At 28.8% G+C, this 144179-nt stretch overlaps 6 protein-coding genes and 1 pseudogene across 21 annotated transcripts; 3 read left to right on the forward strand and 4 right to left on the reverse strand.

Annotated features, from left to right (window-relative positions):
* The first annotated feature begins 12359 nt into the window (after positions 1-12359).
* Positions 12360-23331, forward strand: ATSPS4F (Sucrose-phosphate synthase family protein). Its single transcript, XM_022862438.2, has 14 exons — positions 12360-12725; positions 14108-14197; positions 18416-18636; positions 18748-18811; positions 18972-19171; positions 19279-19759; positions 19972-20103; positions 20420-20551; positions 20644-20820; positions 20934-20987; positions 21083-21145; positions 21648-22490; positions 22598-22725; positions 22836-23331. The coding sequence occupies exons 1-14, from the start codon at positions 12504-12506 to the stop codon at positions 23107-23109; spliced, it is 3081 nt and encodes a 1026-aa protein (XP_022718173.2). The 5' UTR covers positions 12360-12503; the 3' UTR covers positions 23110-23331.
* A 630-nt stretch (positions 23332-23961) lies between these two features.
* On the reverse strand, positions 23962-30002 carry LOC111276697 (uncharacterized). 4 transcript variants are annotated; one of them, XR_016343449.1, is made up of 11 exons: positions 29849-30002; positions 29688-29774; positions 27783-27840; positions 27183-27240; positions 27042-27092; positions 26181-26220; positions 25458-25498; positions 25281-25385; positions 24685-24732; positions 24163-24278; positions 23962-24047 (listed from the first exon to the last, which is right to left on the reverse strand). XR_016343449.1 is itself a non-coding variant. In XM_089763469.1 (11 exons), the coding sequence occupies exons 1-10, from the start codon at positions 29937-29939 to the stop codon at positions 24199-24201; spliced, it is 663 nt and encodes a 220-aa protein (XP_089619595.1). In that variant the 5' UTR covers positions 29940-30002; the 3' UTR covers positions 23962-24047; positions 24163-24198. The 4 variants fall into 4 exon arrangements, 3 of the variants coding, with proteins under 3 accessions (XP_089619595.1, XP_089619594.1, XP_089619596.1); XM_089763469.1 differs by having other exon boundaries at positions 24163-24282; XM_089763468.1 differs by lacking the exons at positions 23962-24047; positions 24163-24278 and having other exon boundaries at positions 24291-24732.
* An 18605-nt stretch (positions 30003-48607) lies between these two features.
* Positions 48608-62970, forward strand: GDPD4 (PLC-like phosphodiesterases superfamily protein). 5 transcript variants are annotated; one of them, XM_022862441.2, is made up of 9 exons: positions 48608-48973; positions 51106-51192; positions 51613-51710; positions 52175-52235; positions 55810-55878; positions 55987-56079; positions 60638-60727; positions 62375-62502; positions 62568-62970. In XM_022862441.2, exons 1-9 carry the CDS (start codon positions 48797-48799, stop codon positions 62578-62580), a joined length of 816 nt encoding a protein of 271 aa, XP_022718176.2. In that variant the 5' UTR covers positions 48608-48796; the 3' UTR covers positions 62581-62970. The 5 variants fall into 5 exon arrangements, with proteins under 5 accessions (XP_022718176.2, XP_022718175.2, XP_089619597.1 ...); XM_022862440.2 differs by having other exon boundaries at positions 62617-62970; XM_089763471.1 differs by lacking the exon at positions 48608-48973 and adding an exon at positions 50044-50286 and having other exon boundaries at positions 62617-62970.
* A 21162-nt stretch (positions 62971-84132) lies between these two features.
* Positions 84133-92268, forward strand: LOC111281725 (uncharacterized). Of its 5 annotated transcripts, none has more exons than XM_089763474.1 (4): positions 84133-86463; positions 86534-86727; positions 91755-91819; positions 91975-92043. In XM_089763474.1, exon 1 carries the CDS (start codon positions 85140-85142, stop codon positions 85968-85970), a length of 831 nt encoding a protein of 276 aa, XP_089619600.1. In that variant the 5' UTR covers positions 84133-85139; the 3' UTR covers positions 85971-86463; positions 86534-86727; positions 91755-91819; positions 91975-92043. The 5 variants fall into 5 exon arrangements, 2 of the variants coding, with proteins under 2 accessions (XP_089619600.1, XP_089619601.1); XR_016343451.1 differs by lacking the exons at positions 84133-86463; positions 86534-86727 and adding exons at positions 90353-90919; positions 91016-91091 and having other exon boundaries at positions 91975-92046; XM_089763475.1 differs by lacking the exons at positions 84133-86463; positions 86534-86727 and adding an exon at positions 86734-87198 and having other exon boundaries at positions 91975-92268.
* Positions 91385-99670, reverse strand: LOC111276700 (uncharacterized). Of its 4 annotated transcripts, none has more exons than XM_022862444.2 (4): positions 98993-99670; positions 96689-97945; positions 93271-93769; positions 91385-91802 (listed from the first exon to the last, which is right to left on the reverse strand). In XM_022862444.2, exons 1-4 carry the CDS (start codon positions 99598-99600, stop codon positions 91716-91718), a joined length of 2451 nt encoding a protein of 816 aa, XP_022718179.2. In that variant the 5' UTR covers positions 99601-99670; the 3' UTR covers positions 91385-91715. The 4 variants fall into 4 exon arrangements, with proteins under 4 accessions (XP_022718179.2, XP_022718181.2, XP_022718178.2 ...); XM_022862446.2 differs by lacking the exon at positions 91385-91802 and having other exon boundaries at positions 93023-93769; positions 96689-96812; positions 97032-97945; positions 98993-99669; XM_022862443.2 differs by lacking the exon at positions 91385-91802 and having other exon boundaries at positions 93023-93769; positions 98993-99667.
* A 424-nt stretch (positions 99671-100094) lies between these two features.
* LOC111276703 (tRNA-specific adenosine deaminase TAD3-like) lies at positions 100095-107838 on the reverse strand (annotated as a pseudogene). The gene is made up of 10 exons (XR_016343453.1): positions 107486-107838; positions 106555-106739; positions 106429-106480; positions 106276-106349; positions 105977-106098; positions 105262-105344; positions 104251-104350; positions 102280-102735; positions 101208-101317; positions 100095-100505 (listed from the first exon to the last, which is right to left on the reverse strand). The product of XR_016343453.1 is annotated as a tRNA-specific adenosine deaminase TAD3-like (transcript).
* A 10302-nt stretch (positions 107839-118140) lies between these two features.
* LOC111277981 (protein NRT1/ PTR FAMILY 1.1-like) lies at positions 118141-120299 on the reverse strand. Its single transcript, XM_022864427.2, has 4 exons — positions 120194-120299; positions 119877-120094; positions 119213-119769; positions 118141-119068 (listed from the first exon to the last, which is right to left on the reverse strand). The coding sequence occupies exons 1-4, from the start codon at positions 120297-120299 to the stop codon at positions 118141-118143; spliced, it is 1809 nt and encodes a 602-aa protein (XP_022720162.2).
* Positions 120300-144179: the final 23880 nt, after the last annotated feature.

Raw genomic sequence — 144179 nt, forward strand, 5'->3', positions numbered from 1 at the left:
TAGATTTAATTATTTACTGATTAATTTTTATAATTATTAAAATAATAAATAACTAATAAAAGTTATTTATTACAATAAAATATATTAATAAGTAATAGTTATTAAATGTTATATTTTAAATTACAATTATAATGATTAATTATAATTACTAACAATCAATTATATTAATAATTGAAAAAATTAATTTAGTTAATTAATAAGTACTAATCGATAATAATTAGATATTAGTTTAATAAGTTAATTAATAATATAATTGTTATATAATAGTTTAATTCATAACTATTTGAATTATATCTATTTCATTATCATTATATTTTAATTATAATTAAATACTATATAATTAAATTATTAATTATTTTATTAATAATTAATAATAATTAATTATTTTAATTATTTTATTAATTTAAACTATTTTATTATTATTTTTATTAATAAGTTAACTTTAAATATTATAATATTATTGAATTTAAAGTATAATCTTATATATTATTAAGATTATTTAATAATTAAATATCATTTATAATTTAATTAATAATATTATTATTAATAAAGTGGTACTATTTTATTTTATTAATTAACTATAATTGTTCAAAAATTATAATATTTGGATTATTACGATTATAATTAATATATTTTTAAATATTAATCAATATTATATTATTAAATATTAATATAATAATTAATAATATTATTAATTAGTAGTTTAATAATAATATAATAATAACATTAATTATTTAAATGATAATAATTAAATATAGTTTATATAATTAATTATAATTAAATATAAAACTAATTTATCCTTAATATATGTATTAATATAAAAATTTAATGTTATAATAGCTTGTATTAATATTTATTAATATGATATATATTAATATTTAAACTAATATAAAAGCACGTTAAATTGATAATTAAAGGATAACATTAAATTTTTATGATAATTTGCAAAATATTAATATTGAATGAAAATTAATTAATAATTTTTTAAATAATTTAATAAATAGAAATAGCTATTTACTTTTAATAGCTATATATTTAATTTATGATATAATACTTAGTATTAAATTTATTTTTTAAATTTCTTACTTATTAATTTTTATTATTTAAAATTAATTATTAATAAAAAGAGGATAATTCAGTTAAATAAATAATAATTCTTATTATTTATACATAATTATAACTGCTATATATTATACATATAGTTAAACACCTATGATTAAGCAAAATAATAATTAATTATTAAAACTAATTAATATATGAATTTATTAATTATCAATTAATTCAAAATTAATAAGGAAAATTATAATAATTAATATAATTTACAATAATGATAATATTTAAAAATTAAATGTAGATAATAATTATGATCATTGATATTATTAGTATTCAAGTAATATCAATTTATTAATTATCTATTTAGATTTTATTAGTTCAAATAATATAATATATTATTTAATATTAAAAATTACAATTAATATTTTAATTAATAATCTATTTTATATTAAATTATATTAATTATTGATTTTTATTAATTAATTTAAATAAATTTATAAATACTAATTTAACATAAATATTTAAAATAGAATAATAATTATCGAAAATAATTATTTAAATTAGTATCGATAATTTAAATAATTATTAATTTAAAAGATAATTATATTCCTTATAGTCTTAACTATTTAAACTTAAATTAGAATAATATTCAAATAGTTGTTTGTTCAACTTATTTTATTTTAGTAAGTTTATTATTTTATCTAATTATAAGTTAAAATTGGTTTATGACCAAAAAAATGATCATAATAATTTGAAATAGATAATTGTTCAAATAGTCGCAACTATTTGGAATAAATTTAAACTTAAATTAGAATAATATTCAAATAGTTATATAATTATTAAACAATTAACAATTTCAAAAATTAATAAGTAAAAGTTTAAAAAATGAATCTGTTTACCGAACTAGTTTAAATAGTTATGACTATTTAAACAATTTTATACTTCATATCATTATAATCTTTTATTTTATCATAAAACAATTATTTCTATTCATACAAGCTTATTCAAAATAAAACAATACGAATCCAATAATATTCAAAAAATTAATAACTAAGGGATTTGAAAAACAAATTTGTTTCCAAACTAATTCAAATAGTTAAGACTACATGAACAATTATCTAATTCAAATCGTTATGACCTTTGTCTTGTTATAAAACAATTTTCTCAATTCATACTAGCTTATTCAAAATAAAATAAAACGAATTTGTTAATATTACTAAAATTAATAAATAAGAGATTTAAAATAATTTTGTTTACCTAACCAATTCAAAAAATTATACTATTTGAACAATTATATATTTCAAATCATTATTACTTTTTGTTTTGTCATACAACAAATGTTTTTGTTCATATAAGTTTATTCGGAATAAAGTAATACTAATCTATTAATGTTTCAAAAATTAATAAGTGATTTAAAAAATAAATCTATGTATCAAATTAGTTTAAAAAGTTATGACTATTTGAGTAATTATTTATTTCAAATCATTATGACTTTTTGTTCTGTTATAAAACAATTGTTCTATTTATACAAGCTTATTTGGATTAAAATAATACTAATTTGTTAATATTTTGACAATTAATTAGTAAAAAATTTTAAAAATAAATATGTTTACCACACTAGATCAAATAATCACGACAATTTGAATAATTATCTATTTCAATGACCTTTTGCTTTGTCATAAAAGAATTGTTTCAATTCATATAAACTTATTTAAAATAAAATAATACTAATCTATTAATAATCTAAAAATTTATAATAAAGAGATTTAAAAAATAACTTTGTTTTCGAAACAAATTTAAATAATTAGGACTGTTTAAATAATTATCTATTTGAAATAGCTATAACATTTTGTTTTGTCATAAAAAAAAATTTTTTTTGTTCATCTAAGCTTATTTCGAATAGAATAATATATATTTATATACCATCTGCTTCAAAGTATAGTAATAAATTATTATACTATTATGTTTATTTAAATAAACAAAGTAAATATTAAAATTATTTAAATAAATATATTTGTAACTAATTACAAAAGGTTATAATGACTTGAAATATTATAATTATAATTTATAATAAATTATTTACTTGTTGATAATAAATTATTAATTATTATTAGTTAATATTATTTGTAAAATAATATTAAATCAAGTTATAATATTTTTTTATTAAATAGTTATATAAAATATATTAATTATATTTAATAATTAATCAATTTGAGATTGATTCGAATTGTATAGTTAATATAAATTTAATCATACTAGATTATTTAATATAACTAACTAAATTATTATAAAAATATGTTTGTAACCACTATTATAATATTTATTTAAATAATTGTCATAATATAATTATATATTATATGTATAATCCCGTAATTACTAGCTTGTTATTTGAACTATTATATAATTACATATATAATTGTAAGTACAATAAATAAGATAATATTTAAATAATATAAATATAATTTGATATTAATTATTAAATAATTATTTTTAAAATAATTTAAATAAATTATTAATAAATATAATTTATTATTATTATATTTAGAATTTTCATGCATGATTATATCAAGGATGGAGCTGGAACCATTAGAAAGAGGACATTTTGAATAAACTAATGAACATTGGAGACCTTTTTACAAGCCCAAAAATCATTATAAGAAATCATATAAATAACTATTATATAAGTTATTATTTTAATAATAGTTATATTAGATAACTATTATTTTATAAATAGTAAATTTATATTAAGTTAATTTAATATATTAATTATCTATCAGACTAATTATAATCTAATATAATTAAATTAGTATCTATTTAATTATATAAATATAATTTATAAGAAATAAAACTAATTTATAATTATTATATTAAATAGATTAAATAATTATAGTTAAATACATAATATATATTAATTATATATATTTATTAGATATTAAATCTATTAATATTATATATTATTTAAATAACTATAAATTAATAATATATTTATTAAATAAAATTATAAAATAGTATATTAATTGATTAATTTAATATTAAATCTATTTTGATTATATTATCGATAATACTTTAATCAAAAGTAATAATGTTAATTAGATTAGTAAATTAATTAATTTACTATTATAAAATTATTTAATAATTAATAATATAATTACTAAGTTAGTTTATTTAATATATATATTGTTAATTAAATATTACTAAATCTTATAAAATTGTGAATAATAATTATCTGATAAGAATTATTAAGCAGATTAATATTAAATATAATATAAGATAATTATACTATCAATTCAATAGACTATTCACATATACATTTAATTATATTTCTATCCTTAACAATGTTCATAAAGTATGCAATCATAAAATAATTATAAGTAGTATAATTATTTAATATTAATAGAAAATAAATAATTAAATATAGTTTTAATACGATTAGTTGTCATAATCGTTATGACATACCTAGTCAAATTATATGCATAACAAGCTTATTCATCAATGTTATTATAATTATAATTAACTATTATAATTATGTTAATTGTTAAACAATAAAATATGATATAAATACTATATTAATAAATAAACAATTGTTTATTAAATGATGGTTATATTAACACATTTAGTTTAAATTTTAAACTATTAAAAAATTAATAATATCAACAATACTAATATGATTATAATATAAAATAATATTATATACTATAATATATAAATAATATTATTATTTATTAAAATAATTATAATTTTAATAAAATTAAATCAAATATACAATTGTTTAATTAAAATAATATTTTATATTACAAATATAATAATATAAAATTATTAATTATTAATTATAGTATTATGTATAGATACTACTATAATTATATGATACTGAAATATAAATTATTATAATAAGATTATTTAATTAAAAAATTGATATTTAATAATAAAAAATATTAAATTAGTATAATTAACCTGAAACTAATAATAAAATATAATTAAATTGTATAATAAATCTATATATAAAATAATTTATTATAATAAGCCTTTTGTTTTAATAATTAAATTTATTATTAATTAATTTAATAATAAATTATTAATAATTTATTATTCAGTTAGTTATATTATAAATATAATTATTTTATATTATTATATGCTTTTGATTAAATTAAATAATAATTTAGTAATATCTTAATAGTATGTGATTAACTTTATAATATTTTAATTTTATTTAAATATTAAATATTAAATTATTAATTTTTTGAAATTTTAATTGTAAATGTTATTAATTATTATTTTAATAATATTCAATATTAATTTAATATTATTAACTATTATTTAATAATATTAAATATGATTTAACAATATTTAATATTAATTTAATCATATTAAGTATTAAATTTAATATTAATTCAATATTTATTAAATAATATTCAATATTTTGTAATATTTGAGACTAAATATTAATTTAAAAATATTTTGATATTTAAAATTATTCTAATAATATTTTAATATTAAATATTAATTTAATAATATTATTTTTTAGTCTTATATTTAAATTTTAATATTTAATGTTTTTCTATTATTTATTTAATTTAATAATATTTTAATTTTATTTTAATATTAGATATTAATTAATTAATTTTTAAAATCTTAATATTATTTGAATAATATTTTAATATAAACATTATTTTAATAATATTTTCATATTATTTTATACTAAATATTAATTTAGTAATATTTTAATATTTTTATTTAATATTGTCTTAATATTTAATATATTTTAATAATTTTGAATATTTCATATTATTTTAATAGTATTTAAATTTATTTAATATGAATTTAATAATATTTTAATATTACTTCACCAATGTTATCATATTTTATTATTATTTTAATATTTTTGCAATATTCAATATTAATTTAATGATTTTTAAAAATTTTTATGTTAAGTTAATAATATTTTAATAGTAAATATTATTTTTATAATATTATAATATGATAATATTATATTATTGATTTGTATAATAAATATTAATTTAATAATATTTGAATATTAATTAATTATTATTTTATTTATTTAAATGAATATTAATTAATTATCTAATTAAATATTATAATTAAATATGTAAGGATAAAATTGAAATTAATTAAATATATAATATAAAAACCAAACAATGAAATAATGTAATGACTATGAAAAAAATGGGAGGAATGGAATTGCAATTCCCCCAACCAAACATGCTGTAACATAATTAGGAAAATAGAAGAAAATAAAATTAAATAAAATATCTATGACAAAAATATTTTATTTATATATTAAGTAATAAAGGTATATGATAGCCTAAAAAAAGTAATAAAAGGTATATTTAGAAAAGGTAAATATGATTTCTTTTTTTAAAAAAGGTAAAAATTTCGTGCAAAGCACGAACCCAGTATATCAATTATCTTCTTTTTTGAAAGGTAGTGTATATATTATCCTTTTTTTTTCTTAAGTTACAATTATAATTACATCTATAAAATAAATTAAATGATAAACTATCATACCATAATCAAATTAATAAATTAAAATATAATTAAACAACTGAACCCACTATAGTAGGACTATAATTAAACAATTGTTGAAAATAAAATCCTGATTAGTTAATTAAGAGGATGGAATTGAAAGTTTGGGAGTGGGGGAGGATAGAAGGAAGAAATTTGAATGGCCAGAAATGAAACAGTCCAAACCAAATGAATATTCCTTGAAATATCCAAAGAACATTTTTCTATCTCTTGTCAGCCTCATATACATTACATTACTTATGCAACAACAGCCAAACCCCATCTTTTTCTTTTGTTTTGATGTAACCTTCACAATTCCAATGTCCATACATTGATATCTCTTCTCTTTCTATGGCCTTTGATTTTCTTTTCTTTTTTTTTTTTAACTTTATATTTTACTTTCTCTTTTTCTCTCTCAACCTGCTTTTTACTCTTTGCATCTTTTTCACACATTTTCAGCACCTATCCTACTCATGGTATGCCAAGTTGGTTAATTCTTCTTCTGATGCTAATATGCTGTTGCCTTTAACTTTAAGGCATCTGATGCTTCCGAATTAATATTCAAAAAATCCTAATGCTAATATGATCAACGGTCCTATAGACAAGTAGTGCTAACAAGAAACAAACTATATAAGTATAATATATATATATATATATCTTTAAATAAAAAATTATTTAGGATTAATATGCAATTTAGCTCTTGAATTATAACACCTTTTGCGATTTGAACTTATAAAAAAATATTATTTGATATCTTAATTTTTATTTTGTCCTGTCATTTGCTTCAGACATTAATTCTGTTAATAATATGTAAACGTGACAAGAAATTAATAAATAAAATCATGATACATAACATAATTTTATTGACCAATATATACTACGACATCATTTACCTAACACCATAAGTTAATGGAGGAAAATATTTGAAAGAAACAAAGTTAAAGTACTAAATTATGAATTATTTTTTATAAATATCAAATCGTGAAAAATGATTATTAAACTATATAAAAATTCAAATAATTAAAATTTTTTTATTGATTTTAGAAAGTTTGAAATCCAAAAGTTGAATTAACAAAACATATATCATATCAAAATATATATAAACAAACTGCAAAACTTAATTATTTTTACGGTGGCGCAATTAAATGGATATATATATATATTCCTTTTTTTCCAAAAGCAAAATTATATATTTTTTATTTGCAAACGTAATCTTAAGTTACAAAAGAGGATGCAGTCTTTCTCATCTCATAAATCTCGTCATGTCAAGAAATCAAATATGTAGACTTTTTCTATCACATAAAGGTGTAAATAATACATTAGTACTCGTAAGTTACTCAGATTCGATTCGAATAAAATTCGAATTCGACTCGATTATTCTTAAGTCGAGCTCGAGCTCGAGTAACTCAACTCATCAATCAAGCCGAGTTCGAACATTCTTATACCCGACTCGAATAGCTCACGAGCCTAATCGAGTTTTTATATTTAAATATATTTTTATTATTTTAATAGTTTTTATATCTCAAAATTGAGCTCAAGCTCGAGCACAAATAATTGAGCTTTTGTCGAATATAAGAATCGAGCTTATTTTTACATGTTAATCGAGCCTAATCAAATAAGCTCAAGTAATTTTATTTTTATCTCGAGTTGAGCTCAAGCTAAAAAAATAAAACTCGATCGAATTCAAGTCGAGTTGCAAGTCTTGAATTTCGAATCTAGCTCGAGCTCGAGTTTAATATTATATTAACTCAAACTCGATCGATTACACCCTTACGGACCAAACCAATTATAGTATGCTATAAAAGAGAAATTAGGCTTACCATTAACTAAGGTATAGTCTTTTTAAGATCATCTCAAAACGTTTTTGTTAGAAATTCAAATTTCCTTTTTAAAAAATAAATATTTACAAAACTTTTTTTGTTTCATGTTTCGCCATTTGTGAGCTAATTACACATGGTTTTGTTAGCTTTTTAGATGAGGTGAATTGGATTTCTCTAAATTCTTCCCAAATAATGATTTCAATATAGTTGAATGGAAATTAAAACAATAAGCACTTTTGATGAAAATATAATGCAAACAATAACAACTAATGAACCTAAAATCAAATATAAACAATAATAAAATTATAAGGAGATAGGGACAGAGAAATCAAACATAATGATTTATAGAGGTTCGGTCCTTTTTCACAAGGCACTTACATCCTCTTTTCTTGGTTATCCACACCAAGGCTTCAATCCACTATTCTTGAATTAAAAACACAACCTATCTTTTTCTTTCTAAGGCTTAAAATAGAAACCTCTACCCTTTGTAGTATTTTACCCAATCTCACTACATAGCTCTCAAGAGGATACCTCACCTCTTGTTCTCTTCCACCCTAGTATATCAAAGGTAATTTTGCAAACAATAAAACAACATCTCTAAGGCTAAGTGTTTACTAAGTTTAAGTAAAAAAAAATGATGAATGAACAACAAATATAATTTGAATACAATAAACACAAAGATATAGACTTTGGAGCTCTAAAAACTCTTGATTATTTTAGAGAATAAAAATATGGCTTGTTGGCTCTTGCTCTCTTGATGCATCAACTTTCTTGGTGTGTTGGAGTGCTCAATTTATAGAGAAATTGAGGAAATGGCTCTTGGAAGTGTTTGAGAGAAGAAAATAACTGTTTGAAGCATGAAAAAGTAGCCATTGGAGTGATCTTGCCTAGACCCAATCCATCCCTTCCCTTAGGGGATCGATTGGTTCACTTTTGGAAGCCAATTTTGCCTTTGAAAATGCTTACTCGATCGATCCGTAGAGGATTGATTAGTTAAGGGGGTGATCGATCCCCTACATAGGGTGATTGATCCCTCTTGCCATTTTAACAAAAAATTTGTTTCTAGGTAAAAAAGCAATCGATCCCTTCCCTGAGGGGATCGATCCTGTCCAAGCTAGGTGATTGTTTTCCGTTTTATACTTTACTCAATAATTTGATCATAACTTGAGTTATACAAATCCAAATCACAAACTGTTTGAGGGTTTAGAAACTAGAGTTAAAGGGCTTTCTATCTATATAAAATTCATCAACTAATTCATTGTATACAAATTATAGTGAATTTTCAAAGTTATCCCTTATGTAGTTTTTAGACAATTGCAGAGTATCTAGTAAAAAATTCAAAATCTTTTCTTAGAAAATTTGATTTTGATTTTGTTTGATTTATTAGAAAGTAGACACAAAGAGCTTTCCAATCATATAAAATTTAAATATTAAAATTTTGTAAATTAATATAGAAAAATAAAATAATTTCAATGTTGGAAAACTTTGTTCTTGTAAAACAACTTTCTTAAGTTAATCTATTTCTCAAAACTAATATTCTTAAAATTGTATTAAGTCCAAAATGAATAAGTTCACTTTAAAAACAACAATTAGACTTTCATTTAAGCTCAAACAAATAATCTTTAAAGATATATTTGATTTAAGAAATATGAAACCAAGAAAAATTTGTTTAAACTTTAAAAATCATATTATTTATTTAGTATCAAAATATAAAACTTAAAAACATGTACTAAATAAATCTTTTTCAAAAGTTTGATCAAGCTTATTTAGCTTAATATTTTGTCATTTCAAAATAACGATTAATTTAAGGCAAACAAGTTTTAATGATTTCTCTTTCATGTTTGGATTAGTCGGATATGACTTGAAAAAGGGTTGATATGATATAATATAACCGGATTGGTCCGTAGCTAACGTCTTAAGAAGAGTGTACCTAATAATTTTTTCATCATGCCCATCTCACTATTCAAGCTTAAGATTTTTAAGATTAAGCCTCAAGTTCTAATGGTTAACAAGTTCCCGTAATGACAACAAATTATATGCATACATATGCATACATCTATGCCACTATATTAATTATAAGTATTCCTATATATAAATATAAATATAAATATAAATATATTTATATTTATATTTATATATAGGAATACTTATAATTTTATATATATATATATATATATATATATCAAGCATACTGAAAACTAGAAATCAAATGTACTATATAATATCAATGATTTTTCTCCCCCCCCCCCCCGACGATTATGCAAAACTTATTAACCAATATTTTATATATATATATACAATATTTCTTGTGTGTATATATATATATATATATATGAATAGGGAATTGAAAATTGTAAATGATAACACTAAAGTTAGACAATATTAAAATTGAGAAGAATGTATAAACCTATTTTAACAAAAAAAACAGTTTTCAAATTTCAAATATTGTAATTTATGTTGCATATATAAAAGATTTAGTCAGATTTAAAGTCGCAATGTAAAAATAAAGAAAAAAAAACTTATTTTATATTTATCATTGATAAAAAAGTGAAAAGAATATATTGTAGAAACTTTGAATGAAATAGTATGTAAAAAAATTCTGTTTTTTGATGGAACAAATCTTTTATTAAAAAAGTCAATTTATAATAATTTAATTATGACCGAGAATAACAATAATTACTATTAAACTTAAGTTAATTATTTTTTGGATCAGTTGATATATTATTGGAGTTGAGACTTAGAAGTTGCAGATTCAAAAGAACTTAAACACGTAATATCCTCACCAATTAGGTATGTAGCAAGGTAAGAGAGTTTAAAGATAAATTGAAAACTTAAAAAAAAAAAAAAAAAAAAACTCTTAAACTTATTAGTGCCAAAGTTGTTAATTTTTGCCACATCATCACTTTTCCTTCAATTAAGTGCCATTCGTTATTGTCTCAATGCCATTTTGTAAGAATTAAATGTGTTATTTTTTAACACTATAATCCACTTTCAAGTTTCAATGCCAAAAAATTTTTGGAGTTTTATTTGTTGTTTGAACGACACCGCAAACATTAAATTTGAGTTATTATATTATTTTTCAAGTGCGATCTCAATTGGTTGGCATTTGACAGCCAATCTAGCCCTCTTTGGAGTTTTTTTTTTTCCTTATGTTTTTTTAAAGAAATCACAAATCAAGCAAAAAAAATATCACAAATATTCAAGAAACCAGAAAAAAGACTATGCACTTAATCAAATATGCAAAGGATTGCATACAAACATGCACTTAATCAATACAATAAATATCAATCAACTATTACTAATTTTATGAAAATAAAAAATAAAAAAATAATTATATTACTACAAACGTTAAAATTGATTTTAATTTTAATGCTCTATGTTATTTCAAATATTATATACTTTACTAGAAATATTTTATTTCGTACTATTATTTATAATCTCAAAAAGAAATAAATGAAAGTATGAAAATAACTATTAAATTAAATTAAATGGGCTAATGAGTTTAAATTATTTACTTATTTTATGTGTAATATATTTGTTTTTATAAAAATGATATAATGTATGAAAATTATATTCATAATTAATTTTATTTTTCAAGTATAATTTTTAAAGGATGGAGATTCGGAACTCTTTGATATGGATATGTATACTTATTGAGTAAAATGTTTAAGTCTTTTTTTTTTTTTTGAGAAGTTTAATTAATTATATTAATTAAAGTAAATAAAAATAAATATTTTTTAAAAATTTAAAAGCATATAACTAAATAAAAACATTTTATCCAGAAGCGAAGCATATAACTAAATAAAAAGCTTATATTTTATGTGAGAGTCGTAAAAATAGTGATGGCTTGTTTGTTACCGGCTAAAGGATTGGGTCTTACAGTGAGAGACTATTGGAGTTTGAGAGAACCAAATGAGAGCATAAACAATATCTTATAAATTTAAGAGCTGCCTTTGCTTCCTCTTTACATCCCAATTGTTAGTCATCATTTAAAGCATGCAAACCCAGCTCCCCTCGTTTTTCTTCATACTTAATAAACTTGAGAGTCATATGTATAATTAAGGTCTTCTCTTATATATGGTTGATATATCAAAGCAGAAGTAGAAACTAATGGCAGGAAATGAGTGGATCAATGGCTACTTGGAAGCTATTCTGGATGCGGGAAGCAGCACAAGGAAGAGGGATGTTGGGAAGCTGCAGATCGCCAAATTCCAAGAGAATAATAAGCAGCAGCTCGTCAAAGAAGAGAAGCTGTTTAGTCCCACCAAGTATTTCGTGGAAGAAGTCACTAACAGCTTTGATGAATCAGACCTCCATAGGACATGGGTCAAGGTTCCTCTCTCTCTCTCTCTCTCTCTCTCTCTCTCTCTCTCTCTCTCGCTCTCAATATTCCCGTAAACCTCACCCTCTTCATCTCTGAATTCAAACTAGAGACCTCGTATTCTAATCTTAATTAATTCAGGGGTTAGGAAATAGTGCTTTTAATAAAGCAGGCTGTAAAAGTAGCTGGAAATTCTTAATTAAATTTCCTTATTAGAAATATGTTGTTATATGGAGACTAGGCATCCATTATGAATATTTTAGGTCCTACTTATACCATGCTGATATGATATTAATTAGAAAAGGAAGTCTCTTTGATAGGAAAAAATTGGAACTACTTCTTTCAAATTGAAAGAAACTTGACGCTGCTCTATAATAAAACTCATTTTTTTAATTTGTATATAATTATTAGATACATTGTCAGTAGAGTTTTTTAACTCTATAAATAGGATTAATATAGTGACATATTTCATTTCTTTTTTAATTAGTTTTTTAAATTTTAAAATGAATAAGTTTGTTGCAATTATATTTTCACAAAGATACATATATATATATATATATATATAAGTTTAACACACATATATATGAGTATTATAACAACTAAAATCAAATTAATAAATATTTAATTATATTTTTTTCAACCAAATATTTTTTTTATTATATCTAGCATACTTTTTTTTTATTAAAATTGTTACATGTTAAAATTATTTAGCATGATTTTATTTTTATAAAGAATATTGTTAGTGATTTATAAATAAAAATAGTAAGAACAATTATTTAATATATTCATTTTGTTATATATATTTACGTATTAATATACTTATAATTATAAATTTTATTGTTATATGTTGCATATAAAAATCTTTCTTTTTGTTATTAATAAATTTGAACTTTAAAAAAAAAAAATTATTATTATAAAATGTTAATTCAACTTCTTAAAGATCAAGATCCATAACAGATATGAATCTTGTCAAATATATCCTCTTTCCTTTACTACAGGGATTAGAGAGTAGCACTTTTTCTTCCATGAGAAAAATGCTTCTTGTCATTTTACACTTTTATCCTTTTATTAATTATCTTAACATGCTAAAATCTCATTAATTCAATTTTAAACATTGTATTTATGAATAAATTGACTTATTACAAATCAGTAAATCTCACCTTTACACTATATATCAATCATATATATTGTTAAAAATAAGAAAAAAAAAAACAATTTTTTTATGGGATAAGACAACATTATTTTTACCATGAAACTCACAATGATTTTACTATCATTTTATCAAAAAAGAACTTCTTAATTATTATTAATTCTAGGGAATAAAATTGAAGGTAGATGATTTTGTTGTGGAACTTATTGATTGAAAGCAAATAAGGGTGACTGTTGAGTGCAGGTAATAGCAACAAGGAATACTCGTGAACGCAGTAACAGGCTTGAGAATATGTGCTGGCGAATTTGGCATCTTGCCCGCAAGAAGAAACAGGTATCTCTCACTTTGCATCCTATTCCTTTTATCCTCATTAATAGCTTATTGCTTATACTCACAGCTTACAACTACTACTATTTCTCTATTTATTTATTTATTTTTTGCTCTTCTTCTCGTGATGAAATGCTTATGGAATAATACAAAACAGAAAAACATAGTCATGACATTTGTAATTCTGGTTTACATTCTTCATTCAAACATCTACACTAACATAATAATAATAATAATAATAATCATAATTACCAATTAAAAATTATGATTAATTTCAACATTTACATCATTAATTAAATAATATTATTACATTTTTATTATTTATCATCAAGAAATTTTTTAGTTGATTGTATATTTAGAGGTATTTATGGATTAAGTTATAGGTCTGGTTTGACTCCAAATTATTATATTAGAAAATAATATATTTTAATTAACTTTTTATTATAAAATATATTTAAAATAGTAAAAAAATAATATAAAAATATTTTTAATATTTTAATATTAAACCAAAATTAAATGACCGGGTCAAGCCATATAGCTTCAGTTTTAGAGGTGATTGAACTTAGTTTATCTCGGCCCATCGACGTCTCCAAGTATAGCAAGCACTCTTTGGTTAAGAATTCATGTACGATTTTAGCAATTATAAATAACAAAACATTTCAAATGTGTCGTTTAATGATATCGTTGTGCTACTTTATTTATTTGTTTGTTTATTTTGTTCTTCTTCTTTTTCTGCTCTTTTTGTTATTTCCTGTGCTCCTTCACCAACTAGCCAAGAGTCGAATTAATGACAATTGGCCCAGATCCGACCTTTACGAGGGTCAAGGATCGGAGCCTAGCTGGTCAAGCCAATGACATTTCTCTATCTTCACTGCTCCCTCCCTTTCTTCCTCCTCATCAAAAGCACTCTCAACCTTGTTTTTTATATTTATTCGGTTAAAATAATAAAAGAAATATTTAAACGTTATCACTTTATTTATATAAATTTTTATACTTTTATTGTTCTTGCAAAATCCTTAACTACAAAAGCAATCTTTCATTTGAAATAAGAACTATGTAGGTATAAATCTAAAGATAATATTTATTTAGACACAATAAAAATATAAAAATTTATCTTAAAGAAGTGAAATAATGGAGAGTCTTTTTTAGTATTTTAACCATATTTTCTCCTTCGCCCTCTTTACATTTATAACATCTACAAAAGCACAAATGTTGGAAAACATTTGAATTAACGATAATTATATTTTTGTTAATTGTTATTTTTAACATTTTATATAAAAATATTAATAAGATCTATCCAAATTATATATAAGAATTTTAATTCCATTAAAAGACTTTAATTAAATAAATTTATTTGATTAATAAAATTTATTCAATTTATAAGTAAAAATTTTAATTCAATTACATGCAAGTTTTTTTTAATATATAAGTATCTATTATTTGTATAGAACTATTGTTTAATATATATAATTATTATTTAAAAATAAATAAATAATAAATATTCATTGCAATAAATGTGACAAGAAAAAATAGTAAAAGAAAATTCAATATTCCCATTTTGCTAGAGATTTTTTTTTTAAATGAATCAAATGTCCTTTAAAATTTTTAACATCTCAATCATATCCCTTTAGCCAAGTGCTCCCACGTCCTTTTGTTTATAGCAATTGCTTTAAATTATAAATATATTTGCAAAGATAAATTTCCATTATTAATTCTTTGTTCTCCTTATCTTTATTTTTTAAGGGGTATAAACAAATCAAATATGAACAAATTTTTTTTTATATTTGTGATCTTTTTGTTTAATTAACAAAATATAAAATATTATTCATAATCGTTTATTAAACTTAATGAATAAACAGAAATTGAATCTATTCACGAATTATTCATATAATTCTCTATTAGTTTTCACAAAAGAACTAAATATGAAAGAATTTTGCTATATTCATGATTTATTCTTTTAATTAATAAACTTCGAAATGTTGTTCATAATCGTTTGTTAAGCTTTACAAACGAATAAAAACCGAATATATTCACAAACTGTTTGTCAAATGTTCTGTTCATTTGCACTTATCTTTTTCCTTATAATTTTTTTCCTTTCATAAAAAAATTCAAACTTTTTCACTCAATATAGTTTTAATAGTTTAAGATTTGTGATAAGAAGAAGAGAAATAAATAAACAAAAAAGAAGAATAAAATAGAAATGAGTGTGTGAAAAGGGGTAAAATGTAATTTCTCACAGGTTAATTAAGTAATTTCCTAAGGGGATTTGTAAAGAAAAATTTTTAGGGATTACTTATATTTCTAAATAATCATTTTGAATATTTTATTATAAATATTAATATGATTCATCTAATTTATTGTTAGAAAAATAATGAGTTGCAAGGCTATAAAAAAACTTGTGAATACTTGATTGTCTCGTGAACTTCTTGTAGCCTTTTTGTTGAAAAGTTGGTATTGAATAATAATAGACCTTCAAACATGAACAAAATAACTTCAAGTAGTGCTGCAAACACCATATTCCTTAAGACTTACTTCACCCCAACAAGTTTTAGTATGCAAAAAGGGTGAATTGAAACACCTCCAAAATACAATGAATTGTTTGTTTATACTTTATAATAGTATATAAACCACTAAACACACCTTAGTAGAAATAGAAATGCCTTGTCTTTGTAATGTTTTCTATTGCAAACAATGCTAAAGTAACTTACCTTTAAGTTAAAAAGGAATGAAAGAAAGAAAAAGGTAATTCATAATTGAATTGGATTATAAAATGAACTTATATCTATCTCTATAAATAGAGATTAAATCCTAAGGTTGTAACTATTTATTTGTGTTGTTTCAATCAAAGATCATCTCTTTTTTATTATAAATATATCTTTTTAAAAGATTATAGATATATTTGTTCATTTAAATAATCAAACTTTTCATACAAAAAAAAAAAAAATCACTTTTCATGTTTATGGCAATTATAACTTTTCATGCAGAAAAGTTAGTTGCCCCAAGAAAGCAATCGTTTGCCTCTATGGAATTCTAATTTCCATAATGCTTTCTATAGTAAGGTAGTCACTCCTCTATAAAGCAATCAACTCCTTTCTCCATACATAATGTATTCAACATGTGAGCAGTTGACTGTTTTATATAGCATTCGACTTATTTTAATTTTCAAAAAAGTTCCACATTCGACCTTTTATAAAACAATCGACTCTTCCTTAACAGCAGATTGGTTATAACATAGATTAATCCCAGAAAACTATCATCCATTGACAATTGATTTCATTAGGTTTTGAAATCAATTCTACTCACTTTCTAAATATAGCAATAGATTAGTCTAGGTTGACAATCAATTGCTATTTCTACAAAATCTAAATTTAGCTTCTGTTTGATAAAGCAGTCAACTTTTTGCCTTCTTCCTAGAAGTCTAAGGCGGTCGACTGCTCTCTTATATAGTTTTTTTATATGATTTTTTAAGTCTAGAATCATATCTTTGATCTTTAAGACTTTACCTTAAATTATTTATTAAGTTAACTTGATTTCTCTTTTAATGTAATTTTTCTTTGATTAAGTTTTTATTTAATCATATTTTCATTTTTGAAAATATTTTCTAACATTTATAAATAATAATTCTAATTCAATTTAAAAACTTTCATTAGTTGAATTTATTTGATAAATAAGAAAGATAACATTTACATTGAATTAATTTATCTTCATAGTTCTAATTTACATTGATCCAAGTTAGTTTCATATATTTGCATATAAGATAAACTTTACATGTTGGGCATCATACATATATTTCTATAAATGTGTATAAACATATTCCCTCTATTTAAAAAAAAAAAAAATTAGTCACTGTTTGACTTTTCATGGTCAAAATTTTTAATATGATCTCTTTTTATTTTAAATTTATTATTGATTAAAACCTGGGAAAGTAATTTTTATAAACTTTGAATAAAATAGTCTCTAGACATATGACTTTTAAAATTTAAATTCACTAAAATATTTAAAATAATTTAAATCAAAATTGATAATTTTCTTTTTTTTGGTTTGATAAAATTTGACCACTAAACATCAAACAGTAACAACTTTTTTAAACGGAAGGAGTATATAATCACATAGATGCACATCACACATTCTTGGATAATGAATAATGGTATTAAATAAGCAAGGAAATTTTTTTCTTTTTTGACTGTTAAACATAAAAGAAGGAAATTAACATTATATTTGCAGATAGCATGGGATGATGAACGAAAGCTAACAAAACGACGACTTGAACGTGAGCAAGGTCGTAACGATGCTGCAGATGACCTATCGGAGCTCTCCGAAGGTGAGAAGGAAAAAGGTGATTCCAATATTTTGGAATCAATCAAGGACATATCCAGGATCAACTCTGACACTCAAATCTGGTTTGATGATGATAAGTCTAAACATCTCTACATTGTCTTGATTAGGTATTGCAACACACCAAATGTGCTTTTTCAATGAACGCAAAAAAATATATATATTTTAAATAAAAAAAAAGAGATAAAAGTCATTAACTGTTTATTGTTCCTGGCATGCAGCATACATGGGCTAGTCCGCGGAGAAAACATGGAACTTGGGAGGGATTCTGATACGGGTGGGCAGGTACAAACTACAAAGTGCCTTAATATTTTCATTTATTTGGTTCTAAAAACTTGTCCGAAAATGGAAACATAGAGTCAAATCAATGACATAAAAGTAAATGATGTCAACCCGGTTACTAAACTAAGCTAAGGAACTGAGCACGCTTGTGGTTTATTTTCAGGTGAAATATGTTGTTGAACTTGCTCGGGCTTTAGCAAACACGAAAGGAGTTCATCGTGTGGATTTGCTAACCAGACAAATCACGTCACCCGAAGTAGATTCAAGCTATGGTGAGCCTATAGAGATGTTGTCCTGCCCATCCGATGATACTGGAAGTTGTGGAGCCTACATAATCCGCATCCCTTGCGGGCCTCGTGACAAGTAATTACATGTTCATTTTTATTTTTCTATATATTTCTAATTACGTTACTTGGCTAGTTCCAAGTTGGCTTACGCCTGAAATCTGAATACAAAGTTTCTCCCTCTAGGTACATAGCCAAAGAATCTCTCTGGCCTCACATTCCTGAATTTGTTGATGGGGCTCTAAACCACATTGTAAATATGGCGAGGGCTTTGGGTGACCAAGTCGACGGGGGGAAACCAACATGGCCTTACGTGATCCATGGCCATTATGCCGATGCTGGAGAGGTTGCAGCCCACTTGTCCGGGGCCTTAAATGTGCCCATGGTTCTAACAGGTCACTCACTTGGTCGGAACAAGTTTGAACAACTGCTCAAACAAGGAAGATTGTCTAGGGAAGATATAAATGCCACATACAAGATAATGAGGAGGATTGAGGGTGAAGAGTTGGGGTTGGATGCAGCTGAAATGGTGGTAACTAGCACAAGGCAAGAGATAGAAGAGCAATGGGGATTGTATGATGGCTTTGATCTTAAGTTAGAGAGGAAGCTTAGAGTTAGAAGACGACGTGGAGTAAGTTGCCTTGGAAGATACATGCCAAGGATGGTGGTACGTACAGACATGCTCTGCATTCTCTGCATTGTATTTCCACCCTTAGAAAGAACGATTTCAAATGCTTAGTCATATATAGTACAATTACTTCCAAGTTCTAGCTAACCTATAATCACATTCATGTGCAGAAAGGCGGACCAGAAGTTGTATTTTGATAAGGTCTAATAACAACAATAATCTTAAATGCTTAATTTCTTATATGGAATCAGGTCATACCACCGGGCATGGACTTCAGCTACGTTACAACACAAGATTCATTGGAAAATGATGGTGATCTCAAGTCATTGCTTGGATCCGACAGAGCTCAAAACAAAAGGCATCTACCTCAAATATGGTCTGAGGTCAAACATCATTCTCTTACTCAAAACTCAAATGAGAATCGATAATTTTATTCATTAAGAAAACTATTGTTATGTACTCAAGTGAATCTTATCTATTGCCCCAAACAGAGAAAAACTATTTGAACACTAAGCTTGATTGATGTTTTTTGGCTATTTGCTTTTGTTTTCTTTTTTTTTTTTTATTGTATACATTTTGCTTTCTATTCCTTTTTTTTTTCAGAAAGGAAAAAAAAAATCTCTTTGAGACATCCAGTATCTTGTCAGATGATATGGTCTGGTTTCCAGCAACATTGTCTAACTGTTTTTAACAACGCAGATAATGCGCTTTTTCACGAATCCTCACAAGCCCACAATACTTGCACTATCTCGTCCTGACCCCAAGAAAAATGTTACTACATTACTCAAGGCTTTTGGAGAGTGCCAGCCCCTCCGAGAATTGGCCAACCTGGTAAAACTATGTTTCACCTCAAACAGGATCCAAGTATGATAAGCATAACACCAACTTAATCTGTTTATTGAATTTGTATCCTATTGTTACAGACATTGATACTTGGTAACAGAGACAATATTGAAGAGATGTCCAACAGCAGCTCAGTTGTGCTTACAACTGTACTAAAGCTCATCGATAAGTATGACCTATATGGTCAAGTGGCCTATCCCAAGCATCACAAACAATCACAAGTTCCTGAGATTTATCGCTTAGCTGCCAAGACCAAGGTACATATATTCATTAGCTTTGCTAAGAATTTTGCCACACCGTAATCACTTTTTTTTTCTGCAACCCTAAAAACTGTTATCATTGACATTTTGTGGCAACTTTATTCTCAAAGGGAGTTTTCATCAATCCTGCTCTAGTGGAACCATTCGGTCTTACAATCATTGAGGTATGTATAAAGCGTTTGACTCGGAATGCATAGACTTGATCTTAGTAACATCCAGACTTCTAATTATTAATTTTCATTCTAATTTCATCTCCCAGGCAGCTGCTTATGGTCTACCTGTTGTTGCCACAAAAAATGGTGGACCAGTGGACATCTTGAAGGTAAGATACAGTAATATCATATTACCCACCAAAAAGTTTGGTTTCTATCTTCCATTCCAAGTCATATAGCTTATTGAAAAATATGCAGATTCAACGAAATCCCAAGACCAACATCTCCACTAGGCCACCTAAATGCAACATCAATAGCAACTTTGGCTTCCCCATGAAATTCAGAGTCCTAAGAAGGCATACCACTGCAGTGATAATGATTTTAATCCAACTTGCTTATGAATCCATCTATTACCTGTCCCAACTCGTCCTGTTACTTTCCCCAAAACTCATGATTCAATGATCTAATTCTTTACCATATTGGTTTGGCATGACACAGATCACTCAGAATCCGTCTATTTATGCCAAATTTGAAGTATCTAATATATAGAAGTTTGCTTAATCTTGGGAGAAACCTCTCTTCTATCCTTCCTCTTACCTTCAGTCTGCTAAGTTTTGGCTAGTTATATGTACTATATTTCCACCTTATTAACAAACAAGATTTTATTCCCAGGTACTTAACAATGGCCTCCTAGTTGACCCACATGATCAGAAAGCCATAGCAGATGCCCTCCTTAAGCTTGTTGCTGACAAGAATCTATGGGCTGAGTGCCGAAAAAATGGCCTCCGAAACATACACCGTTTTTCATGGCCAGAACACTGCCGTAACTACCTCTCACACGTTGAACATTGCAGGAACCGCCACCCCACTAGCCGTCTTAAGATAATGACAATTCCTGAAGAACCAATGAGTGACTCTTTGAGGGATGTGGAAGACATATCTCTTAGATTTTCCATCGAGGGAGATATAAAACTCAATGGAGAGATTGACGCAGCAGCCAGACAGAAGAAACTCATTGAAGCCATTACGCAAATGGCTTATTCAAATAGCAACACCAGCATTATTTACAGTCCTGGTAGAAGACAGATGCTATTTGTAATAGCAGCTGATTGCTATAATAACAACGGAGAAATTACAGAGACCTTTCAAGCAATAATCAAGAACGTGATGAAAGCTGCAGGCTTAAGTATTGGCCTAGGAAAGATAGGTTTTGTATTGCTAACTGGGTCAAGTTTAAGAGAGACTATGCAAGCATTGAGTTCTTGTCCAGTAAATATTGAAGATTTTGATGCATTGGTCTGTAATAGTGGAAGTGAAATGTATTATCCATGGAGGGATATGGTGGCAGATATGGACTACGAAGCTCACATTGAGTACAGATGGCCAGGTGAAAATGTGAGGTCAATGGCAATGAGGCTTGCTAGGACAGAAGATGGGGCAGAGAATGACATCATAGAGTATCTAGACGCATGTAGTTCCAGATGCTACTCTTATAGCATCAGACCTGGTGCAAAGGTGAGTATGTTTATGAATTATGATGATGTACAATAATAATCATAGTAAAGGACTACCAACTCAACAGGTGCATTTCAAATGTAATTGATGAATCTAAGTTATGGCAGACTCAAAGAATAGATGACCTTCGCCAAAGGCTTCGGATGAGAGGCTTCAGGTGCAATCTTGTCTACACTCGTGCAGCATCAAGGTTAAATATGGTGCCATTATTTGCATCAAGAATGCAAGCACTAAGGTCAGGCCCATTTTTTGTACCATTTATGCATAAAATATTTACACTAAATTTAGTGGTTCCTACAACATAAAGAGCAAAGTTACTGTTAAATGACTCCTTGTGCTACGCAGGTATCTTTCAATAAGGTGGGGAATTGATCTTTCCAAAGTGGTCTTATTTGTGGGGGAGCAAGGGGATACAGACTATGAAGACCTGCTAGGTGGCCTACACAAGACCTTAGTTTTGAAAGGTTCTGTGGCATATGGCAGTGAGAAGCTCCTTCGGATTGAAGACAACTTTAAAAGAGAAGATGCAATCCCCCAAGGCAACCCTAACATCATCTCTATAGAGACCAGTGAAGCCCAGAATATAGCAGGAGCTCTGGATGCTCTAGGGATCAAATGATACTCTATCTCTCTCTCTCATTTTTATGCATCTTAGAGCATATACTTCTATAGTTAATTCAGTAGCAAGAATATAGCCAATACATATGAAAGCATATACACATCAACCAGTAAGATACTTTCAAATTCTAAGAATAATATAAATCTGAATTTGTAAGAAATTGTTGCAACAGGAAATATTTTTTTTACTCTTGAATGTCATAGAAATGACATGAAGGATTGAGATGTTGTCCACAAGATATTTAAGAGAGATGTGATTCCTTGTGTGCATGTATGTGCTCAATTTTTAATGATTTGTTGAAGCAGCAACATGTTTCATTCTTTTTCACAAGGAATCTGAAAAAGCTAAAAATATAAGATGGCTGGGTAACTGGAAAAAGAGCACATCAAACAATATTGGCACAGTGAGAGATGACAAAATTTCACAGAATTATGAATCACAACTTCAGGAACTAATACATTTAACTTCTCAATAGGAATTGCAAATTATCTCATCATAATATGAAAGCGCTGGCATGTATTGATTTCTTTCTCCAGTAAAATAAACAGCATAGACTGTAGATGTTTCCTTTGTTGAAACCTATTCTCCAACATAATTCTCAAATTACTAAAAAGTTTACTCCATAACAACTATTAACATTTTACCAGAATTTCCTATCGGTGGTGAGTTATACATTACATGTAACAGAAAACTGATTCTTTGTCATTTTTGAGTTATCCAAGGTCACATGTTTTTTTAATTTGTCAAGCACAAACATTCAACCTGTATTCTTCTCCACATGCACATTTAATCACATTAGGAATTCCCCGTGGGACATGGAGGCACCTATTAATGATCTTGCAAGGAAAACACTGGTCTAAGAGACTTTTAAGATGGATATATTTAAACGTTAAAGTCAGTGTCAAACTGTCAGAATCATCAATTTTCCTCGCAAGAACCTGGATAATGAAAATGTTCAACCATCTAAATTAAGACCTTGCTTAAATCTAGCTGTGCACCACATCAGAAGGCCATTTCATGAAATAGAAAACATAATCTAAAAAATGTATCTACCTTTATTTGTTCAAACTGGTCCTGCAATGAGCAAAGTTAGTCACTTTCCCCATCTTTATCTAATAGAAGCGCTTTGTATTCATCTTCCAGGGTCATCATACTTGTTTCCAATAGCTCTGGCTATGGTTACAAACAAAATTGATGAGGAAACAAAGAAAACCATAAACAATTTTCTAAGAGAATATCTCAGTGAAATGGATTATGATTTTTTTCAGAGACTGTCAATCACCCTCTAAAATGTTTACAAGCACAAAAGTATCAACTAAATAAGATAAATACCATACATACAAGCAGCAAGTAATGCAACCATTTCATATCATATTATTGTGGCATTATATAGGTAATTCTGAAAATGGTTGCCATCAGGTTGCTGATGTTAGCCCCCCTTGACCAGAACTTGTCTCAGGGGGTGAATCTATCAAACTAGATCAACCATTAGCCATTAATCCTAATGTGGGTTTTGTAATGGCATACTTGTAAAATATGCAAGATTGTAAGCATGATTTTTGGCAAGCAAGTCACCTTAAAATGGTTTGCTTCGCACTTTGCTTGCTCAATAGACTCCTTAATCTGAAAAAAAAAATAAAAAATAAAAATAAAAAACCATTAACTAATTAGCTCTCTTTGACATTTCTTTCTACTTGCATTTTCTTTTTCTTCAAACCTCATTTCATCTGGGTGAGGAAGAGGCTAACAGAATGCTGAACAAGGTAAGGAGGACTACCTCCAAGAAATATTGTGCTTAAAAAAGAACAATTTGAAATGTAAATAAAGAAGCCAAAACTGCACTTGAGTAGTAAATTTAAAAGAAAAAAGCAATCTCTTTCATAATTTTAGACGAATGTAGAAACAGCTTTCCCCTGGATGAAATATCTTAAAAATAATTGATTCACTTTAGTAAAAGGCATCCCTTGTCCAAGCCATTAGCCTATATATCTTCAGAGGGAAAAGGTGATTTGAATCCCAATTCAATCAACAAATGCAAATAAATTAATATCCTGCCATAAAGGACATGTTTTTCTTTTCCCTCTGCATTAGGAAAACAAATGAATCAATCAACTCTGTATGAAGTATTAACCCCAAACAAGTGGCAGAGCTGTTTATGTTTATTTACAAACCTTGCCATTATTTCTGACAAGTTTGGCTTTCATTTTTGCAATACCATCCAGCTTGGCCTTAGCTAAGTCCAATTTGACAACAAGGTCATTCACTGCTTCAATGTTCTGGTGTTCCAACTAATAATTAGAACAAAGCAACTGCTTCGATCTTTAAGTCATTGGTGGAAGGGTTTTTACCACATTGTCTTTGATCAGATGGTTTTCAACACTAAAATTACCTGCAAGATAAACTCAAAATGATATGAAATAGTCAACACTATGTATAAGGATCAATTTTGCAAATCACCAAAATTTGTTGTAGAACGTAGGCGGTTGGGTTAAAAGCAAATACTTAGCACCCTATGTAAGGAAATTCATGAGTTTTCATATAAAACCTATATAATGCAAAATTAAAGTGAAAACTTTGTATCATTGATGAACTCTAAGTTTTGTTTTTGCTTTTTCTTCCTTTCTGCAAATCTCACAATTTCATCATAGATTAATAAAGTACTGTTCCCAAGCTGAATGATCTTTCTTGATATTGAAAAGCAATCCTTAGATTATGTCTTGCTTAGAGCATGCTAAAGTAATGTGATGTACTTCCTGAAGATCCATGTTATTTGCAGACCAATTTTTTTTCTTTCGACAACTAGCAGGGTATTGATCAAGTGAAATATCTAGAAAGACATAAGTCCACCCTTTCTGGTATGACTTCTTTGTTAATGCATGCAAAATCTTCTACAATTTGGAAGCCGATCTGTACTGCCTACTTGCCTAGAGCCCTAGACTGAAAGTTTAATGATATCTAGAACCAGATTATGCATAACAACATAAGCACCCTTGAAAGCATAACCAACATAACAATGAAGAAGCAAAGAAATCTCCTCAAGCAATAAATTGAGATAAGTCTTGTAAACAGACCTTTAGATTCAGTCATTTGCTCATCAAATTTATTGTTGACCTGCAGATCCTAATTATTAGCATTTAAAAATCAATAATAATCTATTTACAAGAATTTGAAGCTACCCAAACACTCAGGTAAGCAAAAATATGGCTGTGAGACTTAGAAAGTTAAAGCCGTAGTAACTTGTAATGAGCAGACCTTTAAGAAGTCCCTTTCAGATGGAAAAATGAATCAGAAGGACAAAATGATAAATGAACAACTTAGGGCATCATTAAAGGGTGATTTATAACTAGGGTATTACTTGAATATTGTATTCCCATTAGGGCTCTCTCTTTACCCTTCTCAAAAGAGGAATAAGGAGATTTATGAACCAGATCATCCTTAAAACAGATATTTAAGCTAATTTCAGCAGATCTCCCTCCCAACACACAAATAAACTGAAAATATTTTACATGAATTTTAACATATTAAAAATCTGCACTTGAACATTCTATAGACATGCTTATTGATATCAGGAGATCAATTTATTACTATCTCAGTACACGCAAGTAATTCTTTCACCCATAGTTCATTTAAGGAGATGCAAAAGATCACAAGTGATACAATTTATACAAAACCCTAGAATATCAATCTAAGTGTCAAGAATTACCATATATTGTATCATCATATATGTTTCACACTCAGTCAACTTGGACTCATCAGCATTAACCAAAAGCTTAAAAATTTTAACAAGATGAAAGACTGATGAGTAGACTAGCTCTGTTCTATAAGAATTATGTCTTTACCCTATATTGCCTGTGCCTGTCTCTTTTCTGTTTCCTAGCTTGCTTTATTTGTATTCCTAATAAAAGAAAAGCATAGAAGATGTAGCAAAGTACCAAACCTTGCTCTTCAATTTTTCTGATGGCTTTCCCAGATTTGACCCAGTCCTATGCACATATAAAGAGGATATCATCAAATGCATGCTGAAAACTGAGAGCCAAACTCAGAAATTTAGATAAGGATTATTGGGCCCAAACCTGTTGTTGCTGTAATTTGGTAGAAAAATCCTTGGCTACCTTGGAGTAGTAGTAAGTGCTGTTATCATAATTGAAAGTAAGGATTCATCGTAGTTGTGCAATTAACCACAAAACTGAGATCAATCAAGCAAAGTATGAAAAATAAATTAATCAGGCATATAAAAGAATGTGAATACAATCAATTGACAAGGTTCAGCCTAAAACCTATATCCAGAGGCACATATGATATAGAATATCCGGCTATATGAGATCAGGAGATTACAACATGTTAAATCAATAACCTCAGCTAAACATCAGAACTAAATGGTCCATTGAGATTAGTAACAGACAAAGCTTCCTCAAATCCATAGCTAACATAGAACTAAGTACTGTGAATGGCGTCTGCAACAGCCTAATGTATTGATCTACATGTGGATATATGTGACCTCTCTCCAAAAACATCCAAAAAGGTAATTCATTTTTGCCCACAATTTGAATATAGATAGCACGTTGCCCAACATGCTATGCAGCTATGCATCATCCCAAAGTTTAAGACATATTTGTAATAGTTGTTATATCACACAGTGTAGATTAAATTGTCAGAAGTTCAATTGGAATTACCTCTTTCCTATTAGTTTGGAAGGTAAGCTGATTTTTCCTGTTGAATAAGCTCCAGTGTCTATATGTAAGTCAGAGACAAAAACAATAAGCAAAATGTTGGCCAAAAATAATAATAACATTGAGTATGAATTCCATTGAATTTCCCTTACTTGATCGAACAACCCAAAATTCAGTTATTTCAACATCCCACAACATGGCTACTTCCAAATTAGGTGCTTAAAGGTTTCCATCTTTGTTTAAAAGTTAAAATATATATGATAGAGTATCTCACTCAGAATATAATCCACAATAATGTACAGCAGAATGACTTCTTTATACTTCAAAATGGTAGGATAAGATGTGAGCATAAGCATATCTCTGGTTTATTATAAATAACTTGACTCCATATTCAAATTGGGGATACAGAAATCGTACTTTTTCTTTTTCTTGTTGATACTGTGATGCAATCATGTAAAGGCAGAGAAAGAACGACAAGGTCCAATTCCTGGTGTAAATAGATGATTTTAGTCTTATGAATCAATGATTATTTGCTGTTTTTCTGTTCTTACATGCACAAAACCTCAGATATTTGCTTGAATGTACTCTAGAGCCTATTCAGGATTTCCTTCAATTTTGACAGAATCAAAAGTAATTTCAATATTATATCCAGGCTAATTACTATTACTAGTTAGGAAGAAGAGGTAAAAGGCAAACCCAAAGGCAGTCAAGAAGAGAATGCAGATATCCTTACTATTACTATTACAGTATTCTTACTGAATGCAATATCCTTTATATCCTATTTCTACTGAATTCTCCACTTGCTTTGGTCACTGTATCTAGATGTGAGAGAATGCAGATATCAATCAGTGACAGTTCTGTAATGCATGAGGAAACTAGTTGCATACATTAGTTCTTCGAGTGTAAATTTTTAAATTAAGCAAGCCTGTAGATACAATACCAATAGGCACGTTATCAGAAGATGATAGCTTGAAATCTACTAGCAAATTGCAGGTAAATTGAAGCTTCAGACAGGTTTGTGATCACTGATCAGTAGCTTCACATAATAGATGGTTAGTTTACCAGGCATTTCTACCTATACAAGTAAAAGCTCATAAAGTGAGAAAAGTACACCAGTCCAATGTTCATATTAGCAAAAAAATTTTTAACAAGAAAAGTTATCATCTTTTCTCTAATTACCTTTCTAGAGACAGGAAAATATGGTGAGTTAGTAATTGTGTTCAAACATCTGTAGCTGCTGGCTAATTTTATCCTTGTCTTCCTATGAGTTCTGGTTTCTTGTTCTTAGCATAAGTTCAAAATTACTGACCGCACGAATACAGATGTGTGTGCACTCACTCATATAATAAGAGAGAGAGAGAGAGAGAGAGAGAGAGAGAGAGAAAGAGAAATTACCTGGGTAAGTGCGGATGAATCAAACCCTAAAGAGGCTATTTTTCTCTGTTTTCCAATTATATGTGAACATATTTGACCCTTGCCATCAGCATCTTGTCAATATCTTCTCTAAGTTGCATTGTTTTGGATTTTGGTGCAAATTAAAAAAAAAATTCAGAAAATATATAAAACTTTAAGATCATTGAAGAACAATAGAATGAAATAACTGATTCCGTACAACAGGTCTACAAGAACAAAACATTCAACTATTTCAAAAGTAGTTAGATGGAGCTAGGATTCTCCTTAAAAAGTTAAAGCTGAACTAACTTGTAAGGAATACTAAAAGCACTGTATCTATCACATTACAGGAAATGGAAAAAGAAACGAAGGTATTCATAAAAGGAAGGATTTGGTAATATGTGACGTGTTACTTTCAACATGGCTAATTCGATCTAGTAATAATTGCGTGGATTTATAATCAATTCGATTAGCAAAACAAAAATAAATAAATGAATGAATGAATAGAAAGATTACCAGAGAGGAGATCATTTTGCAAGGTTTCAAGGGTAGTAAAGTGGATCTGCTCTTCAGCTGAAATTTTGGCGGCTTCATACTCCACATCTGCATTTCCAATTTCAGAAATTAACAATTAACAATTCCGAAGAAAGAAAGAAAGAAGGAGAAAGAGAAAAAACCGTTGATTTGAGAGCGGAGAGTTTTCATGTACTGCAAATACTCTTCCATTGTCGCTTCGCTTGCTCCTTCGGTCTTCCAAACCCTCCGCATGAAAGCAGCTTTTGCCTTTCCACAAATGGAGGGAAACCTTTTCTTTTATTTTGTTTTATACAAAATCGCCAATTAATTTATAAGCAAAACTATCTTGCAACGCTGCCCAATTATCTTTATTTTATCTAAATATAAATAAAAATATAAACTATTATTATTGAATAATTTTTTGTTCAAAATATATAAAATATAAATAATATAATCAAAATATCAAATTATAATAAAAATAAAAGTTTTAATTAAAAATTTGACAAAATTAAAATATAAAATAAATAATATTAGAAGAAGAAAAATATTAAAAGATATTATAAATAATATTATTATGTTCACCAATAAAATATTAAAATAGAAATTAAAAGTCTTATCACTTCGAATTAATTTTATTCAATTTGTATTATCTTCATATTCTCTTGTCGTTTTTATACATATATAAATTTATGTAATTTTAAGATAAGTTTTATTTATTTAAGAGAAACAATAATTTAAATGTTTAAATAATGTACATAATGATTTACTTGTGTGTGTATATATATATATATATATATTTATAAGAATTTCAATAATATCTTAATTTTCAGCATCTATATAGCTTCTCAAATATATATGACTTTCAATTATTTTGATATCGACATTTTATGTAGAATTATGTTCTTATAAAAACTAAAATGAAGTAGTTTTAAATTTTGAATAAGTGATAATATTAAATTATAAAACATTTAAAAAAATTATTGGCATAAGGTTTTAATTAAATATATTAAACTACTTGTCATTTGTATTTTTTAAAAGTAAATACTGAATCTTCTTAACATAAAGTATTTTATGAATATGTGTAACAATTAATTTTGAACTTTCATGAGAAAATTGTAATCATTATGTTATACTTCCAACATATATAAACAACCTATTAACTTTTCTAATTTTTTTCCACTTAACATCTCCATCCTCTTATGAGTGAATTTTATATAAATTTAATTAAATAATATTGATATTCATTGTGAATTTAGAAAGTTGTAGTGAAAATTATTTAACCTCATTTTTTATTTGAAAGAATAGCTGAGCTATATGATCTAGAATTCAATTAGCTTTTTCATAAAAAAGGATAAATGGTACATTGCCAATCCCGTCCAATACATTGACAATTAACTTATACTTATGATAGAATATTAATAATAATCAGCTTACCTTCAATTAAAAAAATGAAAAAAATTATAAATATTCATACTATTATTTTTTTAAAAAAATTGCTTATTTAAAAATATCTCAATAAAATTTACTTAAATTGACATATAATGATGATGGAATTTAATGAAACCTTATAACTGGAAGTTGAATTTAACGTACCCAATCCTTGCAAGCATAACCTTTATCAACTTTTAACACCTTTTTTTTTTAATGCACCGTACGTGGCAAATAATACCATCCATATCTTGTGTCAATTTGCATTATATAGATTAACTTTTTCTCTTATTGGTAGTAAAAATAATAAGTATTTTTTTTCATTATAATTTTATGTATATTTAAATTGAAATATATTTAAGTAACATCCATAGTATTTACATTGCATGAATTGTCATTCAAGCCATGAAAAATATCAGGTATTGATCTCCCATTTGCAAATAATATTTCTTTGGAAGATATGACTTCTTTTGTTGGTGTCAAATACTATTGGAGTTAAGAATTAGCAATAATTTGATTGTATTTGCATAAAAAATTATAATATGTATTTTGTAAAATACATTATATCTTTTTGAGTACTTCAATATTTTTTTAAATAACTTTATATTGACTATTGATAAATATGTAATTACCTGTTTAGAATTATAACAGCTTCAGGTATATCCAAATTCTTGTATACCTTTGTTGCTAATGTAGATGACAAATTGCATTTACTTGAATTAAATATTTAATATAAGAAACATTGATTAAATAATTGAGGTTAAACTAAATTAATTAAAATATAATTTTTTATTTACTTTTGAATTGTTTGACAATGGAGGATGTCACAACCAATATGATGGTTTCATATTTGCCTATCTAAATACTATCATCAAGTTGATATACAACTCCACCCTAAAGAGTAATTTTCATTGAGTTTCCACTATGAAGAAAAAATCAAAATAGTTAGTTAAACAATTAATTTCACATTTGCATTATTTAATGAAGTATTTTTTAATGCATACTTTGCATTTTTAATATCTAATACCTTTTTATTTACTTTTCACCTCGAAAAGCTTGATTTATGATTAAATTTATCTTGTTCAATTTTCCATGACATCTTTAAGATTAAAATAGTTTTAAAGCATAATTAGTCAAATTAATATAAAATGTAAAATTAAAAAGCATTATATAAAGTTGAAGTCAATGGACCTGTCAAGTATATTTTATCATGACAATGTGATTGAATAGCATCGAACTCCAGAAACTCAAATTTATGCAACTTAAGTGAACTATTCAAACAATTAACAGGCTTGACAAATGTATTAGGTTTGAAATAGATTATCAAATCATTTTTCACTATTCGATAAGAGCCAAATACATTGCAAAATTTGAAATTTTGAATCATGTAAATATTTCCTTCCATCAGTAATATACGATACTTGTTTACCAAATCTTGAATGCCTTTGCATGAATGTGATCATCCTGTAAAAAAAGTTTGTTTATTGAATAATTTTATTATAGATAAAATGAATAATCTATTATGTATAAATTAAGGTGAATAAAGGCCATCACATTTTTATCCAATAAAATCATTCCCAAACCTATAATTTCTCCATTCTTATTAACATTTATAGCATCCCACATTCTAGTGATTCTTACTTTAAACTTTCATTGGTCTCCAATTGTTGAAATCTTTCATAAGATTTGGTAAACTTGCATCATGCCCTATAATAAAAGAATGAAAATTTTGAATTAGTTAAATATTAAATATAATTAGAATAAAAATGCATAAATTTTGTAAACATATACATACATTAAATATTAAATCAAGTGTGTCACCTCTAGAAAACATCATAAAAAACCTTAGTGTATACAATATTATTTGTGCACAAATGAATATCATGGTAATTATTTTCAATTAAAAATTTTAATCCCTTTAGTGATGTTACTTTGGAAGCAGCAAAATATAATTGGCCATGAGTGAAAATCAACTTTGACAAATACATGCCAAACATTTTCAAATGTTTGTCTTTGATTTTTGACTATGGTCATTGCAAAACAAATTTTGATTGGAACTATCTTTGTGTTAGAGTGAATGGTTATCTTGATTTTGAGGGGGGATAGTGAATGGTTATCTTGAATCTAAGAGGGGACATTTCCACTCGAGGAATAAAGAATCGACTCACACTTTAGTCCCAATTATTGTCTCAACTTCAATTATCTTAGAGTCCAATTTTGTGACAACCACTCTAGTACTATTGTAAAGTCCGACACTTTGATTTATGTTGAAAAAAGAATAATAAAACCCTCAACTTTTAAATCAATTTCTCAATTAGTTACCTCAGGAAATTTATGTGTATTCAAGAATTATAGAGGATATAAAATAGATTGTTCTTCAACATTAGCTAAGGTAGGTGAAATCCTATCATCACTGAGATATTTTTTCACTTCACCAAGAAGCCTTAAAAGTATGTAAGCATTAACTTTATCAACTACTTCATTAGTTAATGCTAATATAGCTAGATCCATTAAATAGAGGGAATTATTGAATGTATTTTTCAAATTATAATATGTATAATCAACAATCTGCCATATTAAAAACTCATCTGCCAATGCAAAATTAAAAACTCATCTAGATATTAATCCATGTTGAATCTTCACTTCTATTTGGTCCAACTAAAAACAACCTACCATCACTAAAGTTTAATAACTGTTGGCTAAACTTTAATATTGAGTTGTACAAATGATTTCTCAATCTCATATTAATAGAGTAAATATTTGATAATGATTCCAAATTTCAGATCTAGAAATTGTAATGGCTACAATGTCTCTCTTACAATGGTATTATTTGCCTAAGATTACCCTATAATATCATAGTTTCTTTTCAAAAAATCTTTTGTTTAGAATTGAGATCCTTTAAATGCATAATAACTCATAACATAAGATTTATAATTTCAAATACATGTTTGTGTGCCATTGGACCTTCATCGCATATGATCAAAGTTGCCTTACAAAGTAATTTAGCAAGTGGACCACTTTGCTTAACATCACAAGATGAATCTTTGTCAACTTTATATAAATTTTAAATATAGAGTGTACCATTCTCCCTCCAAGCAATAATAAAATAGTAATACTTGAAGATGTAATTGCAATAATAATATTTCCTTGAGATCAGATCTTAGAAATAATTATTTTCTACAAAAATGTCATCCCAATACCTCCATTTCCATAAAAAAAAAAAAAAAGTTGCTACTAACATTGTCTACAAAACGGACAACATTGTATATAACTTTTTTGTCACTATTGAGTCCATCATATAGGTTATTATGATCACAAAATAATGCATCTCTATCATAATTTATTTCCTTTAAAACTAAAAAATTGTATTCATAAACAACTGTCACAAAATTTGGGTAAATATAAGTCTTAAACTCCCTTAATTATCTTCCATTTCATTTCATTATCTTTTTAATCTCAAACAAAGAATAGATCTACAATTGTTCAGGAGTCAAATTTAGGTTTGGTCATCATATGCCTTTATTGATATAAAATATCCTCATAAAGCAACTCTCAATTCTTGTTCCATAACTTATTTGATTATGTAACTTCACAAAATAAAAAAATAATAACAAATTGATCACATAGTTGATGTTTGGTAGCCCATAAAGATGCTTCACATAATGTGTCATGCCATTTATAATCACCTTCAACAAATCCTAATGCTTTACAAGCATATTTATAAGTTCGATAAATAATCCTATCAACTGTCTTTATATCTTTAAAGGATTTAGCACCTTTTACAACATTGAGAAGTATCCTTAGAAAACATCTCTCACCAGAATATGGATGAACATAATATAATCTGTCAACAAACCTTTATCTTTTTTTAGGTTTCCATTCTTTCTTACTTTTACACCAAACCCATTTTGTTAGGAAATCAACATAGGTTAAATTCTTTGCATTCTCATGCAATTTATTTGTTTGCATTCGTTTCGTGAACATTGTGTTATTTACATTTCACCTTCTCAAAATGTCATGTAGATCTGCATCATCATGGCAATGACATGTTGTTTATATGGTAGATGGAATGTTAATCATTGTACTATTAGCTCATGATGTTATGTATCAAATTGAAGTATTCTCCAACATGTTTTAGAAGTCGATACATAATGACAATCTAAGTATATTTTGATCTTATCAACTTTAGTGATAATTTTTCTACTAATTTTTTTATCGATTGATGCTTGTTGTTAATCAAACATGTCTCTTTATCTTTTCCTTTACATATGTATTCAAACAAATATTTGATGCATCTAGAATAATTGCATAACTCAACATTAATGTAAGAATTATGTTTTACAACCAAATCGACATTATGAGGAACAACCTATGTATTATCCAATTCAATACCATTTATAGTTGTAGTCTTTTTGTCATTCCTTTATCTATATATAGGAAATCCATCTCACTAATAGTTTTTTAGAACTGAAAATTTAGGTAATGCTTGGAACACGTGCCATTTACCGTGCATGGAGATGTCGTGTTTGCATTTTCATATAGCTATGCATAATGAAGTGAACAATTCTTTTGTAAGCAATAAGATCTATTTGCTCATTGGAAAGCTTTACAAATATCAAACGATTTATTAAGGATACATATGTTGGCTTATTATTTTGTATAAAAAAGAGTGCTACGTAAATGCGTGGTAGACTTCTTTTTTTAAATTCAATGGTGTATATTATTGCACCAAGAAATTTATAAATTTTAGTTATTGTTATTTAAGAAAAATTATTTAATAATTTTTGTAAAAGAAAAAAAAATTTGCTAACCTGCTCTAACTTGTCCAAAATGTTTTTCTTTTGTCAAGTCTTTAATTAACTGGTCCAATTTAATCTTAAAGACTTTAGTGACCACATCAGGCTGATCTTTAGGCTTTTGTCTAGAGATTAACTTTAAGAATTCCTTAATCTTAGGCTATTTAAGGTTACATGTGAAAGTTAAGAATAAATTAGAAGACTTGTCCATCTACATATGACCATTGAATATTGATAATTTTGCACCATATGTCTTGCACTTCCAGTGATAGATGATGGCAAAATGATTTTTCTTCTTACATAAGAAGGTTTCATGTCTCTTCTTAAGATTGTATTTTCTAATCCCTATAAGACATTAGATTGCAGCTTTGGTTGATTTCTTATTATCTAGCTAAATTTTTTTCCTTACATACTTGTAAAATAATCAACCAAATATTGTTGGGTTAAACGACCACTACCAATTAGAGTATGCCATTCATTTTCTCGGAATTATAGTAAAAAAGCATGGTATTATCATTAGGTAAGTTTCTTTCTTTTTGAATTTCTATTTTGGATTTCTTTATGCATTATGTCAATGTGATACCTATCATCTCTATATGGAAATAATAATGGGTATTGCATTATCATAAATTTTGGATATAGGTCACTGATATGTCATAAGCCACCTCTACATTCTTGTATAATCACATATCATTTACTTGTTGATTCATCACCATTTCTAATAATTAAAGTAGCAATTTCTAATGTAGTTGGCAAATTATATTATCGACCATCTTTTATGTGTGTACCAATTAGCTTGATACGTACATGCACATAATCTGACTCTTAAAACCTATTTCTTACCCTCTTAAATGCCTTTACTAGTTGTTTGTGCTCATCAATCATTGCCAGCAACCCATAAACAATTTTAGTACCAAATTATTGTTAGATTCATTGGATTTAATGGTCTTTAACTTATAAGTGAACCTCATTTTATGTATCATACATATATAACTATGCAAATTTAGGTCTCACACCATTGATTGACAATAAAAAGCCTACCTTATAATGGTTTTGTCCATTAATTTTAAAAACATATGGACCTCCACCATCATTAATCTTGTTATTTATAACCCCATTAGCATAAATGAATACAAACATGGAATTATGTGCTCGAATGCTATCTCTAAATTTCGCAGCATGTTGACCTCCATTATGATCAACTAAAAATTTTAAGAAATAAAAAGCTCTTTCAATATAGGTAGTTGAACTTTTTCGATAAAACAACATAACCCAAACCCTAGATTCCTCATATTTTGTGTTTATCGATTCTTTCATTTTACCACATTATTGCTTTACAATTTTTACAAACTTTTTTGGGTCCTTCAAAGTTTCATGGTTCCAAATATATTTCTATAAATAATATTTATAATAATGAGAATTTAGTATTAATTAAATTATTACTTTAACTAATATAATATAATTTGTTGATAACTTACTTATGTATATCACTTCATCTATATTTTCTTCATCATCAAACTCAATTTGATAACCATCTACCTCTATAAGTTTTTCACTGTCTACATTAACAATTTAAATTTAAATAAAAATAATAAGGAAAGATTTGATTTGTTCGTACAATGAATATATTGTCCCTTATGAGAAATAATCTGTATCATTTTCAAGATGTAAAGCTAAATCAAAGTTTAAATCTATCTGAGTCATAGTTGATAGACACATTGAGCTAAACAACAATCTTAAAAAGGAATTAATGGGGGTAAAATGCTTATAAGAATCTTCACTTAACATTATCAATGATTGCAAAGTTGGTAACAATGGTTTTTTAGTAATTGCATTGTTCTTTGAGATATTAGAGTCTTGATTGGAATTGAAGATAATTCCATCGGCATTAGCAGTGTTGCTAATGCACTACTAATGCTGATGGAATGGTAATTGTTTATCTCAAATATTACAATGAATTCTATTGTGTTATTGAACTATTACTAGTAGAGATGACCAATAAAGGTGAATCATTAACAAATTTGATAATATTTGGACAAACATTCTTTATATTTGTTTAAGATAACCAAATTGGATTCATTGGTCGAGTTGGTGCTGAAATGGTCAACGATGAAGCAATTGAAATGGGATAATTTTGTTGATTTCCAACAAACAGTTACATGAATGGACATTTCTCCTAATTTCATTTTGGTTTAAAATACCTTGTCTTCGTTCCCTATATTTTTTCGATTCCATTGATGTACTTAAAACTCTAAATTAAAAATGTAATTAAAAAAATAAAATTATTTTGAGATAATATATATATACATCATATATATCACTCTATCTGTCTATCTATCTATCTATCTATCTATTAGTTTGCTCGTGAAATAGTATTACATATGACCATAAAGATTTTTTCATATTTAATAAATAACTAAAAAGATAAATAGCGTAATTAGATTATAACATATATTAGGTTGATTTGTCAAAAATAAGATAATTATGAAGGTTGGTCGAAATTTTGAACACAAAAATTAATCTTCAATTCAATAATCAATTAAGTAGATTGTAAAGTAAGGAAAAATGAAAAAAAAATTGTTAACCTTTAAGAACAACCTTACGACAAAAGAACAAATTTTCATTATAAACAATATAAATAACTAAATGATGCATAACATCAAGTGATGAAGACAAAAGTTTTCGTACATTTATTGAATTTAAAAAAAACATTAGAAGAAAAATAAAAATAAATTTAATATGTAATACAATTATTGTAAATACCTTAAAAGGCTTATACAAAAGAACAAATTTTCATTATAAACAATATAAATAACTAAATGATGCATAACATCAAGTGATGAAGACAATAGTTTTCGTACATTTATTGAATTTAAAAAAAAACATTAGAAGAAAAATAAAAATAAATTTAATATGTAATACAATTATTGTAAATACCTTAAAAGGCTTATACTTGTTGCTAACACTATCTTCATCATTTGCATAATCATTGTTATCATCAATTATTTCTGAATGATCATCTTCAATCTTATCGATTATAATTGTTTTGGCTTTTAGACTCAGAGTAATTTGCAATTTATCCAACTCTTCCTTTACAAGTTTTGGTGCAATTAGTCCACAAAATGACAAAAAGTCTTGAAAAACAAGAACTGGTTTAAAGATATAATTTGGATAAGTTTTCCTTTGAAGATCGTGACTTATTTGGAATTGGTTTTTTTTCCTTTTTTGATGACATCTCTTCAAAATTTTGTTGTCATAAATTTCCTTTTTAAAAATATTTTGATTCATTTGGTTTATTAAATTTGTGAAAAAATAAGTATAATTATTTAAATATTAATCCCATGAGCGATTTTTTACTAGGGGAATGATGAAAGAAGAATTTTAAATCATGGGGGATTGAAGTCGAGACAAATGTGTGGAAAAATTTTAAGACACTTTACTGATAAAATTCTAAAAAATTATAGAGCTAAAAAACATTCCAATCAATATAGATCAAGTTACAAAACTTTTTATCAGTTATGAAGCAAAGTGCCCAATCTAGTTATATATTGATCCTTTTTTATTTCATAAAATAGACTTTTCTCTTTCTTTAGAAACAGCTTGTCTTATATTCAATTTTTATTCATGCTGGCTCATAAAGAATTTATTTGGCTTGTTAGCAGTTATTGTGTTGCTATAAAGATTAGATAAGATAAGCTACAGTTGGTTCAAAATTCAAAATTTCATGATAAAGAATTGAAGATTCTTTTCACTTGTCATTAGTAAATTAGAATAGTCCTATTTGGGGGCGTGTAAAAATTAGTGTGATTGAGAATCTATTACCATCTGTTTTCTATTGGACAAAGGTTGGACAACCCATATTGTCTTAGGTTCCTCTTGGCTTTTGTAATGTCAAGCTTGATTAATTGTACATTTTCTTTGCAAATCTCTTGTTGGTTTCCCTTTAAACAAAAAGTTATTATCCAAAAACTAGTTTAGAGATTAAGACTAATTAATTCTTCCATTCCTAAACATTGTATACAAAAATAATTTTAGAATTCAAGTTTGTGGATCGGCGCAAAAAAAGTATATTCAATTCTCAAGTGCCTTACCATGAAATGAATTCCTATTTCACCTTTTTAATTATTACTCTAAGTTCAAAAAATGTAAGAGAACTATTGTATTCAAATATCTTAATTTTTTACATGCTTTTAATTATTTTTCAATTACTATTGAAACCACTCATTGTTTTTTTTTTTTTTTATGCATATTTAATTTGTGGTCTAGTAATTAGCAAGTGACCTACCATCTTTAAGATGAACAAATTTATTGAGATTCATTTTTAGGTTGTTTTCAAATCATAGTAAAAAGACAATACCATAGGTGAGTTATACGTAGATTTACAATGATTAAAAGAAGTTAAAGATTTATTAAGAGAAAAAAAATTACTTGATTGAGTAAAAGTTAAAGATAAAGATAAAAAGCTTATGTACAAAACCTACAAAATATAAGAATAATTGTTACAGTAACTTTACACTTTGTAATATATGAAAAAAAAAAAAAAAACTTAAAGTTAAAGACAATTTATCTATCATAAACACCTAGAAAAAATATTTATGTTACTTACACTTTGTAATACAAGAAGAAAAGAAACAAAGTTAGAGAACTAAGCACCAAATAAATTTTAACATTAAAGAATGCCTAGTTTTTAAAAGAGATATATATATAAATTATCAAGAGATTAAATTTGATCTTTTTGGATAATAAAAGATTATTATGAAACATATTAAAATAAAACTACATTTGATATTTTAAAATTTAAAAGGATTATATCTAAATAAGTAGAAAATTAATTTTAAAAGATAAAAGATATATATTTAAATTATATATATATATATCTAAATTATTAGAAAAAATAATTTTGGATAACTAATAATGTTTAAATACTTTTATTTATTTGATAAATACCATAAAATTATTAGAAATTAATTTTAAAAGATAAGATATATATTTAAATTATATATATGTAAATTATTAGAAAATTAATTTTGGATAACTAATAATTTTTAAATACTCATTTATTTGATTAATTTTACAAGATAAATCATATATATTTAAATTATTAGAAAATTAGTTTTGGATAAGTAATAATTTTTAAATACTTTTATTTATTTTATAAATACCATAAAATTATTAGAAAATTAATTTTGAAAGATAAGAAAATATATTAGATTATATACATGTAAATTATTAGAAAATTAATTTTAGATAATTAATAGTAACTAACGATATATTTAGTTGATAAATAACATTAAATTAGGAATGGTCTATTATTGCAAGCGTAATATCAAGAAATAAGATTATATTTTTAAAAAAAAGTTAGACATATATTTTCTCTAAACAATATGCTCATGGAAATTTGAATGGTAGATTTTTCATGATAATTATAAGCAAAATAAGATGAATAAATTTATTAAGATACATTTGAAGTTAAATTTTGAGTGATCTTGTAACATAAATTTTAGGGTAGCTTTTATGTTCTGTTAAAAAAATATATATGGTAGTGAGGCATCTCCAAGATAAAAGAAATTTGAATTTTAATATTCTTAGCCTATAGGTCCAATATCATTTTTTAGTACTTATTTGTTACCAATCAAGTTTAGAACATGGAAGAGAACTTCTCACCTAATGAAGTAGTAGGAATGAAGGAGGCAGGAAGCTACCACTTTGATGCTGACATGTCTCAAACAAAAGGGCTCGTTTCGATCGATCAAACAATGTGTAAAACCACTAAAGTTAGCGTTTCTTTTGATAGATGGAACACATTGGTAGGTTATGTGCATCATTGATGAATCATCTTATAACGATCCAATTAATAAAATTAATGTTTTTAATTAAAAATTTTGATAAGATTAAAAAAATAAAATAAACAATATTTGAGGAATAAAAAAAATTCAAAACTTATCATACATATATTTAAAGCATGGTATATCAACACTGAATCCATAAACAAATTTCATAATAAATCTTACTAAATACTCATTTAACTTTGTTCCTAATTAGTATATATCACTTGTCTAATGACGAGAATGAAATCTAAAAATTCCTTTGTTAGTTTTACATTCACATTTCTTATCCATGGAGATCTAAGAATTTTGTTTTTTCCATTACAAAGGCTCAAGCAGACAAAAAGGGTTGCACTCCTCTTTACTCTCATTTTCACATAATCGTTTACAAATTTTTTAATCAATGTTTTATATTTGGGATGCCTCTTTTTAGACGTCTAAATCTCCTGTAAAAGAAAATTTTTTTTTCTATAAGGGTTAAAAGTGTATCTTTCAACAATTGATATTTGTATACATTTTTCCTAATGAGCATACATTCAAGCCATATCAATTCCTAAATCGTGCGATTAACCTTAATGATATGCTTCACAATATCATCATTATTTGGATTCATTCAATATTGTGATAATTCTGTCATCTGTCTTATGGCTTTCAAAAAATGTGCTTTGGTCCTTATAACAATGGGGAGCCTTAATGATAACTATCATGATTTTCTATAGTGCATTGAAAAAAAAAAAAGAAAAAATGGTTTATTGATTTATGGCACACCTATAATGTTGGCTAATTATAAGTATAAAAGATTGCTTGATAACAACTTCTTTGATAGTATTATTTATAAATAATTTATTCGTGAATAAAAATGAGATAAAAGGAAAACTTTATTCTTAAGAATAGTAGTTAAATATAAATAAAAAAGGAGCAATGAAGAAGTTTTATTAGATTGCTTTTCATTATTTTCCAATCAATTATTTTTTAATCACAACTAAAACCATACTTTTTTTTTTTGAAGAAATTTAATCTATGATGTAGCTAGTTAAAAACTAGTTGTCATTTAATCTAGTTAATTTGATATCTTTTTAATAAGGTAAATATAAATAACTTATGGTTGTAAAAGAAATTATCTTCATGACGACACGTAAAGTAATTTTTAAGTTTATGCTATTTATTAAAAGATTATTAGTTATTCAAAATTTTCAAAAATTAAATGAAAGACATAATTATACATATCTAATTATTTATACTTGAAATTAATTTATAGTTAAACTATAATAGACAAATTCATATATATCATGGTTAATTCAAAATATAATGTTATTTCAAAAATCACAAATTATTTTTTATTCCAATTGTTTTTTTCTTCCCAAATAATCTCGTAGACTTTAAGAATGATATTATTATTTATCATATGAAAAATAGATAATTTTATATCAATTAAATCTTAAAAAGTTAGCTAAATAAATTTAATTCAATTAAACTACTTAAATTAAATTGAGAAAATACAGATCCTTTAATTTCATATAGCATGCTTGATTAATGAATGTTTTCAAAATTTAAGCAAAGAAAATAAAAAAAGGGAAAGGGACTGTAATTGAATATGGTTCTTCAACTTTATTAGGAAGTCGAAATGTTTGTTGGTTGGATATGTATTTTCTAAAAAAAACGAAACCAAGGAACAATGACAAAAAAAATCAAATTGATTTTAAGAAAGATGTTAAAAAATCATTTGTAAATTATGAAGAGATTAAATTTGATTTTTTTAAATAATAAAATATTATCATGAAATTTATTAAGATAAAATTACATTTATTTTTAAATTTTAAAAGATATATATCTAAATTATTAAAAAATTAATTTTAAAAAATATTATTGCTTAATTATTGTAAAATAAAAATAAGTAGCACATATTTATCATGAAAATTTGATGAGTGTTTTACAAATAATTATTTAATTTCTATTTTTGCTTTGACCAATCTTGAGGTCATTTTTCGTTTTTGATTCAATAATCTCTATCCTATATTCATCTTTTTTTTTTTTTTTTTGTTTTCGTAACTCAGTAAGAGCTCATGTATACTTTTAAGAGCTCATGTGTGCACTTTGATTTATATTAATAACAAAAATATTTTTAATTAAATCTCATCTTATGCAACTGTAATTCAACTCAATTTATATTAATTTTATTTGATTGGTTACTAATTTTTAGTGCGAATATATACTATGATGAAAAGATTTGAATTTTTACTTGTAATACGACATTTAAGATATATCTAAAGGTATATTTGATAGACAAAGATATTTTTTAGTTGAAAGAAAAACTTTGAATAATTACAAAATTTTCAAATAAATATATCTTAAAAGGATTTGAATAACCAATTATTTTTTAAATACATTTATTTAATTCATAAATAAAAATAAGAATTAATTTTATTTAAATAAAAATTTACAAAAAAATAATAATTTTATCTATTTGATTAAATCTGAATTGGTTTTTCAACTATATTTTAAAAATTTTGGATAATTCAATAATTTTTGAAATATATATTTTTTGATAAATAGTCTAAAATTAAAAAATATTTTATGTGTCATTATAAAAAAAAATTTTAAAAATTTTCTTACGTGTCAAAAAGAGTAGCTATCCACGTAAGTGTTTACATTAAAAAATTTTATTTGGTAATCATGTATGTTATAATATATATATATATATATATATGATTATCTAGTTACAAATTATATTTTCAAAAAAAAATTAGAGAACTATCACATGTTTATTAAAGGTAGAATTGGTATACACATCCATTAAATACGTAGAAAAAATTATATTTAAAAAAGTTTTTTTAAATAATTCAAAAAATAAAAGATATATTTTGAAAGAAAATATACCTACAAAACATCTTTCTTTCCTCTCTTCCTATTTTCTCTCTCCCCAACTTTAGCTTCTTTCATTTAATTATTTTAAAATTTTTTAAATTCAAAACTAAAAAATAAAAATGATATGATATGATATTTTTGCCATGTATGACACATGGAATATTTTAAGAGAAACTATTAATATGTTTTATAATTTTTATCAGGTGTTTATACGATGAACTGAAACTTTAGATACATAATTAAGAATTTTTAAATTTATGAACTAGAAATTGACCCGTGCTTTACAGCGAGTTCAATTTCTTTGGTTATTGGTACATAATAAAGTTTATTATAAATTTAATGAATGATAAAAAATGCATATTTTTTTAATATTTTTAACAAGAATAATGATTATTAAAGTAAAAAGTAGAAAATTAAATAAAAATAATTACAAATAGTAATGTTATTAATGTTTAGTTATATATCTATATTATATAAATATGAAAAAATCTCTCATTATCAGATTGAGATGGATAGAAATCCACTAGATATTAATTATTTTCATATTTCTATCAATTGGTATCTTTTGTTACAAAATTTATCTGATTAAAAAATACAAAAGATGTGAAAGAAAAAATCAAAGGGGTGTCAAGTGGACACTTTATTGGTCTCTTTTTTCAACAAAATTAATTTAATTAAAAAGCATAAAAAATGGAAAAATGAAAGATAGAAAACAAAAAAAATGAAAAAAAGAAAAAAAAAAAAGGAAGGAAAAAAACTTATTAGGTTATTATGTGGGAATTTCAATGAGTTAAAAATGTTAATTTCTTAAATTAAGATAATGAATAATAATTATATTAATAAAAAATTAAAAAAAGAAAGAAACAAAAAAAAAGAAGACATAATTGGTGCCATGTGGGAGTTTAAAGTGTGAATATCTTAAATGAATATATCAAATAATAACTTTATTGATATATATATATATATATAATTAAGTAGATAATAAAATGTATACTTTATTTATACCATGAGGTGGCTTGGGCAAAGCACCTTAAAAATATTCGCTTTCTTAAAAATATAAACTTGACTTGACTCGAGATTGATTTTTCACAAAAACTTTCATAAAGAATCGAGATGAATCAAAATTTATCATATATTGATTATTTTATCATTTATATTAATCATGGCATTTTGTTGTAAAATTTATCCAATTAAATTATAAAAAATATGAAAAGAAAAAACAAATGACATTAGTTTCTTACAAAAGTTATCTAATTAAAAAAGAAAAATAAAAAAGACAAAAAACAAAAAAACAAAAAGATTTGAAAAATATGCTAATGGAGGTGCCACATGGGCATTTGGTTGCTTTTAAAATCTTGCAACCTTTTATGTAAAGATGCATGGATGAATTGATTTATTGTATGGATGTATGTGCAAGATTTATATTAAAAAAAAAACTAAAAAAAAAAAAAACCAAGAAAAACAGAAAAAAAAAATCAAATTAGAGTTCCATATAAACACTCACACTAACTCCTTTATTACAATTTCTTTTTAATTAAACAAACTAAAAAAGTTTAAAAAAAAAAAACTAAAAAAAGAGATGACAAAATAATCCTATTTAAAATAAGATAAAAACAAAGAATGGCAAATAAAAAATATTTTTAATCAATAATATTAAATGATTCTCACCATAAATCTAAATTTTTTTTTTACTAAATATAAATAGAAGAACAAAAAAAGAAAAAAAGTAAGTTAAAAGGAGCAATATATGGAGACAAAAAAATGCAAATTTTATGTTGTAAATATTAAAATATATATTTTTATATATATTTTGAGATGGGTTGGGGTAAAATACCATTAATTTGTCGCCAACTTGACCTAGTTTCTCTTAAAAACCTAATTTGCCCAAACTCAATCCCAATTTAATATATTGCCCCTATGTTTGATTGGATTAGATCTAGATATGAATTATTTTTCATTTCTATCCATTGATAAATTTTGTTACAAAATTTATATAATTAAAAAAAATAAAAAAAAATCAAATTAGAGTGTTACGTGGACATCTCAAATGTTTTTCTTTAAAATTTATCTAAATTCAAATAAAAACTTTTAAAAAATAAAAAAAATTAAAAAAAAGTAATAAAAGATGTCAAGTCGACATCTTAAATAAATGTTAAACAAAAATAAAAATAAAAAAATTTATATAATGGACAAATAGATGAATTATATCTTAATTATGAATAATTAATAACATTATTTTTTTAAAGTAATGAATTAAATAATAAATTGACTAATATATACATATATAAATATAAATATAAAATTAAATAAATAATCAAAAATATAATTTTACATATATATTCAAAAGTAAGATGAAACATCCTAAACTCGCTATCGACCCCATCATAATTTAAAAAAAAATCTCGACTCAATTTTGAATTTTTTATAAACTTGCTCATATCGAATTAGAAAATTTGAAACCCATAAGATATGGACTACTTTGTTATCCCTACATTTATTATTATTTTTTTTACAAAAATTATTTAATTAAAAAAAGTTAAATTAAAAAAAAGAAATGGAGGAAAAACAAGCCAATGAGAATGTCATGTGAATTTATTGAATTAAAATATTAAATAATTATTTTATTAATATAATACATTTATATAGTAAGACAAATAATGAAATATATGTCGAAACACTTTTAATTTGCATTTGAGCTAATATGATTTAAGAAAAAAACTTCGATTTAATCCAAAATAAAAAAATAAACTTATTTGATTTGAACAAATCAAAACTAATTAAATTTAGGTTGTCTTATCGTTCATACTTTCATTGACTTTTTTTTAAATAAATTGATTTATCGATTTCTTTTATTATAATATTTATCTAATTAAAAAAATAAAAAAACAAAAAACCAAAAATAAAAACAAAAAAAAAGAAAAAAAATAAATTATGATATCACATTCACAATTTCATTAATATAATTTTTTAAAAAAATTATCAAATAATTTTTTTTAATTAATAATATCAAATGGACCTATTAAAGAATAAAATATAAAAAAATTTATTAAATATATAAAAATATTCATTAAATATTAAAAAAGTAAGTAAAAAAAAAGGTAAAATAGAAAAATAGAAAAAGTATTTATTAAATGTTAAAAAATATGTAAAAAATACAAAAAATAAGAAAAAAGAAAAAACAAAAGATTGACATGTGCACATTAGATAGGTAGATACGTAGATGAGAAATAAATTAGGAGGACAAATTTGTTATTTTGAGTCTTCCATTTTTTTTCTTTCTTGATACTGTAGCTTATATGGAATGGATTCATACGGTGTCAATAATTAATACTATATTTGGATACATATAAATGAAGGAAAAAAAATTATAAAAAAAAAGAAAGTAAATGAAAGTATTTAAAAAAAAAAATGGTATATATATTCATTGTTTAGATAATTAAAATTAATAAAAAAATAATTTTTAATGATCATTATTTGAATAAATAGTGAAAAGAAAAAAATAATTTGTTACAATTTTTTTTAATTATAACATTTTTTTTATAAAATAACATATAATATATAAATATATTTTTATATTAACTAACTTATATAAATAAATATTTTTAAATAAAATTAAGCATATTTAATACGATAAATTGTATTAATTAGTTATTAATTTATTTTTAATTTTATATTTAATTTAATATTTTAATTTATTTTGACAATAATTTAATTTATTTTGTTGTTAAAACTTAAAAAATAAAAAAATATTTATAAATTGTGATATTATATAAACTACTCATAAAAATTATTTTTATAAAAAATATTAATTATATAATCAAATCTAATATCATAATAAAAATATAGATATAATAATTTTTTTATAAAAATAAAATTTTTTCACTTTTTCTCAAATTAAAATATTAAAAAAATAAAAATTATAAGAGAAACTAAAAATATTGAACTTTTACCCTTTTTTTTTTAATTAAAAGTTTATAAAAAAACTGTTTTTCTATTTTCGTTACTTGTCTTTATTTTCTTTTCGTTTGCTTCCCCTCCCCTCGATCCAAACGTAGTGTGAGGTTCCATTGTTTTGGGAGGTGTATGCCTTGTACAACTGTATAGTTGGCGTTGGGGGAAGTTGGTTACAGCCACAGCCCACAGCGTAAGTAGGTGTACGCATTTTTCGTGTTTGGTGAGTGACCAAGTAATAAAAATGTATGGTAAAGGAAGAAGGCAACAGTTGCAAGGGCGCAGCAATGGAGCCTCTCTCTTTAGATTTTCTTCTTCTTTTTCTTTCTATAAAAGGCTTCGTTTCATCCTTGTTCTTCTTGCTTTAGTCGCCCTTTTGCCTCCCGTTTTCTTCCACTTCAGGCTCCGCCGTTTCCATCAGGTAACATCCCAATCCCAATCTCATGTTTACCTGAATTCAATGATTTCTATTTTCAATCAAACTTTGTCATAACTAGGAGTTTTTTTTTTAATTGATGGGCATAAACTTTATTTTTTTGTATATTATGCAGCTATAAATTCAAGATGTCATTAGTTACCAGCAATTATTTCCATGAAGACACTATCAATCCATTATCTTGATTTGATTTCTTTATATTTTGAAATTCCTTTTTAAATGACACTGACATTTAAAAGATAAAGGCTTTCTTGCGTTTCTTGCATTATTTCATTTTTTTCACATGTGAAAACACCAGGAAATTTTGAAAAAATAATACTACTCGAATTAATTATAAAGCTCTGTCTTTTAAATAAAGGATTACAAATGGTTTCTTTATATTTGGGTGTTATTTACTGATAAAAGTGAAAAAAATCTGAAAATTGTATTTTTCTTGTTTATTAAAATGTAAATTTCTGTAAATAAAAAAAAAATCAATGTAAATTGTTAACTGCATCATATAGTAAGTCAATCCAAGAAATTTCTCCAAAGAACTTCTTGTAATATTTGCTTGTAGAAACCCAAACTTCTGCTGATACCCTCAAAACTTGGGGGGGTCAGGAATGGAAAACAAGTATTCATAGAATCGAAAAGTGAAAGTTCAATTATAGAATGTCTCTGGTTATGAAAATTTCAGAATATTTTCATGCTAATCTGCTTGATCTATGATTGTATAAAGCCAAATATTTGTGATTTTAAAAGTAAGCTGGTTCTGCCAAGCTCTGCCAATAAGTGGAACCATGTAATATTTGTTGATACAAATAGTCTTTGTCCCTAGTCAACTGTTGTTATCTACAACAGTTTTCGGCTCACTTTGCTTTGCCTTGTGTACTATCCATAATTATGTTCCCAGGACATGTAGTTAATTTCTTTTCTAACTCTTTTTCATGCTTTTATGACTTTATCTTATTAATGAATTGAATCATTGCTTGTGACAGAACCACCTGGAAATGTTTACCATGTTATATCTTTGATTTGATATTTATTAATCTACTCACTCTATGCTCTAAATAAAATATATCAACGCATAAATGTGTAATTGCTTCAGAAGCAAGGTCCATGTTCCATCTTCCTTTCATTTGGTCATGGTGAAGACCGTCATAGGTACTCTGGCTAGTTGGAGAGGAGTGTCTAGTAAACATAGGAACAATTTTGTTTGGACAATGGTGCCACTTTATTTACTTTGGTGTTTGTGGGGTGAGCGATATAGTAGAGCATTTAAAGGAGTGGAGTATTCTGTTCTTAACATGAAAGCCAAGGTTTAAGGAATTCTTTTTCTTGTTTTTGATTTACACTTTTCCTAACATATCTGTATTTTTTTTTCTCTCTTGACTTATTTGGTTTAGTAAAGTTGAGGGTTTATTTCTGCTTTTCCCTTTTAGTTTAAGCCTGCCTTGTTCTTTTGCTTCTTTGCACTTTTGTATACCTCCTGTCTAATTTAATTTGTTAGTTTTTCATCAACAAATGTAGAAGTTTCTCATTATAATCTGGAAATTCCCTAGAGTATAAAATTTCCTTGGTTTTCTCCTATTAAATTAGTGCACAATTAATCAAGTCTGGTTGTCAAATGGGTATACTTTTCTAGATGGCCATGATTTACCTAACAACTGTATTTCATCCTAAATCAAAACATGGCGGACTCAGATATAAATCAGAAGTTGATATGTATGCATGCATGTGTTTTTGCTAAATTTTCTTTAAGAGCATGACAAGGCAGTTTTCAAACGTTTTACTAGGGTCCACTTAAGTTTTTTTTTTTTTTTTTGGTACTTGATGTTACAAGGGATTGAACCCTAGTCACCGGAACTAAGATTCTACCAATCTACCTACAAATCACATGGCTGTTGCTTAGTCTACTTAAGTTGATGTTCACTATATGATGATTTTGTATAGATTGCTGAATGATTTAAATTACTTTTTGTAAATAGTAAAGCATATGGCTTCTGAATAATCTAAGTTTATTTTTTTAAATAATTAGGTCCATTTATTTTATACCTCTGTTAAGTGGGGTATTTATAACAGATATAGGTCCTCGCTTACTAGTACAGCTTGATTTATTTTTTACTTTTCTCTTGCAGATGCAATTAAGGAGGTGCGGTTGGCTGAACAATCCTCCTCTTGTGTGTGCTCATGGTGGTGACTCAACTAATGCCTTGCCAAACACAGTAGGCATCTCTTCCTTTCTGTAATTGCTTTTCCTGACTATTATGTGTGGCTTTCCAAAGACCACAACTGTCAGTTGTCAAACTTTGTTTGCTTATATATCTCATGGAGATATAATGGCATTATCCTCAACACCACCTGGTTTTAGGTTTCCTTCAGTTTCTTCCATCCAAGTTCTGATTTTGTGCCTCAAGCTTAAATTGGTCAAGGCCTGGCCAAGGCTAGATTACTTAAACCTAAGCTAAACCTTGGCCAAGGCTAGATTACTGAAAGTTAATCTTTACACTGCATGATGAACTGGTTATGTAGATTACAAAGACCTTGAATTGAGTATTCTTATTCACTAACCTTTGGGTCCCTTATTGTTATTGTTGGTTGATCTGTTTATCATCTGTTTTTTTTTTGTCTTTTACTTGACACAGATGTCTGCATATAATTTTGCTCTTCGTTCTCAAGTAGACTGCATTGAGATTGATGTCTCTCGCTCTTCGGATGGAGTTTTGTTTGCACTTCATGACAGGTATTTTCAGCCTATACTCATATAAGAATTTACCATCTTTTGTTTCATTAAGATGTTCTCTTTTGCACTTGTAAAAGATGTGGCTTTCTCATTACGGTTTCAGTAGTAATGTACTTTTTTAAAAAAAGTAGCTGTGGCCAGTTGAGTTGTTATTGGTTGTGTACTGTTGCATGTAATGTATGTGGAATTCCAAAATTTCTCGATGAATATGAATTATACAGAAATACATTCAATAATTAAATGCATGAAGTGTTCTGAAGTTTTGACATTTAAAATGATAAGCAACATCATTTACAAGGGTGGTATTAGGAGGCATAACATTATAGCCAAAGAATTGATGTTTAGCACTTGATAAAACTATTTTGTACTGATGTTGGAGAACAACTCTGGTCTTTTTCCTTTATCTGTATCACAAGCTTATGTTGCAGCTATTTGGAGACTTGATTTTTACATTACACAGGCAGGGATTTGCAGCGTATATCTGGTAACAGTACTTCTAAAGTTGGGGACTTACGATCAAACGAGGTGAGAATTTTGCTGAATGGACTTTTCTCTGGTTTCTTGAGTTCTAAGGTATCTATATTTACGTGCCTGACTTATGGGACTTACTCTATTATTCTTTATGTAAGTCATACATGTAGACACAGACACAAATATAAACCACACACAAAAAAAAAAAAAAAGATAATAATCTATGGAATTAAGAGATTTTTATTTCTATCTGATTTGACTTTTAAGTTTGATCTTGTTTTTTCTGGAATGCAGCTTTCCCATTACAATCAATGATATAAATTTAGGATGGTTTTTCCTTAAACAATATTGGATTGAACAAAAATGTGCTTTCCCTAAACTTGAGCCAGGAAACATGAATTCTTATGGAATTCATGATCACCAAACATTTTAGTCTGAGCTAGAAGAATCAATATAATCCTGTGAAAAACTCTATATCTGTAAATGATGTCCTAGTTGATAAGTTTATATTTTATTTTGGTTTGACATTAGAGGTCTCAAATATATACTTCTTATGATAGGAGATAGTATGGAAATTTGATATTTTTGGGAAGATATTGAATGTAGGAAGAGGTATTTTTATTTTTTATTTTGGTTTGACATTAGAGTGTCTCAAATATATACTTCTTATGATAGGAGACAGTGTGGAAATTTGATATTTTTGGGATGATATTGAATGTAGGAAGAGGCTTTAATACGTAGTTTGTTCTGTATTATTTCTTATTTCTGAAAATATAGATTTTACATTAGGAGCTTATTTATTTTGTCTCAATGGGGACAAACAGTACAGTACAGCAGTAGGAATAGGAGGAATATAACCTCTTTTTTTGTAGTTTTATTCTCTTTAGTTATGTGGCATAAATGAATATAGAATTTACTGATTATGAACAATAACTTATGGTTTAGGTCCAAACTTCAAAAATATGTGGTTGATATTTTCTTTTTTCCGATGAGAAGAGAAAAAGTGGACTACGGATTCTTTGCAAGGTGGTTTTGGTGGTTGCTTACTTTTCTGGGACAGCAGTATTGTCAAAATCTTAACTCGTGGATTATCCTTCTGATAGAAAGCATATCATAGTTGATCATTATTGTTTTTACTATAACAATGGTTACCTAGTGAACCATATTGTGGTTCATTGTCTATTTTCTTGAAAACTCTAGTCTTTATTATAGTTTGTCATTGGATTTCTTTTAATCCTGGAATGGCTATATGCTTCTATTTTTTTTGTGGGAGGGGATGGGGGGAAGCAGTGTTGGGGGTGGGGCAGGAGATTTAATTTTAAACTATCAGCAAGACTGCTGTGTTCTATCACAATGATTGTTTTTGTTTGTTAGGAGAAAAAGCATGGTTAAACTTTTTAATAGTTATCTTGACATCCATAAGTGAAGTTTTACCTTTACTCTCTATACCAGTGTCTGTTCGCATGTTTACATTTGCATACTTATAATTCAAATAGATTATCTAGTTATAAAAAAAAAATGTTAAATGGCCGACAAAATGAACTTGAAAGATTGTTCCCCTCATTTTCTCAACTTTTCCTTTCTTTTAAGCGATTCGGTTTTGTATTTCTTTGATTTATTTTGCAAACTTGCTTGCATGGTTCTTAGATTGTATATAAGCTGAGCTGCTACTTGTCTAGGGAATACTTGGCAATATTGGTTACCGTCTCATTGACCCCACATTCCTTACAGTTGTTAGAAATGGTGTAGCAGTTAGTAACGAGACACTAGGCTTGTCTTTTAAGAGCATGCATGCTTCTCACCACCTGCACACATTTTTTTTTTCTGCATCAGGGTTGTTTACCCCTTCTTTGCACTTTTAATATATTATTTATTTGTGCAAAATAGTTAAATGGTCTGTAATTCAAGCTTGACTAAGTGTGACCCTCCAAATTGGGCTCGATTTCATGACTGTTTGTTTAAACTTGCTGTATAAACTAACGTGCATGTTTCTTAAAGTGCAAAAGCATCGAGGAGCTAGCTGTCTGAGAAATACTAGAGATAATCTTTTTGAGCATATCATAGATATTGGCCCCTGTTGTTGTTTACTTATTATAATAATGATCTAGGAGTTAGTAAGCAGACCATTATCTATCATTTATGGGTGGTAAGTCCTTGTAACATAGGCCAAAAACTTTATCAATAGACCAACAAGAAAAGGTGACAGAAAAAAAAGACTTGATTTAGATCATTAATTTAGAAGTTGAATGGGGTTAGAAAGTTGTTTGGTGGGTCCGGTACCCCTTGATTGAAATATTTGTCCTGTAATGTTAATACATATCAGATGAAAGACAAATGTGTACTTAATTTTAAATGGTCAAGATAATTAGTCTACTAATAATAGCTATTCCGTTAATGGTGAACATTAAAGTTAAACCATTTTATTTGTCTTCAGTCTTATTGTTTTAATGATATAGTAATCCTTTCAAACCAAACTCTGTTTCTTTCTCTCACAACCCACCTTTTGTTCACAATATTACACTTTGCCATAAAATGCCAAACAAGAGATTATTGAAACGTCAATATCCTAATTGGCTTGAGTTTCTGGCAACTTCTTAAGACTTGGAGCCATAATGTTCTTGGCTATTGCTCAAAGCTTGTGTTCTCTTTTGGATGACATTTGAAAGGCTGAACCTCACCATGTGTTGATCCACCGACATGCATGTAATCTGGGTGACTTGCTGGCTATACCCAATGATTTTGAGACTATGGGTAAAGCTAAAGTGTTGAGAACGTTAAAGTGTACTGGTTCTTTGCAATTTTCAGATTGTTTAAATATGATAATTTTTGTTGTACTTTGCAAGAGGAAGACTTTGAATATGAACCCAAATCTCCTTTCCTAGTAAGATATTGAATCAAATCAAGAAAAAATAATTTCAGTAAATGGAGAAGTCATGGAAAATTAGTTTTGAACATTTAATTCAATCTGAACCATTTAATATGAAGTGGACATGTGTCTTTTAATATTTATTGAAAATTACTGGACAAACATTTCATGGTTTCTTGGGTTTCATTATAATGACAAGGTACCAATCCATTTTTTCTGGACCATTTGTCTTTGTTTGCCATTAAACTGCAACACATTAGTAGTGTATTATGGCACTTTACCACTAATAAGTAGCAGTTCGTGGCAGCTAATATGTTGAGAGTCTTGTTCATTCCTCACCAATTTGGGTAATTCAGTGATCCCTATTAATTTTTTTTTTGTTTTAAAGAAAAAAAAAAACCTACAATCAAGTTCTTCTAATTTTTGGCAAAATTTCTTTTCAAAACTCAATTTTGTGTGGTGTGCCAGAGTAAAGAGTAACGGTCAAGTTTGAGCTAAAATAGTGAACATTTATGGGACTCAATGTTTTGTTTTGAGCAATGATTTTTTTTCTTTAGTACATGTGAGTATGCATGATTTACTTTTGAAATTATAACATGTTAATCTCCAAAAGGAGGGAGATTCGTAAGGACCATTCTGAATTTGATTCTGTAGAAATTCATTCTGGTTTTATCACAAAACATCTGCTGCTCATATTCCCCCCATAGAGGGAAAGCTATATGTGAGTAAGCTTGATTGAGATTGTGGTATTTTGTGTTGTAGATAAAAGAACTAGATGCCTCTCATCAGTTTGGTGATTCAAAGATTCCTACAATTGAAGATGCTTTGAGGGTAAGTTCAGGATAGTGTTTCATCACACAGACTGTATTCTGTTATTGTTTGTTTCTTCTATCAAAAGGTGAATGATGAGTTTCTGATTTAGTTCATCTGGATTTTTAGTTGATATCAAGATCAGTTCGGCAGGTGATTCTAGATGCCAAGGTGGGGCCTCCATCTTATGAAAAGGGGCTTGCAAAGGATATTCTTTCCATCGTGAGTTTTTTTTGCCCTCTCTTCCTTTGTCTTCATTTCTTTTAGATTTTGATTTAGGAGAAGAAGAGAAGAGATTGTGGAAATCTAATCTTTATTATTACTTGATTAGTTGACTTTATCTATTTTAGTTAAGTCTTTTATTTTTAGAATAAGAAGTGATTTGGATAATTACACCAAATTCATTAGATAGTTTCCTATTATGTGTAGAGAGTAAATTACTCCTTTGATTAGTTGTTTTAATGCATGAAAATCTTGGGTTTTAAGGCTGAGAATATTCAGTCTTTAGCTTGTATATTTTCATGCAATTCTAGCATTGTAATAAGAAAAATATAGAAGAATAAAAGAGTTTTATTCTAGGGAAATCTTCATGGTATTAGAGCACGATTTGAACCTTTGAAAATTTTCACTTGGAGTCCAACATGGCCAGCGAAAAGGAGAGTTTGACATTGGAAGTTACCTTTAGCCTCGGAGCTAGCGTTTCTCAATCATTGCAGAACATTACCACTCCTATTCGAATAGGTTTTTTAGCACAAAAAGATAATTTTCTAAGTGTCTTGAGTGTAAAACTAGAGAAATCAAATTCATGGATTGTGGATTTAGGAGCTTCAGAGCATATGACTGGGGATGCATCTATATTTAGTAAATGCAACATGAAAACTTCACAATTCGAATTGCTAATGGGTCACTTTCAAAAGTAACTGGTATAGGTTTTATTATTTTTTCCAAAGAGATAACACTTGATTCTATTATATTTGTCTTAAATCTAAGTTGTAATCTACTATCTATAAGCAAACTTACAAGAGACCTTAAGAGTGTTACTAAATTTCTTTCAAATATGTGTGAATTTTAGGATTTGGATTTGAGGAAGATGATTGGCAATGCTAAGATGTGTGCAGGACTCTATATCCTAAGAGCTAATGATTCTGAAAGACAATATCAAAAGACCTCTTGCGTGGCTTCATTTTCCAGTAATAATAAAGATAGTAATATCATGTTATAGCACTATTGGTTAGGTCATCCAAATTTTTTATACCTCAAAAGGTTGTTTCGCTCATTATTCAATAAAAATCCTAACAACTTTTAGTGTGAAGTTTGCCAACTATCCAAACATACTCGTACTACATATCCTAATCAGCCTTATAAACCATCCCATCCTTTTTCAATGAGACGTAGTGACATTTGGGGTCCCTCCAGAGTATATAACATTACTAGCTCTAGATGGTTTGTCACATTTATTGATGATCACACCATGGTTACTTGAGTATTCCTTATGAAGGAAAAATCAGAAATGGGCCAGCTATTCCAAAACTTCAACAATATGATCCAAACTCAATTCAAAACCAAAATTCAAGTGTTTAGAACCAACAATGGGAGAGAATACTACAATTCAATGCTTGGATCATATCTAATGAAGCATGGTATAATTCATCAAAGCTCATATGTCGACACTCCTCAACAGAATGGCGTTGCTGAAAGAAAGAATCGATATTTGTTGGAAGTTGCAAGATCCTTCATGATGGTTGCCCATGTACGTAAGCATTTTTGGGGTGAGGCTGTTTTTACTGCTACATATCTTATAAACAGATTGCCTTATTGAGTCCTGAAGTTTCAAAGCCCTTGCCAATCCCTCTCATTTTCGATCTTCACCTTTGAATCTTCTTGTCTATTCTCATTAAAGTGTTTTGATGCACTGCATTTGTTCTTATTAGCCAACAAAACCAAAGCAAATTAGATCCCAAATCCATCAAATTCATATTTCTCGGATACTTCCCGAATGAAAAAGGATACAAGTGTTACTCACCAGTAACAAAGAAATTCTACCATTCCATGAATGTTAACTTTTTTGAAAATCAACCTTACTTTCCCAAAACTGCCATTTAGGGGGAGAATCCAATCACATGGGAATATCAGCTTGGGGAAGATCCTATTACCGAACCGCCAAACGCTTATCAGATTCCCTTTCATGTCCAAAACATCAAACCGGATCCTCCAACTCCCTTGCAAGTCCAAAACATCCAACCAGATCCTCCAAGCCCGAAGTCCACATAAGGGAAAACAAACAAAGAATTGATTGTCTATTCAAGAAGACAAAAAACTCAGAACGATATAGGAGAATGTACACCTTCAAGGCAAAACCAAGAATTTGAATCGATTCTAGAGGTACTTGAAACCAACATAGGTAACACTCTCACTGAATTTGATTCAATTAAGTCTTTTGATGATCTTGATTAATTGATTGCTCTAAGAAAAGGTGTGAGATCATGTACTCAACACCTAATCTGTAATGTGGTTTTTTATTAAGGTTTATCACCCAGTTATCGAGCTTTTGTTACCACATTAAACAATATGCAGATTCCTAATAATATTAATGAAGCACTCATGCAACCAAAATGGAAGATGGCTGTTTTGGAAGAAATCAAGGCTCTAGAAAAGAACAAAACATGAGAGATTTCAGAACTACCCAAACGGAAAAATCCAGTTGGGTGCAAATGGATTTTTACTGTCAAGCACAATGCATATGGAAGTATTAACAGATTCAAAGCTTGCCTTGTTGCAAAAGGTTTTATTTAATCCTATGGTGTTGACTATGAGGAGACATTTGCTCCAGTTGCTAAACTTAATTCATTCGGGGTGTTATTATCATTAGCAGCAAATCTAGATTGGCCACTCCACTAACTAGATGTCAAAAATGCATTTCTTAATGGCGACCTAGAAGAAGAAATTTACATGGAAATCCCTCCAGGATTCAAAAACCAGGACAATTTTGGCAAGGTATGTAAGCTTCAAAAGTCTTTATATGGTCTCAAACAATCTCCACGTGCATGGTTTGATAGACTAACAAAAATGGTAAAAAAGTATGGTTTTTCACAATGCCAGGCCGATCACACCATGTTTGTCAAACATTCACCTGAAGGAAAAATAGCCATTCTTATTGCCTATGTGGATGACATTATTCTTACTGGAGACTATTTGGAAGAAATTAGCAACCTAAAGAATCTCCTAGCCAAAGAATTTGAAATCAAAGATTTGGGACACCTAAAATATTTTCTTGGCATGGAGGTAGCTTGCTCAAGGAATGGCATCTCTGTTTCACAGCGTAAGTATGTCCTAGACTTACTAAAGGAAATTGGAATGCTTGGATGCAAACCTGCTGACACCCCTATGTACACAATGAATAAGGTACGAATGGAAGAAGGAAGTCCACCAATAGATAAGGGCAGATATCAAAGACTTGTTGGGAAACTCATCTACCTCTCTCGTACAAGACCAGATATTGGTTTTTCAGTTAGCATGGTAAATAGATTCATGAACAACCCAATCGAGGAACACTTGAGGGTTGTGTATTGAATCTTACAGTACTTAATGAAAAGTGCTGGCAAAGGGTTATTTTTTAAGAAAATATCATGCTGAAATGTTGAAATTTACATTGATGTTGATTGGGCTGATTCGTTATTGACCAAAAATCAACTATTGGTTATTGTACCTATGTGTGGGGAAATTTGGTTACTTGGCAAAGCAAGAAGCCAAGATTGAAAGTAGCTGCCCAAAAAGCTCTTTCTTGGAGGCCAAGAAAGGAGCTCATGCTTCCTAGACCTAAATCTCAGATGAATTGTGAAATCTCATATCTCAATTACTAATAGTTAATTTTCAACATCAAAATATTAATTTTTAAAAGCTCAACTATTAAGAATACCATTGTCTTGAGATTTCTTGATTCAAATTTCTATTATAAACTGAAACAACATAGATAATTGTAGCTGAACCTATTTGAAAGGAAAAATACCAAATATAGCACTAATGCCCTAGTATTTTGGATAAGCAAATTACCAGTAATTAATTATGAAATAACCTAAATAATCTAAGATATTTTCAAATACAATTATGTTCATAAAGTATTTGATATTTAATCCCTCAAGTAGCTTCTTTTCATCGCACCTGCATCACATAGCATACTCTTTCATAAAGTATATGAAATCAGTGTTCTTCAGATTAGATTTCTTCCATTTGGATGCCTCGGCAACTAATACATCTTTTCTTTTTAGTGATTAAAACAAATTTATTCCAAAATATATAAAGCATACACTGCAAACATTGTCTGGGTGAACTGGCTTAGACATGTTTCAACTCTTCTAATTGTTTCCTTATAATTGTTGTCTTCTTGAGTTCTATTTCCATGCATGTTTATACCTGAACTAATATGTGACTAATTCATGCTTTGTTTGACATTCTTATAACATGTTTGTCAAAAACTGATTTCAACTTCTGATTTGAGATGCAAAAGTTATAAGGGCTTATAAGCTGCTCAGTGCCTTCATAAGTGAAGAGGTTTAAATCTGTCAGAAAGTTGGCTATGTGCAGAGAATAGTTAATTTGTGAAACTTGTGGCGGCTGACTTTGGGCTGCCTGACCAGCATAATGGGAGTTTTCATTGTGTTCTGTTGTTTGAATTTTGAATTGCTTACAGTAAAAGAAAAAAACTACTTAAAGTATTTTATCGAGCATATGTTTTCTAATTCTAAGCTATGCTTCTTAAAGTTTTCATTATAAAAATTTTCAGGTTGAGAAAATGCAGTGTAAGAATTGCCTGATTTGGGCTAAAAGTGACAGTTTAGCGAGGGACATAATCAAACTCTCATCAGATGTTATGGTAAGAAGCAATTTGACTGTTCTAAGCTCTTTTGGATTTTTTCTTTCAAAAGTACTATTGTGTTAAAAGGATAATTGTGCTGTCTATATGAATGACTATCTTATATTATTAGGGGAAGATTGTAATATATTAATTTTTTAGGGGTAAAATTTTCCTGTCTGGATGGATTTGCTAATTGTCACACGCTACATGACATGATATATTTGTGCTATAGAGGTGTCAAAAGCTGATTTTATCTGAATCTTCGAACTTGTTCAAAATCCAACTTACCAACTCTACTTCTTTTGAAAGTCAACAATTTGGACATGAATTTGATTGATATCTGCTGGCAAAATGTGAGAAAAGTTCACGTGAAGTAAAAGACTTGGACCTGCCCAACTTGTTCCCCATCTGGGTTGCTCAAAATGCTAGCTGTCTGAATTCAAAATGTTTCAAACCAAGAAAGGACCTGACAATCAAAATCCATAATGAACCGCACTGAATCTTACCTGATCATCATATTGCCATCTCTAATGCTAGCATGTCTCTCGTAACCTTTACTTTATGTGTACTTTTAGTTCTCTTGGTTTTTTCCCCTCCTGTATTACTCCTTTATCTGCCCCCCATTTAGTTCTGTAGCCTTTACATTATGCAAACCCTAAAAATAAGATTAATATCAAATTTTCAATTATGAGAGAAACAAAATGATTTTACCTTAGAAGCAACACAAATAAAAGAATCCTAATTTTCTAACAGCCTTATCATATTATAAATAAACGAATATATGGAATATCATTATGAAAGTCCCTATACGGTCTATTTTAAGTTTCATTCACCTATAAATCCCTTCATAGTGTGTAATCTTCTTGTTGTTGCTAGAAAACACTGGGTAGTCAATAGTACATTTGACCAAAATAGTCAATAATGCATATTTTATCTTAGTTTCATATTTTTAAGTAACAATCTTGGTATGATGGTTAAGTTCATTTGATATGTTCATAGGTCTTCTTTTGGGTCCACTAAATCAACAGGTTTTGATATTTGATCGAGTTTCTAAATTTTCTTCTAGCTTGTTTTGATGCTGGGGTTAGGTAGTCTTGGTCTGTTAGTCAATTGTTAGGACTGATATGGTTAAAGAATCACTGTGCAAACAACTTGAAAGTAATTTTCCTTTGTTGCCTCATTTTTTTTTTCCTCAAAAGAAAATTTAAAAAGAAAACAAAGAATATTTTGAAAATATGTATTTTCTATGAAATGCACAGAATTAAATTCTTTGTAAACTGTAATGTGTGTTTATGAATGTACATGCATGTTCAGGCATGCACACTTGTGTATGGAATTAAACTGATTTGAACATCTGTAAGATATGGAGCTAGACTCAACCTTTTTCTTCAGTTGAAAGGCCCATTTAAAGCCTATTGTAGTCCCTATTTGGTTGCTTTTGTGAAAATTATAGAATGTCTTGACTCTGTTCCTGGAGGATCTTATGTTTGGTTTTTATGAAATATTTATTCTGAATTGTAATTCTTGAACTTAATCTGTATGCTGCCTGGGTGCTTTTGCCTTAATGGTCTTCCATTTCAACTGAGGCTATGATGTGGGAGTTGTTGATATTTTGCTTCTGACAATTTTTATATGCATTTGATTGGTTGGTGGATGAACTCACAGGTAGGCTACATTGTAATGGTGGACCCGAGTACTGGGGCTAGAACCAACTTGTTGAGAATGAAAGGGGCCAGGGTGGTTGGTGTATACCATCCATTGATTGATGAAAGACTTGTTAAAGTTCTGCATGGGTATGAAACTCATTTTGAGTTGTGAATTGGATTGTTGGTGTAATTGATATGTATGCACTATGCAGGATGCAGTTGTGATTCATTTGCTTGACCTGCTACTGCTGGTTTCAACAGGAGAGGGAAGAAGGCATATGCATGGACAGTTGATGATGCTGATTCCATGATGAGGATGTTGCATGAGCGCGCAGACGCTATTGTTACTAGCAACCCCTCTTTACTGCAACGTATTATGCAGGATAAAAGAACACAATGTCTTGAAGAAGGTTTTTCTTTAACACGATAACTGTTCTTTTGTTTTTAGTATTTGATATACTCACTGTTTGGATCAAGATTTCAAAGAGAAATGTTGATAATGCTTGATTTGATTTTATTGATTTCAACTTAACTGTTTTGACGGTCTATATTATCTATAGATTTATTATTGACATGATATAGTTGAAGTTATATATGAATATAATTTGTGGTTGATCTATGTATGGACTTAAATCATGCCGTTCACCACCAAACTTGTAGCTTAAAGGTTTTGGGACCCAAGGATTAAGCTCATTATCATTTGTATTATTTTCTACCAAATGGACAAATTTTAATAAAATTTCAATTGGTGTGCTCTTTTATTTAGTTATTTATTTTATTTTATTTTATTTTACTTTGCTATAATTCTTTAATGGGAGATTTTTTTTTATTTGGATGTAATTAACAATTAAACTTTATTTAATTGAAAGTGGATAAAATAGCAAAAATCTTTTTGATAAAAATAAAAAAAAAAATGGCACAAGAGTGTTGAGGCTGAAGCTTTAGCTATTGAGGAAGGGGATGGGGTTAGCTGCTGAGAACTGATTCTGAGCCAGTGGTAAGGACATCAGCAGAAGTACATCCAATTGTGAAGGACATTGTTGCGAGCTGCACGAGTTTGATGAATTCAGATTTGTTAGAGATGCTAACAAACTCAGTTCAAAAGGGATACAAATCCCATCTTCCTTATTTTCCTGCTCCTCAATTTTTGTCATATTTTCCTATGTGTTTTCACATTTTTCTTTATGAAAATGAAAATTTTGTTTTTTTTTTTTATATAAATAAGTGATAAAAAAATTTAAAATTACAGTTTAATATGAATTTTCTTTTGGTCTTTCATACAGTTGATTTTAGAATTATAAAATATAAAATTTAGTTTGTTGTTGTTTCTTTATGTTTTTTCACAAATTTAATTCTATGTTGCTTATTGTTTATACTTGTTCTTTTTTATTTGCCAGTAGCTTGTACTTGTTCTTTTGTGAACTGATTCTTTAGCAAAATATGTAAAACTTGCCACAAATTGGTTGAGTTGATAAAATTTAAAATTTTTGTTTATAAAACATAAATTTGAATTTCATTGTCAACAAACAATACTCGATTTGTGAACATTTAAGAGAGAATAGAAAATTCTTAGTGACTTAAGTCTTGGTTTGAATTGTTATTTTATTTTTCAATGATAAAGGTTTAATTCGTAATAACCTCACTTATAGAGAAAGAAAAAAATTTAATTTATGTTAATTAATATATTAAATGAAATTTTTTTATAATTTTAATTAAATTTTCTACAACAAAAATATGTTAATTTTCAAATGTTAATTTAAAATTTTTTCTTTTTAAAGATTTATGTTAAAATAAATAATTAATAAATTTATATTTATATTTATATTTATATTAGTTAGGTAAAAATTTTAATATGTTAATTTTTATATCATACTATAAGTATCTTGTCGGGGGTATGAAATATGAAATAAGTTTTGCAAATTAAGCTGTGTAATTGTCATTAAACTGATTGAAGCTATTAAACATATAAAAAAATTGTCAAATACAAAAGTTAATTATGATGCATAAATCAAACATGATTCAAATGAATATGTTTGATTTTCATCATGAAGTAATTACAAAATAATAGTAGTCATCAGATTTTATAGGTATAAATAAAAGCTCATCATGAAGTTGTAATCAAATATCTTCATATGAGTATGTTCGATTAGCTTTATAATGATCTGTCAAAAGAACAAAATGTTTAATTAGCGGTGGAATATGATGAAAGAGTCTTTGATGCAGTTTGCAATCAGTTAGGCAGCATATTTTTGGTTCAACCATCTGTCAGTCATTTTTTCCTTGGTATTGTATAGAATTCAATTTTTTTTTTTTTTTTTTTTTTAAGGAGATTCTTTTGGGAAGAGCATTTGGACAATTTGTGTGTCATTGGGGATGGGGCAACTCTAGAGGTAAGGTATTAGTGGACATAACTTGCTTTTCCTTCGCTTGCACTTCTGATGAAGTTGATGGTAATTGCGAAGATGAAGAAGACGATTCAACCTACTTTTAAGTTTTCTTATTCTCAGGTCATCACAATCAAAAAGTTTGTAATTGATAATTCCTGTTTGATTGCTCTTGAACTAAGGGCCACATCCAATGTTCTGTTTGTGGTTTCTTTTTTCAGTGATTCAACTGGTCTAAGGAAGGTCATTTTGTCCATTTGGCTGATACGGAACAATTGGTAAAAGGAGGCTCCAACTTTTTTGCAAGTTTTCCAAATGCCATAAATTCCACATCTCTAGTTAGATCTTCAATAAGCAATTGAAGTTTGCATCCATATTGAAAAGTTAAATTAGATTAATAGAAAATATAAAATGGAAGACATTTTTATTGTAAGTTGTTATGTACTTGCATCAACAGTGGAGTTTTATCTGCATGGTTTGCACACAAATATTTGTCTGCGCATAGTTGAAACGGATTTGCGCATTCATTATATGAGCTATAGAAATATCCATTTATTGGATCCACGTCGGTGATCTTGGCTTTGATCTCACATTCTGAGTTTGAAATTAAAGGTTACAGATGTGATTTAGCATACAATGTAAATTTGTTGATTGTATGGTTAGATTTACTTGTTATTTTGCTGGGTCGACGCTCAATAAATCTTTAATAGTTGCAATTTGTTTTGGTTTCTCATTAGCAACTTCTTTGTGAGGCTTATTCTCCATTTGTAGAAGTTCAACAAAGATTGGTTCATTTTTGTATCTAAATTGATGCCGGAATAAATATGAATAACAGTAGCAGATATTTAAAAGTTGAGTTGTGAAATTTTTTTTTGCTCATACCTTTCCTTGAGTTGGAACTTTTCGTAAATGTCTAAGTCCAAATAATTTTTGGTGGCAGATGATGAGGATACATATAACTCAACTAAACAATATGAAAATTAAATGAGAAGTATAAATTTACTTAATGTTATATAAAGTTATTTCCAAAGAAAAAACTATATAAGAAATTACCCATGTATTTCTTGACTGTCATCCCTGCAAATATCAGAAGGATTTCTTGTTTCATGAAGCTAGACATCTTCTTGTATTGTTGCTGCTAGGTTGCCATGCACAACAACCTTGACACTTTCCCTTTGTATTTAAAAGTTCATGAATTAAAAAATATAAAGGAGAAATTCGATTCAAAGTTTAGTGTATGTAAATACGGATTAGTTTACCGTAAGTCCTGTATGGAAAGGTCGCGCTTAGCAACAACTTTCTCAGTTCTGTTATTCAGTTGAACCTTAAAAATATTTGTCAACGATTTCATCAGTCCAATTACATCTGCATGAAACAAAACTGTAGAAATTAAGTGTGATTCAATCTAAATCATAGAAACAGAAAAGTTTTCGTTGCAATGTATCTGTCAAGTATTTGTCACGTTTTATCCTATCATGAAGTATATTGAAAGGTGCAAAGTTAAAACAGCATGCAGGGTACTTAGTTAAGTTTTCATTCAGTTGCTGAATCTGTGTTGCTGTTGTTAAACATATCTTTAACTGGCCAGGAAGAGCATTGAACTTGTACTTAGAGCTCTTAACAGCATTGAACTTGACACTGAAATGCTACCCATCAAATTAGATGTAAAAGATTCAACCGCAAACTGTTCTAAGTATTGGAGTAGAAGTTGATAAGAAACTATGGTATCATAATAGCTTATAATATATCAAGAATCAACGATACCTAAAAGATGCAACAGAAAATGATAAGAGAGTTATCAAGAGAATGGTTATGGGTTTCTTTTTCGATGGGGACATTCTTTATAAAAGAAGTCGAGATCAGGTGTTGTTGAGGTGTGTAAATGTAACTGAAGCAAGGAAAATCTTTGAAGAAGTGCACGATGATAGTTGTGTAGTTCATGCAAATGGTCAAATGATGGCTAGGTAGATCATGAGAGTTGGATATTACTAGTTGATGGTGGACAATAATTGCTTTGATTATTCTAAGAAATATCATGAATGCTAGATCCGTGCAAATAAAATTCATGCCCTCCAACTACTTTACATGTTTTGGCTTCTTCATGGCATTTATCTATGTGAGATATGGATATCATCGGTCCTATCACTCCAAATGCTTCGAATGGGGATAGGTTTATTTTTGTGATGATTGATTACTTCACAAAATAGGTAAAGGTAGCCTTACATGGTAGTATGACATGATCAATGGTATGCAAGCTCATATAAAAGGGAGATAATTTGCAGATATAGAATTCCAAAGAGGATCATTTATGATAATACCAAGAACCTAAACAGTGAGATGATGAATGAGTTTTGCATTTAGTTCAGGATTAAATATCATAACTTAGCACCATACCTCCCAAAAATGAATGGGATAATAGAAGCTGTAAACAAGAACATCAAAATGATCTTGGAAAAGATGATTGAAACATATAGAGATTGGCATGAGAAGTTATCTTTTGCTTTGCATGCTTATTGAATATTTGTCCACACTTTTTAGAAGGGCAACCCCATTTTCATTGGTTTATGGGGTGGAAGCCATATTGCCAATGGCAGTAGAAATCTCATCTTTAAGAGTTTAAGAATAAGTTGGGCCAAAGAAAGTTGAATGGGTTTAAGATTGCTATGAGTAGTTGAACCTAACTGAAGAGAATAGGCTTAAAGCATGTTGCCATGGTTGATTATATTAGAAAAAAATTATGAGTACGCATGATAAGAAAGTTTGCCTTTGTCATTTTTGAAAAGAAGAGTTAGTTTTGAAGAGAATTCTCAAAAGTCAGCATGATAATAGAGAAAAGTGAACATTGAATTGAAAATATCCATATGTTGTGAAAAAGGGTTTTTTAAACAGAGCATTAATCTTAGTAGAAGAGGATGAAGATGATATGCACAACCCAATAAACTCTGATGCTATGAAAAAGTACTTCGTATGGAAAAAAAAAAAACAAAAAGGACTCAAATCGAAAACCCATTAAGGTTGTTCGAATAAAGAAGGGATTGTCTAAGTTAAAAACCTAAAAAAGCAGTTTAGATAATAAGAAGATGGCATCATTTAAGAATTTGCTAAGATAATGGCTAATATAGTCTGATAAACTCTGAAGTGTCAAGAATATCACGTGGTTGAATTTATGAGAAAGAATCCGAGATGTATTAGTTATGATTATTTGATTTATTTGTTTTGAGTGCTTTTACCCTTATCTAAATACCTATCTTTGTTACTCATTCTCCTTTACATTGTCCAAATGAGAAAATTATCCTTTCATTTCATAATAAGAAATATTCCATTCCTCATTCCATTTTCTATCATTTCCTGTTGATGCCTTGCAATGAATAGAAGAAATATGTGATTGCATTTTACTTTTTTGAAATTAGGATAATATAAATTACTTTAAAAAAGTTTGAAAGTGAAAAAGGGCAAGATATTGACTTTTAAAAAATATTCAAAACTTGATAAGGACATTGACTTTTGAAATGAAAAGGAAAGATATTGGGAAAAGAAAAAAAAAAAGAGCCTTAATGATAAGGGAAATGATTGAAGACCATTTTGGTTTTATCATTATTGTCCAAGGCTAGAAAAAAAAAGAGCTTGGAAGTTGAAGAAAGGAAAAATGAAAAGAGTCTCGAGAATTTTTGTAGCACAATTGGAAATGCATTGATTGACATTTACATTACATGCATTGCATTTAGTAACATTTAGTGCATTCATCCAAAAAAGATTGATATTGTAGGATTTAACATGGAGATAGCAATTATGAAATTTTGACCCTCAAGTGAGGAAAAAGTTTATTGATGAGGCTTTCCTTCTTGAGTAAGGAAATATTCCAGAGGTATGATTTTGTTTTTTGAAATAGAGAAACATTTGAGAGTAAGAGAGCCAACCATGGTTTAAAAAGCTTTTAAATTTTAAAGTTATGGAGTTTTTGTTTCAAATGAGCATTTTTAATGATAAGAATGATTTATAAGGCTTTTAGGCATAATTTCAAAATCCTTTCAACACGATCTATAAGACCTCTAGGCATGATCTTTAAAACCTTCAAGTGCCTTTTTAATTTTAAAATTGTGTGCCTTTATTTTGGAGAAGCTTTTTAATTTTTTTTTTAAAGTTGTGTGCCTCCGTCTCGGATGAGTTTTAAAATTTTAAGGTTGTGTACCTTCATTTTAAAAAAGCCTTAAATTTTAAAATTGTATGCCTTCATTTGGGAGGAGTCTTTAAATTTTGAAAGTTATGTGCCTATATTTTAAAGGATCTTTTAAAAAAAAGAAAAAAAAAAGAAAATCTTCTGATGAATCGGACTCAAACATAATAGTTGTTTACGTTTTTGTACAATTCTTGTTGCACACAAATTATGCAAAAAGTAATAATTGTAAACACCCTATTTAATTCGGGGTTCAAAGTTAATTAATCGAGTTTAGTCTGATCTTAATCCCAAATGTTAAATTTTTTTTGTGTTTATCTTTATTTTTATTTTATTATTTCTATATTGTGTTAATTTTTATTTTTATTTATATATTATATTTATCTTTATTGTTCCTTTTTCCTTTTTTCTTATTTATCTTATGATTGTTTTATCTTTTTTTTTTTTTTGTTAATAAAAATGAAGTAAAAAAAAGAAATAAAGTAAAAATGGGGATTTAAGAAGAGGTTTGGGTGGTGTCAAAAAGTGGAAATTCAATGATAATTCTTTTGATAATTGAGTTATAGAGATTGGGATTATGTTGGCTTTGACAAAGGGATAAATCCAAGGGTAATAATTTTTTGATAATATATGAAAAATTAGAAAGTTTAATCTTCATTCAACTTGGAATTCTTGTCAAACCAGGATTAAACTTCTATAAATACCTTACAAACACAAAGTAAAAAAACTGTAAAGAGAAAGTGTTTTGAAATTGAAAGTAATTTTATAAAGGTAGTGAAAGGTAAAAACTCTAAGTATTTTTTATTCTAGTGATTTGGAGTTGTTTTAGTTTGACTCGAAGGAAATAAGTGTGACAAACAAGTTTGGGAAATCAACATATATCAAAAGGAGGTTATCTACATTTTTTTTAGGAAAATTTCTAGAATTTTTTGACCAAATTTTTAGTTTTTGATGAGAATTTTGGTTAAATTTTCGGATTGTAAAGAGATTTTGGCGCGATTCTCAATTTTTGACAAGATTCCTAGAATTCGACAAAAGTTTCCAAATCTCGATGGGTTCCTTAAATTTTGTTGAGTTTTTCGACAACGATCCGATCAATATTTGAAGATTCCGACATCTTTTTGCAATTTTTAAAAATCCCTTCTAATGAGAGAAGTAGAAAGATGAGAGAAAGGGAGAAGAGAAAATCTAAGAAATTTTTTTTTTGAGTTTTTATACTCGTTCAATACGATGCCATTTCACCTTAATGAGATTTATGTGTTGCCCTATTTCTTTAATTCAACCCATAATGCCTTGACCTATGACTTGTCCTTGTTGAGTCGTTCCTAAGCCGAAGAAGCTGAGTTGTGTTGCAAGATGCCAAATCGTGTTTTGTGTTTGCAGCCAAGCTGTTTTTGAGCTTGAGCCAAGCCAATGTCTTTTTTGTAATTTTTTGTTTTGTTTTATTTATTTAATTAAATCAAATATTTTTATATAAAATTTTAAAATTTAATTCCATTATCCTACTGAATTATTAGATAATTTTCATGGATTTAAAATTATGTATCTTATTAAATTATTCAAGTTCATAAGAAAATTTAATGAAAATGCTTTTTAAATTAATCTTATCAAATTATTAGAAGATTTAAATGTCAAAACTAAATCTTATCAAAGATTGGAAATTTTAATTTTTTTAAGAAAATAAAATTTTGAAATTAATCTTACCAAATTGTTAAAAGATTTAAATCTTAAATTAAATTTTATCAAACTATTGGAAGGTTTAATAATCTTTTTAAAAAAAATAAAAATTTGAAATTAATCCTACCAAACTATTGAGAAATTCAATTCTTGAAATTAAATCTTACTAAACAATTTAAAGGCTTAATTATCTTTTAAAAATAAAATTTTGAAATTAACATCGCCAAACTATTGCAGGATATATCTCGAAATAAAATTTTATCAAACTATTAGAAAATTTTATTGATTTTAAAAAATAATAAATTTTTAAAAGAAAATCTTAATGAATCCAACGACAAAGTCTTTTTAGAGAGTGAAAGTAGTTTCCTTGAAAGTAGGGGGAAGTAGTTGGTCGGTTCAGTCAGTTCGATTTAAAAAAATTAATAACTAAATTAGCCAACTTTTTTTCTACAAGCAACTGAATCGACCAACAAAATTTTAAATAACCGTTTTAATTGAACCGATTAAAAATCGATTTGGTTCGGTCAGTTCGATTAAATAACCAAAATTTTCATCATTTTTTCTTATATTTTGAATAATTATTTAGTTACAAATTCGATCCAATAAAACTCAAATTAACATATTATTCAAACTAAATCACTAAAGAATTTACTAATTTCAATAATATTTTATAAGAAAAAAGATAAATAAATACTCATCAAACTTATTTAATCAAAATAAATTAAACAATAAGTTTTAAAAAGTATTTCAATAATTTCTTGCAAAAAATTGAATAAGGTTATTCAAGGCGTTTCTGGCTAAAAACACTTTGAATAATTACCAAAAATTTTTGTGAGGGAATTATTGAAGATATTTTTGGCTAGAAACGTCTTGAATAACCTTCATTAAATTTTTTGTAAGGAATTATTGAAGGCGTTTTTGACCAAAAACGCCTTGAATAATCTGAAAAAAATTTTAAAAGGAAATTATTGAAGGTGTTTTTTGCCAGAAAGGCCTTGAATAACCTTCATTAAATTTTTTATAAGGAATTATTAAAGGTTTTTTTGGTCAAAAATGCTTTTAATAATCCCCTGTCTTTTTTTTTTTGGATTATTTAAGGCATTTTTGATCAGAAATACCTTAAATAATCCCTTACAAAAAATTTAATGGGGTTATTCAAGACATTTCTGACAAAAAATGTCTTGAATAATTCCCAAAAATTTTTATTAAAAGATTATTGAAGGCGTTTTTGGTCAAAAACATCTTGAATAATAAAAAAAAAAGGTAGGGGATTATTGAAGGTGTTTTGGCCAAAAACGCTTCAATAATCCCTTAATAAAAACTTTTGAAAATTATTCAAGGTGTTTTTGGCCAAAAACACTTTGAATAACCCTATTCATTTTTTTGTAAGGGATTATTCAAGATTTTCTAACCAAAAATACCTTAAATAATAAAAAAAAATGATAGGAGATTATTGAAGGTGTTTTTGGCCAAAAACACATTCAATAATCCCTTACAAAAATTTAACGGAGGTTATTCAAGGTGTTTCTGGTCAAAAACGCTTTCAATAATCCCCTTATAATATTTTTTTTGAGATTATTCAAGGCATTTTTGGCTAGAAATGCCTTGAATAACCTCATTCAATTTTTTTGTAAGAGATTATTGAAAGTGTTTTTCATAAATACACTTAGAAAAAGTGAGTTAAGTTTAGGGTTTTTTTAGAGGAATATACATATTTTTACCTTTAGTTATTATAAGATCGGTTAATTCAGTTAATTCAATTATTAATTTTGAAAATTGATAACCGATTGATTTAACCAATTTAATCGATCTCAAAACTGACTACAATTGAAAATCGACTAGACCAAACCGAATGACCACATTTCATCGATTTCGATCGGTTAAATCAGTTTGAATCAATATCTACTCACCCTTAGTTTTAAGGCTTTGAATAATAGGAAATTAACTCATACAGATTTTTAGATGGGCATTATGTGATGATATAACCTTTCTTACATATAACCTTACTTTTAGACTTGATCCAATTTCATAGATTAGAATTTACCTTTTCGAGAAATTTGAGTCAAGTTTAAAATCTCTCTTTAAAAGGAGATAGATTCAATTATGCGGTCAAATCATACCAAAACAAAAATGATTTGTAATGACTCCTCTTGTTCTCTTTATGATAACTTGATGGAGTTATAAGTTATGACAATGTCTTCATATTACAAGAATATATGAAAATTTCTTTAGTTGGTAACCCAGGTTTTGGTTATAGCAGCTTGATATTTTACATGAAATGAGGCCATCAAGTTGTGACTTTGGTGACTCCATCTATAACATTCTCAAGATACAAATGAGTCATTGGGAGATTTTGATGACATAATGAACTTCTATGATCATTTTAACAAAATTGTACTTTAAACAAACAAAACATCACCAAAAGCTGATGCTTTTTTTGACATTGGCATCCTTAGGTTTTACACAACTGCTTAAAAGCACGATTTTCATGGAGAAAGATGTTTGTGGACTTCACATGTTATTTTAAAGGTGGTTCTAGATATCAATCATACTCTGCTAGAAATCTAAAAGTATATAATTGAAGCTCATTTAAGTAAGTGTATGTAACCGGATATGGCTATATTTGAGCAAAGAAAATGAATGCCTTTGCTTTTAGGTCATTAAAAGGAAGGAAGATCTCTAACTTTTTTTCTTTACAAACTTGTGAAAATTTGTCATAAACTTTTTTTCTTTTCTTTTTTTTTTCCTAACAAATTTGTATAAAACATTATAAAAAAGTAGTAAAAAAATAGGTAGGTTGTGTTTTTTAATAGTCTGGAGTTCTAATCTTAGTTGCATGATGTAATTTTGAGATTGATTAAAAAAGAGATGTTCTAGTGAAGCCCAGAGAGAATATATATGAAATTGTATAGCTAACAACTTGAGAAAGAGATGGTTCTATAAGAGATGAAGAATCCATCTAAGAAGTAGTTAATCTTATGTATGCCATTAAATACAATCAAGATTTTGATTGTCAATGGAAAATTTTGAAGTTGAAGTGAATTGAGAGGGAACTTGCAAAGTTCCAGTGATATAGCCAATCAAATTATATGTCCTCTGATAATTGGAGGGTGTTGTGATCGCTAGAGAAGGAAATTGTTGCAATCAATGGGCACATATGGTAGAAGAAGAAGTAGAAGAAAAAGAAGAAGAAGAAGAATAAGAAGAAGAAGAAGAAGAAGAAGAAGAAGAAGTAAAAGAAAAAAAAAATTGATAAGACACTATAAGAAAATTTTTATATATTGATGTTTGATTATACTGACTGTCAAATTTAGTTAGTAAAAGAAATTTATACTGATAGTTTTTTAATACCGTCAGAATATGCAATACCTTTACTAACACTTTATATAACCATTGGTATAGATAAACTTTTTTTAACGGTATATAACTATCCGTCTGTATAAATATGTCTACACAAATTATAGGTCATAATCAACAATGACTTAAGCTAAAAATTAGCATCATAAGAACTTTATTTACTTAAGTCATATTGCAACCATGTCAAGTCAAGAAAAATCACATTTATCATATATCCACACACCTGACAAGAACAAAAGATGAACTAACAACATATATCATTAAACACAATTAGTTTATCAATACTTAATCCCAAACCAAAAGATAAGTCAATTAAGCACAGGTTCTAAAATATTTCACAAAATTAATGAATCAATTTAGCACAAGAGCAAGTATATTTGAAAATATTTTAAAAATTAAGAGGTAAAAAATTTTAAGTATTTTCAAATCATAAGCATTAAGGTCAAGTTGAATCAATCATCATATGAGCACATACCTTGACCAAAAACATAGATGAACAAAGAATCAATTTATCTTATTTAAGCACATAAAGTTCATCAATTCATCAATCAAGAGTTATAACAATTTAAAACATAACGATCAAGTTTTAAAAAATATTTCACAAGATCCAAGCACTATAAACAAATTGAGCAATCTTTAAACATCATGGTCATTCATGCTAAAATCATTCCTAACAAATATATTTATGCAAAATAAATGCATGTTCATTTCAAGCTCACATTTTCTCAAGTGAAATTGGTGTATTCAAGATATATCAATAAAACATATACCAATATCCATTAAGCACTCTATGTCTAACAAGAATAGGCAACCCAATTTTGCATAATCAATCAAGCATCCAAATTTCATCAAGAATAGGTAACCAAATTCAAATCTTCTTCAAATAAAAGTTTAGAGGTTATCCATCTCCATTATATCTCTAGAGTATTTAATCTCTAATCTCACATTGTAGCTCCTTGGTCTAGCACACCTATAAGAGACAATTTCATTTGATTTTTGATACCCAAATTGCTTTGGGTCCTTGAGAGTTAGTCACCAAGTCTCTTGTTTATTTTGGAACCCATACTTGCCTAATTCTAAATGAGACTTTTCTTCTAATAGGATAAGTATGTATAGTATGACCATGAAAATTATAAAAATTACATTTAATCATTTTAGTACTTAATGAACTCTTTAAAAGCTTTTGTTTTTCATTCATCAATTCATCAAATTTCTTTTTCAAATCAAAAATTTCTTTTTCTAAAAATTCATTTTTACTTTGAGAGGTTTTTAAATCTATTTTCAAATTTTCATTTTCTTTTTCTAAAATATTTTTTGCATTCATCAAAAGATCATTTTCAACTTTCAATTTTGAAATCATTTTCTTATGTTTCAAATGCATATTTTCAAACTCAATTACCAAATTATTGTAAACATCTTGTAACTGATCAAAAGTATAAGAATTTGAATCATAAGAGTTAGAGGTTACCTTTGATTCCTCAATGGTCATGAGACATGATGGATGTTGGTTGGGAATTTATCTTTCTTGTAGCTCATCCAACTTTCTCCATATCTCATTTGAGATTGAGCATTTTGAGACCAAGTTGAAGTTGTAATAATCTAAAGCTCCATAGAGAATGCACTTGACCTTTGCATCATCTATTATTTACCTCATGTAGTTTGCATCATTTGAAAGAGTTTCAAGCCCTTTTTCAATTACATTCCAAGCTCTAAAATCTTGGGTCATAATGAACACCTTCATCCTTTTTATCCATTCAAAAAATTCAAATTTATCCACCATAAGAGCTTTGAGGACTTCCTCACCATCTTGGAACCAAAATTGAGCTCTAGGATCTTTTCTTAAGGTGGTTAAACGTACAAAAAGAGACCAAAGCTTTGATACCAATTGTTAGCTCAAACATTTGGAATAAACCAAGAGGGGGGTGAATTAGTTTTAATGAAGTTTTCAAAAACAATATTCAATAAGCACAAATTTTGCTAAACAATTAAACACAATAATTGAAAGTAAATAAGTGATAGAGATAGAAAAAATAACACCGCGATTTATAGAGGTTCGATCCTTCTTTAGACACCTACGTCTTCTCCCTTAGCCTCTCTTACCAAGGAGTTCAATCCACTATAAGTGTTAAAGATTACAACCAAGCTTCTATAAGCTTTACAAACTCAACACAATATACTCTTAAGGGTTATCCTCCCATTTAAGCTTACAAACTCACAAAATAGAAAAATGAAGTGTTTTGCAAACTCTAAGAACCTCATAAAGGTTGGGTGTTTGCAAAGTTGAAGTACACAAAGGTATAGACAAGAGAATGATGAATGAACAACAAAAATAGTTTGGATACAATAAATACAAAGATATAGATTTTGAAGTTCTAAAAACTCTTGATTATTTGAGAGAATGAAAATATTACTTCTTGACTCTTACTCTCTTGATTCCTCTGTCTTCTTATTGTGTTGGAGTGCCCCCTTTATAGAGAAATTGATGAACTAATCGTTGGGGAAGCTTGGAGTGAAGAAATGCCCATTGAAAGTATGAAAAAGTAGCCGTTGGAGCATTCTGGGCAAGAACTGATTGATCCCTTCCATGAGGGGATCGATTGGTTCATGTTTTGAACCATTTTTCACTTGAAAATTGCCTAACCGATCGATCCCCTATGTGGGGGGATCGATCCCTTTTCTGGAAATTCAGTCATGGGGCATTCTGATTGAAAACCAATCGATCCCTTCTAGAGGGGATCGATCCTGTCCATGCTGGGTGGTAATTTTCTATTTTGTACTCTACTCACTAATTTGATTATAACTTGAGTTATAAAAATCCAAATTACAAACCGTTTGAAGATTTAAAAATTAGACTTAAAGAGATTTCTATCCATATAAAGTTACCTAATTCACTGTATACGAATTATAGTGAATTTTCAAATTTATCTTTTGTGCAATTTTTCTGACAACTGCAGAGTGTCTAGTAAAAATTCAAATTTTTTTCTTAAAAAATTTGGATTTTGATTTTGTTTGATCCATTAGAAAGTAGACTCAAAGAGCTTTCCAACTACATAAAATTCAAATATTAAAACTTTGTGAATTAATACAAAAAAATAAAATAAATTCAATGTTGGAAAACTGTATTATTGTAAAACAGCTTTCTTAAGTTAATTTATTTCTCAAAACCAATATTGTCAAAATTGTATTAAGTCCAAAATGAATAAGTTCACTTTAAAAAAAAACAATTGGACTTTCATTTAAGCTCAAATAAATAATTTTTAAAAGTAAATTTGGTTTGAGAAATATGAAACAAAGAAATGTTTGTTTAAGCTTTGAAAATCATATTTTTATTTAGTACCAAAATATAAAACTTAAGAACATGTACTAAATAAATCTTTTTCAAAATCTTGATCAAGTTTATTTAACTTTAATGTTTTGTCATTTCAAAATAAAGATCAATTCAAGGCCAACAGCTATATACTGACATTTATCTATACTGACGATTAAATTATGTAAGTAAAAAATATTTATTCTGACGAATTTTTTTTACTGTCAGTATAGACAATGCCTATACCAACACTTTGTATAACTATCGGTATATGTAAACTTTTTCTGATGGTATATAAATATCCGTTAGTATAAATATGTTACATATGGACATTTATAATAACCGTCAGTATAAGCTCAAAAAATATTTATTCAAAATTTCTTTTTAAAAAAATATTAATTCATAATATTTTCTTCTAATAAAAATTTTCAAAAACTATAATTTGATAAAAACTATAATTATTAATAAATAAAATTTGTAACTTAATTAATTTTAAATGATAATAAGTTTTAAATAAAATTTGTAAGTATTATATTAATTAATAAATTTATAATTAAATATTAGACTAAAATTTTTTTAAATTTAAATGTTATATTAATTTGGTTTCAATTAATATTTCAGTTTTAATATGATTTCATAAATTTTTAAAATTATTCTAAATCGATAGTCAAATTATAAATAATCTACATAGTAGTATTTATATTCATATAAATATTTTTCTATGTTATTTGTAAAAAAAATTTTTTCCTACAAAATAATATTTATCATCCACTGTATTAACAATTTGGAATTCCAAAGTTCAAGAAAGGGAAATAAATTTTAAAAATGATCACAAGATGTTTTACCAAAAAAATACCTTTAATTTTTTGTAATGGAATATTCATAGTGTTTTTTAGGCAAAAACACCTTAAATAATAATTAAAAAAAAAACGTTAGGATTATTGAAAGTGTTTTTGACAAAAAACACCTTGAATAATCCTTTCCAAATGAATAATTCACGGATTATTGAAGGTGTTTTTGACCAAAAATATATTGAATAATCTACGAATTATTCAAGGCATTTTTAACCAGAAACGCGTTCAATAACCTTTTTCAATATTTTGTAAGCAATTATTTAAAGTATTTTTTGACAAAAAATACCTTCAATAATTCCTTTATAAAAAATTGAAAAGGATTATTTAAGGCCTTTTTTGCCATAAACGCTTGATTAACCTCATTCAATTTTTTTAATGGATTATTCAAGGTGTTTTCGAACAAAAACATCTTCAATAATCCAAAAAGAATGGGAAGGGATTATTGAAGGTGTTTTTGGCCATCTAAAAAATTGAATGAGATTATTCAAGATATTTTTAATTAAATGTGTTTTTGGCTAGAAACGTATTTAATAACCTCATTCATTTTTTTTCAGGGATTATTCAAGCAATTTTTCGAGTAAAAATACCTTGAATAATTACCTCATAAAAATTGAAGAGGATTATTCAAGGCGTTTTTAGCCAAAAACGCTTTGAATAATCCTTAAAAAAAAGGGGAAAGAGATTATTGAAAATGTTTTTGGCAAAAAATACCTTGAATAATCCACTCATAAAATTTTAAAGGAAGATTATTTAAGGCATTTTTGGTCTGAAATGCTTTCGAAAACCTCATTCAATTTTTTATAAGGGATTATTAAAGGCATTTTTGGGCTAAAACGCCTTTAATAATCCCTTTATAAAAAATGAAAGATTATTAAAGGCATTTTTGGTAGAAAACAACTTCAATAATCCTTTATAAAAATTTTTTAGAGGTTATTCAAGGTGTTTTTGACCAAAAATGCTTTTAATAATCCTCTTATAAAAATTGAAGAGGATTATTTAAGGCATTTTTTGCCACAAACACCTTAAATAACCATATGCCAAGATTTTCTAAAGATTATTTAAGGTATTTTCTAATAAAAAATACCTTGAATAATCTCTATTACTTAAAAATTGGATTATTTAAGTCACCATCGTATATGCTAATGAGATTATACTAATTATTAAAGATTTAATATATATGAATTTTTTTCCAACCAAACGAGTGAATCTAAACACGAAATACCCTGAAAATAAAAAAAAATTCTAGGTATCACATTTCCCTTGGAATTCATGATTTCACGAACAAAACGCTCTCATGTCTTGCACATAAATATTTTTTTTTATGTTATTTGTTAAAGTTTTTTTTTATAAAATAATATTTTTATATAAAATATTCTCTCCAAATGATACATATGTAAGAGTTCTATGCAAAACAAATCCAATTAATGCTCAAAGAAAAACTTGAAAAAGATTGATCCTTACACTCCCACGTTTTGGGCATGAAAACCTTTAAAAAAAAATAAAAACTTATTAAAACAAAAGTAGTGAAAATTTTGTTCCCACCATCTTTACCTTACCTTTTAGTCCTTACCTTACCTGAAGCTTATCTTATCTCATTGTCCTTCGCCTTTGATCTTTTTAACTTTATAGCTAAAATCCTTGTTTAAATTTTCAACTTTAAAACTTTGTTTTCCTTGCAAAAATCCCTCATTTCTACACAATTTTTATAATCTGCCCAGATTTTGTCCTTTTGCAATTGTGAGTTATTTCAAATATTCCCTATTTCCTTAAAACCCAAACCTAAATAACCCTACATTGGTAACTCTATTTCACATCTGTAGCTTTCTTTTTTTTGTTTTGATCTGCTTTCCTTCTATCCTCTACCTCTCTCTTGTTTATTCAATTAAAACTGATCTTGTGATGGTAACATGTTTGTTTTTTTTTCTTTCCCATTCACAAACCCTTGTCTAAAGCAACATTACCTTAATTGCGTGTAGTTCTATGACAACATCTTTGATTTTCATTCTATCACCAGGGATAATGTTTTTCTGTTTTTGTTTATGGTTTCTTGAAGAGTAAAATGAGGAAGAAAAATCTGCAATTTTGATTGAATATAGAATCTATTATCTATTGACAAATATATATATATATATATCAACATTTGTAAGTAAGTTAATTAATTGTTTATAATAAAATGTGATTTACGGTGGTGGCATTTGTAATTAAATACTATATATATAGGGGCTTTTTTAATTCAATATATATAATAAAGCATTTGGTAGCATAATAAGATTTAAATAATTGTTTGATTATATATTATTGTTTACATATGTTAGATTATATATAATTGTTTATTGTTTATATATTGTTTAAATTATATATAATTGTTTATTGTTTGGCTTTTTCAATTAAATATATATAATAAAAATATATAATGGTTTATATGGTGGTTGTATAATTTTGGTAGTTGGTTTTTTCAATTAAATGTATGGTGCTAGCATTTGGCAACATAATGAGATTCTTTTTTTTTTTTTTTTGTGCAGTATTCTAAAGCTTGTGCAAGATGCAAAACAACATTTGGTCACATTGCTTATTTCATTGGTTGTGCTTCTCCTGAAAATATATAAGTGTAATTCTAAAGGTATGTCTGAAATATTATTCTTAATGAAAATGTGACATTATGAAAATATATAAGTTTAATTATAAGGTATGTCTGAAATATTATTCTTAATGAAAATGTGACATTATGCTTACATAGTCAAATTTTATTTAGTGCTTAAATTAAATGTTATTGTTTTAATTTAAGTTTTAAATTAATGACATAATATGATCGATCCTTTAAGTTTTAAATGCTATTTATTTTTAAATTTGTTATTGATTATTATGAAATTGGTTTTTTATGTCTACATTTACATAGTATTTTGAGTTCAATGTTTGCTTTTCATTGAAATCTTTTTGCTAAGAAATGATACATTCAATTGTGAATATTTATTATTATTATTACATTTACTATTTCTCGTCATTTAGATGCATGCTGCTGTACTTTCCTTTTATCTTAGTTTTTTTATTTTTATTATTTTTATTATTATTATTATTATTATTATTATTATTATTATTGCTCTTCTTTAAAATTTCTTTGCTTTTAAGTCTTGGGCAATAAGAAACATAGGTACTAAATGAAGGCAATGGAAGAACAAATTGAAGTCTAAATTTTATGATGAACACAAGACACCGGAGGAAATGGCTGCAAAGGTTGCTAATTCTCGAGTAGACAAAAGTTAATTCTTATTCTTATTTTTTGCTGCACATTGATTGACTAATAAAGCGAAGATAAATCTTTACAAACTATACTATTTACTTTGTTTTAACATTATGATAATAATTACAAGGTTATTATAATATATCTTTTCTTGTTCATTTGTTTAAAGGAACAAAGCGAGACAAACAAAATAAGCCGCTCAAAATTAAATGAGCCTCATTGCACAAGAACAAAATCATTCTCGAGGATCATTCAAACCTTGGTCATATATCAATTTTTCTTGTTGTAATCAGTTAAATGAATATAAAATTTACTTTTTATATGCGCGATTTTGTTATTATAATAATTAATGTTGTACCTTTGTAAAAACAAAAAGCTAATGGAATTTCACCATAATGTGTTGAGGTGTATATTTTTTCTCGTACACGTAAAGATGAAAAGTGTTATGAATGACAATGCAGCTGAAATTGTGATATTTAATTTAGTTATTACTTGCTTTTACTTATGTTTAGTTTCTTTATACTAAAATGTTTGTTTAAAATTTTAGAAACTCATGAAAAAAGGTTTTAGTGAAACTAGTGCTGAAAATTCTAAAAGGAGTTCATGAAAATATGATGTTTATTCAAAAGCTAAAGGACCAAAGAGAAAAAGGTGTGTTCGTTACATGGGTACAGTATCTACTTCATCTAAATAATATGATCCTCCATCTTCTAAATTGGTTCAGCATAAGAAAAAGGTACAAGAATTGAATGTTGAAATTAAAGACTTGAAAGAAACTTTAAGTACTGTTTTATCAGTACTTAAAAGATAATTTCTTAATGAGAATATGAATATCTTAAATACTATTACTCATATGGTGAATATAGAGGTATATATAACGTCTATTTTAGTTTATATATATGTAATTATCATCTTGTTCATGAATCTTGAACCTTATTTAAATTTTTTTTGAATTATTTTTAGGTTCCTAATGCTAGTAATGCTCTAGAAATCACATGTGAAAACTATCGTTCTTCAAATTCAAGTCATCAACCTAACCAAAATGAAAATGGTAAACTTGTTGTCACACGATATATATGTGGAATGCTTGATACTTATTTTTTAGATAGAATGCCAAAATCAATTTTGAATCTAGGTTTTGAATCATGTAATTATGTTCTTGTAACATTACTCATCATCTTTGCCATAATCATTAAATTATTCTATGATTTAAAACCTGTTCTTTTTTCCTTGAGAACACTTTTTTACCTTTTTTTTTTCTTTTGAAACTACTTTTTTATGATGTAAGCATGCTTTATATTTGTAGACTTGAATGTTATAATGAAAATATTTGTTCAATGATAGTTCTGTTGACTAAAATAATCTTAGGTTGGTTTTATTAAGTTGTTATTTAGAATTAAACTAAAAAAATGAGGAGATTAGGCATGCAAATTAGGTTATTTCTTGTTCATTCATGCATTACACTAATAAATAGGATATTTATAAAATTATTTTTGCTGGTATATAAATGGGTGATTACCTTTTTACCTTATATATATATATAAGATAATTTACAAGAATTCTAATTGGATTTTTTTATGCTATGCAGATACTTCTTTGTAGAAATCTATGATGGTAATATTTATTTTAGAAAATTATTTATTTACTTTGAGCATTATGTTTGTAGGGGGATTTGGTTTTGTTTTAGATGTTATGCATTTTGTTGAAATAAGGTTGTTGTTTTTCGTGATGCTTGATTGGTTTATTGAATACTGTTTGTGAGTTGGGTTCATTGAGCTTGTTAGTTATATGATGTGATTACACTTGTTAACTTTTTCAAGACTTATGATATTATGTATGAATTAAAATATTTTGGTTTTGAAAAGGGCTTGTAATAGGTGTATGTATGTTTTTTCTTATTGAGGTGGTTTTGCAATTGTTTGTTGGTTTACAGATTTTTTAAGATTATCTTGTTCAGAGTTCTATTGAAGTTTTAAAGTGATCAAAATGTTTTTAGGTATCTGATGGTGCAAACTTATGATTATATTTTTTAGGGTGAAGTGGTGTAACTCTTTATCTATATTTGTTTTATCGATATTGGTTTTATCAGACTTGGTACAATGACTTTAGTTTTTCACTTATACTAAGTTTATGGATTATAAATAATTTATGTATAGTTTTAATGTTATTAAATATTCTTTACTTTATTGTGTTTTTTTTTTTTTTTGTTTATATGAAAACATATCATATTATTATTATAAATAAATTAATATTAATAATTGAAAATATAATTTTTTAAAAAATTTACTAACGTCTTAACATTTATATTAACGCATTTAATCGTTAGAATATTTCAGGTGATACTAATAGTCACCAATTGTCAATAAAATATAATAAAAAATTTAAAACACATAAGTTTATAGTGACAATCTTTAACCGTTGGTGTACGTAGAAAAATTAAAGCATACAATTCTATACTGACAGTATCTAATCGTTAATATAGGTATGAAAATTAAAAAATACAAGTATATATTGACGGATGATAAGCGTCAATATAGGTAAGAAAAATTACAAGTTTATACTGACAGGCGTTACCCGTCGGTATAGATAAGAAAAATTAAAACATATAAGTCTATACTAACGGGTGCTAGCCTTCTGTATAAGCAAAAAAATTAAAACATACAAATCTATACTTATAGGCTTTAAGTGTTAGTATAGATAAAAAAAATTACAAGTCCATACTAATGGGCATCAACCGTTGATATAGGTAAAAAAAATTAAAACATATAAGTTTATATTGACAGGTGTTAACCGTCGGTAAAAGATATAACGATGAAATACACAATAGATGTTATATCAATAGATATGTATTTACTGATGGTCTTGAACCGTAAGTATATTTCTGTGAGTTATTTTGATATTTTAAAAATTATTAATATAGTTCTATATCGATAAGAGATATACTGACAATTAAAAATTTATTGAAATACATATTTTAATCGTTGGTATAAAATTTATTATGTTATATTGACGAATTTTTTAGTTTTACTAATAGATTTTTGAGTGTCACTATATTACAGATTTTTTGTAATGGGAGTTAAAGCCAGTGAATTTGATCCCATGCTAATTTTCAAAAGATTCATAAAAAATCTCACTCATTTAACTCTAGTAAGGAGGAAATGAGTCATTTATAGACATATCATTGCACAAGAGATAAGGTAAAACATTTTTAATTCAAAGTGCAATAAGTTACTTCTAACCCTTAGGACAAACAATTACCTTTCTACGCTCGTCATCCGTCAACCGCCTTGGTTCCTTATGATGGTACAACCCCCTCCGCCAAGGGACAAATTGGTGATGGACCCTGCCGACTCCTTGCCTTGAAGAGATCTCGTATTGTAGAAAATGAAGGTGAACAAATGGAAATTGGAAAACCACCAGGTGAAGAGACTAGTCAAAGATCCTTTAAAGAAGCTTTTCTCCATGGCGACGGTGCGAAATTGCTTTCGTGGGATGAAGCGTTGGGTGACATGGAATTGGTTATCCCCTACCTCGATCAAATGTCTGATAGATCTGGTTTAGGTTCGCGACTGCATATTTCAGTTGCAGATTTTAAAAAAGCATGTGAACCATGGAAGAAAACGCTTATAGTGAAAACCTCGGGTAAATCCTTTGGTTTTAATTTTCTCTTTAATAGACTACAAGTTATCTAGAAGCTTCAAGAGGAGATTTCACCTGTGGATTTGGGTAATGACTATTATCTGGTTAAGGTGCAAAAATTGGAGGATTATGTTCACATCTTAACTGAAGGACCATGGCTAATTGGAGGCTACTACTCAACTGTCCAGAAATGGAAACCATTATTCAACCCATGAGAAGAAGAAATCTCATCTGCTGCAGTTTGGATTCGCTTACCAGGTTTATGGAATTCTTTGACACAAAGATGCTGAAAGATATGGGGAATCTTATTGGTAACACTTTAAAGATCGACAGGAATACTAAAAATTCCGTACGAGGTAAGTTGGCCATGGTTTGTGTTCAACTTGATCTAAAACAGCCATTACTTGGTGGCTTTGGGATTGGACCAAGATGGCAAAGAGTGGAATATGAAAGCCTGGAAAATATTTGCTTCAAATGTGATACATACGGCCACCAAGAAAAGTCTGAGAATTGTCCAACTTACAAGCCAACAGAGATGAAGTCTTCACCTACCATTGAACCCGTGCCAACGGTTACTCCACTAGAGAAGTTATCGGAACAGGCAGAGAAGAAAGCAGATGAGGGCTCTCAATTTGGGCCCCGGATGCTTACACGAAGAGGAACAAGGAACTCTAATGGCAATAAGGCCCAGATTAGTAATCAGGGGCCTAAGAAGGGATCTGGATCCAGGTTTCAAATCTTGGAAGAAACTGGGGAAGAATTATCATTGTCTATGAAAGAAAATGTGGATATAAGAGGAAGTGACTTCCTACAAATGGATCTCAAACCAAAGCGGGCCACCAAAAAGCATCGAACAAAGGGAAACAAACTTCCATCCGTCTTGCGAATATTACCAATGTTAGCAGAAATGACGGTGCTGGGTCTCTTTTTGACTCAAATCTCAGTCAAAGCACACAACATATCCCCCCACCCATTTTACCACTAGAGCTTTAAGCAGTGTTCAAAAATCTACTGTCAAAGTCCTTTCCAAAAAAAGAACCATTCGCAAGCCAGTTGTCCTACATGCCCCTTTGACCACTTCCACTCCCAACAATCCTCTCCAAACATCATCTTTCGAACAGAACATTGATTACAAAAAACACTAGTTACAGCACCCACTCCCATTTCTCCGCCCTATATTAGCACCACCCAACCTTTTTTGAACCATCCTCCTAAAAAGGGTTTGGTTGTTGAAGAAATTAACCAAGTCTCCACTCTTAAAGAGGAAACGGTTGATAAAGAATCTAACCATCACCCCACTATCAACATTGATGGGACCATCACTAGTTCAACCAGAGCTAATATTGATGCCAGAAATAGAGGACCAGAGGAACTTGATACCACCGTTTCCACTGATAGTTCTGGAAGCAGAAGTATTTCTTCTTCTGAGGCTATTGAATCTGGCAATGATACGCCAATGGAAGGAGTTAACTGACTCTGTGAGTTACTTATCACATTTAAATCCTTTTTTTTTTTTTATGAAAGTCTTATTTTGGAATGTTAGTGCAGGAAGTGAGGATTTTGTAAGAACGATCAGAGATCTTGTTAGTCAACACAAGCCTACAATTATTGGTTTATTGGAGATCAAGGTCAACAATGTCAGGGCAGAGAACATTATTCAGAGAATTGGATTTCCTCCGTGGAAAATTGGGAATGGCATTAGGTTTGCTGGTGGAATTTCGTTGTTATGGAATGATGCTCAGGTTAATATTTACTTGGAAGAAATAACTTTTCAATCTGTCACGGCAACAGTTACAAAAAATAATTCACAATGGAAGCTTACTACAGTCTATCGTAGCCCAATCCCAGTACTCAGAGATGAGTTGTGGAACATTATGAAGGAAACAAAAAATAAAACTAATATGCCCTGGATAATTGGAGGTGACTTCAACGAGATTGCGGCCTCTTCTGATAAATCCAACATTTCTAACATGGATGTAAGACGATGTAAGAGATTCCAAGAGATGATACACAGTTGTGAGCTCGTTGACTTAGGGTTTGTTGGTCCAAAATATACATGGTGCAAGTCTCCGAGAGGACTATCTACAGTTTGGGAGTGAACTGATAGAGTTTTATGTACAGCATCCTGGAAAGACTTATATTTCCTGAAGCAGTTGTCCTACATCTCTCAAGGGTCAAATCTGATCATTGCCCGATTCTCCTAAACACGGAAGGTATTCTTAATCCTTCTCCTAATCTAAGACCTTTTAGATTTGAAGAAGCTTGGACTCTTCATGATGGGTCTAAAAGAATTGTGTAGGAATTTTGGGATCACAATTCTGATGACTGTCCTGTCAAATTGGATAACCTAGTTACTACTTTAGTTGAGTGGAATAAATCTACATTTGGGAATGTTTTTAATTCTAAACAAAGAATCCTTGCTAGAATTAGAGGGGTATAAAAAGCTTTATGCCAAAGCCCCAATCATTTTCTTTGGAATATTGAGAGAAAACTCCAAGCTGAGTATACACAGATTTTGAAACAAGAAGAATTGTTATGGTTTCAAAAATCAAGGGAGCAGTGGATACAATCTGGAGACAGAAATACTAGCTATTTCCACACATTAGCCCTTGTTAGAAGAAGCAAAAACAGGCCTTAAAAAATCATGAAGGGCAATGGATCACTGAAGCTGATAGCCTTAAACAACTTGCTCTTAATCACTACAAGGTACTATAAAATCAAACTTTGTTTGATATTGAAAGACCTGACATCACTATTGCCTATTCGAAACTCACGAGAGCAGAGTTAGAAAATTTACATAGACCAGTCAAGGATGATGACATAAAAAATGCATTGTTTAGCATTGGACTACATAAGGCTCCTGGACCTAATGGTTTCCAAGCTTGTTTTTTCCAAAAGAATTGGGATGTTGTAGGAGAAGAGTTGTGTAAGGTGATTCATGAATTTTTTTCATCTGGCTCAATTCCTAAGGGTCTCAATAAAACCCTCATTACCCTCATCCCTAAAACTAACCGTCCTGAAAATATGAATCAGCTTCGCCCTATCAGTCTCCGTAATGTGGTATATAAAATCGTCACTAAGATTTTAGGGGAAAGAATTCGGATTGTTCTACTACTCTTACTGGTCCCACCCAAAGCAGCTTTGTTCCTGGACGACATATTGTTGATAATGTGGTTATTGTGCAAGAAATGATGCATTCTTTAAAAAAGAAAAAGGGGAAAACTGGTGCAGTTGCATGGAAGATCGATCTTGAAAAGGCGTATGACAAGATGAATTGGCAATTTATTCATGAGATTCTTATAGAGATTGGTCTGAGTAGTTCTTTTATTTCCCTTATCATGTCCTGTATCACATCAACAACTTTTCGATTGCTTTGGAATGGTGAAAAAACTAAAGAATTTCATCCTACCAGGGGATTAAGGCAAGGAGATCCACTATCTCCATATTTATTTGTCCTTAGAATGGAAAGATTATCCCACATCATCCTGGAGAGAGTAGAAAAGAAAAAATCGACACCTGTGAAAGCTTCATGTAAAAGGCCCAAGCATTTCCCACTTATGTTTTGCTGATGATTTGGTGCTATTTTCTATAGCTAAAGAAGATCAGGTGGAAACTGTTAAAGAAGCTCTTGAAACCTTCAGGAAATGGTCAGGACAGACAGTTTCAGTAAGTCAAAAATTTTCATCACCAAGAATACTCAGGAGAGAACAGCAAGGCTACTTAGTGGTATCTCTGACATTCCAAGAACCAGTAATCTGGGAAAGTATTTGGGAGTCCCTATTATACATGAAAGGGTCTCAAAACGAACATATTGAAGCCTTGTTGAAAAGGTTCAAGTCAGATTGGCTAGTTGGAAAATTAATAAACTTTCCTTAACAGGTACAGCAGTCCTTATCCAAGCTGCTTGAGCTCCAATTCCTATATATACCATGCAAACGACCAAAGTCCCTAACTCTATTTGCAAGTATATCGACAAAATTAATAGATATTTCCTTTGGGGTAGCTCACCGGAGAAAAAGAAAATCCACCTGATGAGTTGGGATGTAGTATGCAAGCCTAAGGTGAACAGAGGACTGGTCCCAAGAAAGCTAAAGAGATGAACCATGCCCTTTTAGCTAAATTGGGATGGCGACTAACCACTGAAGAAAATGCTATGTGGGTATAGCTAATTAAAGGAAAATATCCGTATGGCACTTCCTTGCAAAATTTAAAAAAAAAAAAGGGAATGTTTTTTATACTTGGGGAAGTCTTTTGCATGGTAAACCTGTTCTTGAGAATGGACTGACATGCAGAGTTGGCGAAGGGAGCATGATTGTTTTTTGGGAAGACAAGTGGATTGAGGAACAGTAACCTTAGAAGAATCGTTTTCTAGCAACTCTTTCCTCACACCCAAATAACAGGTTAGTTAGTGATTTTATTGTTAATGGTGAATGGAACCTTCATAAACTTGGTATGATCCTGCCTCCTTAAATCATTGATCAAATATCTGCTATTCCTGTGGGCTTCAATGATAGCCAGTTCGATAAAATAATTTGGAGTCTCACTCCTAATGGAAATTTCTCAACTAGATCTGCCTACTTAAGCCTATTTGAGAATATTAGTGATAGGAATCTCCTGTTTAAAAACAATTGGAAGATACAAGTGGTGCCTAAAATTCAAACATTTCTCTGGCTTGTTTCTAATGATAGAATACTATCCAATGAAAATAGAAAGAAAAGGAATTTGACGGAGGATAGTAGTTGTAAAATTTGCAACGACCCTTGGAGTCCAGTTTGCACGTGTTGAGAGATTGTGTTGAGGCTAAACATATTTGGAAAAGTCTTTGTAATGATCAACAACAAAATTCTTTCTGGAGCTGTAACCTTTTTGATTGAGTTAATCTTAATACTTTGGACTGGAAGAAAAAGTATACAGGGGATTGGCAGTGGCCTGCTGTATTCTCTTACACTTGTTGATTTCTTTGGAAAATGAGAAACACTATTGTATTCGAAGGGAGAGTCTCCACAAATGACTAGAAAAGGGCAACTATCTTTAGAGCTTTGAATGAATGGGCAAACTACATAAAAAAGGATCAAAGCCAAATTCCCAGATCCGAAGTTTTGATGGCATGGGAGAGACCAAGTGAGGGTTGGGTTAAGCTCAACATTGATGGAAGTTGGAATCAACAAAACAACACAGCTGGAGCAGGAGGCTTGATAAGGGATTCTTTTGGCAAATGGAAGGCAGGTTTTGCATTTCACATTGGCATTGATCTTGCAGAAATCTGGGCTTTATACCAAGGTCTTACTTGTGCTTGGACTAAAGGATTTAAATTCGTGGAAATTGAGTCGGACTCCGTAAATACTGTTAACATGATCTAGAATGGAGTCCATGAAAATCACCCTCATTTTAACCTCGTGTGGGCTATCAAAGATCTTCAAAAAGAATGGCAGTGGAAAATCTCGCATGTTCACAGAGAAAGGAACAACGCCGCGGACTGAATAGCAAAATGGAGTCTGACACAACCATTGGGTCTTATTAATCTGGTGTACCCTCCCAAGTATTTGAACTTTGTCTTATTAGCTGACCTTGTAGGTGTTGGCTAGGAATATTCCAATGTAATATCTGGGCTATGACCCCTTAGCACCAAAAAAGGGTACAATAGGTTACTTAATCATTTAGATTGCTGTTAATTGCATTCTTGAAATTTATCCATATCATCATCATCTAAACCCAGAATACTTCCTACTTGTGCTAAAAGAGGACCATATATGTTTCAGAAGGCAGGCTCAGATATCTTTAATCTCCAAGCCTCTTGAGTCTAGTTCTTTTAGCAGTACCTCATTTCCCATTCCAGAAGAAAGCTGAGCAGACTTTGTTGATAACTATGAGGGAAGAGTGAGTAGGACAAAGTTGCTACCCCAAGAATTTTATAAATTGCAAGAGATTAGCTAGGTAAAAAGTTTTTTTTATTTATATTATATTATTCAAGGTTCAATGTACCTCCTATACTATAACATTCATCTTACTTCACCTCAAGCTTCTTAACAGTGAAAAGAAAAGTTAAATAGAGAGAATGAAGAAACTGAAGATGACATTTCACAAAACATGGATTAATAATTCAACGGTGAGTTGTTTTGTTTCACATGGAACAACCATGTGAATCCACTGCCCTTACCCTTACCCTTACCCTTACCCTTACACTCGAACACAACAATATATATTCAACAAAGGGCTTTTTCCATTGCTTGGATTATTTTCTAGGAGTAACCTAATCTGCTGACATCTCCTTAATTTCCCTCTTAAAGTTCCTGAATTATGTATTTCAACTCTTATTAATTTACATGCAAATGAGTATGAATTATGTATGTATGTGTGTACGTATTTACATATATATATATATATATATATAAAATCAGGTAGGTCAAGAGCAGCAATAATCATAGAACAGTAAGGAGACAGATGGTCTTGGAGGACGTTGTTTTGGTCGGTCTCCGACTCAGAGTTCTCCAAGTCTTACAAGCAACAGAATGATGGGCATGGGCTCAGACATGTTTACCCAGCCCCTCAAACAATAATTGAGAATCACATCCCTCCCCCTCTCAACATCAAAATCAATTGCATTGAAGATCTCCAGTATAAATAAATATAATGTTTCCATTTGTTGATAGAGAAAAGTTGTCATTTCTGCAATAAACAATGAAGTCTTGGCATATCATCCTGTTATTTCTCCTCACAGCTGCTTTCTATCTCATTTCTTCTTCTTCTTCTTCTTCGATCTCTCTTGCAGGAAGGAGATCACTGAAGATGTCATTGCCTCACCACAAAAACAGATATCCTAAAGCAAAAGCAAAGGTAACAAACATCATATCCGTTTGGTTCTTCTGAAAATTAGCTTTCAGGATGCCCACTCCTCAAACAAATTAAAGGAAAAAAAAGTATTACATGCATAAATCTTAAATCAATTTACTAATTATTATAAACTCGAAGTTCTAAATTAATGAATGCAGGTGGTTGATGAGGGTTGGCAATCATCAGGGAAGGGTTCCATGGGGCTCGGATATTCAAGGGGCAATGACAATACTATGGATGATGATGATGATAATGAGGTTGTTAATTACCATATAGATTACCATGGAGTCACAACTCATCCAACCCCGACCCCCAAACATCCTAAGCCATGAATTTCTTCCTTCATTTCTCATTTTAAGCAAAACAATGATGCTTACATATATGTATCTTACGATAAATCAATACATGAGTGTATGCACAATTAGGTTAAAAATAGTTTTTGCTTCCTTCCACCACCAGAGGTTTCTCTCTCTCTCTCTCTCTCTCTCTCTCTCTTTTTGGTTTAGATTTGAGTTTCAAGTATTGGACTTTGATAGCTATCTCCAAAAGTTAGACCAATGGTTTTTGTTTACTCAGTCTTAAATTCTCGTGCAGTACCTTTTTGTAAAATCTTAAGATAAACCTAATAAAATTTATTGGATGAGATAAAACTATCCTTCATTGTGAAAAAGATTCAATGGGGTTTCTGCTTTACCAAAAAAAAAAAAAAAAGAAGAAAAATTCAATTGGGTCTTTTATGTGCCAAAAACTGAAAATAGAGTCGTTTGGGATTTACTCCATCCCATAATTGGTTGAGCTTCTTTCAACCCATAATTCGATTTAGTTTTTCAAATTCCATTCACTAAAACTGCATATTTTTATTAGTAGCAATTTTTTTTCACTTGCTTTTTGCTTCTTAAGATTTACAATGAAAGAAAAATCAAAAGCAAATTTGCATTAGGTTAATATTGCAAAAACGATACAAATTGGAGCATAACAATTTCAGAAGAAAGAAAATGTATATAACTATTTTTGTTTTACATTTTCTTCCTTTTGAAAAGAAAAAATAAATAACCGAAAAATGGCTATTACATTACATTTTTGCCAAGGAAACTATTGTCTTCAACTCCAAAAACAATTGTAAAACCAATAAAGCTTAAAGCTCTCTACACAACAACTCGACAACATATAGTAGAAAAAAAGGAGACAAAACGCCATATGTTGGTATCTTGAAATGAATGAAGTGAGATTTTTATAAGATTGTATGAAAAATGCCTTTCACTTTGTAGTCTCATATCATATAAGATTGGTGAAAAAGGCCATACAATATATATCAATATATATATATATATATATGCATTACATTGCAGTCAAACATAATGCAGTGAATGCATTCCGTTCATATACTGCTTTCTAGCCTTCTTGTACTTTTCATGCAATATCCTATAGACTGTAGTAACATGGTCATATGATACCTGACTACAGAATTTAGATTTGACCTCCATGAACACAGTTTCTGCCATCTCTTTGTATTCAACATATAAACGGAATATATCTTGAACCCCACTAGGCGCTACAACCCATTCACATCCTTCAACACTTTCCCCCTCTTGATTGAGGGATCGCAGCCACCTTATCCGCTGAAAGGGGTCTTCATTTCTCTGAATTGCTACTTCCACACTCTTCAATGCTTCCAAAAACCTTGACTCTCTGTTAATTTTTTCAATCAAATTGCTGAAAATTGTCTTTTGGCATAGATCAAGCCAGTTATTAGCGTCTGATTCCAAAGAAGCTGCAGCAACCAAGCATGCCTTCCGAAATGTAGGGTCGGAATCACTGATTAACCCAATTACTATATGCAGCAGCTTGACGGACATGGCATTCAGAATTCCTGATAAAGACTTCAAAGAAAGATGATGCTGATGTTGAGTGTGGTTCCAATAAAACAGGGCTACTTGCATAAACCCCTCCCACCTGTGTTTATAATGACGGAAAGAATGTATGAGAAATAATGTATCTTATTTTTAACACAATTGTATTATAATTTCTTCGTTGAAAAAGAAAACAATTTCTAGAACTGCAGAGCCACAAATACTGAACCCTCATTTAATGTAATCAAATATCAATATACATGTGGCCAATGCATAGCATAGGTTGATGACGGGTCCAAAGTCCCCCTATCCCAAAGAAAAAGAAAGTACCAAAGACTAATCAAATACAAATAGCAACCAAGTAAGATCCTTCTGATAATAGAATTATAGCAAAAAATTCAAACGTTATAAATCCTATCCACTCAAAATCATCAACATAAACTTGATCATGACAATTAAATATATGAGAGATGCCCACAGACATTGACCAAATATGTTGTCCTAATGTCCCACAGACATACATGTCTAAACTAAATAATTTTGTCATCAACATAGGTCACCCCATGTGCAATGATAAGCCATCAACTTTTAAATGATCACTGCAATCAATCAAAATAATTTTTAACCAATATTGAAATTTCACATGAAAGGGAAGGAAAACAGGACCTAATTCATTTCATGTCAGAAACCATAAACATCAACAAACACTTTCTTTTACCATGAAAGTGAATAGCTAAATTTAGAAACATGAAAACTGGAAAACAAACATAATACAGTCAAAAGTGCAATTGATGTATAAGAGAAATATAAACGATATTAATGCTAAACTATTCTTGTAGTAAGAATACCAATCTTACACTGTGTTTGGTAGGAGTTAAAGAGGAAGTAAAGATGGTGGAAAAAAATTACTTGCTTTCCATCTTTCTTTCGTCTGCTATGAAGGAAATGGGAAGAAAGAAGGAAAATGAGTGGATTTGCACATTTCCCTTCTCTCCAAATCCAATCCTTCCAAATGTGGAAGGAAAACACTCATTCCATTTAAATTAAAAATTGTACTTACAACTTTAACCATAACCCCTTTCTTTCCCTCTATTTTCCACCTTTCATACCAAACACAATGAAGGGAAAATAGCTTTCCTTTCTCTGCTTCCTTTTTTCTTTCCTCACCTTTTTCCTTTTCTCCATTTTCCTTCCTTCCTACCAAAAATAGTGTTATAAAGATATGCAAGGTACCCACTAATTTGAGATACCCGGATTGGAACCTGACGACAAACTATACTACCTTAACCCAATTAAAAACTAACCCAAAAATCTTACCAATAGCCCAATTGTCAATACCTAATAAAAACTTGAATTGCTAATCTAGTTAGAAGTAATATAGGTACCAGCTTTAGAATCAAACTCAAACCTTAACCTGAAAATAACCAAAAAAAGGGTGACTCAAGCAACAAAATTTTAAGGTTGTTATCAATAGCTAAGAAGATGTAAAAATAACAAAAAAAAAGGGTGGAATAACACAGAGAATCACCCAATGGTTTCATCATACTGTAGTCCTAGATTCAGAAAATAGCAAGTATCCAAGTTATTCTCTCAAAATATCTATTCTATATCCAAGTTATTATCCATTATCTTTGTAGTCAAAAGGTGACTTAAGTGCTATAGAAACTCAAGTTCACCATATTAACAAACTACAGTACACACACTTTGACCAATCATAAGTAATTTTCAATTTGATGTTGGTCCAAACAGAGGATACCTATCAAACGAGACACATGTCGCAGTCAGTTGCTCATTAACTAAAAATTCAGATCCTTGCCATGTGCACTAACAACAGAAACACTAAAGATATAAAATGGGGACTACCTCACATGTCAACCATCTAATAAAGGGAGCTTATCACCAAGAAAATAAGAATCAAGGGTAATTTTTTCTATCAATCACTTCAAATACAAGTTTTCCAGACAGATATTTCAATCTATCATCAACTACATCTACAGTGAGAGGAAGAAAAGGAAAAAAGGATTTTGGACTGGTGTGTGGTACATATGATATATAGTCTGTCACTTGGAAAATGATATAAACAAGTATTGTGCAGGTTCAGAAAACATTGAGGGCCAAAAATCATCTTCGATGCACATGATTATGCTTTGGACAATCATGTAGTACATGACAATCTCAGCTTCAATTCACAGAGTTTGGTAATAGCTTGTGATATCTTAAGGAGACAAAATGCAAAGAAATTTTTCAAAAATGAGCAAAGCTCTAAAACCTATGTGTTTATCATGTAAAATTATTAACAGCAAAACTTCATCTAAAATTACAAATTATTCCCTCTTTTGTACGGCACTATGTTCTCATGGAGATATGCTAATCTTTAAGAAACCACAATGGAAAAAAATAGAAAACAAAAATTTTTTTAAATAAATAGAAAGGAAAGAAAAAAAGAAAGAGAGCTCATTAATACAAGATGAATACATATAGAACCTTTATGAAAATCTAACACAAAATCGTACAAGAAATTAAAGCTCTTAGGATGAATTATCTTAAAAACAACAATAATGGCTTTTGCATTTATTGTGTATGTGATGATATGGTACATTTTGGCAGCAAACATCATTATAAATTTATTTCCATTTCCTTTTGTTAACTATCATAAGCCAGGAAATAGATAGATCTAGTTTTGAGGTCATATATAGCTAACATATCATTTTACATGAGCAGCATGCAAGACGAGCTACATGCTGTGTGTCATACGATAAATGATGCCAATAAAAAGTGAGTAATATTTTTCTAGCCATAAGTAGTAATCCCAATGAAAGTAGTTTAGTGAGTTTCAGATAGCATGCAACACCAATATCATGAGCTAATCTCAGCAAACTAAAATGATTAATGTAAATTAAACAATAAAAATATTCAGTGAAGAGGCATTATCATTCAGGATGCAAGGAAAGATGGTTCATCGAAGTAACCCTATACCTTGAATCATTAGAATTTAAGAAACACTTATCAAAAGTTTACTTACTCAAATGGAGGTTCAACCTCAATTCCAAGAGTTAAGTGCAAAGAAAGCCCAGCTGATCCATCTGGACTACTATAATGTGTACATGCTTCATGAGGAAAACCCCTGGGAATATATAAGACATCACCTTCATTAAGCAAAAAATGATAACAGTCAGCTCTTGAATTATCAATGCCTTCACCATTTTGAATGTTGCAAGGGTCATATAATCGAGGTAACTGCACATTCGGCTGAGAAAATATTTTCCATTGCTTAGATCCAAAAATTTGGCAGACAAATACGCAATGGTCATCATAATGACGAGCCAACCCTTGAGAATTAGGTGGAGTCAAGTACAAATTGGCACCTGCTGATGGTTGACCAAAGACTGAAGCTAATCCATCTGCAATAAGGGCAAAATTTTCAAAGCGGAATTCCATTCCACGTAAAGCAATTGTATAACCCTTGTTATATGCTTCTTCAAATTTTAAAATATCATCTGCACATAAAATTTGTGGAGCCTTGACAAAGCAAGAGTCCACATTTTCTTCAAAAAACCGCACCTCTTGTTTTAATTGGTTATCTGTTCTTAGAACCCGTATGTCCTGTTCATTGATAAGAGGACAACCCAATTTATTTCTAACCTCCATCAGGAAACTAAGGATGTCTAATTCATCTGAATCAATAGGCAGGCAAGAAGTTAGACCTTGGAGGATAGAAGAGAGAGCAGAAGGAAAAAACTCTTTAGAACATAAAGTTTGCATAAGTGATGCAAATATTTCTTCTGCCTCCAGTGAAGCAGTTGAGAACCTTCTTACAACACAAGGTAAGACCTCCCACTGGCTTAATATGAAACGTTTGAAATCATCCTCACTAAAACAAAATATTCTTCTTTTAACCATCTCACTGGGCATAAGAGCTGGAAATTGATCAACATTAATGGAAAGCCTAAAAATGCTTTCTGCCAGATTATTGATGGTAACACTGCTGAAATATAAGCTCATCCCTTGACCGGGTCCTAAAATATTGCCCTTTAACATTTGTTTGTGAGCTTCTTTCCACACTTCTTTCAAAAAGACAGAAAAACATTCAGAAAGCTTGCTTGGGATCTTTCTTAACTGCTCAATATTGCATGTATTGATGAGAATGATGGCTGCACTAAGAAGTAATACTGGAAGTTCACCTCTTTGGAAGACTATCCTGAGAGAAGCAATATTCACATCATCTCCAGTGCCTAAAGAAATCAATATTGATGATCTTCGAACCTGAAGGAATGCAAACCTGATAGAAATTAAGTCAACTTACATGAAAGAAAACCTCAAGTTATAATTTTTAACAATCCTAAGAACAATATAAGCAAAAATATGAATATACATAAATATATATATATGTATATAGAGAGAGAGACTATAACTACATCTTTTGAGGGAAAAATGAAGCAACAAATTAGCAGTGGAGTATTCTTCAAACATATTGATAAAATCCTGAAAACTTTTGCGTGGAAAATTTTACGTTCTACTAGAAACAAAAGAAACTAATCCAAACAGTCTGTCCAAAATTTATTTACTTTATGTTTTAATCATTTCAAAGCTTATATTTTCATAGGAAACAAAAAGAACGCTTCACTTAGTTATTCTCTTTTTTTTTTTTTTTTTTTCTCATTATTATATGTTTTTATTACAAGTTAAGTGTAAGATAACCAACATAATATTTGTGGCTGTATGAGTCAGCACATATATGTCATGTATCCACTATATGCTTTTTGCCCCTTTTACAAAAAAAATGTAAAGTGAATAATTCTCAAAACAATGGGAATTATCCATGTTTATCAATTTAAATGGTTGATTGTAATTATTCAGCAGCAGAATGAAGTTTTAAAGGAATAAATATGTTTACCAATTATTATGTGAATAAACTAGGCAAATGCAATTGATGATATGACTTAAAGCTCAATGGCAATGGAAAGCGAGAAAAGACATAATTGTGGTTAACATTTCTTAGTTTGGTTGCCTATCGACCATACCATGCATATTTATGATCAACAATGACAAGATAAAGACCCTAAACAAAACTAAACATTTACCCTTAATGGCAATTGTCAACAGCATTCAGTTCTTTTAATCAACGTATATGTGTAATGTTAGAGGTTCAAAGATTTTTATGGCACCCACAACAACCGCTTATTTTTATAGTTGTCTACTCTTCTTGGTAAGGTTGCAGTCACTCTAAATAATATGTACGAGTAATATAAGCAAAGAAAATAATTGAAATGAGATCACTACTTGATGGGAATGAAAAATTATAAAGAAAAGAAAAGAAAATAACGACATGAGAGTTTCCAAAGCAGAGAAATGGAGCAATCGGTGTCTGGCAACACAAGTGGAGCACAAATCCAAAAGGGCATCGCAGGCAGCCATGGAGACGATCATATTCTTATGAGAAGGGGGCATCAAAGAAATCAAAGCCTTAAGCGTTGGAGAGTCAGAAACGACCTGTTGATTCATCTGAAAGGACATGAGAGAAGCCGCCCCAAGAATGCGGGCGGTGAGGATGGCGATTTGGGGGGATTTGGAGTTGAGAAGGAGTGGGCAAAGGGAAAGAAAGGGAGTGGGAATTGGTTGTCCATGGGAAAGGAATTTGGTTAAGCATTTCTTGACTAGTGTTGTATGAGTATTCGAGCGGGAGAGAGCAGCGGCCAGTAACAGAGGGAAGATTACGGTATTACCATCGGAATGAGAAGGAGAAAAGCCCCTTCTTTTGCGCTTTCCACTGTTCCTTTCCTTCTCCTTCTCCTCCTTTGCTTCCATTTCCGCCAAGTTTAGGTTTCTTCTGCTTCCAAGATGTGATGATGGAAGCCAGGTAAAAACAACGGGAGGGAAGGCAAGGGATACAAATGAAAATTTTTCTATTTTCTCATGAAATTTTATTTGTTTCATACTTCGCTTTATTTAACATTGCCTTTCACATATCGTGCTTTTATTTTATTGATTTTTTCACACTTCGCTTTATTTAATGTTTTCCTTTTCTATATCTTCTATATCTCTCTTTATTACCTTTTTTTTTTTTTAAATCTCATCCGTGTTGGAATAATTCTCCCAAAAATTTGGTTGAATCCACTATTGTTCCTCACTCGAATTTTTATTTTAATGTCACTAAAAATTTCTTAAATTTTATCTTTTTTAGGAATTTTCCATAATAATTTTTGTTATGACTGTTATTTATTTATTTTTGTTAATTTTCATTTTATTTATTAAATCAAACTTTTTTTAATTAAAATTAGAAGACACAATGAAAGATAATAAATAATTGAATAAATAAACAAAATGGCTATTTTTAAAAAAATTGGGAATAGGTCTATTGAACTTGATCAAGTCTAGTGGGTCAAGACATTAAATCTTGCGTTGAGGCACACTCAATGTGGCCCGCTTCCTTCTTTTTTTTTTCGTCTCCAAAACAACTCACCTTTGGAGGTGATTGTTATAAAAGATGAATTTCTGGAAAATTGTAAAATAATAATAAAAAAATACTATTGAACACATTAGCTGCAAAGATCAGAAGAGCCAATTTTTCAAGAGGCAATTCAAGTTCATGCAAGTGAAGTGGGTTTTAATTTTGCATTGCACCCTAACCATCTGAATCCCTCGACTACACAGCTGCACATCACTCATTTCACATCAGTTACTTTAATTCTTCTTCTTCAGGCAAAACGACCCTGAAAACCGCATAGTGATGATTTAAGCTTTTCTCACCCTGTAAAACACTTCCCAATGCGCCTGCTTCAGTATTCGGGAAAGCATAAAATATGCGCCTAATTCTTTGATGGACGAGAGCCATGGCACACCTTAAATACAAAACCAAATGTTCAGATATCAGATAATGGGATCACTCGAAAAGGAAGAAGCCAGTAGAAATGGTAGGCAAAAAGCTTTTCTCTTGCACAAATAAATAACCATTTGTAATTGCAAATTTATAGCTCAAATTAAAAGTCTAGTTGTATGACTCTAGCTAGCAATGCACCCATGAAGGAGATGACCATTTTAGCAGGAGAAATAATCAGAAGGTTTTACTAGGCAGTTTAACAGATGAGGCTAGAGTGGAAGAATTCTTTTTTCTGTTGTGTAGCATCTTCACCATGCATGATGCACAAAGTTAATGACTGTTTCAACTTCCAAAGACTGAGTATTTGGTACATATTTATGAAAAATATCTAGATAGCTAAAATTCAGAAGACACAAAATATGGTATGTAATTCAGGAACAAGCATGCCCCTGATCAGAAAACAGCCTATAATATAAGGCAAAGCAAACCCTTGATCAAAACCATTGCACTTTTAAGTTTTAACCAGAAAAAGCAAGCAACCACAAGAACATCTCATCCATCAGTAGAAATTGACAAGACTTGACATTTGAAATCAAATATTCTTAAATCTTAATCTCAAATTAGAATAAATCAGCTATATTCAATTTATTCAATCTAAAATTTAAAATAAAATTAAAATAAAATGTAAACAGGAAGAGAGATAAGTTTTGTTTAACGAACTTACATTGTACAAGGCTTCCAGCTAAGATAGATGTCATACCCAGTAAACAAATAAGGCCCGGCTATGGAGTTTGAACCTTCAGTATGAGCATCATGTTCTCCACCATTCTTGACCTAAAATAGTAGCATTAGACATGACTGACGTAACTCCAACCAAACAAATCTCTATGAAACTTCACATAATTGTTCAACATACAGATTGTTGCTTCAGTTGCTCCTAAAACTGCCACACTTTTGATATGATCTCATATTATGCCTTACATGCACATTAGCGGGTATATCATGTTGGATCTATTTTTTTAGTCCTTAAAGGTTGATTTTAGATTTGTCTTGCTCTATAAAGATTTATATTTCACATAGTATTTTTGTGAAAAACGAATTACAAAAAAACCTTTCAAAAAATGGACAAACTTAACCTGCTTCACACATGTATGACAAATTTTGCTTCTAATGATCAATAATTTGTTATTAGTTTAGAAAAACCCAATTGGGATAATTTTGGTCAAAGCCTAAAGTAAACTGCAACTAAACATATTATGAAAAAACTAAAAAATAAAACTGTGTGAAAAACTATGAGTACAACTGAATGTATATTGAAAAACTGCTCATAAAGAATTATACAAGCACCTTAGGTTTATATATAACTAACTAGTGGGTAAACTAGGAAACTAAATCTTCCTAAAACTGATCCTATAATCAAGGGATTGCCTATCCTAATTTTTTGTCTTTAATTCTAGGGATACAAATACTTAATTCTGAAGATACAAATATAAATATATAGATTACAAGATTACAACTAGCTGTAAATAAATGTATTCCCACACATACAGCTATAGCAGTTGCATCTTTCTTCCCAAATGACAAACATATTGCAACAAACTGCATCAATCAATATTCTTTTAAATCTAAAACGAACCTAAAAAATCATAACACGTTAAACTTTTTCTGCATACAGGCAAGCAGACGATTCTAGCAGTATTCTAAAACAACATTGGAGGATATGCCTCCACATTCAGCTCTGTTTATATGGACTACCAGGGTGAAAATTCAATACAAGCAGTAGAATGTCAACTCACATTTGCAAGGTTGATCCTTTGTCTCTTTGCTGGAGAACCTGAGGAAGAAGAATGAGTGCAATCAATTTCATACAAGTGTTCATTGTGCCCGGTACCAGGGAACAAATGTCTGTCCCTGGCAGCAGAAGCTTCAATAGCAACAATGGCAGCATGTCGCAATGGGTGTCAATAATAAGGACTTCTATGCATTAATTTCTGAGCCCACAGCCAAGGGTTTAAACAAGAAACAGCAGTGCAACATTTTTGGAGATTGTTGGACGATCCATTTGAAAGAAAACTTATATCTCTTGTTATCCTGTTAGCATCAGCATGAGCAGTGAATGCTTCCAACTGTTTGAAATAGCAGGTTTCAGTCTTTGCTTTGTTTGATTGCATATGCCAAGAACAGACTTCATCACATGAACTTGCAATTATCCCCCTAACTAATGGATCCACAATTATAGCAGCATTAACAACCTGCAAAGAAATGCAGCATTAGATGAGAACAACATAATATCTGCAAACAACAGAAACTAAGGGATGGTACACCACCAGAAAAGGATTTAAAGCATGCTTACCTTAGGTGAAAATTTCGGAAATAGGACTGTTTTCCGTTTGACCTTATTTACTCAGGTTCCACTATATGTGGTTTATATTAGGGTAGAGCCCATATGCATAAATTATTTTGCAACATCTGTTACTATTGATCATTGACAATTTTGAATTGCAGAGATGAGATTAGAGGTTTGAGGTTACTATTGAGTTTTTCTTCTCCTTATTTTAGTTTTCTTTGTTCTCTCAATTTTCTGCCAATTTTAATATTGATATGGCATTGATAAGAATGCAACCAACCATGTTACCATATTAATATTTGAAAAATGATAAATTCAAGTGACAGAGCAGGAGTTAAAAGCACTTTTTGTAAAGCTGTCCTAAGGTAATTTCATAAGAAGCTAAAGACAATTCATCATTAATAATCACATGCATCAAATCTCTTCACTAGTGAACTCTTAGGCCTTAGCAGAACAGTACATCCATACAAAGAAGTTCACCAAAAGAAATGTAGCAAAGCCACCAAACTTAAAAAAGCCTTATCTCCTAAAATTAACCAAAATTAATAAAAAAACAAAATACTACTTAAAGACACAAAAATCTAAGAATTACTATAATTATTGTAACCGCTATAAAGTCCTAAACCGGCCAAAGACTGAATAGAGACCAGAGTTATATATGTTTTTGACACTTCATCTTGTCTTTCCTTGATCCTTCTGCAACATAAAGCATTACAAAGATTAGTCTAGCCCCACTAACAAACTCTATAAAGTGAAGCCTCATGTCTTAGGTTGGTCACCATAGGGTGGGCTTGGGTACAAATCTTACATTCGAGCCTTAGCACTGGTTGAGGATGGAAATATGGTAGTTGAGGGAATAAATTATCTAGGAATTTACTTTTTATGGGACTGATGGTAATTCTTACATATATTTAGGCTATTTTAGATTATTTATATTAATTAATATTTTATTTATTTTTCAAGTATTTAGTGTTTTATTTGGTACTTTGTGTTTTACTAGGTTTAGGGTTTACTTATAAATGTCCAGGTTATTTCTGTTTCTAAGAGGCTTGGATTAATGAAGTATTGGGATATTGAGATTTCAGATACTTGATATTGAATTATTGATATGTTTGAGGATTTAAATGCAGAATTCAGGTTATTGCTTGAGTTTTTCAATTTGAGTATACCTGTTCTAGATTAAGCACCTTACATTGTCTTTAAGTTGACTTCTGAGAACCAATTATAGGTCCTGATACTGTTAGCCTGCTTGAAATCACTACGAACCAACCCTTATACACAGCATTATTTATAGAAGCTCCTTCAGACAACATATAGGCACTGCTATTATAAATGGACTGGAGTTCATGCAGTGGCGGCCTATCTGATACATATCCTGAAACAATAAAACCATTGCATGAGAAAACAATTAAAATCATACCAAATGATCACTAGATTTCGCCAACTCTACAGTAGACTTTATAAAGCTGGATACTGATTTAGTATCCTCTTCACTAAACCCAGTAATACCATCAATATTGCTGCAGATAACAAAAAAAAGCATATAAAGAACACAATATAGTTTTGAGAACATAAAGGATTACAGCTTGTGACAGGCATAAAAAATAAGTTGAACGAGAGAAAATAATTTCAGCTCCACAGATAATCGCAACTTAAAAATTTCAGAATCCAACAAAAAATGTACTAGACAATGTGCTGCTCAAAATGTTTCCCATGCAATCAAAGCCAGCCTTTAAATGTGGTTATTATCCAATATCATATCTCTTTGTTTGAATAAATACATAAACTCCATTCTATTACATTTGTTATCCTATGCAAAGCATTTTCCTAAAAAAAAAAATGGCATAAGGAAAAAAATACAACAAAAATACTTTTTAAGCTATCGCTTTCACACTATCAAAGTAAGAGCATATTTCGAGTACTTAATGTGGATGAAATTATTGCAGTTCACAACATATAGATCTCAAGGGAGTTCCCTAAGTAAAAATTGCTAATTTTTTTAAAAGATTGAACATCATTTTAGAGCTTCTGATTAAAACTTAAGAAGTTGTTTTACTCCCTACTGCTGGAGTTAACTAGTCGCTAGCCCAAACATTAAAGCGTCTGTTTAGACTGTGCCAGCTTCCAAGCGACAAACACTTATTTAACTTAAAGACCTTGAACGAAAAAAAAAAAAAAAAACTCTAGTCCTCAAATTTGCACCAAAATAGATGACAATGAGAGGGAGGGAAGGGGAATGAATATGAATAGGTCATTAAAATATATAAAGTGAACATTGAGCACCCGTTCACACCCTTTCTCAACAATGGCTATAGATGCATGCTCTTTTTCAGCTTCATATCGATGTTTTATAGACTTTATCAACAAGGGCTACCTGGTTTTAATTTAAAAAGGAAAAAGCCAAAAAGTAGATCGATGATGTAAGGCTTACTAGGTTGGTGGATGATATGAGGTTGGCCATAGTTTGCACAGTTCTTGCCATTCCTCTTTTGATAATGCAGCATATTTGCTAACCTAAAAGTCATTTAGGTAATATGTGAAAAGAAAAATTATAACAAGAACTTAAGGGAGGTCCAAAGAGCCATGACTTCAATAAAGGAAGCTTCAAATAAAAATAATTACCTGAAAATGTCAAAGGCAAGGTCAAATTGTTGAATAAAGAACTTCCAACTTCCACGGATTTCAGTCATATAAAATATTCAACAAAAGAAGAGAAAATAGACAGCAACTTCAAAAGGAATAACTTAAAAAAGCAAAATGTGACAATGATAATAGTAATAACAATAGAAGACAGCGGAAAAAGAGAGAGGTGCATATAGAGGTGCACACACATGCACAAAAGAAACAATGAAACAAAATATAAAATGAGGCAAACTATTTCCTAAGCTTTGAAACATCAATCATTGCAAAGAAAGCATAAAACTGCAACAGAAAAGCTATAGGAAAGAGAAGCAACATAAAAGACTTTTCCAATCTAAAGTTTATATTCTGCACCTCCATTGCGCATCAAGAAAGAGCAGTTAGGCTAGGTTATTTTTCATTGTTATGCACACCCCTTTTGTATAAGGTGATCCACTGGTAGGAAAGACAATGAGTCTTAGATATAATAGTGTTACAAGACGAAGAAGAAAAAAAGGATGACTCACTTTTGTAATAAAAGGAGTCAAGTTGTAGGAATTCACAATCTCTTGCACATCTGGTGGTATACTGTTGGATTGTGTTTCACTTTCAGAAGCTAAACATAATACAACATATAACTCTGGTTTTCCTGTCACATAAGCCAATTATCACAACCACATGCTTGAAAGAGAATTTGATCCCCTCCAATAATTGAATGCAGCATGATTTTCGGGAATAGCAATTATTATGAACATTGGAATGAAGGTTTGTTGAAGCAAAGTGAAAGAATTGTCCAAAAATAGAAAATAGGCACAGCATTACTAACGCCCTTGGAGATGCCTTTTGTGAATCCGCTTTAAATGATGGAGATTTTGAAGTGGAGCTATCTGATTAAGCCATCTATCATTCCATTCTAACCTTGTTAGTAATTAATAATATGAATAAGCTATAATAAAGAAGAAACAGGGGTAAACCTTACCTTATAAGTGTATTGGCATGTTTTGGTTCAATCAGGGAAGCATAAACATTCACTGTATAATGTATATGTCAGTTAAAGAATCACAGAAAAGAAGAAAAGAAAAGAAAAGAGAATGGATGAACTGACCGGTGGGTTGGAGGGTCGGCAGAACAGGTGGATTGGGTGGAATATGAATGATTTGCAGCGGCTGCTTGTTGTTCATTTTGAAGGAAGATAGGGTCCTCAAATAGCTGTTTCCAAGTTCTAAGGGAAGGAAAAAGGATTTGAAGCTCCGCACTGTTTTTACTTTGTTTTGTACCCTCAGCTGCTCTCTGATAAAAAGTATATATAGAGAAAGAATATAAAACAAATAATGATAAAATTTTTGAAATATCAAATTCAATATCTTCTTACCTTAAAACTACTTCACCTTAAGAACCGCACACACCAAAGAAAAAAATTAAAAACAAACAAAAATGGAATTACGTTTTCTCACAAACCCTATTTGGTTGCTCAGAACCGTTGGAAAACAAAAGAAAGTAAAACCTCCAAATTAAAAAAAAAAAAAAAATCAAATATACCCAGAAAAGGAAAAATAAATTTGATTTCAAATACACCTAGGAAACAAGTTTCACAGCTGATTCAAACATAATCAGCAATACATCCATAAAAATCCAGAAGCACAATAATTAGTAAGAAAACACAAGCAAATCACAAGAGTTTGCAGAAAAATTGTTCTGGCAGTGGCAATTTTTGTTTCGGTTGTGTCTTTAAGAGATTTCTGGTATTTTCTAGATATAAGAAAAAGAAAGTAAGGTTTTGGGGTTTGATTTTAAGGGTTTTTTAAACGTTGGCTAGAAGGTTTTTTTGGCAGTGAGAAGCTTCGAATTTGGCACTAAATCTAGGATTACTTAGAAAGATTTACGAGATTTCGATATCAAGTATCAAAATAATAATAATAAAAAAAAAACTTAAGCAATAATCTGAATTCTGCATTTTAATCCTCAAACATATCAATAATTTAATATCAAGTATCAAAATGAAAGAAAAAAAAACTAATTAAACTCAAAGACCGTACCTGGAATCGGTGTAAAAATCAGACTTGCTATTATTGACTGAGAATAGTTGCTGCTGTGTTGGCTTGGAAGGGACATTGTTGGCTAAGTATGGATCGTCGAATCGAGACTCGAGATTGGAAGAGAAAAAAAATTTTAATGATGAAAGCTTAAAGTAGTAGGAAGGAAAGGAAACGGGTGTTTGCTGAGAATTTGGGATGAGTTTGGAAGAGGGAGGATAGGGGCGCCGAGACTTGGAGAGGGATCGATAGTGTGAGAGTGTGAGGCTAATGAGCTGAGAGTTAGAAGATGAAATAGGGAAATACTAGGGGCAGTCACTCTAACACTTACCTTTTATCACTCGGGATACGAGGACGTCACGTTAACTCTATAATTTTTTTTTTAAAGTAAGAAAAAATCTTGAAATAAATAATTGTTTAGTGTCTCAAATTTTTATAACTTTTTTTAGTAAAAAAAATTTAGAGATAGATTATTTAATTTTTTAGATCAAAATAAAATATATTATATTTAATAATATAAAATAAATGATTATAAATTATACATTTAAAATAATTTTAATAAGTGATTATTAATAAAATTTAAATTTAAAATCTTTTTATTAAAAAAAATAACTTTTAATCAATTAAATCAATCTCTTATTGATATACATTAATTCTGTAATCGAAGCCTAAAACCAATAACTTACTACTACTAGTTGTTTGACGTCCATCTAAAAAACAGAAAGGATTTGATCACAAATAAAAAAAGACAAAGCATGCTTTTAGCTTCTCACATGAAGCTTTTTAAAACTCTAAGCCCAAGTAACAAAAAAAGAGGGGGGCTGGGGGAGTTAACAAATGGTAAAAACAAGATACATGAGTTGCTTTTTTTTTTTTAGACGTACTATATTTTATTTGAAAAATGTAAATCTAGTATAATAGAGGTTTGGAGTAAGCATTAGAAAATTTATTTTATATTTTTTATTATAAAAAAATATTTTTATTTTTTGCAAGTAAAAAAATATATTAAAAAAATATTACATTAAAATTTCTATATAATAAAAATTTTATATTATTAGTAAACTGTCCCATGTTTCGCTGTGAAAAATTATTATATGATAATAAATTTATTAATAAATTATGAAACATTATCAAATTAGAAAATAGATATATTTGCACATTTATGAATTTTTAAAGCTATCCCCATTTCTTAATTTTAATGACACTTATATGGGACATAAAAATGATTAGAGTTGAATTAAAGTACGAAATAAATTAGTTGGGATGATTTAGAGAAAGAACTTTTGATATATATATTTTTCCATTGTTTTGAACACATGGCAATAAAAAATTTCTTTGTTTTTTATTTTGGTATTTTTATTTTATTTTTTTTTATTTTTTTTATTTTTTATTTACTAATTTGCCTATTTATTTTCTTATTGTTTAATTACATATATATATATATATATAAATTTTAGGTTAGGAACACATTTTGATCATTTAACAAACATTAAAAGAAACTAAAAATATGCATTAGACAAATAAATTTATAAATTTTTTATAAATTTATTTATTTATTTATTTAAATCATATAAATTTCAAAAAAAATGAAAATAAATGAACATTCTTCTAATGATGAAATTAAAAGAAAACTAAAAGTGGTGCTTGAGATTTCAAAGGAAGGAATTTGCTTAGAATCTTATAAAAAATATTAGAAAGATTTTTGAAGTATTCTAATAAAAACATTTTATTTACTTTTTAATAAGATATTTAATAAAAAATAAATGTTGATAAAATCAAAAATAAAATATACTTTTCTATAATTTTAAAAGTAATATAATGATATAGCTTTTTTTAAGGAATATGAATTTTTCAAATACTCTTATGGTGAGAAAATTTTTCGAACTTCTATCAAATTATTGGATAAAAACATAAAAACTTTTCAATATTTTAAATAATAAAATTTAATTAAAAATAAAAGATCATTTAGATAGGTTCTTTTGGGATAATATATGATTAATTAGTATCGTCTTTAGATGACGTTTTGATGGTACTAATACCTTTTTTACACATAAATTATAATCAATAATATATAATAAAGTTGCCTTCATTTACGGACAACTCTCAATTGAAAGGCAACTCAATTTTTATTTGTCAAATAACTATTGGTTAATAAAAAAGTTTATTAAGTTATTGGGCTTGGCAAGTAATTGCTTATTGAGTTTTAATTAGATTAAAATATGGAGTTGGGCTTTTAATTGGATTTGGAAATAGGAATGTGAGAATTTGTCTAAAGTTAGATTTTAATTAGGTGGAGTTTTTTTTTTTTTTTTATAGGTTTTGAGTTTTTAACATTTATTATTTATAATAAAATAAAATAATACAAATATAATCATAATTATAAATAAAAAATAAAAAGTTATTTACCTTTTTTCCTTTCTTTTATTTTAAATTTTTTTATAAAAAAGTTTTAATTTACAAAAAATTAAAAAAATCATACATTTTAATCAAATAATTAATAAAAAATACAAAACTTATAACAAAACATGAAAAAACAACAAAAAAATGTAAATGTAACATATGAAATACTATATATTTCTTAATTTTAATTTTTATAATATTTTTGTTTATTTTATTTTATTTATTTATTTTATATTAAAATAATTAATCTACTTTAGCATAACAGGGGACTAATTCTAGAATAAATAAAATAGGATTTCTATAATTATATTATTTGACTGTGTTATATAATGTTGTTTAAAAACTGTATTAGTGTATGTGTGTGTGAGATTTGAAATATTATAAAAATATTTTATGAAAGACAGTTTAGGATGGATTAATTAGGAGTATTAGTGTGTAATTTGTAATAGATTCTTTTTCCTTATTATTGTCTATATAATGAAAGGCTAATACAAAGGATTAGCAATTTGTTCTCCAAAACCTTAATTCTAATATGGTATCAGAGCTAGGGTGCAATGATACATTAATACTCGCAAGTTACTTGAATTCAACTTGAATAAAACTCAAAATTTGGCTTCGTTATTGTCATGTAAAGGTCGAGTTCGAGTTGCTTAACTTATCGATTGAGTCGAGTTTGAGCATTCTTATACCCGGCTTGAGTAGCTCGCGAACTTAATTGAATTTTTATATTTTAATATATTTTAATTATTTAAATATCTCGAACTTGAGCTCGACCACAAATAATCAAGTTTTTGTTGAATATAAGAATCAAACTTATTTTTATTTATTAATCAAGCCTAATCGGAAGAGTTTGACTAACTCGATTTTTATCTCGAGTCAAGCTTAACCTAAAAAAATAAAACTCAATCGAGCTTAAACCAAGTTTCGAGTCTCGAATTTTGAGTTGAGTTCGAACTTGAGTTTAATATTGTATCGACTCGAACTCGATCAATTACACCTTTAATTAGAGCTAGCAACGCAACTTTAGCTATTATTACCCCTCTTTCTTTTTCCTTAAACCCCTCTGTAATAGGCCTTACGTCATCACCCAAGTTGTCTCTATTGCAAACTTTGATCTCGTAATCCTATAATTGCATGCTTAAAGCCTTTCCTTCCTCTTCAGCAATCCCTTATTAGTTAAAAGGGGGCCACCCCCTTATTTTCAAAGACGACAAGAAGAAAAGGTTGAAACTTTTTGTGAATGATATATTAAGGGAGACAAGTACTTTTTAGTGTAGATTGTGGCTGCAGAACTAGGGATAAAGTTTTTGATTATTGATTAGGGGTTATATTTCCTCGATTAATGGATTACCAATTGTGTTTTAGAGGAAAAAGGTTCTGTGGCCTGGCTAAAAAAAAGGTAACCGTAACGAAAATGATAACTCAAGATATTATCATGGGCTCATGGATGTTAGATAAGAAACTTGATGGCTCTAACTACTTTTCATGAAGCAAGATTGTATTGGTTACCTTGGGAGGTCTTGGAAAGCTTAATGTCTAAAAATGAGTCATTAACAAAGAAAAGCTCAAAGTATGCAACGTGAAAGAAGGAAGATAGTAAAGTACTTAGACAATTGTTCAACTCGATGGAATGATAAGTCAAGGTGATGTTCAATCAATACCTCACAAGTAAGAAACTTTGGGATGCTTTAAAAATTATTTATACAAACTCTAAAAATTAGTTGAAGATTTCAGATGTTACTAGGGCATGAACTAGAATAGAGCAGTTTGATAAGAGCCTAAGGAAATATTTTACTATGTTCAAGGAGGTTTATGATGAGTTTAATGAACTCATGTCCTTATCTATTTATCTAAAAACAAATCAAAAGTAGTGAAAGGCTTTAGCTATAGTGTTTTTCTTAGTAGGATTGAGGAATGAGTATGCTAGTACTAGTACTCAAATGTTAGCAGGAAGAGATCCACTTTTTTTACTGGATACTTATATGTGCCTGAGTAAGGTCACCTAGCATGATCCTTTCCAAGAAGATAAGGTAGTATTTATAGCCTCACAACATAAAAGGCAAGCACACATGAAGCACATGGTGGATAAGATAGATGATGTAGAGGTGGTAGAAGAGACCCACAGTCTTATTATCATCATGGATAGCAAAGACACTTGTAGAATATTTGCCTGCACTTTCAAAGTTATTTTGGCCCACCAATAGCATATGTGATTGATGCTACACTTCAACCCCAACAACAAGAGGAGAAAGGAGTTTAGTCATCCCAGTATGAGTATGATAAGCTTATTTAGATACTTTAAAATTAAACTTCAATCTTTTCTCCAATAACAACTTTTATATAAGGTAAATCAGTATGTCTAGCTACCTCCTCTAAGACTTAAGTGATTAATTCAAGAGCTTTGGATCACATGACAGATACTTCAGGTAATCTTTACTTATATAATTCTATGATGAATAAAAAATCTATTTTCATTGTCGATAAAAGATATATAGATATTGTAGAAAATGGCAAGGCTCAACATATACCTATATTACCTTTACATTCTGTGTTGTATGTCCCTTATTTTCTTTTTAACTTATTTTTTGTCAGTCAGTTTATAAGGAATTTGAATTGTATTGTCTCTTTTTATCCTATTTATTATATTTTTCAAGATCTATTAACGAATTAGATTATTGGTAAGGGAAAGAATGAATGAAGTCTTTTATGTGTTTGAAGACATACAAAAGATATAATTTGAACTAATGACATACTCAAGAGAATTGCATCAGTTTATGAGTTTTATTGTCGTTTTGGTCATCCATCCATGTCAACTTTATAGCTATGTATCCACATTTATTGTTTTTTAGTTTTAATTGTGATTGTGTAAGTTTATCAAATTGCACAAAGTGTTTTATCGAACTCAATTTAATAAAAGAGAAAAGTTTCTTTTTGTTATGATTCGTTCTAACGTATGAGAGCCTTGCCTATTATTTTGAAATCTAGTTATAGATACTTTATGACATTTATTGATGATTATTCACGAGTTTATTGGTTGTATTTGTTATAGAGTTACTCCAAATTATTATCTATCTTCACTATCAAAATAGAGAATCAATTTGATAAATCTATCAAAATTTTATGAAGAGATAATGGATGAGAGTTTTTTTCTATAAAGTTGGATAAATTCCTAAATGCAAAAAGTATTGTTCATCAATCCTCATATTCATATACCCATAACAAAAAAAGGTTGCTAAAAGGAAGAATCGTCATTTGTTAAAAATGGTTAGAACTCTTCTGTTTTAAATGAAGGTCCCTAAAGTGTTCTAGAATGAAGCAATCCTTACAGTATGCTATCTTATAAATCATTTGTCATCATTAATTCTTGAAAGAAAAGTTTTTTTTTAAGTATTGTGTCTTTATCGTCCCTTATTTTTAATCTCTTTCAAGGTGTTTGGGTGCACATGTTTTGTTTATGACATTCATTCGGCTCACACTAAATTAAACCTATGTTTTCTTAAATATATCTTCTTAGGTTATTCACATGTCAAAAAAAGGTATCAATGCTACTCTCTAAACCTAGGTCACTTTATTACTTTGGCAGATGTCATGTTTTATGAGTTAGTTCTTAGTCCTTTGATACTAGTCTCATCCATCACCTATCTCATTAGAAGAAAAATATTTTCTTATCTATCAGATATATAGTACACCAATAAATGCATCTCTTTTAGAGGCATGCTTTGATACTTGATTTGATCGTACGTACACTAGATGAACCTAAATAGATCCAACTATGAAAACTTTCTTTATTGAGATAGTCTCTTCGTTGATAGATCCACTTCGAGACACTATAGTTGAGGATGTACTGATTGCTTTACAAAAAGGTACATAAACTTGCAAAAATTTTCCTTTATACATGCCTTTGTACAAAGGACATTTTACTCAATTTCATACTTGTATTGCTACAATTGATACTATTATTATGCTACGTATTTTTTGTGATGCTTTTGCATATTTAAGATGGCATAAGGCTATGGAAAATAAGATAATGACCATAGAGGCCAACCACATATGAGAGTTGATTTCCTTGTCGAAAGAAAAGTAAACTATTGGGTTCAAGTGGGTTTACACCATAACATTCAATCCTAATGGTTCATTGGCTAGATTGGCTAATAGTGAAGGGATTTGAGTAGACATAAATAGTAGATTATTTTGATACATTTTCACCAATGGCAAAGATGACATCTATTCACCTATTTTTCAAGTTTATTGTTACACATAGATGGACATTGTAATGGTTGGATGTGAAGAATGTTTTCTTACATGGTGACTTGGCTAAGAAGGTATATATGAAGCAACCACCAAAGTTTGTTGCTCAGGAGGAGTCAGGGAAATTGTGCCATTTATGTAGGTCTATGTAAGGCCTTAAGTAATCTTCACGCACTTGGTTCAACAAATTTAATGCAGCTCTTGTTTAGTATGGTTGTGGCAGAGTGAGAATGATCATTTAATATTTTATATATCTAAGAGTGTATATAGATAATATCATCATCACTAGCAATGATAGTGTAGGGATTGATAGACTTAAGATGATCTTAAGTCCCAGTTTGAGATTAATAATCTCGATCAATTAAAATATATTCTAGGTATTGAAATGGCAAAGCATAAAAAGAGAATCTTTATATCTCAAAAGAAATATAGGCTAGGCTTGTTCTATGCCAAGCCAAGTGACACACCGATAGATCTAAGTATTAAGTTTTCTCTAAAAGATGGCTCTTTACTTAAAGATCCCACACTTTACAAGACACTAATGGAAAAATTAAATTACCTAACTATGATGAGACTTGATATATCTTTTTTAATGAATGTGGTTAGTCAATTCATGGTAGCTCTTAAAGATACAAACTGGAAAGCAGTGATGTGCATCCTCTGATATTTGTTGAAAAATTTTGAAAAATGGATACTTTATAGTTCTACTAGTGATAAGGGTATTCGAACCTATGCAGATGCAAATTGGACAAGTTTACCTATAGATAGGAAATTTGCATTTGGTTATGCTATTTTCCTTGGGTGTAATCTGGTGTCTTGAAAAAGCAAAAAGCAACAAGTAGTTGCTAGGTCTAAAACAAAAACTGAGTATAGGACCATGGCTTTGGCTATAACAAAAGAATTATGAATAGTTCAATTTTTAGATGAAATTAGGCTTTCAATTAAAACTCCTATAGACATATGGTGTGATAATTAGACAGTAATTCATTTTGCTACCAATTCAGCATTTCATGAAAAAACCAAACATATAGAAATTGATTGTCATTTCATCAGGGAAAAATTACAAAATGGAACAATATTATTAAAGCATGTGTGCACAGGAGAACAACTAGCCAATATTCTTATGAAATCACTTCTAAGAGTCTGAGTTGACTATATTTGTAATGAGTTGAGCATGATTGATATATATGCTTCAACTTGAAGGGGAGTGTTAGTGTATACATGTGTATGAATTAAAATATTATGGGAATATTCCATAAGAGACAGTTTAGGATAGATTAATTAAGAGTATAAATGTGTAATTTGTAATTGATTCTCTTTCTTTAGTATTGTCTATATAATGAAAATCTAATCCAAAAGATTAGCTAGTTGTTTTCCAAAACTTTAATTCTAACAAACTGAACATAAAATTATTTATTCTTTGAATTTAAAAATATATATATACATGACAACAACCAACATAAAAATATTATTAATAACATCTAGACATTCCTTAACCCAATTCAAATATCTTGAAATAGTAAGATTATGTTTAAAACATGTGATGCCTTATTGCCTTCACTTTTTATATGGTGAAACAATACTTCTTAAAGCTTTACATCTTGTTGTCAACATTTGCCATTATTTAAGACCAATATTTAAGAGGTCCTCATCTATTGACTAATAATGTGTCTTCTTTCAAAATTATCTAGCTATACCTACATATGAACTACCACCTCTAATACATATAAGTTGCCAAGGCATCTATAATATGTGTCTTAATGACAAAAATTAACTATAAGGGCTGCTATTACTATTGTTTCATCTAGTGGTCCCTAATGATTATGCTTATACTTAATATTTTCATTTAGTGTTCAATGCATCATCAAAGTTAACTTTAAAGTAAGTAATATGATGAGGGGTGTCCATTTAACCTTATCTTTGCTTTCTTGTGCAAGTGGAATCTCTTAGGCTGATTTAAAGTCTTTAAGAAAAAAAAAAGCTCTTAATATTATCATCTTCAAATCCTACATAAGATTGTTCTTGATTCCAACTTTTCTTGCACTCCATTTAGAATATATACGAGATACAACCATGAAAAAGCCATTAAGCTCTTCCTTAGTTAAAAGGTTTGTTGGATAGCGTATCTAGTAATCCTGTGCATTAATGTATAATATGACTTAATGTTAGCAATCTTACAAATATTGCCTAAACAAAGGAAAATGAAATGAGTAAGTATTGAATTATCTTTTATTTTAGCATATCATTAAAATCTTCATTAAGACAACTGTATCATAAACATCATAAAGCATTAGCAAAAAATGTATTCAACTTTTTAGATTTTAAAAAATAAAGCATCACACATCAACACTTCAAATCTTAAGGTCTAGCAAAAACAATCAAATGGAAATCAAAAGTTCAAATGACTACATGTCAATATTCCTACAAAACTATCAAGGCATGATGGATAATGAATTGGGTAAACATCAATTCCTACAAATCTAAAAATCACAAACTAAACAAACCTAAATTATAAAAAAAAATCGTAATTTTTATCCTAAAAACTAATAAAGCCTAAATCCAAAAGCCTTTTCTTCATAAAAAAATCATCAAAACCAAAAAGTAAAACCCTAATTTCATCACAAATATCAAGAAACCCATATTTAAAACCCAAATTCTCAATGTCCCAAATTAAAAGAACCTTAGCTTTAAGTCAGCAAGATGGTGACTTAAAAAGAAAAAAAAAATAATTTGTAGCTCTGATTTTGTTTGGCTTTAAAATTGCAATTGAAGGATTGGGTGGGCTGATAAAAGACTGAAGGATTAAAGGATTGAGTGAATGGCTATAGTTAGAAAAAATGAAAAAAATTGAAGGATTGAATAGGTTAGTACAAGATAAAGAAAGGAACGTGAAAACAAAAATTAAAAATTGATGAATAGTTAAAAATAAAGGTATAATTGAAATTTCAAGTTATTTAACTTGAGCATACACAAAACTTGCTAATTATTAACACCACAAGCCTTTCTGGTAATGGTTGTCAACTATAGGATTATAGGTGGGAAAAAAAATTTCTCCAATGAGTGAACGTGGAAAACGCAAATATAATAGAGGATATATGTGAAGTTTACCCTAAAATATATGAAAATTAAATAATCAAAATAAAACATGAAAAAAAAAAAGATATTTATGTATGCAAAATGACAAGTTAAATTATTAGGTGTCTTTATGGCATTAGGGATGTTTGAGTAAAACCGTTATCATACTTTCTACATCATACTTAAAATTATAAGTAAACAACCAATCCTCCATAATTGAACATAAAGATAAAACTTAGTATAAGATCATGATGCAAACCTTAAGGAAATTACATGTTGATTTACACCTTTAATTTAAGTGAATTATCATGCATATCTAAATTTATATGAATAATAATGAACAAGTTATGTCACATGCTCAATAGATGAAAAGGATAGAAAAGACCTAATTGGACCTACAAGTAGTTTCAATAAAATCTAAAATTGGGATGAAATAGAATTTATTTCAGTAAAGTTTTGATATTTATTTTAGACCTAGTCCATTTCTTTTTATGTAAAATTCATGACATATTTTCTATTTAAATAAATAATAGTCACTAAAATGCAAAACTTAATAGAAGGGACGATTTCATCTTAGCATTCATACACTAATAAAGCGCTTGTGTTTGATATATAGATAATCTATTTCAAATGGCCAAGCCACCAAATATAGTTAAAAAGAAAAAGAGTTCATATTTGATATATTATCAGTGAATAAGATGATACAATAAATATTAACTTTTAAAATAAATATAAATTTTTTTTTAAAAAAAATTACTCATTAATGAATTAACCTTATTAATGAGGTGATATCATCAAATTCACTAACAATATATAAAATCTATGTACTGATAGTGCATTATATATAAACATGAAAAGAAAAAAAGAAAGAAAGAAATGGTGGCTAAGTGGGAAAATATTTTATTTGGCACAAATTGTCGGTAAAAGTATAGCATTCAAAGGGCAAAAACAATGGGGGATCCCTTGGCATGCTGGTCATGCAGTTCTTCCTCCTCTATGCCTTCCCCTTCATTCCACATTATTTTGTTCTCATCAGAAGATCCAAAAGCCCAACTACAGACCAAGTAGTAGACGACATTGATCACACTCAGAATTGTAAGAAGCCAATAGTAATAGTCATAATGACCCTTATTAAGGTTGTTTGACACCCAACTCACTTTTCCATGTTTTTTGGTCTCCCTATTTAAAATTTCAACTATAAGACTCCCAACCAAGTTTCCCACACCCATTCCAAGGGAAAAAAGAGCCACTCCAATGCTAGCCATGCTCTTAGGGAACTGAGAATAGTAGAACTCTATTTGTCCGATTGCATTGAGACCCTCGGCTAATCCAATAAGGCAGTATTGTGGCACTAACCACCTTGCAGACATGTGCACCTTTGAATAGGGATGATCAGCCAATCCTTGTCTGATCGCTGCAGCTCGCCGCTTGCTCTCCACTGTAGCTGCAACTGCTGTTGCCACACACGAGATTGCCAACCCCAGGCCCATTCGTTCTTTCAGGGTAAGTCCTCTTGATCGTTTAGTGAATTTGGATAGCAAGGGAACTATAATTCGATCATAGATTGATACCCATATTGTCAAAGTAATCATTGCGAACACGCCAAAGGAACCTGCCGGAATTTCTAAGCCTCGTGCTGCAAACAAGTGCCTGTCCATGACAGTCGCTTGGAGCACTGGAAATGAGTGTTGGCTTATGGTTACGGCAATCATGATCCCAGTAGACCAAATGGGGAGAACTTTGATCAATGCTTTCAGCTCTTCAACTTTTCTTACCGTGCAGAGATTCCATGGATCTATAGCCCAACCATCCAAGTCTAAGTCCTTCTCGGGGTTTCTAATCACACAAGCTTTGTTAAGAAACCTGACAAGAAATTTGTTAAAATCAAATCTCTGGCACATAATTGGTTGTTCTAGTATAGAAGTAGTATTCGGAATTCAGATAAACTAATTAAGAATATAAATATTCTTCCTATGAGTTTTTTCATTTTGATGTAATATGAATTACCTTAGTTTTTCTGTTGGTGCAATAAGCTTGGAACCTTTGTGATAGTACCGTATTCCTCCATTAGAGTCCATTGGTGACAAAGCCAAGTGTCTGTTTTTCCAAGCTGCCGCTATGACTTGGGCAAAGCTTTTAAACAAACTCTTGTTTGGCTTCATTTTGATGTAAAGTGGTGATCCCAATAAGAACATGACTGTCGAGATCAGCATGAGCCCTGCGGGAACTCCAAAGCCTACAGCCCACCCGGCTTTATCTTGAATGTAGACAATAACAGTGATCGAAATCATGATTGATATTCCAACTGAAGCATAATACCAGTTGAAGAAGCTTTGCAAGATCCTATCGTTTTTGGGGTTGCTAGGATTGTCGAACTGGTCAGCACCGAAGGCCATGGAACATGGCCTAATCCCACCGGCTCCAATGGACATAAGAGCAAAACAGGAGAAGAGAAGCGCCAGCTGAGCTGGTTTTGGGGAGGCACAACTTTGTACAATCTGACTGTTGCAATCGGGAGGCCTTACTTGTGGAAGGACTGCAGTTAACCATAATAAGCTCATTCCCTGCCAGAATAATCGATCGCACATAATTAGAATATTGATGGATCGATCGGTAAAAAAATAACTTACAGATTAACCAAGTAATTTAATTAAGAAAATTATATAGTTACAAGAAGGCTGATGAATGTTCCGAGTGCAATGACACGAAAGCGGCCAAGGAAAGAATCAGAGAGAAAGGCCCCAAGGATTGGCATGAAATTGGAAATTGCAGACCATAGGAATAGCACGTTAGCTCCGGTGGCATTAGACATGTGATATTCATTTTTCAAGTACAAAATCATATTTGCCAGAAGGCCAATGCTTGCAACTTTCTCAAATGTCTCATTTGCTGTACAAACAAAACAATTTAATTATATTCTACTAATATTATATCTATCTATAAAACTTCAAAAGTAAGAAATCGAATGTATAATGTATTTAAGCTTACATATGACAAAAGGCATGGTCTTAAGACCACCCTTTTTGCTTGTGACATGATGCTGCTGCTTCTGCTCCTCATCACCACTTTCCATTTGATCACAAGGTTTCTCCATCGATCTATTCTCCCTGCATGCGGCTGTAGATTCAAAGAGTTAAGTGGAGAAAACGTCTTATAGGCCGACTGAGGGATCGCAGCAAATATACGCATTGTTTTCTATGCCAAGCTTTTTGGGTTGGAATAAACCCTTCTCTTGTCTTCTCTTACTCGGAATCGGAATCAACCTGCTCTGTCTGCCATCTTTAACCCATATCTTTCACTAACCAATATTATATTATATATTCACTTTAAATTCAATTATTCGGATTTTATTGTATTCATTCATAAATATTTGTTCAGAAATTTATATGTGATGAAAGCTGAGCCTTTATGTGTGACGGGAGAAAATTCGTACTTATTTTTTTGCTTAATTTTAAAGATTTTGCCGCTAAGCAAAACCAGAAAAAGACCAATTTTGAAGTAAATGTAAATAGTACTCAGTAATTTTTCTTTTTTTGTGAATTTTGATTAATAATTTTTTAATTCTTTAAAATATATTAAATTAATGTTTGGCATTGTATGCAAACAGAAAAGAAACCGAACAGTACTTCGAGGTGTGGATCGCCGGCAAAGTTCATTAGTATTCCGCAAACTAAAATTTGAGAAACAAAGTAACTTCTTCGTTGAAGACAAACAAAAGAAAAGTAGGAATCATTCACTATTTTTTGTCACATTTGCATGCATGAAGATCAAAGAGTAGCATATCCTTTGGAATTGTCATTGAAACATCAAACATGTCAATTTGTCGTATATTGATGTAGTATTCTAACGTAGAGCGGTGGAGGGTGTTTCATCGAGTAGGCGGAGGAGATATACTGTATGCAAAGCAACGTGTGGGAGGGAGACGGTGAAGAGAAAAACCGCAGTAGACTTCGAAGAACAAGCTCGGGACAATTAGGAGTGGTGTTAAATCTGTTATGAGGAGCAATAATGTGGCCAACTGGGATCATTTTCGGCGGAAGAGATTATCATACATTGGAACAAAATAAAAATAATAAGTGAGCTAGGAGAACGAAAAAGGAGGATAGATTAACTATAAAATAGCCTGATACAAAAACATGTCCATTCGTATCTTCAGCGAGCAAGTCTCTAAAAAAAGCAGCAGGTTCCAAATATAACATAAAGGAAACCTCAGAGCTATTACAACTATTACAAAAGTTCCTACCACCAAAGCGGGCAAACGCATCAGCACATCTGTTTCCCTTTCGGAAAACATAAACAATTTTCTGATTCTCAAACTCGCGCAGCAAAGACCTGCAATTAGAGATTAAAGGTTATGTTTGGATAAGGTTTACATGTGCACATCACTAAAAATTTTGAATGAGATATCTTATATATACATGGAGGATTAAAAAATTTAATAGTTTAAGCTTTTTGACTCAAGTACTGTCTAATATATATTTATAGACTCTCTGGTGTACTCTCATGGGCTTTAAATGTGACAAATTTTTCAACAACTGAAAATAAGGTTTTTTGAAATTAAATCACCTTTATTTTTATTAAATTCAACCAATCTTTTAATAGGCTTATAAGATAACCAACACGAATAGAAAACTTAACTAATTAGAGAATGTGAAGCATAAAAATAAAACAGTAATGAGATATCTTATATATATATGGAGGACTAAAAAATTTAATAGTTTAAGCTTTTGGGCTCAAGTACTGTCTCATATATATATATAGGCTCTTTAGTGTACTCTCATTGTGACAAATTTTTCAACAACTGGAAAGAAGGTTTTCTGAAATTAAATCACCTTTATTTTTATTAAATTCAACCAATCTTTTAATAGGCTTATAAGATAACCAACACGAATAGAAAACTCAACTAATCAGAGAATGTGAAGCATAAAAATAAAACAGTTAACAGATAATGAGAAAACTAGCACAAGTAGAAAACTCAACTAATTAGAGAATGTGAAGCATAAAAATAAAATAGTTAATAGATAATGAGCAAAGTGGAGAAAACGGTTGCATATTAAGAATCACCCATCCACTTATAATAACTACTACTAACTATATCTTAAGAACTATGACATTGAACCCAAATGTGTACTAAATTTTGGATCACTTCTCAATATATTAAGGTTTTTAGCAAGTACAAAACCATCTCTTATGGCCCAAAGCTCTGTAAATGTGTTAGTTCGAGACCCTTTAAACCTAGAGGAGCCAATGATCCATCTTCCATCCTTGTCAAGTGTACCAGCTCCACCTTTACCAAGATTGCTGATGGAAGAGCCATCAGTATTAAGCTTGAAACCCCCTTGGATCGGAGGAGACCATTTAACAGACATAAAGGAATGTTGATGGAGCCGAATCCCCCCCAGATTCATGGCATAAAATTTTGCTGCTTTCATGGTGGCCTTCTTCACAATGTTAGTATTAGCCATCCCACGATTGAAAATTATCTTATTTCTTTCAATCCATATCTTCCAAATAATATGGATAAATAGAAGGCTCCAAGGAATGCCACAAAAAGATCGAAGGTTAATTGAGATTTTCTTCCTTATCCATAGCTTGTAGTCCTCAACCACCTGGAGAGAAAAACTAGACACAATTTCCAGGGACCTCTAAACGTTTTTAACCCAATGACGTTACAAAAAAAGTGTTACATGTCTTCAACCTTCTGCATGTAAAGGACGCATACATTAGGCACACTGATGCCTATTTTAACAAGATTTGCTTAAGTAGGGAGAATGCCATGCATGCATTCTCATATGAAAAACTTGAGCCTGGGCAAGGCTTTAATTTGCCAAATCCATTCCCATTGACCTTTGGTTGTCTATTGCACCTTTCCTTTGGCAAGATTGTTGCTAACGAACTAAGAAAATACCCTTAAGAGAGGCAGTCTAATAGGGAGAGACTAGAGAGTCCCTCCCTTGGCCCATAAGTTGGGTTGGCATAGCTCTCATAATATCAAGGATGTTATGAGGGAATTGAAAGGTTAGGGGAAGATCACAGTGATTATGAAGAGCCTCTAAACATTGTTTTACATTGATTTCATTCTTTCCAAGATTGAGAGGTCCTTGCATAATGGCTTGCAAATTGTCACCACCCAACTAATTGTCAAACCAAATGTTGGTGGTCGCACAATCCTTGATAGTCCAGTCTAAACCTCTTTCAACAATAGGCCTAACCCACTTCATGGCTTTCCATGTAATCAAGACCTTAGAAGGTTTTCCTCTGTCACTGGTCATTTGAAGATATTTAGCTTTCAAAGTCTGAATCCATAAGGCTTCCTCTTAATGCATAAAATGCCAAACCAATTTTGCCAGTTGAGCTTGATTCAAGAATCTAGCCTCCCTCAAGCCAAGACCTTCATCACTTTTACTGGTGGTAACTATTGGTAGTTTAGAATGTGGTGTATTCCACATTGAGTAGAAAGATCACTTATATATGGTTTAAAAGAAATTACTTGTATTATTTAAGTAATTGAGTTAAGTGTTGGAGTTGGCCAAGTCATTTGGGCTTGCTAGGAGTTTTCTTAGTGGGTTAGACAATTTTAAAAGTTAAAGATGAGCACTTAGGCTTGTTTAGCAAATAGATTTAATTTTTAAATCTTTATTATTATTATTATTATTTATTTATTTATTTTGAAATATTACTAATTCTGAATAAATATATTTGAACAGTGAAAAACATGATTGTTTAAATAAAGTTTATTTAAACAATAAAACATGACTGTACAAAATGTCAAGACTTTTTAAATTAGCTTGATTGATGACTGTTCATTTGTTATAAATAAATCTTTCTGCCTGACCAATTTCACTAATTCTAATTTAGAGAGTTTTAAGGCTTTGTTGTATCTTATAGGCATAATTGCCTTTAAGATAGTATTATTCACGCCTCAAAGCCATATTTTCTTCTTTCTTACTATTTTGCTTTTCTTAAATTTACTAACAATTTAAAGGCAATTATAGATACTACATCTATTATTGTCCCTATTATTGTTATGGATTTGAAATCAAGCATGAGGATTCATTTTCAAAATCATGATGTAATCAAACTTGATCCTTTTAATGGATTAAACTACACTAGGTGAAAGGATAAAATGGTTTTCTATTGACAGCGTTAAAGATGTTTTATGTACTTGATCTAAATTTGAAACCAATTCCAAAACCAACTCCTGAAGATTCTGATGCTATTAAGGCAATAAGAAGCAAATGTAAAAAAGATGAACTAGTCTATCGAGGTTATATTTTGAATTCATTATCTGACCGTCTATATGACCTATACAAAAATATGAAAACACCAAAAGAGATATGGATTGCTCTTGAACACAAATACATGAATGAAAAGAAAGGTACGGATAAGTTTTTGGTTTGGAAATACTTTGAATTTTCAATAACTGATGATAAACCAATCATGGACCAAGTGCACAAGTTGCAAATTCTAGTTTCTAAATTAAGTGAGCTAGAAATTAAAGTTCCTGATTCACTTCAAGTTGAAGCTATTTTGTCAAAACTTTCTCCTTCTTGGAATGGATATAAGAAGAAAGTTTTGCATTCAATAGATACTTTCATTATTGAAGAATTTCAACTCACATACAAATTGAAGCAAAAACCATGCAAGAGATGCAGTCTTCCTTGGAGGTTCTAACGTGAATTATGTGAGTGGATAAAATTTTGAAAAAACTCACAAGTCTTCTAGTAAATTTCAAAACAATTTTAAAGTCAAGAAGAATGGATTTAAGAAATCCAAATTTAACAAGAATAAAATGTGTTTCCATTGTGGAAAGAAAGGACATTTGATTAAAGATTGCAGATTTAAAAATTTTGGAATCAAGATTAGTTATAGTTCTAAAAGCAAGGCAAATCTGGTTGAGCAAGAAATTAATGAATTTGTTGCAATGGTAATTGACATGCAAATTGGAATGATCACAAAAGTTCATATGGCTACTACAAATAAGTCATCTGATTGGTGGTTAGATTTTGGTGCAACAATTCATGTTTACAACAACAAAAAGTAGTTCAACAAAAAGTAGTTCAAGACTGATGAAGAATACAAAAGACCAGAAACATCCTTATAAGAAATCATGTTCTTGCCAAAGTGATTGGAAAAGAAACGGTTGAATTGAAATTCACTTCAGGGCAGAAACTAACTTTAATTAATGTTTTTCATGTTCTTGAGATTAGAAAGAATCTTGTATCTATAAATCTATTATGTAAGAAAGGCTTTAAGATTGTACTAGAGTCTGATAAAGTTATAGTCTCCAAAAATGGTGTATTCATTGGAAAAGGATATTCCAATGATGGTATGTTTAAACTAAGCATTGATGAAATAAATGATGTTTCTACTTATATTGTTGAGCATTCTTTTTCTTTATGGCATGCTAGATTAGGACATTTAAATTATCATTACACGAATCATATGACTAAGCATGGTTATATAACATACCAAAAAAATCATGACATTAAATGTGAAATCTGTGTCAAAGCAAAAATGACTAAGAAACCTTTTCCTAAAGCTAAAAGAAATATAAAATTATTAGAACTTATACATTCTGATATTTGTGAGTTAAATGGTTTATTAACAAGGGGAGAAAAAAGGTATTTTATAACATTTATAGATGATAATTCTCGTTATACTTTTGTATATATAATGAGAACAAAAGATGAAGCCTTTGATAAATTCAAAGAATACAAATCAGTTGTTGAAAATCAAAAGGAGAAAAAAATCAAAATTCTTCAAACAGATAGGGGTGGCGAATATTTTTCAGATTCATTTTCTTTTTTTTTTTTTGTGAAGATAATAGAATTATTCATCAAAACACAGCCCCTTATGCACCCGAACAAAATGGTTTAGCCGAAAGAAAAAATATAACCTCGATTGATATCTTAAATAGTATATTGTTAAATGCTAAATTGCCTCTGAATCTTTGGGAAGAGGCACTTTTAACAGCATGCCACATACATAATAGAATTCTTTCAAAGAAATTCTTAAAGACACCATATAAACTTTGGAATCATGGTAGAAAACTAAATTTGGATTATTTTAAAGTGTAGGGGTGCATTGCCTTTTATAAAATACCTCATCCTCATAAATCAAAATTAGGATCTAAAGGTATTAAAGTATTTTTGTTGGTTATGCACAAAATTCAAAAGCATATAGACTTCTTGATTTAAATACTAATGTTATTGTTGAATCTATTCATGTAGTATTTTTTGAAAATAAGTTTATATGTGATACCAAAATTGATATGGAGAAACAAATTGAAATGATTTCTACGAATGAAAAAAAAAAAAAAAGTAATGATTCTATTGAAATTAGAATGAGCAAAAGAGTTAGAAAATAGAATCTTTTGCCTTTTGATTTTATTTCTCCAGATTCTATAGTATTCCTAGTAGAAAAAAATAGAACCAAAGTGCTTAAAAAAACACCAATTCTACTAAATGTAGATGAAGACCCTAAAACATTTAATGAAGCTATGACTTTAAGAGATTTTGCTTTTTGAAAAGAAGCTATGAATGATGAAATGGACTCAATCATGTCTAATAATACATAGGTCCTGGTAGATTTACCTCCAGGTTCTAAACCTATAGGATGTAAATAGGTGTTTGGAAAGAAATATAATACAGATGGTTTTGTGCAAACCTTTAAAGTAAGATTAGTTGCAAAAGGTTTTAAACAAAATGAAGGCATAGATTATTTTGATACATATGTTCTAATAGCTAGAATAACACCATTAGAGTTCTTATAGCTTTGGCTTCCATTTATAAATTACATGTGCATCAAATGGATGTTAAGACAGCCTTTTTAAATGGTGACTTAAAGGAAGAAGTATACATGGAACAACCAAAAGGTTTTATTCTTCTAGGTAATGAGAATAAAGTTTGTAAATTAATTAAGTTACTTTATGGGCTAAAGCAAGCTCCTAAATAATGGCATAAAAAGTTTGATTTAATCATAGTAGCCAATGGTTTTAAACATAATGGAGCATATAAGTGCATTTACTCAAAATTTACTAAAGAATATGAAGTTATAATATGTCTCTATGTGGATGATATGCTAATTTTTAGTACTAATATGATTGTCATAAATGAAACCAAAAGGTATCTAATTTTTAATTTCAAAATGAAAGATTTAAATGAAATTGATACCATTTTAGGAATTAAAGTTAAAAGATAGAATAAAGGTTTCGTTCTTAATCAAAGTTATTATATTGAGAAATTGCTTAATAAGTTTAACTATCTCAATATAAAAGAAACCAATACTCCATATGATACAAGTATAAAATTAGCAAAAAATCAAGGTTATATAATTGCACAACTTGAATATGCTAGTGCTATTGGAAGTATTATGTATGCTATGCATTGTACTAGGCCAAATATAGCTTTTGCTATTTACAAGTTATCGAGATATATAAGTAAGCCTAGTATAAGTCATTGGAAAGCCATAGAAAGAGTTCTAGGTTCTCTTAAAAGAACTAAAGATTTTGGCTTATTTTATTATGGAGATCCAGCTGTTTTGAAAGGATATTCAAATACAAGTTAGATCACTAGTATAAGTGATAATAAATCCACTTCAGGATGGATGTTTACCATTGGAGGTGGTGCAATTAGTTGGGCATCCAAGAAACAAACTTACATTTCACATTCAACTATGGAATCTAAATTTATAGCTTTAGCTGTAACAGGTAAGGAAGTTGAATGGCTAAGAAAATTATTAATGGATATAGAGTTGTGGCCACAACCAATGACAGCCATTTCCTTGTATTGTGATAGTGAAGCTACTATGTCTAGAGCTTATAGTGAAATTTATAATGAAAAATCTAGACATATTAGTCTAAGACATGACTATATCAGAGAATTGACAAATAATAGGGTAATTACCAGATTATCTTACCAAGGTGCTACCTAAAAATTTGGTAAGAAACACCACAAGTGGAATGGGCTTAAAATTCCTTTTAGACACCAATAATGGGAACCTAACTTTGAATTAGTAACTTCTAATTGCAAAGTTTAATAGGTAACAACAAGTTATTGTTATGTGTCTGTAAACACTAGTCAACCCATTCTAAATATTTAGAATACTAGTGTAAGCCATTACATGAATGGAAGATGAGATTGAACTCTTAATGGAGTTTATAATTAAATGTCTATAGCAATGGAGACATAAATAAGAAACTCCACCTATATAAACATAGAAGTGGTGCCACTTCAACAAGAAAATTGGAAACTTTCTTGTAAATGTTTATGAATAAGGATAAGCACATGGCCATAATAGTGCTAAAGCGATTATAAACCTCTGACAGAATATTAAATAAATATTATGTGTGTTATATCTTTAATTTTAACATTAGGAGTTGAGGTTTAATCTGCAGACACCATCAACTTTGTTAGAATTCTAAGGTATATACACTAATTGAAGGTTTAAATCGAAAAATAACTTCTTGTATTCATAATATTTATTTGTGTGAAAGGTTAAAGATTAAGCACCAACATTCCAAACTAGTAGGGGATTGTTAGTAGTTTAGAATGTGATATATCCCACATTGAGTAGAAAGATCACTTATATATAGTTTAAAAGAAATTACTTGTATTATTTAAGTAATTGAGTTAAGTGTTGGAGTGGGCCAAGTTATTTGGGCTTGCTAGGAGTTTTCCCAGTGGGTTAGACAATTTTAAAAGTCAAAGATGAGCACTTGAGCTTGTTTGGCAAATAGATTTAATTTTTAAATCTTTATTATTATTATTATTTATTTATTTCAGAATATTATTGATTCTGAATAAATATGTTTGAATAGTGAAAAACATGATTGTTTAAATAAAGTTTATTTAAATAATAAAATATGACTATACAAAATGTCATGACTTTTTGAATTGGTTTGATTGATGACTGTTCATTTATTATAAATAGATCTTTTTGCCTGACTAATTTCACTAATTTTGATTTAGAGAGTTTTAAGGCTTTGTTGTATCCTATAGGCATAATTGCCTTTAAGATAGTGTTACTCATGCCTCAAAGCCATATTTTCTTATTTCTTACTATTTTTGCTTTTCTTAAATTTACTAACAGTAACTTCACTCCAATTAGGATGTATTTTCTTCTATTTTTCGTTTCACCCCACAAGAAGTTTGTGCTCACTTTGTCCAATTCACAACAAATACTCGTAAGCAATGCTCTACACTGCATGTAATACATTGGAATGCTTTCCTTAACAGATTTAATCAAGATGATCCTGCCAGTAGGGATAACAAACGAGCCTTTCAACCTACCAACTTTGATCTAATCTTGTTTATGATAAACACTAAGATTTAAATTACAGTCGTGATCACGTTTTCGGTCGTGCAATATTTATCGCAATTACAGACATAACAAAGATCATCACGGTCATTGTAATCACTGTGGTTGTGAATTTTTTTAAAATTTATACAACTTAATACAAAATATAATAATTATAATTATAATTATAAAAATTCTTATTTTATGATTTTTAAAGTAGTTTATTGTCTTTTATTTACTTAAAAAAATTTATTCATAATTTTGTTGAGATTATACAAAGTATTTATATTTGGTTTAATGACAAAACTTTACTTAAGAAAAATTCATATTTAATATTAATTTTAAACAAACTAAATATATATTAATAAAATAGAACATGTTAAATATCAAGTATTCATATATAATAATATTACAAACTTAAAAAAAAATATAATTTTAATAAATTGTAAAATGTTAAATTTATTAAGTAATTTATTTTTTAGCATATTAATTAATTTAATATTTTTATCATAAATTAATTTTAATTTATTCTATAATAAACATCATTGTCAATTATTATTTAATTACACAAAAAATAACAACTAATCTAATACTAAAAATATTAACAACAAAAAATAAACCATTACTAAAATTTAAATACGAAATCATAAATTAATAAATTTTCCTTTAAAAAAAATCCCTATTAACCAAAAAATAATAAAAAATTCTCTAAACAAAAGATTTACTCTAAATTAAAAAAAAAAAAGCTAAATCCACCAATCTTTTACCTTACATCTTCACTGATCACTATTCTCTTATTGTTTCCCTTAACTTTCCACCAATCCCTAACTCATTCTCGATTTCCTTCACATTTTCCCCTTATGCAGCAACCTTTTATCCTAATTCCCATACACACCAAATCTCAAATCCTGATTTCAAAATTCCTCCAAACCCATAATCCCAATTCTCACATGCAGTCCCTCTATTTGTCTTTCATCACTCTTGTCTCTCAAAAGTCTCAATCTCGCATACAAAGTGACTTCGGCTAGTTTTCAATGATCTAAGGTCTAACTTTATTCAACAAAAAATCATAGCAAGTGATAAATTGCTTGTGGTTGTTGTTTTGTGGAGATTAATTTGTGGGTTAAAGTCTCTATTGGCCTAGGGTTATTTTCTATTTGAAGATTTTAACCTTTTTTTTTTTTTTTGCTTTTTACATAGAATGTTTAAACCAAAAATAGATTAGCGGTTGGTAGTGGGTTGATATTACTACTATTCATCAATTTGCCATTTTTTTCAACTGTTATCTACCACTACTATCATGATTTAAATTCTTGTCTTCTTTTTTGTTAATAGTGGTGGTGGATGGTGGCGTTATTGTGAAATAGTAGCCGTTACACCACTACTTCATCACTATTTGAATCCTTGATAAACACATAATCATCTTTACAAGCTCTTTCTTTGTGGAATAGGAATCCTAGATATTTGGCAAAGTCTTTTATATCTCAGATTTGCAAACAGTTCGCTAACTCCACTTGAGTTTCTTGACTGGTGTTGAGAGAGTACAGCCTAAACTTTTCAAGATTTATCCTCTACCTAGATTCATTGCAAAAGTCAAATAAGACTTCTTTCATTGTCTCGACAGTTTCTTTATCAGTTTTACCTAAAAAAATGATATCATCAGCGAAAATAACATATGATAAAGTATGACCATTACAAAGCTTTAGTAAGGAGCCATTTTTTTATCTTATACACCTTCTATGATCTTCAAGCTTAAAAACTCCATGCACATAATGAACAAATAAGAGGATAAAGGATTTCCTTGCTTTAGGCTCTTAGAAGGTTAAATTTCTCCAAAACACCCTTATTTAACATGATGGCTATCAAAGACGATGAAATATAATTCATAATAAGAGATCCATGATTGCGATAGATTACAGAGATATACTTAAGGTTCAAGACCATCAGTAAATGTACATCTGTTGCTATAGCATCTATTGTATGTTTCACTATTATACCTTTTATCGATGGTTAACATCAGTCAATATAGACTTGTATGTTTTAATTTTTATTTCCTATATCAAAGGTTAATACTCGTCAGTATAAACTTATATTTTTTTTTTACTTATATTGACACTTAAAGACTGTTAGTATATATTTGTATGTTTTAATTTTCTCACTTATATCGATGACTAGTGCCAATCAGTAGAGACTTATATGTTTTAATTTTTTTGACTTCTACCAACAGTTAATGCTTGTTAGTATAGACTTGTAATTTTTTTATCTGTACCAACGCTTAGCATCTGTCAGTATAAACTTATATTTTTTAATTTCTTTACCTATACCAACAGTTAGAGACTGTCAGTATAAAATTGTATGCTTTAATTCTTTTACATATATCGACGGTTAGAGATTGTCAGTATAGATTTATATGTTTTAATTTTTATGATATTTTGATAACTGTTAGTATCACTTGAAATATTTTAATGATCAAGTGTGTCAGTATAAATGTTAAAACATTGGTAAATATTTTAAAAATTATATTTTTAATTATTAATATTAATTTATTTATAATCATAATATGATATGTTTTCATATAAACAAAAAAAAAACACAATAAAGTAAGATATTTAATAACATTAAAACTATAAGTAAATTATTTATAATCTATAAACTTAGTATAAGTCAAAAACTAAAATCATTGTACCAAGTCTAATAAAACAAACATAGATAAATAGTTACACCACCTCACCCTGAAAAACACAATCATAAGTTTAGATTTTCAATTATTAATATTAATTTATTTATAATCATAATATGATATGTTTTTATATAAACAAAAAAAAAAACACAATAAAGTAAAAGATATTTAATAACATTAAAACTATAAGTAAATTATTTATAATCTATAAACTTAGTATAAGTCAAAAACTAAAGTCATTGTACCAAGTCTAATAAAACAATCATTGATAAAACAAACATAGATAAAGAGTTATACCACCTCACCCTGAAAAAAATAATCATAAGTTTGCATCACCCGACACCTAAAGACTTTTTGATCACCTTAAAACTTCAATAGAACTCTGAATAATGTAATCTTAAAAAATCTGTAAACAAACAAATAATTGCAAAACCACCTCGATAAGAAAAAACATACATGCACCTATTACAAGCCTTTTCCAAAACCAAAATATTTTAATTCATTCAAAATATCACAAGTCTTGAAAAAATCAACAAGTGCAGCTACATTATATAACTAACAAGCTAAATGAACCTAGCACACTAACAGTATTCAATATATCAATCAAGCATCACAAAATACAACAGTCTTATTTCATCAAAGTGCCTAGCATCTAAAACAAAATCAAATTCTCCTACAAACATAATGCTCTGAGTAAATAAACAACTTCAGAAAATAAATAACCCATAATAAATTTCTGCAAAGAAGCATCTATATAGCATAAAAAATCTAATTAGAATTCTTATAAATTATTTTATATATACATAAGGTAAAAAGATAATCATCCATTTATATACCAGTAGAAATAATTTTATAAACATCTTATTCATTCATATATACAAAAGATAATCATCTATTTATATACCAGCAAAAATAATTTTATAAATATCTTATTCATTAATGTAATGCATGGATGAACAAGAAATAACCTAATTTGCACGTGTAATCTCCTCATTCTTTTAGTTTAATTTCAAATAATTACTTAATGAAACCAACCTAAGATTAGTTTAGTCAACATAACTATCATTAAACAAATATTTTCACTATAACATTCAAGTCTACAACTATAGAGCATGCTTACATCATAAAGAAGCCTTTTCAAAGAAAAAAAAACAAAAAAGCCTTCCCTAAGGAAAAAGAGCAGGCTTTAAATCATAGTGTAATTTAATGATTATGGCAAAGATGATGGAAAATATTTCAAAAACACAATTACATGATTCAAAACCAAGATTCAAAATTGATTTTGGCATTCTATCTAAGAAACAAGTATTAAGCAAATCATTTTCACATATATATCATGTGATGACAAGTTTACCATTTTCATTTTCATTAGGTTGATAACTTGAATTTGAAGAATGATAATTTTCACATGTGATTTTTAGAGCACTAATAGCATCAAGAACCTAACATTAATTCAAAAGAAATTTTAATAAGGTTTAAGATTCATAAGCAATATGATAATTTATATATATATATATAAACTAAAATAGATGATATATATACCTCTCTATTTACCATGTGAGTAACAGTATTCAAGATATTCATATTCTCACTAGAAAATTATCTTTTAAGTACCGATAAGATAGTATTTAAAGTTTCTTTCAAGTTTTTAATTTTAGCCTTCAACTCTTGTACCTCTTCCTTATGCTAAACTAATTTAGAAGATGAAAAACCATATTGTTTAGATGAAGTAGATAATATACCCATGCAATGAACATGCCCTTTTCTGTCCGGTCCTTTAACTTTTGAATAAATATCATATTTCCATGAACCTTTTTTAGAATTCTGAGAACTAGTTTCACTCAAACCTTGTTTCATGAATTCCTAAAATTGTAAACAATTATTTTAGTATAAAGAAACTAAACATAAGTAAAAGCAAGTAATAACTAAATTAAATATCATAATTTTAGCTTCCTTGTCATTCACATCACTTCCATCTTTACGTGTACGAGAAAGAATATACACCTTAGCACGTGATGGTGGAATTTCATTAGCTTCTTATCTCTACAAAGGTAAAACATTAATTATTGTAATGATAAAATCACACATATAAAAAGTAAACTTCATATTCATTTAACTGAGTGCAACAAAAAAAATTGATATATATACAAAAGTTTGAATAATCATCGAGAATGATTTTGTTCCTGTGTAATTAGGCTTATCTAATTTTGAGCGGTTTGTTTTGTTTGTCTCGCTTTGTTCCTTTAAACAAATGAATAAGAAAAGATATATTATAATAACTTTCTAATTATTATCATAATGTTAAAACAAAGTAAATAGTATATTTTGTTAATCAACCAATGTGCAGCAAGAAATAAAAATTAACCTTTATCTACTCAAAAATCATCAATCTTTGTAGCCATTTCCTCTGGTGTCTTATGTTCATTATAAATTTTAGACTTTAATTTGTTTTCCACTGCCTCCACTTAGCACCCATGTTTCTTAGTGCCCAAGACTTAATTTTTTCAAATATTTCTTCGTTAACTAGTTCATCAAAATCATATTTGTGAAATTCAAACCTTGACTACAATTTAAATGAGGTAATTAGAAAAAAAATGTTAATATATATTATATAAATTGCTACTATTAACTAAAAACTAAAATATTATTGTCATGGCATTAAGTAGCAACTAAAACATTATTGTATTAATACCTCTAATATTTTACACATTTCTTCTTTTTTATCATCTGACATTTCATGCCAATTTGTATAATTAATTGGTGCAAAGCTAGGCATTCTCACCATGCTGCCAATGAATCGAGTTAAAGAGCAAGATTTATCACTAATAGGTATAGCATTATCATTGACCTTAATAACAACATGCTCCCCTTCTTCTAAATCCCAAATATCAGCCATACATTTAAGACCTCTAGTTCTTTTTTATGTTAAACATTTCTTATATAGAAAAATTACATGTAAAGAAAGCAATTAAATTCATTAAAAATTGTAATTGTACAACATTATAACACATAAAGAATTGTACTAATAGAATATAATATTTTTATATCTGAATTATGTTCAACTTGTTCATCTTGATCCTCATTATTTGTAGTTTGAGAAATTGGTTTTTGAGATTCTTGTAAAGGCTCATGTTGTGAAACTTCTGGATTTACAGACACATGTTGTTCTTCAGATTGTGTTTGCAGTTAACTAAAGGCACGATTTGCCCTAGTGATATTCAATCATCTATGCTTTGCCATCTCAAGTTTAATAATATACAAAATATACTAAGTACAATATAATTGAGAACTTAATAATGGCAAACCATATAAAGCACCAAGTACAATTTAATATATTACATGATCACACAAAATTAAGTAATTCAAGCTAGTAACATAAAAACAAAATATTAGTGAACTATGTTTTACATTGCAAAACCTTAACAATAATTTAAACTATTATATAGAATTAAAAAATGTCCTCCTCATTATGTTCATCTATGGCATCTTCTTCTACATGCTCATTTTTCATCTCTGGTGTGACCTCCATTCCTTCATCGTCAACTTCACTTCTAACCCAATTTAAAGTACCATGTGTGTCATCAAATTCAACATGGATTTCTCCATTCTCTTGTTCTCTATATAAGGATGATTCATCACCCATATCAAATATATCTCTAAGTTTTGCATGCTTGACAAGAACTCAACCATTATGTTTTTCACCCTTCACATAAAAAACTTTCTTAGCTTGTGATGCCAAGATCAAAGGATCATGAACCAAATTAGTTCCACTATGGGCTAGATGTGAAAAATTCACAAGAGTGAAAACCAAATTTATCTTTCTTGCAACCTCTATTTATATTGATCCAATCATATTTAAATAACACAACTTTTATTCTACCAATATAATTTAACTGAATGATGTTTTTTAAAACCTCATAATGGTTAACTTCCTCCTCAATAGCTTATGCATTTTTTGTACTTGCATAACTTATCATTTTGGTTGTTACAACAACCCCACTATTTTAAGTTTTCAAGTATCTCTCTTGTGTCTTTGTATGAAATCTAAAATCATTAACGATATAACTAGTGTATTTCCTAATAGTATCAGTTGGACAACGAGCAAGCCATCTAAGTTGATCTGTGATGTTTGCATCTCCTTATTGATCCAAATTGGCAACCTATCTAATTTTACATTTGGTTAAAATAATAATCTAATTGTAAAAACTTTAATTATATATTCCAAACCATGATGTGCGACTTACATAATCACGAAACCAATCATGAAAAGTTTCATTTTACAACTTTTGTATCACATATGGCGTAAATCGAGGAGATCGATTACGTCTTTTAATAAATTGCTCATATTTTCTACATGAAAAAAATTCTTAGAAGACTATACAATATACTACAAAAAAATTATCAAGTATAATATGCATGTAGATAGTGATCTTACTTTATAAAAGAAACAACCTTAGCAGAACTAAATAGCACATATCAGTGTGCTTGAACAAAAGTTATAGCATCAAGTACAATTAGTGAGACCTTTTTACGTTTATTAACATTAAAACCTTTACGTTTTAATATTTCCAATGGTCTTTCTATAGCAAAAAAAATGGATATTTCTTCTTTTACAAAGGGATTCTTTTCTTCATTTTAGATAGGTCGATTAAAAATACTTTTCATCCAATCAAAGTATCTTGAACAAAAAATTATGCATTCATTTGTTAAGTACCATTTTGCAATTGAACCTTCAAGATAAGTTCTATTGTGCACATATGATTTAAGAGTAAAAAGAAACCTATATAAATGAAAGTTCAATAGAAAAGATCATTAGCAAACATCCTAGTTAAAATTTAAGTAAAAAAACTATAATACTTTAAGATATATATATCAATAGGATACATTCATGATAAATGACTAGACCAGCAATTTTTGCTTTATTGGCCTAAGTACCATTCTATAATTGAACCTTCAAGATAAGTTCTATTGTGCACATATGATTTAAGAGTAAAAAGAAATCTATATAAATGAAAGTTCAATAGAAAAGATCATTAGCAAACATCCTATTTAAAATTTAAGTAAAAAAAACTATAATACTTTAAGATATATATATCAATAGGATACATTCATGATAAATGACTAGACCAGCAATTTTTGCTTTATTGGCCAAATGAATAACTAAATGTACCATTATTATGAAAAAAGATGGAGAAAAAATATTTTCCATTTCACATAAAATTGATGCAGCTCGAGACTCAAGTAATTCAAGCTTATGTTTTTCAAAAACTTTAAAAAAAAGTTCTTTAAAAAAAGTGCACAAATCCATAAGAACCAAACACACTTTATCAGGTAAAGACCATTATATTGCTATAGGAAGAAACTATTGCATTAAGATATGACAATAATAACTTTTAAGCCCTATTGGCTTTCTTTGTTTAAGTTACACACAACGTCAGATATTTGAAGAATATTCATCTGGAGTTTTCATTTCCTTGAAAATCTTGAAAAAAAGAATTTTTTTTCAATTAAGCTTATTTGATATGAAGCTTAAGGCAAGTGTTGGGTGTGTTAGTGTCAGGACAAGTCTTTAGATGAACAACACTCATTATACTTATTTCTACAAGGTCAAATCACGCTTTATAGTTATCTTTTGACTTCTCTTCTTGCCCAATCAATGTACCAAGAATGTTATCACAAACATTTTTTTCTATATACATCATATAAAGATTGTGATGCAATAAAAGATGTTCCCAATAAGGTAATGTGAACAAAATATTTTTCTTCTTCCATGGCCCACCTTTATTACCATTCAGTTGTCTCAACTGTCTCAACACTTCACTCTCAAATAGTGGTGAAGAAACACTTCTAAATTCTTGAGTCCCATCAAATGAGTTTTTATCATTCTGAAACCTATGACTAGGTTGCAACCACCTATAATGACATATGTAACAATACTTTTTACCATGTTGCAACCACCTATATACAATGTCAAATCCACAGCAAGGATATATATATTTTCCTCTAGTACTCTACTTAAACAAATTGGCATATACAGGAAAGTCGTTAATGGTCTAAATTAATGCTGTACGCAGTTGAAAGTTTTGATTTTTTGAGGCATCACAAGTCTAAACACCAACTTCTTAAAGTTTCTACAACTCTTCTACCAAAGGTTATAGGTATATATCTATATTGTTTTCGGGTCTTTTTGGGCCAGGAATAAATAAGGAAAGAATAAAGTTTAGCTATTTTCAGCACATCCATAGAGGTAAGTTATAAGGTATCAATATAATAGGCTAAGTGTTGTATGTCACACTCATAGTTTTGAAAGAGTTATAGCCATCAGACGTCAATCCTAAGCAAATATTACGAGGGTCAAAGGAAAACTCAGGATATCGAGAATTTAATTCTTTTCAAGCTAGAGAATTTACAGAATATCTTACACGTCTATCCTTAGTATGCTCATATTCATGCCAAGTCATCAAGGGAGTAGTTTTTGAAAACATAAATAACCTTTGTAGTATTGAAATTATAGGAAACCAACACAAAATCTTAGCAGTTTTTTTTTTTTTTTGATATTATATCTTGGGGATCACTTTTTGCATCATTTAAGTTCTCTTAGAAGTGCCACATTTTGAACATATTTCTTCATTTACCTTATCATTCCAAAACAACATATAATCATTGGGACAAGCATGGATTTTTTTCATATCCCAAACTTAAGGTAAAAATCATCTTTTTCAATTTTTGATAAGACCCTAGCAATGTATTACCTTGTGGCAGAGCAAGTTTTAAAACCTCTAACAATGTATTGAAAGATTTACTTATCCAACCATTAAAACACTTAACGCGAAACAAATATATTACAAAGGAAAACTTTGTGAAATTTTTGCAATTTGGATATAGTTTCTTCTCTGCATCTTTAAGTAAACTATAAAACTTGTCACTATCAATTCTATGACTATAGTGTTGCTCTCCACTAGTATCTCTAGCTTGTATGTTATCCATATCAACATTCATAGCTCTTTCAGCCATCATATCATATAATAAATCATGAATGTTAGGATGTAGCCCTCTTTCTTTGTCACTAGTTGTTCCAGTAGGTAAACTTGCATCCAAAACCTCATTGTGAAATACCCATCGAAATATCCTTTGAGAAAACTATCACATATTATGTGATCAAATGCATCTCTCCTACAAACTCTAAATGTGTTGACACATTTAACATAAAGACACTAAAATTTTTCATCTTTAAATGATATTACAAAAGCAAAGTCTAAAAAACTAGTGACTCCTTTTATGCATTCTTCATTGGCTCTTGACATGAGATTTATCCACAACTTATCCATAGAATGTAAGATGATTTTGCCCTAGTAATAAAATTAGATTTAATTTAAAAACTTAAATAAAATAATATCATTTAATTTAAGCACTAAATAAAATTGACTATGTAAGCATAATGTGACATTTTCATTAAGAATAATATTTCAAATGTAACTTTATAATTAAACTTATGTATTTTTGGAGAAGCACAACCAACATCAGTTTCAGTTGAATAAGCAAGAGAGAGGTAGAGGATAGAAGGACAATAGCTCAAAACAAAAATAAGAAAGCTATAGATGTGAAATAAGGTTACCAATGTAGCATTATTTGGGTTTGGGTTTTAAGGTAATAAGGAATATTTGAAATAACTCACAATTATAAAAGAACAAAATCTGGGCAACTTGTAAAAACTGTGTAAAAATGATGGATTTTTGCAAGGAAAACAAATTTTTAAAGCTTGAAAATTTAAACAAATATTTTAGCTATAAAGTTAAAAAGATCAAATAAGAGGAAAAGTAAGACGAGATAAGCTTTAAGTGAAGTAATGACTGAAAGGCAAGTTAAGGATGGTGGGAACAAAATTTTCACTACTTTTGTTTTAATAAGTTTAGATTTTTGTAAAAGGTTTTGATTCGCAAGAGGTGGGAGCATAAGGTAAGGATAGTGGACTATTGAAGGCCTTTTTACTAGAAAACGCCTTGAATAATCTTTAGAGAATCTTGGCATCTGGTTATTCAAAGTATTTGTGGCAAAAAATATCTTTAATAATCTTCTTCAATTTTTATGAAATGATTATTGAAGGCACCTTGAATAATCCCCAAAATTTTTTTATAAGGGATTATTAAAGGCATTTTCTACCAAAAACGCCTTTAATAATCCCTTTCATTTTTTATGAGGGGATTAATCAAGGTGTTTTGGCCTAAAAAATATCTTGAATAATCCCTTACAAAAAATTGAATAAGGTTATTGAAGGCATTTCTAGCCAAAAATGCTTTGAATAATCTCCTTATATTTTTTATGAATGATTATTCAAGACGTTTTTGATAAAAAAAAATACCTTGAATAATCCCCTTCAATTTTTTAAAGAGGATTATTTGAGGTATTTTCTACCATAAATGCCTTCAATAATCTTTTCCCATTTTTTTGGGATCATTCAATGCATTTTTGTGATAAACTTCAATAACTCCTTCAGGCATTTATGAGAAGATTATTGAAGGTGTTTTTACCCAAAAAATACCTTAAATAATCCTTAACAAAATATTAAATATGATTGTTGAAGGCATTTATGACCAAAAATGCTTTCAATAATCTCCTTTAATTTTTTAGAAGGGATTATTCGAGGTATTTTCTACCAAAAATGCCTTCAATAAATTTTTTTTTCAGTTTTTGAGATCATTCAAGGTGTTTTTGTGATAAAATATCTTGAATGATCCATTGGGGTTAGTCAAGGCATTTATGGTAAAAAAGACATTGAATAATCCCTTTCAATTTTTATGAGGAGATTATTGAACGTATTTTGGCTCAAAAAATACCTTGAATAATTCCTAACAAAATATTGAATGGAGTTATTAAAGGTATTTCTCGTCAAAAATACCTTGAATAATTTTTGAATTATTAAAAGCTTTTTTAGCCAAAAACGCCTTTAATAATCCCCTCCAATTTTTTAGAAGGAATTATTCAAGGCGTTTTCTATAAAAAAAAATGCCTTCAATAATCCGTGATTTTTTCATTGGGATTATTCAAGGTGTTTTTGCATAGAAAATGCTTTGAATATTCCCTTACAAAAAATTAAAGGTATTTTTTTTTGGTAAAACGCTTATAGTGATCATTTTTAAAATTCATTCTCCTATCTTAAACTTTAGAATCCTAAACTGCTATTACAGAGAACGATTAAAAGCTATATTGCAACCAAACCAAAACTATTAAACCCATTTAGTTTGCCTTTTGGTTTTTTCATCTCTCTTATTACCGCCGACCTTCAATAACTCAATGCCATTGCACCTCTTTTTTTATCGATATGTCCTTATTTTATTTATTTTTTGTATTATTTATATTCTTTCATATAGGTATTTGTTTCATTTTTTACTATATATATATTTTTTATTCATTTTACCATCACCTTAGTCATCTAATCTCCTTTCATTGCATGTATGGTATTTTTTTGTAGTTTGGTTTAAATATTGTGGTTTACTGAATGATATTATAGAATTTGTGTGCATTTTTTTACTCATTATTTGTTTTGCATGAAACTCTTATTTAAGGTGAGAATCACAATATGACTTGTACTTGTAAAATATTATTAGTTTGAGAATATTTTACGTGTATTGGTATAGTAACTATAATATGATATTGGTTGTATTTTATTATGTATTGTGTGAAATTTAAAGATATAGTTTGCTATATTTTGTATAATTATGATCAAAATTACAAGTATTATAAAATCTGAAAAATATACTTCTACTACTAAACATGAAGAAGACACACTTGTAGTAAAAAAAAAAAAGAAAAACAAAATATATTTTACCATTCGCTAATCATAGTGATATCTTGCTTATTCCACCTTCGTCGTATGCAGATGTTATAAGTTATCAAGATTGGATGAATTTTGTTTGAGATCGACTATTAAAAGAATTCTCAATATGCATACCCATTATAAAAAATTATTTATAAGATTTTATGTAATATATTCGATATCTTAATATGTGATTTACGTAATTTTTTTTAAAAAAAATCAAAGAACAACAAAAGAACATTCGGGCCAAACAAGTATATCACTATTAGACATCGAGAAAAGGTTATACAAATGTCAAGTATGAGCTTGTAAGCATTCACACACTTGTTTTATACTCATAAATGAATATTTATGAACATTAGTTTAATAGATTTTGATTCTTATGTAGCGTTAATTTATTAGGAATCATCTAACTCTAGCACTAAAGTTTTTAGATGGGATGTGTGAAAATAAGAACACAAACAAAAAGATAGATCATTTGCAGATAAAGCAACCAAAAAAATAGCTAAAAAGATTGTATGTATAACTACTCATTATATCACATATGATTGGCTTTGTGCTAGTATGCATGACTTTATACTTGTATAAATTTCTTGTTACGGCCCATCTTATTATTATCTTTTAAGATAATTTTACTACTAAATTTAAATATGGTGAACTAACAATCCATTATGGCGAAGATCCATTATTTTTAGCATTAGGAGCAAAAGAAAGACATGGTTGAGTTCGTGGGGTTGATAGATTTGTGTTGCCATTAAAATTTTTTAATAATCAACCCAAAACGCCTCAAATGACAAGGGCATAATATAAAGTAATCATTGAGCAACAACAGCAAAGACTTTATGATCAAGAGCAAAGCCTGAATGATCAATAGCAATGACTTACAGCTTTTGAAGTGATGTTAGTAGCAATGCAGTCTAGCATGCCTATAGGCCAGTCGACTAGCATCATCCAACTAGGACAAGCTTCTGTTGCAAGTTAAGCAGAAAACCCAACCTCCGGTACCAACCATAAAGTATGATTTTATTTATTCACTTAATATTTATTTATTTATTATATTTAATGATTTGATTTTAATACTCATATTTCATTGTATATTGTAGCAGGATATTGAAACTCAGAGGATGACCCTTGCTCAGGCTACCATTGATATGTTATCTAATTATGCACTTGATCATTTATCTTAAGGAAACTGTATTATCGTTGAGTCCGAAAAGGGGTTATTTGATCATCCATCAGTTTCTTACACCGAGGGGCCTAAGATTAAGGAATTTTATACCCTAGATGAAATATTAGCTTTTGATATTATTACCTATATGAGGTTAGCTTATAAATTTAAATATGCAAAGTCAATATGTATTAATCTATATTATGATGTATTACTAACTAGTATTGTTGATTGTTAATTGTGCAGCTTCCTATATAGAAAGATCAATGTGAGACAAATGACCCATAGATTTAAATTCATTGACCCAAATTTCATTAGTGAGCAGAGTGGCACTATCATTTTTCATGGTCGTCATGTAGGTCAATACTTGCAAAAATGGGCTGATTATTTTTTTGTCATGTATAATGCTACGTAAGTTATATATTTGTACAAATAATTATTCAAACCTTACATGAATCTAAGATGATGCCTAATCTGAGTATATCATTCTTATTATTTTACAGTTGTCATTGGTAGCTTATTGTGATTAATACCAATTCTTTTACGTCATACTTATTTAATTTTGCTCAACCAACGATGAAGCCTAACCCTGATATTCAAAATTTTATAAAAATGTATTACATGTTATTATATTATCTTTTATTTCTTCATAATTACTTTTATTTTTGTATTAAGTACTTTTTTTGTTCAATTTAACGGAATGTCTGCAGTTGATAAGAAAGCAAAGATAAATTTGGTGTCATTACCTGTAAATGTAAAATTTACTCTTTTATACTGAGTTTATTTAGATAAATGTTTCTTAAACCCACTAAATTTATTTTTCAAGTATCTCGTTAACCAAGATATATTGAATGTGGATATTATGTCATTTGTTTTATAAGGGAGATAGTTTTATATGATTTTATGACCATACCATTCAAGGTTAGTATTAATTTCATACAATCGTAATATCTTTCAAACAAAAGCTAAATTATGTTCTCATTTATTAACATTTACTTCTGATTTTTTTTAT

The sequence above is a fragment of the Durio zibethinus genome, chromosome 7, assembly GCF_047325235.1.
Source record: "Durio zibethinus cultivar Kanyao isolate XHJ-2024 chromosome 7, ASM4732523v1, whole genome shotgun sequence".
NCBI lineage: Eukaryota > Viridiplantae > Streptophyta > Magnoliopsida > Malvales > Malvaceae > Durio > Durio zibethinus.

Excerpts from the sequence above, each read along its gene's own strand:
- LOC111276700 (XM_022862443.2), bottom strand. The coding sequence starts at position 99,600 with ATGAAACAAATAAAATTTCATGAGAAAATAGAAAAATTTTCATTTGTA. Across the intron at positions 97,946-98,992 it reads TCTGCTTTGGAAACTCTCAT|GTTTGCATTCCTTCAGGTTC; the intron begins GTCGTTATTTTC and ends AATTTCTATCAG. Across the intron at positions 93,770-96,688 it reads GAGGTTGAACCTCCATTTGA|GTGGGAGGGGTTTATGCAAG; the intron begins GTAAGTAAACTT and ends TTATAAACACAG.
- ATSPS4F (XM_022862438.2), top strand. The coding sequence starts at position 12,504 with ATGGCAGGAAATGAGTGGATCAATGGCTACTTGGAAGCTATTCTGGAT. Across the intron at positions 20,552-20,643 it reads TCCGAGAATTGGCCAACCTG|ACATTGATACTTGGTAACAG; the intron begins GTAAAACTATGT and ends CTATTGTTACAG. Across the intron at positions 22,726-22,835 it reads TCAAGAATGCAAGCACTAAG|GTATCTTTCAATAAGGTGGG; the intron begins GTCAGGCCCATT and ends TGTGCTACGCAG.
- GDPD4 (XM_089763471.1), top strand. The coding sequence starts at position 50,059 with ATGTGTAATTGCTTCAGAAGCAAGGTCCATGTTCCATCTTCCTTTCAT. Across the intron at positions 56,080-60,637 it reads CAAAGGATATTCTTTCCATC|GTTGAGAAAATGCAGTGTAA; the intron begins GTGAGTTTTTTT and ends AAAAATTTTCAG. Across the intron at positions 60,728-62,374 it reads AACTCTCATCAGATGTTATG|GTAGGCTACATTGTAATGGT; the intron begins GTAAGAAGCAAT and ends ATGAACTCACAG.
- LOC111281725 (XM_089763474.1), top strand. The coding sequence starts at position 85,140 with ATGGCTAATTGGAGGCTACTACTCAACTGTCCAGAAATGGAAACCATT.
- LOC111277981 (XM_022864427.2), bottom strand. The coding sequence starts at position 120,299 with ATGGAGAAACCTTGTGATCAAATGGAAAGTGGTGATGAGGAGCAGAAG. Across the intron at positions 120,095-120,193 it reads GACCATGCCTTTTGTCATAT|CAAATGAGACATTTGAGAAA; the intron begins GTAAGCTTAAAT and ends TTGTTTGTACAG. Across the intron at positions 119,770-119,876 it reads GAACATTCATCAGCCTTCTT|GGAATGAGCTTATTATGGTT; the intron begins GTAACTATATAA and ends TTATTCTGGCAG.
- LOC111276697 (XM_089763468.1), bottom strand. The coding sequence starts at position 29,939 with ATGCGGAGGGTTTGGAAGACCGAAGGAGCAAGCGAAGCGACAATGGAA. Across the intron at positions 25,499-26,180 it reads GCAAATGACTGAATCTAAAG|GTAATTTTAGTGTTGAAAAC; the intron begins GTCTGTTTACAA and ends TTTATCTTGCAG. Across the intron at positions 25,386-25,457 it reads ATCTGATCAAAGACAATGTG|AACATTGAAGCAGTGAATGA; the intron begins GTAAAAACCCTT and ends TTGGAACACCAG.